Genomic DNA, 144,179 nt, shown 5'->3' on the forward strand with positions numbered 1-144,179 from the left:
GAGATAGCAACCCACTCCAGTAATCTTGACTGGAAAATCCCATGGACAGAGGAACCTGGCAGGTTACAGCCCACGCAGCTGCCAAGAGTCAGACGTGACGGAGCACACAAGCTTGCATTGACCAACAAGGAGAACACTGCCTTTACCAGCCTGCCCTGTGGCTAGATGTGGCACGTGACTAAATCTAGGCCAATTATATGTACGTGGAAGCACTGTATATGAGATTCATGGGTAGTTTTTGAAGGAAAAGGCCCTCCTCTATCCTCTTTTCTATTGCGTGGAACCTAGACTAAATGACAGGAACTCTAGTGGCTCTTTCAGATTATGAAGTAACCATGAATTAGAAATCAACACTGAAGGTGATAAACAAGAAATAAAGACTTGCTCAAACAAACAAACACAGAGAATTCGTTGCCAATAGGAACTGCCTTGCAAGAAATGTTCAAATGATTTCTTCAAAGAGAAGGTACAGGTCAAAAACTTGGATCTACATAAAGAAAAGAAGAATGTTAGAGACGGATAGATCCTTCACCCGGGGCTTCCCTGGTAGCTTAGATGGTAAATAATCTGCAATGCAGGAGACCTGAGTTCGATCCCTGGGTCAGGAAGATTCCCTGAAGAAGGACATGGCAACCCACTCCAGTATTCTTGCCTGCAGAATCCCATGGATTGATAAACCTAATGGGCTACATTCCATAGGGTTGCAAAGAGTCGGACAAGACTGAGTGAGTAACACACACAAGAGAAGGAAAGGTCATTGAAGACAGTGCTGAGTTGGGAATATCCCTTAGGAATTCACTTGTGAATCCCCGCACCCAGGCCCATTGTGCCGCAGACCTTCTGTAAGGGTTTCCAAGAAGTGAACACCAATACCTGGAATAAGAAATCTTGGGACTCACAGTTAAGGAAACTGCCAGAGGGAGATCATCTTCAAAGCAGTGCACTTTTTCATCATTTCCTACTCTACCTTTGGCATTAGTATAACTTCATTGGAAAAGGAAAATGGTGAGTTATACAAATGAATACTTTTAAATCAGGAAATAAGCAAATAAAACAAAAACTAAAGCTAGAGTTACCACTCCTTCTTCTCTTCATTCTTTTCCTCTAACTGTCCTTTACACCATAGCCCCCACTTTAAACAAAGCCTGTGAAAATGGTACACAGTAGGTCTCTTGAACTTTAGGCAATTGTCATCGTTCCCTCTATGAAATAAAGTTCATATTTTATGGCAAGATGAGAAAACTACACATAAAAAATTTTCTCTGCCCTTTGGCCTCTTCTCTCCTACTTGGCATCATGTGCATTATGCATCAACTGAACCTCCTCATCAGCAGAAATGTCTGCCCACCAAACAGAGCAACATTCTCCTAACAACATCAAGACAATTCCTTAAAAGATAACATTTCTTCTTGATCTTATGAGGGGCAAAGATGATGCTTAGCTCAGATCAGGATTGTATAAATTGTTGATACAACATTTAATGTAGGGCCCTCTGCCTCAAATGGAGAAGCCAATGGCAACCCACCCCAGTACTCTTGCCTGGAAAACCCCATGGACGGAGGAGTCTTGTATGCTGCAGTCCATAGGGTAGCACAGAGTCAGACACAACTGAAGCGACTTAGCAGCAGCAGCAGCAGCAGCCTCTGCCTCAAAAAGTTATTTAACTTTGCCTTAACTTCTAATGGGTATAAGCTTCTCAGAGCTTTCTGAGATGCTACCCTTGAGTTATAATCTTCAATTTGTCTCAAATAAAATTTTGTTTCTTTCTTCAATTGACTGATTAATTTGTTGTTGACACCACTGACCCTCAGCCACAGATTCTATCTGTGCTAGCCTTCTCCTAACCAATAATTTCCATGATATCACAGTTTGGTGGAGAAATCGTAGTGTTTTAAAATTATACAGTCATTAAATGTAAATCTACCGACGTATAGAGAAACACTGTCCTGTTCCACTGTTTGCAAACGTATCACACTTTGGGAAATTGAGTTAGGGTATTGGGCTGGTTGTTAGAAGACTAGAGGTCTAGCACTTACTCTACCCCTCAAGGAGCCGTGCTTTTGGAAACTTATGTGTGCATGAGTGCTTCAGTCAGTTCAGTTCAGTCTCTCAGTCACATCCGACTCTGCAACCCCATGAATCGCAGCATGCCAGGCCTCCCTGTCCATCACCAACTCCCTGAGTTCACTCAAACTCACGTCCATCAAGTCATCTCATCCTCTGTAGTCGCCTTCTCCTCCTGCCCCCAATCCCTCCCAGCCTCAGAGTCTTTTCCAATGAGTCAACTCTTCGCATGAGGTGGCCAAAGTACTGGAGTTTCAGCTTTAGTATCATTCCTTCCAAAGAACACCCAGGACTGATCTCCTTCAGAATGGACTGGTTGGATCTCCTTGCAGTCCAAGGGACTCTCAGGAGTCTTCTCCAACACCACAGTTCAAAAGCATCAATTCTTCGGTGCTTAGCTTTCTTCACAGTCCAACTCTCACATCCATACACGACCACTGGAAAAACCATAGCCTTGACTAGATGGGCCTTTGTTGGCAAAGTAATGTCTCTGCTTTTCAACATGCTATCTAGCTTGGTCATAACTTTTCTTCCAAGGAGTAAGCATCTTTTAATTTCATGGCTGCAGTCACCATCTGCAGTGATTTTGGAGCCCCCAAAAATAAAGTCTGACACTGTTTCCACTGTTTCCCCATCTGTTTCCCATGAAGTGATGGGACTGGATGCCATGATCTTCATTTTCTGAATTCTTGAGCTTTAAGCAAACTTTTTCACTCTCCTCTTTCACTTTCATCAAGAGGCTTTTTAGCTCCTCTTCACTTTCTGCCATAAGGGTGGTATCATCTGCATATCTGAGGTTATTGATACTTCTCCCAGCAATCTTGATTCCAGCTTGTGCTTCTTCCAGCCCAGCATTTCTCATGATGTACTCTGCATAGAAGTTAAATAAGCAGGGTGACAATATACAGCCTTGACGTACTCCTTTTCCTATTTGGAACCAGTCTGTTGTTCCATGTCCAGTTCTAACTGTTGCTTCCTGACTTGTATATAGGTTTCTCAAGTGGCAGGTCAGGTGGTCTGGTATTCCCATCTCTTTCAGAATTTTCCACAGTTTATTGTGATCCACACAGTCAAAGGCTTTGGCATAGTCAATAAAGCAGAAATAGATATTTCTCTGGAACTCTATTGCTTTTCCGTGATCCAGAAAATGCTGGCAATTTGATCTCTGGTTCCTCTGCCTTTTCTCAGACCAGCTTGAACATCTGGAAGTTCGCAGTTCATGTATTGCTGAAGCCTGGCTTGGAGAATTTGGAGCATTCCTTTACTAGTGTGTGAGATGAGTGCAATTGTGCGGTAGTTTGAGCATTCTTTGGCATTGCCTTTCTTTGGGTTTGGAATGAAAACTGACCTTTTCCAGTCCTGTGGCCACTGCTGAGTTTTCCAAATTTGCTGGCATATTGAGTCCAGCATTTTCACAGCATCATCTTTCAGGATTTGAAATAGCTCCACTGGAATTTCATCACCTCCACTAGCTTTGTTTGTAGTGATGCTTTCTAAGGCCTACTTGACTTCATATTCCAGGATGTCTGGCTCTAGGTGAGTGATCATACCATCGTGCTTATCTTGGCCATGAAGATCGTTTTTTTACAGTTCTTCTGTGTATTCTTGCCACCTGTTCTTAATATCTTCTGCTTCTGTTAGGCCCATACCATTTCTGTCCTTTATCGAGCCCATCTTTGCATGAAATAGTCCCTTGGTATCTCTAATTTTCTTGAAGAGATCTCTAGTCTTTCCCATTCTGTTGTTTGCCTCTATTTCTTTGCATTGATCGCTGATGAAGGCGTTCTTATCTCTTCTTACCATTCTTTGGAACTCTGCATTCAGATGCTTGGACCCCACGTCCAAGGTAAGAGAAACCCAAGTAAGACAGTATGCGTGCTTCAGTTGTGTCCAACTCTGTGACCCTATGGACTACCTGCCAGTCTCACCTGTCTATGTGGATTCTCAGTGGGTTCCCAAGATCCAGGGGGTCTTCCCAACCCAGGGATCGAGGCTGTGTCTCTTACATTTTATGCATTTGCCTGTGGGTTCTTTACCACTAGCACCACCTGGGAAGCCTGGGAAGCCCTAAGAAGCTGGTAAACATAGGTAAATGTTTCCCTGAGCTCTGTGAGCCATTCTAGCAAATTACTAAATTCAGGGAAGCGGTCATGGGAACATGTTTTAAGCCCATGAGTCAGAAGTACATATCACAACCAGGATTTCAGTTGGTGTCTAAAGTAGGGGTGGTCTTACAGGACTGAGCCCTAACCTGTGAGATCAGACCTATTGTTACCAAATTAGACAGCCTGTCTCTTACAGTCCTAGCTGAACTGAAGCCTTCTGGCTTGGTCAGAAAGTTCTTATCTCCTCAGGTTCATATTGCCAATAATAAAACTGAGTTTGGTGCAAGCAAGACAGGCTTTTATGCAATGATCAGAGAATGGAAAAGGCGAGCTCATGCTCTAAAAGCACTTCTCCTGAAGGGATGAAAGTGGATGACTTTTAAGCAGTAAGTGGCAGACAGGTAATTAGGACTCTAGGAAAAGTGTGGAGATTTCCAGGGGTAGCTGCAGGCAGCCTGGGCTTTTGTAGTCTTCCATGCTCCAGGCATTCCTGTAGAGAAATCAGGGCTGGTTGAGGGTGGTGTATATTTCTGAAAGCACACCTCTCTCAAAGACAAGTGCAAGGCATCTCTGCCAAACACCCAGTACATTTGAAATGAACACAGAGATGAATCAGGGTGTGTCATTCAGTTCTTAGGGATATAGAGACAGAAAGAAAATAAATCAGGCAAGGGATGTGACAAAAAACAAACAAAAAGCCAAAAACCAACCCACAGATCTGTGGCCTGGGCTGAATAATACAGGTGATACCATCTCCAGGTGATACTATCTCTATTTCTCTGTTCAGGCGACATGGTGTTGGGAAGCAAACCACGCACTGGTTACTTTGCATCTCTCAACTACTTTGTCTCTACCCTGTATCTCTAGAAGGAAGCAAGATGGCCTTTCACCTAGAAGGCTTGGTAAAAGCTGGGTGAGCCCTATTTCTGCTATGCTCCTTTCCACTATCCTAAGTGGATAATGGCCAGTAATTCACAAGAGACAATCCTAAGAAAAATGAGCTAATTTTACAAAGCTGAAATGTGAACTCTCAGATACTGAATATTAAAAAGCCTACACTTTCTGCAGGAGCCATTCAGCAGCACTCCAGGGGACACTTGATTTGTCTGAATAATAATAAACTATAATGATAATAGCCAAGTGCACCTCACAGGAGTACTAAGCTTTAATGATTCAATATTTGTGGAACCCTTTGAGCACCTCCAAAGTTATGTAAGCACAAATGAATAGGTAGGGACACCATATACCATTGTTATTTCTACATTAAATCTCTCTTGGTAATTTCCTATCTTATAATGTCTTGTAAGGTAGGTACTGTATGAGACTAATATATGAACAAAATTATGGAAGAAATAAAGTATAAAATAATATATAGCAGTGATTTCCAATGAAATAATTATAATTTCATATTAGTGAAAGAGAATGGAGTCATTAATAGCATCTCTAAAAAGTCATTCCTAGGTTGTAAAATAGAAAAATGAAAATCTGGAATAGACCCTTAAGATTTAAATGTCTGAAAAGAGTTTGAAGAAACACTTGCTATTTTTTTCTTATGAAGGGGACACCTAAGATTTTAGTTGTTTTTTTTCCACACTGAAGAAATTATAATGATGTTTTCTGTTTATTTCCTAGTAGAAATTGTCCACATTATTTTCATACATCTCTTTTCATCCTCTCCTCCATCACCAGCATAATTTATGCAATGTGATAGTACGTTTAATATTCCTAGTTTAAAAGATATATCTTCACAGTCCTGTTATCCTCATATTTTCCAAAATGCACCATTGTGATTTTGATACTGTCCCTAACTTCCACTGAGGTAGCTATGTACAAAATGCATTGACCCAAACAGTCTCTTCAACAAATATTCCTCTAATACCAGATCTCCACCAACGAAAGACTCATTTCTTCCAGTGAGTTTTGCCTATAAAAACTCCTCTGAGAGGACGCTGTGGAAGAGAGTGCTCTTCCTGTCCTTGCCTTTTCCCTTTCACCTAGCTGACATCACATTCTTTAAGAACCAGGGTGTTTCCAGGGGTGAGGAGGAAAGGAAAAAAAGTAAGGTTACCTCTTCAAGGAGAGTAATTATGAGTAGGACAACACTGCACCAGGTTTTGAACAGGTTCCTCATCCCGAGAGAGGGAAGAAGGGACAAAGAGAGGTAGGAGGACATTAACACAAAACCCACATGCTTTGTGTTCTAAGACCTGCAAGTATCGGTCATAGGATTATTTTCCATTCACAGAATATTCTTGTCAATGTTCTTCCTTTTCTTTACAGCATTGATATATTGTACACAGTTAATATTTTTACATCCTAATACCCTGTTGAACCTCCTAAATTTTGCCATTCCAGTAGTACTTTTTTAAGATAGCCATTCTCTTATTTTTTTATGTATGCATTTATTTATTGGCCTGTGCCGGGTCTTAGTTGCAGCACTGATGATCTTCCATCTTTGCTGTGACATGCGGGATCTTCTTAAACTACTTCATGTAGGATGGTTTTAGACGCGGAATGTGGGAGTTTTAGTGGGAGCATGCGAACTTTTAGTTGCAGCCTGTGAATTCAGTGGCAGCATGTGAGATCTAGCTCCCTGACCAGGGACTGGATCTGGACTCCCTACATTGGGGGCACAGTCACAGCCACTGGACCACCAGGGAAGTCCCAGTCCAGTAGTACTGGGATCAACACAACTCTTAGACTTGGACAAGACGGGTGTCTACTCCAGCAAATGCAGAAGCTGCTGTTTGCCACGTCACAGCCCATAGGACCAAGGGTATGTGGCCACCCAGAGACGGTGTTCCACCTTCTAAACAATACCATGGTACCTGTGTCTCTCGACTGTCTGTTTTACAATCCCTGAGTCCATTCTTCATCCCTATGGGAGCTCTTTCCTGTTGACCTGCTTACAGTGGACGTCTTCCTCCCTAGAACCTAGGGGTAGAGAGACAGCTGTTAGCAAAGATGTCTATGGATCCTAGTTGTGAGGGTGCCTTGTGGCACTGGAGACCCCTCAAGTGTGAAGTGATACTGGGGTGGGAAGAGACAAGGAGGAACAATGGATGGTGGAGTGGGGGGCACTGGAGGCAGGGAATGTGCCATCATCATATTCAGTTGTGGAACACAGAAAATTCTGAAAAGTCTCAATTAAAACTTTGCCTCAGCCTCAGACTTCTTCCAACAGTTTTTAAAAAGATTCCTAGAGGTAGGATCTGAGATCATCATGTGGACAGAAAATTCCAGGAATGTACCAGATAGCATGGGCTTCTCAGGTGGTGCTAGTGGTAAAGAACCCACCTGACTATACAGGAAATACAAGAGATGCGGTTTCGATCCCTGGGTCAGGAAGATCCTCTGGAGGAAGGCACAGCAATCCACTTCAGTTTAGAATTCCATGCACAGAGGAGCCTGGCGGGCCACAATCCACAGGGTAGTAAAGAGTCTGACATGACTGAAGTGACTTAGCACGCAGGCAGCAGGTGGCATAAGGAGAAACCTCATTTCTTTTTCTTTTTTCTCCTTTCCTGCCTTTCTTCTTCTCTCTTTTTTCTTTGCTTCCAGACAAAGGAAAGCTTCCTCTTTTGATCAAAGAATGGAGACGCAAGTGCCTGCTTTACAATATGTGCTCTTCCTGAAAAGCTGCTGCGGGGATCCTTTACAGGGGTCTTGTCAGCAGGGTGATGCCATCCAACCATCTCATTCTCTGTCGTCCCCTTCTCCTCCTGCGCTCAATCTTTCCCAGCATTAGGGTCTTTTCTAATGAGTCGACACTTCGCATCAGGTGGCCAAAGTATTGGAGCTTCAGCTTCAGTCCTTCCAGTGAATATTCAGCGTTGATTTCCTTGAGGATTGACTGGTGTGATCTCCTTGTTAGCAGGGAGGGGCGGAGTTCTCGCAGACTGACCCAGGCATGCTGTTGGCTGCTGGCGGCTCCCGGGAGCGCAGGCGCAGCACCTCTGTGCACAGCCCATCGCCGCCATCTTGAACTGAGGTGTCAGGGGTCGCCATTGCACTCTGAGAACTGTGGACCGAATTGCTGAGCGCGAGGCCTCTGCACACGGCTTCCTGTGAACAAATCAAACCAGACTAAGCCAACAGAAAAGAGAAAAAGGTTAGACTTTATTTTCTCACCCACGTTCTATTTTTATTTTCTGGGTATTGCTGATGGGCTTTGCTAGTGACAAAAACCCCCTTCTGCCATTTGCCCTGCTCCTCATTCTTGAGGGGCACTGAGGGACACAGGTTGTTTTCTGTAAGTGCTTCCTGTTGAGTGTAGACGTTGTTATCACCCCAGTGGAGCAGCGGGACTTTCCCCAGCTGCCTTTAGATATGTGCGGTAGTCCCAAGGCCTCAGCCAGAACTCTCTGTATCCCTGAGAGACCACCTTTTGTCTTACCTTTTGGAAACAAAGGGCATCAGACAATTTAAGATACATGGCCCAAATAATAACGAGAATAATGGTCATATGTCATATTTTCCTTAAAGTGAAGGTATCTAGGTCTTTTACCTGTAGGCAAGTGTCCCCTGACATTGAGACTCACTGCTGTGGCCCAAGTATCTCTGGTCACACTTGGGTTTTGTTCTGGAAGAGAAGCTTCTGGTCGGAAAGAGGTTCACATGCATACTCCAGGGGAGTCTGTTTCCCCAGATTGTTTCGCTGGAGGTTGGGGCTCAGGAGCTTCTTCCCTTGAGTTTGATGACCCCTCAGAGTGATCTCCTGTAACTTTAGGACAGAATGGATGGTTAGGATCACCAGGTGGGGGCCTCCTGCCTGGTATCACTTGTGCCAATAGAATAAGACTGAGTGGTTCAAAAGCAAACAAAAGTTCTATGCTTTGATTAGAAAATGGAGAAGTGCAAGCTTGAGCTCTGGAGGACAAGCTCTCCTGACAGGCGTACAGTCCAGCTGCTTCATATTGTTCCCTTCAGCGGGGACAGGGCTGGAGTTCTGGCAGCGGTGTGGAGTTGTGCTGCTCAGTTGCAGGCTGCCTGTCTTCATCATGCTGTTTGTCAAGAAATAAAACTAATTTTGAAATTGTGCTATTAATTTTCCTGTTCCTTTACCCCATGAAAAAATGTTGTTATAAAGCTATATCTGTTTTTTAACAAAAGTAGAAAATATTTTATTTAACAGTTTGTAGTTTTGTTTTTTGTATCTTTTATATTTGGACAAGCTGGATCTAATTATGTAACAGAGCCCTCACCATTTTTCAGCATACAGTTTTTCGTATAGGACTGAGAGGAAATCAGGGGGCTTCCCAGGTGGCAGTAATGGTAAAGAACCAACCTGTCAGTGCGGGAGACATAAGAGAGGCAGGTTCGATCCCTAGGTTGGGAAGATCCCCTGGAGATGAGCATGGCAACCCACTCCAGTATTCTTGTCTGGAGAACCCCATGGACAGAGGAACCTGCCAGGCTACAGTCCATGAGGTCGAGAGTCGGACACGACTGAAGCGACTTAGGGGCAGCAGCAGCAGAGAATAAATTACTGGTTTAGATGAGTAGTTTTATAACCAGACACAGTGTGCAGCAATGAGCATAATGTAGTCAGTCTCTATGCTAATCAAAATATAGAGTGTTTTCATGCTACATATGAAAAAGGGAGAGAGAATGGTGAAATCTAATGCATACTATGATGTGTTCTTTTTGTTTCTTTTATTGGGAATGCGGGAACAGAAAACCACATTTTATTAAAGAGGTTTAAATTTGTTATGTAACTTGTAACAGTGATCTATGACCACTATACGGCTGGATAGCATGCTCCCTAATATTTGGTGGCTTAATACAAGTTTAGGCCTAGGGACATGAAAGAGAAGTAATGAGGATTCCAGAGCTGCACTAGTAGTTTAAAGAGAAGCCCCAGAAGCTATGATGTTTTCTTAAAGTAGGGGGTGCGTGCATGCTCAGTCATGTCCAGCACTTTGTGACCCCATGGACTGTAGCCCACAAGGCTCTTCTGTCTATGGAATTTTCCATGCAAGAATACTGAAGTGGGTTGCCATTTTCTACTCCAGGGTATCTTCCCAAACCAAGGATCAAACCTGCACCTCTTGCATCTCCTTGGTAGACGAATTCTTTACCACTGAGCCACTGCCACATATAGCAAAATGGCTCTCTTTTCCTCATAGTTAGCAAAGAACTCATCTATGCATAAAATGAAAATCTAATTAAATTTCTAATAAGTGCACCTATGTAAGTGACTACTATGGAGAAATCATAATATGGTTCGTTAAGAAGGTATTGTGGAACTTTCTGTAAACAATAGGATGGAATAACTTTAGAAATAACACTTTACTTTGTATGTAGAAGGAAGTTAAAAGCTTCAGCCAGTGCTCTGTAATTAAATAGTGTTAATGCCAGATTCCTAATATAAGGAGCTTTCTGCTATAATCACTCCCAAATGGCTGATCCATCATTATTAATACAAATCCCCAAGATGAAAATTGATATTGTGTACAGATTGTATTTCTGTTAAACTAATGTAAACTTCCTCTTGTTCCATATCTCTAGATTTCTGGTTTGCTACACTATTGCTAAATTGTTTAGCTGGATTTGACTGACTAGTACTAAGCAAATATTCTGCGAACTTAAGGAAAACTATATACAAAGCATTAACTGGTAGTTATGATCTTTTGTTCTTAATTAAAGGACTTGTCACTAGTCAATGAAGGGACCACCAAATTAGACATTTTAGTTGGAGAACAATATTGCGATGGAAACTTCCATTCAAACTAGAAATGTGTTTGCTTTAAATCTTTGACTAGTGCCACACTGCCACTTCTCAATATTTGACAACAACAAAAAAAGTAAATAAATGGAGTAGATGGTTCTGTATAGCCTGGCAAGAGGTAGATTCAGTTTTTTACAACATGAACAATCAAAAGGAAGCTTAATGTTATTATTATGAAAAATAATATTAGCATTTTAACTTATATTAACATTTAAACTTTAAAGAAAAATGTGCTTTATATTTTGAAGATAATATTTCTATTTGGCCTGTGCAGCAAGACAAAAAAAACTGATTGTTCGAGAAGCAAAGATTTCAACCTTACATTGATTTCAGTTGATTGGAAGTGACAGTGTATCTTTTTTAAAAAATTGGGATGTAACTTACCCACAATAAAGTGCTCAAATTGTAAAGATACAGTTGATATAGTTTTATACATTGACTCACTCATATAACCACTACCCTAATCAAGATACAAAACATTGTAGACTTCCTTAAAGATTCCCTCATGTTGCTAACCAGACAGTACTCCCCAGGACACATACATCACCATCCAGATTTTATCACCATTTTAGTTTCTTTTTTAACTTCCTGTAAATAGGCTCATATATCACATACTCCTGTGTCTGGCTCAACATTAAGTTTGTTAGATTCATATAGGTTGTTGGGTGTATCAGTAATAACCTGATTTTCATTGAAATCGGTAGGTCGAAGATTATGTTAGGCATTTGTTGGAAAAGGTAGATATTTTCCCAGATTGCTAATACCAGGAAAAGTTCTATTTGCTCCACACCTTCACCTATTGTCTTTTGATATTTTTTAATTTACCTATTTTGGTGGACATGGAGTGGTTTTAACTTGTAGTCCTCTGAAAACTAATTTTTTGTGGATCTTTTTATATATGTTTATTGGCCACTTTGATATTCTCTATCTTAGGAAGTATTGTTAATATCCCATTAACAGTTGAATGACCTCTTTCTCATTTAATAGGAATTTTTCATTTGTTCTGGATATGAGCTTGTTGATACCTACATATTGAGGTTATTTTCTGTTTTGTCTTATCTTTCATTCTCTTAATAATTTATTTTAGTGAACCGAAGTTCTTAATTTTAACAAATCTCGTTATTTTTATAGCTACCATGGATATATTTTACTTTGTATTCATGTAGAGGCTTGTTTGTTTTAGCTTTCACATTTAAGTCTGTGACCAATATTGGAGTAATTTTGTCTGTGATTTAAAATACAGCTCCAGGTTCTTTTAAATTTAAATATGCATTATTGAGAAGATTGTCATATGAAATTGTAGTAGAGACACATGAAAGAATCGTGTATAGACATAGTATCTCCTTTGGATGAGATTGAATCTCAAAAAACAACAAAAAAAAGAAAAAGGTAAAAGGGATGTTCTGAGAAATGTCTCTTTATTTGATATTATGGACATTTTAGTTTTGGATTAAGAGATAAATTCTGAAAAAGACATATTAATGTTATAAAATTAAAATATTTATTTAAAGATGTATGCAGATTTCCAGTTTCAACTCTGACATGTAAGGAGATTAGAAGTCATCATTCTTACCCTTATAAGAAAAATGATGGGGAAAAAATCTGAAAATCAATGACTTATCTTAGGCTTATCAGAGAATTGAGGTTACAAGGCAAAGTGAAAATTGAAAGTGTTAGTTGCTCAGTCATGTGCGAATCTGCGACCCCATGGACTGTAGCCTGCCAGGCTCCTCTGTCCATGGGATTTCCCAGGCAAGAATACTAGAGTGGGTTGCCATTTCCTTCTTCAGGGGATCTTTCCAACACAGGGATGGAAACTGGCAAACCACTGACCAAAACTTGGAGAGACAGGCAAACATAAAAAATCATAGATAAGATAAAGTTTCCTGGGACAGAAGCTGCTGTAGCTACAAGCTGGTACAAACACTTAAATGTCACTTTTGATGAATTGTGGGAGGCAGACCTAGTGTGAAAAGGAGAAACTTCTGAAGGCCACAGCCTTAGAGAAGATCCCCACACATTTTTGGAGGGGTTAAAAGAGCTTCTTGATGAGGGTGAAAGATGAGAATGAAAAAACTGGGTTAAAACTTGATGTTTAAAAAACTAAGATCATGGCATCCAGTCCTGTCACTTCATAGCAAATAAAAGGACCATAAGTGGAAGCAGTAACAGATTTTATTTTCCGGGGCTCCAAAATCACTGCAGAAGGTGACTGCAGCCCTGAAATTAAAGACGCCAGCTCCTTGGAAAGAAAGCTACGACAAACCTAGACAGCGTATCAAGAAACAGAGACATCACTTTGCCAACAATGTCCAGATAGTCAAGAGGAAAGTCACTCAGTTGTGTCTGACTCTTTGCTACCCCATGGAAAAAACAGGTCATGGAATTCTCCAGACCAGAATTTGGAGTGGGTAGCCGTTCCCTTCTCCAGGGAATCTTTCTAACCCAGGGATCAAATCCAGGTCTCCTGTGTTGTAGGTGGATTCTTTACCATCTGAGCCACCAGGGAAGGCTGGACAGTGAAAGCTATGGTTTTACCAGTAGTCATGTACAGATGTGAGAGTTGGACCACAAAAAAGGCTGAGCACTGAAAAATTGATGCTTTCAAATTATAGTGCTGGAGAAGACTCTCAAGAGTCCCTTGGACTGCAAGGAGATCAAACCAATCAACCGTAAAGGAAATCAACCCTGAATACTCATTGGAAGGACTGATGCTGAAGTTCCTGTACTTTGGCTTCTTGGTGCAAAGAGCCAACTCATTGGAAAAGACCTAGATGCTGGGAAAGTTTGAAGGCAAAAAGAGAAGTGGGTGGCAGAAGATGAGATGGCTAGATAACATCACTGAATCCATGTACATGAATCTGAGCAAACTCTGGGAGATAGTGAAGGACAGGGGAGCCTGTCATGCTTCAGTCCATGGGGTCGCAAAGAGTTGGACATGACTTAGCATGACAACAGTCTCTATCTGTACTCACTGATCTTGTCTTCTCTGTTCAGTGTGCTGTTAAAATTATTCAATAAGTTATTAATCTCGGATAGTATATTTTGCTGTTCTGTTGTTCTAAAATGTCCATTAAGATAATTTTATAGACTGAAGTTCTAAAAAAGATCATTTTTCATTCATTTCCTCATTATTTTCTATTATCTTTAATATATTAATCACAGTAATTTTGAAGTCCTTTTCTGCAACTCCATTTCCTTTATCATTACTGGGTTTGAACCTACATCTTGAATATGAGCAACACCCTGTTGTTTGCTTGTTTAGTAATTTATAATTGTGTAATAAACATTTGAATTATGTGGGAGTTTATGATTATATATATTCCTCTATATTTTGTCATATTTTCCTCTGGCAAGGAGTAAATTACCAGCCTCTACTTTGAATGGCTTAATTTAAGAATTTATAGTCCTGGTCGACGCTAGTTATCCTTTTACTCCTAGCTTTTTGTCCTCAATTGCAAGGCTGACCTTTCTAGATGAAAAACCCTGTTTGGAAAAAATTTCTGTTCTAATGGGCCCAAAATCCAGTCTGTGAAGCTTCTAAAATCTCTACTCAAAACTTTTAGTATCCCAACCGCTGTTCTTTGCTAGATCTCCCAGTGTTTCGTAATAAACATGCAAACTTTATGAGCTGGCCAAAGACCAGAGGGCTATGATTTTTTAAACTTTTTATTTTGTATTGGGTATAGATGATCAATGAACAATGTTGTAATAATTTCAGATGAACAGCGACGGTACTTGGCCATACATATACATGTATCCATTCTCCCCCAAACCCCCAGCCATCCAGGCTGCCACACAACACTGAGCAGAATTCCAAGTGCTATATTGTAGTCCTTGTTGTTATCCATTTTGAATATAACAGTGTGTACATGCCCATTTCAAACTCCCGAACTATCCCTTCTCCCTATGCTTCCCCCTAGCAACAATAGGCTCATTCTTGATGTTTGTGAGTCTGTTTTTGTTTTGTAACTTCATTGGCATCGTTTCTTTTTAGATTCCGCATATAAGGGATGTCATATGATATTTCTCCTTCTCTGTCTGACTTACTTCACTCAATATGACACTCTCTAGGTCCATCCATGTTGTTGCAATAGCATTATTTCATTCTTGTCAATGGCTGAGTAAAATTCCGTTGTATGTGTGCACCACATTTTCTTTATCCATGCCTCTTTCAATGGATATTTAGATTGCTTCCATGTCTTAGCTATTGTAGACAGCACTGCAGTGAACATTGGGGTGCATGTATCTTTTTGGATCATGTTTTTCTCCAGATAGATACCCAGGAATGGGATTGCAGGGTCATATGGTAGCTCTATTTTTAGTTTTTTAAGGAACCTCTATACTGTTCTCCATAGTGGCTATACCAATTTACATTCCCACCAACAGTGTAGGAGGGTTCCCTTCCCAGAGGGAAATTTTAATGCGTATTTTTGGCCTCCTTGTGTTGGTCTTCTTCTCTTTAGTACTCTGATCCTCTAATCCCAACTGGTTATGTAACCCAGAACTCTGGTTTTTGTTTTCTCCACCCAATGAAACAGCACTCTCTGATGGTGTTCTATTTTCCTGGCTAACAGTTTGGAAAATGCCTCATTGAAAAAGCCAATGAGTGTAGAGATCACCTCATCCTCTCTTCTCTCAAGGATCATAAATAGCCCTGGGTGGTAGCTTTTCAATGCTTACAAATTTTTTTATATACATATAAAAATTTCCAGTTTTATTGTATTCATGATAGGAGTTTAAATTTGTTCCTAGTTACTCCATAGTAGCCAGAACTAGTCATTAAAATTTGAAAATGAATCTCCTACAAGAGAAAATTTATTTTAATATGTATTTTCAATCAGATAATGTATTTTGGGTGTTTTTGAATCTTTCGTGTTTTAGTCAATGACCTTTTTCCTCCTAAAAAACTGTAAGATGAAATAGAGAACAGGAATGCAAATTTTCAATAATAATGCAGTGTTTGTTTCCTTTGAAATATAAAACAATTATAAGAAAATGTCATTTTAAAACTAGGTCTTCTTATGAAAGATTAATTTTATGGGCTGAATACTTGACCCCAAACCACTGAAGTTCTTGAGAAGATAAATGGCAGTTTGAGCTAGTCAGCGGCCTAGGAGGAAAATAATAAAGTAATACATCCAAGCTGGGTAATTTGCAGAGTGTTTTAAAAAATGACTGTTTTTGAAAAGCATGTGGATAAAGCATAGGGAAACCACAAGTTGTACTGCACCTGAGACTAGTGAATCATGGCACTAATACCACCCTTAGGACAGAAGGAACAAAAAGACGAAAAGGGCTGTTTCGAGAGAAATTCCTCAATAGGAGCTGAGGTCTTTAGTCAAGGGGCTTGCCAACACATTTCACTCCACAAGAAGGAAGCCAGGAAGAAAAAGTACATTCAGATCTCATTTTCCTCCCTTCCCCTAAACTTCTGCTGGGCTTACCCAATTGAATAGAATGTCAGAGGACAAGGGAGCTTGTTGATGTAACCCACACAAGTTCAGTATTTCAGAATGTGGAGTAGGGTGGAGATAAGTAAGGAGTATCTCTAGTTGAGCAAACAAAGACTGTCCAACACAGCAATGACAGTGTTTTCTCCCTTAACAATAATTCCAGCTTGGATTTATTTTTCTTTTCAAATGAGATAATAAATATACAACACACCTGTGTAATATTTGTTACACCTCAGTTAAGTAATTAAAATGAAGTTGAATTTGGGAATATAGTAGCTAATTATTTAAGAATTTATTAATTGCCCACTGAACTAAACCATTTTTTAAACTGAAAATGAGAACTGCTGTTTATCCTATTTAAACTTTCTAGCTGATTTGAAGTTGTGAAAATAGTTAAATATTCTTTCATCTTACTTTTGACCTCTCTCTACGTTTCCCTTTTATTAAAATATCAGAGATTTGAGGCCTGAGCCCAGTGGGTCTCTTCCATATAATCTACTCAGGGTCTTAATACCTCAGGAAAAGACTTCCTATCCTATGAGGTCACTTAAAATACACAGTTACTTTCACAATACAAGTAATCTGTATAGAATATTTTGTACCTAAGAAAAAGATTTCACAGGAGGACAAATCCTTATAGCCAAGGAACCCATTTTAGTGGAGTTTAAATTATTCTCCAAAGTGATCATAATTTGTGTTGAGACATCATGTTAAAAAACAAATCACTCTGTAATTCTTTTGATTATATGGAAAGTTCCAGGGTTTTTTTTTTTTTTTTGTCGTCTTTAATACTTCTCAAACAGTTTTTGATCTCCTCCTTTAAATAAGGAGAGAGTATTCTGTTCAAGTTCAGAATCATCAGGACTATAGCCATTATCAAATGGAATCTATTAATTAATACAGTTATTTTGTTTTCTTATATTAATTTCTTTACAATTGCAGTCTATTAAGAGCAAATGCCACCTGTTTAATATGCTTTGAACTGATTTCTTTTTTGTATAGATTTAAGTAAAATAAGCCACTTTAAAGAAGATTATTAAGTTAATAATAGTATAGACAGCATGAATATATATGGCAAACCTTATTAAGGTGATAATGAATGACTAAGATTTCAGGGAAATGGACAGAGTCTTTGTTCTTGTTCACTGTTGAATTCACAAGTCTTTGAACAACCAACACATATTTCGGTGACTGAATCATTAATTGGAATTTAAGAGAGAGTAGCAAGTAGGAATGTCCTTGGAGAAACACCCTCAAACTATATCATATAGACCAAGCTATATTTTTTCTATCCAAGGGATTGATCCTACTGTTAAGAATATATTGTTTATCTTCAAATTCTGTCTCACTATACAATTAAAAATATTTTTTAAATATAACAAATTTGAAATTTGAGCTATTGCTAGGTACTTTTTAATACCCCTTAAAGTTTAATAAGTAATGTCTTAGCTGACTGTTTATCAGAGTAACAAAATATGAATTTTAACAATTTATGTTAAAAATAATGACTTTATAGATTATTTTGATCATTTGCAAGGTAAATCACTACATATTTCCATTACATCTAAGCTTTTATTACTAAACCACAAAAATTAGCAGGCTGTTTGACTACAAAATTGAGTTTTATTTCCTATAGTCATAAAATGATATGAAAATTAAATGCATGAGAGTGCCTTATTTTATCTTTAATTAGGCATCAAAATATGTTTAAGAAGACAAAGCCTTTATAGGTCATTAAACAGCAATGAATTTTCAGGGCTTTATACTAATTTATCTATTAGTTAAAGGATTTTTTTAAAAAGAAAAAAACCAAATGGCCAAATGTAACCTATTCTGTAAATATATTTTTTACTGAGGATGCTGTCAGTGGAAGGACGGTTAAAACATACCTATCTTTTCTTTCATTCCCTGTTTGATACAGCTAACATTTCATCAGTGGTTTAATGAATTGAACTCTTTCTAGTAAATTATATTAAATATGAGATATTTCTCACAGCATTCGTGAGAAATTAACTTTTTGTGTTAGACTACTTAGATTTTACCATGGTTTATTCCGACAGCATTGCTAAGTCTATTTTGACTTATATAGTATATGTAATATAATCTAGGATATTTTAATAGTTATAGTAAAAGACTTGGCCCAAGAGAAACCTCATACCCATTAGCATTCACTTCCTACTCTTTACTCCCCTAGACCCTTGGCAACCACTAATCTACTTTCTGGTAATGTAGATTTTTTCTATTCTGGACATTTTATGTGAACAGAATTATTCAGTATGTGTCTGTGAATGACTTATTTTACTGAGAATAGTTTTTCAAGGTTCATTCATGTACTTCATTCCTCTTAGAGCTGAATAATATTCCATTTTATGCATATATTACATTTTGTTTATTCATTTATTTATGCACATTTGGATTGTTTCTATTGTATTTTCAAGTTAATGCTGCTGTGAATATTTGAGTACAGCTTTTTATATGAACATATATTTTCAGTTCTTTTGAGTCTATGCTGAAAATTGGAATAGCTGGGTAATATAACTCTAAGTTTACTTTTTTAAAAAATAACAATGAATCCATTTCCAAAGCATCTGCACCATTTTACATCCCCAACAGCTATTTATGAAGATTCCTGTATTTCCACATCATCACTGACACTTGTTATTGTTCACCCTTTTAAATACAGACATTGTGGTAAGTGTAAAGCGGTATTTCTTTGTGGTTTTGACTTTGCATTTCCCTAGTAACTAGTGATATTGATTATCATTTCATGTGCTTCTCGGCTGTTTATATATCATCTTTGGAAAGATATCTCTCTTGATCTTGTGTCTACATTTTAATTGGGTCATTTACCTTTCAATTGTTGAGTTGCAAGGTATTTTTAAAATGTATTTTGGATACTAGTCCCTTATCAGAGATGTTCAATACAAATATTCTCTCCCTGTAATTTGATTTTAATTATAGAAAAACTGTTAAAAAGTTAGCGTGGGTGATGGGTTGGGAGCAATGAGAGAGGAAGAAGGAAAAACAATTATGACCTTACTGGAGAAGAGAGAAGTGATGAGGCAATAGTGATAAAAATGGAGAGGAAACAGGGGAAATTTAAAGAGTTATTTTTCTATAGGGTTTGATAATAATATGAAATAGATAAAAAAGCTGGCTTTGTTGTGAGACAGTCTAAGTTGTAATCTTTGCTATTCTGTTTCCTAGCTGAATGATCATGGTGCTTACGGTGTTTGGAGAACATAAGTTGTACTCACAATTTTTATCTTAAAAATGGCTCATAAATATTACTTTATTGTTCAAATTTGCTCAATAGTTTGTGGGACATTTTAGAAGAAAAAATTCTGAAGGACCTATGAGCAAATTTTAATGAAAACTATGCTTCTGGGAATTTTGGAAGAAAAAGTGTGTGTAACACCTATGTTCACCTCTGACTAGCTGTGTGATCTTGGGCAATTAATTAAATATCTTTGGAAATCAGTTCTCTCATCTGTGAAATTGGATATTTCTCCCATATGGCATTAGAAAAAGAAAGTAATGTGGTAGTTAATAGCATCATTTTTGAACTCAGACTTATGCCAGCTATGATCTGTGTTAACTTGGGAAATTAATAACTTACTGTACTTCAGTATCACCTGGAAAAGTAGAAAAAGTGTTTAACATCAAAGTGATGTTATGAAGACCGAACAAATACAAATTAAACTCAGTATAAAGGGAAGTCGATCAGTCGTGTCCGACTCTTCACGACCCCATGGACTGCAGCCCACCAGGCTCCTCCATCCATGGGATTTTCCAGGCAAGAGTACTGGAGTGGGGTGCCATTGCCTTCTCCTAAATATGTTCTGCTGCTGCTGCTAAGTTGCTTCAGTCGTGTCTGACTCTGTGCGACCCCATAGACGGCAGCCCACCAGGCTCCCCCGTCCCTGGGATTCTCCAGGCAAGAACACTGGAGTGGGTGTATGTATGGAGAACTCAGTATGGTACATGATAAATATAATTCCTGATGAATATTCGCTATTACTATAAATGTTACATAAAATAAGTGGAGTACTGATTTTAGAGTAATCAGTACATGCTTGGTGCTGTCCTTACAATAACCATTATTACTAGATGTCAGAGAAAGAAAAATGGAGAGGTTGGGGATGAACATGAATTCTAGTTTGATAAAGATCATGCTGTCATTTGTTATTAAAGAGAAGTAGCAAGCCGAAAGGAAAATAAAGACAATATTTGAGCATATTAATTCAGATAACTTGGTAAAATGTCCAGTAGACAACTGATCATATTCATTTAGTTCAGATCAGTTCAGTCGCTCAGTCGTGTCTGATTCTTTGCGACCCCATGAATCGCAGCACGCCAGGCCTCCCTGTCCATCACCAACTCTCGGGGTTCACTCAGACTCACGTCCATCGAGTCCGTGATGCCATCCAGCCATCTCATCCTCTGTCGTCCCCTTCTCCTCCTGCCCCCAATCCCTCCCAGCATCAGAGTCTTTTTCCAATGAGTCAACTCTTCGCGTGAGGTGGCCAAAGTACTGGAGGTTCAGCTTTAGCATCATTCCTTCCAAAGAAATCCCAGGGTTGATCTCCTTCAGAATGGACTGGTTGGATCTCCTTGCAGTCCAAGGGACTCTCAGGAGACACAGTTCAAAAGTGCCAATTCTTCGGCGCTCAGCCTTCTTCACAGTCCGACTCTCACATCCATACGTGACCACAGGAAAAACCATAGCCTTGACTAGAAGGACTTTAGTCGGCAAAGTAATGTCTCTGCTTTTGAATATACTATCTAGGTTGGTCATAACTTTTCTTCCAAGGAGTAAGCGTCTTTTAATTTCATGGCTGCAGTCACCATCTGCAGTGATTTTGGAGCCCCCAAAAAATAAAGTCTGACCCTGTTTCCACTGTTTCCCCATCTATTTCCCATGAAGTGATGGGACCAGATGCCATGATCTTCGTTTTCTGAATGTTGAGCTTTAAACCAACTTTTTCATTCTCCTCTTTTCACTTTCATCAAGAGGCTTTTTAGCTCCTCTCCACTTTCTGCCATAAGGGTGGTATCATCTGCATATCTGAGGTTATTGATATTTCTCCCGGCAATCTTGATTCCAGCTTGTGTTTCTTCCAGTCCAGCGTTTCTCATGATGTGCTCTGCATAGAAGTTAAATAAGCAGGGTGACAATATACAGCCTTGACGTACTCCTTTTCCTATTTGGAACCAGTCTGTTGTTCCATGTCCAGTTCTAACTGTTGCTTCCTGACCTGCATACAGATTTCTCAAGAGGCAGGTCAGGTGGTCTGGTATTCCCATCTCTTTCAGAATTTTCCACAGTTTATTGTGATCCACACAGTCAAAGGCTTTGGCATAGTCAATAAAGCAGAAATAGATGTTTTTCTGGAACTCTCTTGCTTTTTCCATGATCCAGCGGATTAAGGTATACTTAAAAGTAGAACTTTAAGACCACTTTAAATTTTTCCAAATTAGCAGATTTTGTCATTCTAGGCTTTAGTTGGAGAGAGGGCTAATGTAATGGGAAAATACAGTATATATGATCCTTGGTTCACTTGGAGGAAGCGGAGAGGATGAGAGGAGAGAAATACAAAAAAGAAGTTCAAGGTTAACTGATCATAAAAGTGATATGAGGAAGTAGGGAAAACGGTCTTCTGTTTGATCTTTAGTCATCCATCCCGGATTTATAAGTGAAGGAGTGTGTGTCCAAGGAAGTTCATTGTAATAATTGTAAGTTATGAATTCAAAGCAGTTATTGGCCTTTATAACTTTTCTAGCTTTGGGGGCTTCCCTGCTGGCTCAGTGGTAAAGAATCCACCTGCCAAGTAGGAGACGTGGGTTTGATCCCTGGATCGGGAATATCCCCTGGAGAAAGAAATGGCAGCCCATTCCAGTATTCTTGTCTGGGAAATCCCATGGACAGAAGAGCCTGGCAGGCTACAGTCCATGGGGTTGCAAAGAGTTGGACCCAACTTAGCAACCAAATAACAACATGGTTTTTGTAATAGGGAAAAGAAATATATTTAAAGTAATTACATTAGTCAGGGTCCTGGTAAGACACACATGTGGATTCAAGTTTGACAGTGAAGGAGAGTTTAGCAAAATGACTCTTTAGGATGGTGAGAGCATAGTTTAGAAAAATCAAGGTCGGGCGGAGGAGGGCGCGGTATGCTATGCCTGTGCGACTAACAACCAGAGTGCCTTTACTAGCCATAGATTGAAAGAGACAGGGGAGGTAGCAACGATCAGATTCTGGAGAAGGAGGCTTATAGAGAAGGTGATGTGTCTGCTGACCACAAACAACATGGGGGAATATGGAAGAATGAATATCTTCACACTAACCCCCGCCCTGCCCCCAGCTCTCTCTCATCTCCTGCCTTTGTCTCAGTGGCTGAGGCCAAAGCCTGTGGGCAAGGAAATTGATGCCTACTAGGTTCAGCTCCCTGGGGCACAGAGAAAGATGGAGAAGGTATCTACAGCGATGTAAAAGTTAGTCAGCATAGCAATGGAAGCAAAACTTCAATATCTAAAACAAATTCCTGCCTCACACAGGAGAAAATCAGTTCAATGTGTTAAAATATAAAATAGTGGTTTAAATGAGGTTTCAAATTAGGCTTAATTTACTTTACCATATAACTCTGATGTCCCACAACTGAAAAATAAATTCATGGGAAGATTCAATCAGAAATACAAAAATTACTTTACAAAAAAATCAATCTTCTTAATGGCTACATAATAAGCCAACAGACTTAAAAGTGTGGCTGCATAATAACCAACTTGCTGTGATTGTCCAAGCCCTGCCGGGTTCAATATGAGTGCTGTGAAGTGGAATGAAAGGATAGGGTGAAACAGAATTGATTTTAATAACCTTAGAAATTAAAAATAGATGTTCTCTAACAAATAAATTTCTCAATTTTCAATTAAAGACTTATTACACTGTAGTTTTTCAAACAAGTTCTGATATTAAAGAAAAGTGGATTTGTATATACAACTTACCTCATTTTTATTGTACAGTATCCATAACCCATTTTCTAATTTAAAAAATCATATTCCATAATGATAATGGATTATCATCATATAATCAGGTAAAGTAATAAGGGTAACGATTAAATTTCTATAAATTTTGATTGAATTTAGAAATAGTTTTTCCTTAGTACTTAAAATTGTTTTTATCGATCTAGCATCACACTTTTCAGTTTTTTCCTTACCCATGTGATAACCGATTGTGCATGGTTTATTGTACATTCACAGTTAACCACTGGAGATGATGAAGCAGGAAGAGTTACCCAACAGAACCATCTAAATTTCAGGCATATTTTTCCCTGTGCCTGTCACTAGCACCAACCTTACCACTTTATGATAACCATGTCCCATTACTCTTCCCGGGATAGTGACTTTCTCTTGCCTGCTTGTGTTTTGGTACCAGGAATCCAAAATGTCTAGGTGGCAACCAAAGCTGTAGATTTAGTGGCAGACCCTTGCTATGTCCCTTGATAGAAGCATTCCATCTCGTACCCCTTCCCAAACCAGTGTCTGTAATCCAGTGGAGGCTAAAGTTGTGGGAGAGTTGAGCAAACATTCCCCAAGTGGGTTTGTAGCAGTGATGATGAGGGAGCCTATTCTTATGCCCATACCTTGGCCCCAGCCCTAGGTATTAAGCTTTTGAGAAAATATCACCACACAGTGGCCTTTAGCTTAAAGTATATACTGAATCTTGGGAATTCCCTGGTGGTTCAGTGAATCCATGCTTTCACTTAAGACTTAAGACTCCACTTAAGACTCCATTCTTTCACTTCTGAGGGCCCCAGGTTTGATCCCTGGTTGGGGAACTAAGATCCCACAAGCTGTGTAGCTTGAAGTGAAGCTAGTATATATTGAATCTTGAAGAACAGTATCCCAACTTCCAACCACTCAGAGTGATTGGGCATCCAGGCTGAAGAGTCAAGTTGGGCATTTAAGAGGCCATTAAAAATGTTACTAGCTTGGATGCTTTTAGGTGATAAGGTATATAATAGGACCCAGTGGAGCCCATGGTCTTATGCTGTCTACTGTAACTCCTATGCCACAAAAAGGATTCTAAGTATCAGTTACAGCTCAGCCCTTTAACTATTACTAATAGTCCTTGAAGAATTGCCATTTTCCACTTCCTTCCATGTGCAGCTATATGGATACTTGTCATGGATCCCTCTGGGCAGATTGGGGGACTATGTCCTATACATGCTGTGGTGTGACAGAGTCCTCCCTTAATGTTACCCACTATCCCTTTCAATTGGAAATGAGAAATGGCTTACGTCTAGAAACTGAGTAATGGATCAAGTTTTGCATCATTGCAGCTGACGTCAGCCTTCTTGACATATGCTCTTGACATTTTTGGGTTATATATCAATAAATCAAGAAGTGCTATTACTAGTTGCTCCTCAATCTTGCTCCTAGAACTACCATAATATATAAGCCCTACTTCTGATCATCAGCATGTACATTTATTTGCCAGAGGAATTTTTCTGGCCTCTTCACTTTGTCCATGCAGACTGGAATGCAAGTTAACTAGTGCCTGTCTCTCAGTCCCCCATAACATTCTTCAAACAATGACTACCGTAGTGGGAATTTGTAGATCAATACCACTGCCCCTTGGGCTTCCCTGGTGGTATAACGGTTAGAATCCACCTGCAGTGCAGGAGATGCAGGAGTCGTGGAATTGATCCCTGAGTCAGGAAGATCCCCTGGAGAAGGGCATGGCAACCCACTCCAGTATTCTTGCCTAGAGAATCCCATTACAGGTGGGATCCATAGGGTCACAAAGAGGCAGACATGACTGAGTGCACACTTACCCACCACTGCCCTGTTAGATTCTCGTTTCCTTTTTTCTTCTCTTTCTCTCTCACTTTTCTCTTGGTGGCAGCATGCAAGGTCTTAGTTCCCCAACCAGAGATGGAACCCAAAACCCCTGCAGCGGAAACACAGAGTCTTAACCACTGGAATGCCAGGAAAACTCCTCATATTTCCAAAGAATAAGTTTGAACTGTGAGTCCACTCTGTTAGATCAGGCTCAAGGTGACTGTACTAGTAAATTTCTTAGTTGACTTTTCTTCGCTGTCTCATTTCTCCACTAGCCTAAAGGTGTTCCTGGGTTCACCTTCCAGTAGACTACTTGCACTCAAATCCTTGTTTTAGGGTCTACTTGGGTTGAGGAGAAGTGAAATTAAATGCCAACAGGGTCCCATTGCTGGTGACAAATAGTGCCTAGGATTCTGTAGCATAACCAAGACCTTCATTTGTGGTGAATTGGGATGACATTCAGGTGGAAAGTGATGCATGGGCTTATTACTAGCACTTGAGAGATATGAGATACGTTATTATAAAGATTGTGGGGTTTGTTGGTGTTAATTGCCATTAAGTTATGGAAGGAAGAAAATGACAGCCTTACATCGTCCAGTTCTTAAAGCAGTGCATAGTGGAACAACTCGAAAGTATTTAAAAGAACTTCACCTCCTTTGCATCTATTGTGTGTCATTTCTTTCCATCTTGGTACTGAAAAAGCGCTAAAAAATACCAGTGGACAACCACACAAAAACTTAAAAGTTGTGGTGATAATATGCACAAGCCAGAATAATGTGAAAGAAAATAATAATGTCAATCAACACTCTTAACTCTACATCACCCATTATGAAGATGTAAAATAATCATTTCCTCTTCTGATGTAGAGTGAACTGTGTACACTTAAAAATTTTTTGCAGCTTCTTTTTGCAGTTGTCTAGGGTACTTTAGAACCTAGACAGCTTTTAGTTTTTCTCATTGGTAGATAATACTTTGTATCTAAAAATTGTTGGTATTTATATTTTTTCCCCTCTAAGAAATATTTCCCAGTCCCAGGGAGAACAGAATTCTTATAAAGAGATTTGTAATTTGACCTCAGAGTCTTTGTGACAAAAATCCTACATGCTTATCAGATTTTAGTATGATGACAATAAGCCAACAATTTGCACTGCGTACCTGAGAATCTGGCCTCTTTTAAAAACCTATAACAGCATTTGAATGAGTAAAAGTTAATATGAGAATCACTTCTATTTTTTCTTGTAAAAATTACAGCTAGTTTCTAGAAGTTATATGTTTTCTGAAAAAAGAATGTGATACTCTAAAGATTAGCATTGATTTATAATAACCAAGTGCTTATTAAAAAGTACTAATCTAAAAAATCTTGTGTCAGTTTTAGTTAGTATAGTTAAAATGCTCTGCTGATTCCTTCAGGAATCCACCTGACATTTTCTGATCATCTCCTATGTACGAGGCTAATGATTAAATAGAATATGACAACACAGACATTGAAAATATGCACAAGGCTCAAGAAATGCAGATACTCAAGCTATCTGGAGGAATAGTAAATTACTATTAAGAAAATGAAACTTGAGCCCAAATTAAAAGAGCTATAAAAGTTGGTCAGTGGTTTTTCAGTAGTTCAACTGCAAGTAATAGTTCAGCCTGAGAGGATGGAGGAAGAGAGAAACCTGGAGAGGACGGAAGATACCCTGATTGTTTGGACAAGATCTGAAGGAGGCCATACTATGTCAGAGTGCCTGCACTATTGGAGAGTCTTCATTATTCTCCTTTTCCCGCCTTGTACAGTTCTGCTTGCCATGTCAGGAGTTTGGGCATTAGCCTTCCACAAGCTTCTAGGGCTTACCTGAAGATGTTTTATTCCTCCTATATTTGGATATTGAAATGTGGGCAAACAGCTTCTGCAAATTCTTGACTTTGATCCCAGTGATTTCCTTACGATAACTAGCCTTAGAAATTCTTTCCTACCGCTCCATTTTTTGGGCTACTTGCTAATAAAACCTAGCTTCTCTTCTACCCAAGGCATGATTTTGCCAGTTTTCCTCCCTCAAATGAAAATGGGTAAGAAATATATCATGTGTGATAGACACATTGCTCCTTTTGGTTTTATTCTCTTTTGAGTGGTTTAATAAATATATACATTAACTCCATTGTTTTGATTTAACTTAGAGTTATTATGTAATTAGCATTTTAGTTAATTGATTTTCAAAATGATATTAAAAGATTAGGTTTTAGTTTTTCCTCTTCCCTTCCATGAATAATTATAAATGTTAAAATAATTATAATGTTATAAATATGATATAGTTCATATTTATATATGGTATTCTATATTTATAATTAAATATAATTCCAGAGAAACTTATCGTTCTGCAGTAATATTCAATGGGAAAAAAATGTGAAAATAAAGCTATTCATATATTTCAAAACTAAATAGCAGTCACATTGCAGTTTTTAACATGAAGATGCTACTTTGAAATGTAAAACTTAGCTGATTAGCCAAAGGCAAGAAAACTTTTAAAGCTTGATAAAAAAGTCAACAAAAGCTCTTTTCAAATTAGAAAGCAAAGTGCAGATTAAAAAGAAAAAAATCACAAGTTTCTGAAGAATTTTCTAGGACTTTGAAACTCAACTCATCAGATGGGACTTAAAAATACAGAACTTTGTATTAGAAGTAGATTTTTTTCCCCCTGTAAATGGAAGCAACATCTGGGCAGACTCAGACAAAAACAGAATGCCACAATCAGCTTATAATACAAGCCAATTCAAATGGAAAGAGATGATTCTCAAAAAAGAAAACCCATTTTGAGAATAAAGGAACATACTCAAAACCTACAATTTATTCTTAATGATGTTTCATTTTTCATTTTCTGTATAGCAGCCTTCTACCCAAGGGGCAAAGATTGACAGACAATTCCTTAGTCCCTTAATTTTAGCTGTCCCCTAACTATGACTCGGGGTGGAATGCACAAACAGAACAATAAATCAAAGGAACAAAGAACCTTTAAAATTATAAGGCAGAAGGGAGAAGGAAAGTATGCCGAAAAATTCCCTTTACATGCATCCTTAATAATTGATAAAAAGTATCCAGTTTGCTGAGTCTAGTTATACATTTTTCAAGACAGATATATTTGTTCATTGTTTTCCCTAACTTTCAGGAACACAGAGTGTGCTGTTTCACATTTCCTCTTTCATGTTTTACTCTATCAAGTTATATAAAGTTGGAATATGTTGGGTTTGGTTTTATAAGTATTCATATTTGCCAAGTGCTCACCACTTCAAGACATACAGTGTATACCTTGTAGGTTTGAAGCAAACTTTCATTTAAATGTTATCTTTTATAAAGAGATACACTGATGCTTTCCTCTTGAATTTAGGATTTCTCTTTAGATAAATGTAACACTCTCTGATTACCAGGAGAAATATCAATAACCTCAGATATGCAGATGATACCACCCTTATGGAAGAAAGTGAAGAGGAACTAAAAAGCCTCTTGATGAAAGTGAAATAGGAGAGTGAAAAAGTTGGCTTAAAGCTCAACATTTAGAAAACTGAGATCATGGCATCTGGTCCCATCACTTCATGGGAAATAGATGGGGAAACAGTGTCTGACTTTATTTTTTTGGGCTCCAAAATCACTGCAGATGGTGACTGCAGCCATGAAATTAAAAGACGCTTACTCCTTGGAAGGAAAGTTATGACCAACCTAGATAGCATATTCAAAAGCAGAGACATTACTTTGCCAACACAGGCCTGTCTAGTCAAGGCTATGGTTTTTCCTGTGTCATGTATGGATGTGAGAGTTGGACTGTGAAGAAAGCTGAGTGCTGAAGAATTGATGCTTTTGAACTATGGTGTTGGAGAAGACCCTTGAGAGTCCCTTGGACTGCAAGGAGATCCAACCAGTGCATCTTAAAGGAGATCAGTCCTGGGTGTTTATTAGAAGGACTGGTGCCAAAGCTGAAACTCCAGTACTTTGGCCACCTCATGTGAAGAGTTGACTCATTGGAAAAGACCCTGATGCTGGGAGGAATTGGGGGCAGGAGGAGAAGGGGATGACAGAGGATGAGGTGGCTGGATGGCATCACTGACTCGATGGACATGAGTTTAAGTGAACTCCGGGAGTTGATGATGGACAGGGAGGCCTGGTGTGCTGAGATTCATGGGGTCGCAAAGAGTCAGACACGACTGAGTAACTGAACTGAACTGAACACTCTCTGAGGCAAGATTTGTTTGCCACCTCCAAAACATGAACAACAGTGCTTTCTAGACTCTTGAATTGTTAGAGACCAGATCTTGTTAGACTTTTTCCTGATTTAAATGTTCTATAATTTAGTGGTTCAGCTGTGTTTTATATGTACTGAAATATTATAGTTAATTACCTTTATACAGATAATAAAGTATCCTAGACCTAATAACTGCTTCTACTGCTGCTAAGTCGCTTCAGTCGTGTCCGACTCTGTGTGACCCCATAGACGGCAGCCCGCCAGGCTCCCCGTCCCTGGGATTCTCCAGGCATGAACACTGGAGTGGATTGCCATTTCCTTCTCCAATGCACAAAAGTAAAAAGTGAAAGAGAAGTCGATCAGTCATATCTGACTCTTAGCGACCCCGTGGACCAGGCTCCTCTGTCCATGGGATTTTCCAGGCAAGAGTACTGGAGTGGCATGCCATTGCCTTCTCTGACCTAATAACCAGGTGCACTCATATTAAGACAAGCCGTTGTCATCCTAGTGTTCGTAACTGTTTTATTTCTGTCACTGTAGGATGGTTAAAAAGCACAGCTGGGTCAGATGGAATGCTCAAGAATAAGCTGTGGATGGTTGTTGATCTTTGGAAGCTCAAACATTATTAGAGGTGCTTTGTAGTGACCAAATTGACCTAGTTATTCACTGTTTCAAGAACCTTTGTTCAAGACTTTGACAGGTTAACACTAGTAAAGTGATCATTAGATAGAACTGGGGAGTCTTGGTTAAGATTTCCTGCTACTAACTCAAAGTAGGGGGGTTGAGAATGAGAAAAGATGCTCTGGAAATGATATACACACGCGTCCACTGAACTTTGCAGGAAAACTGAAGTGTGGGCTATGGCAGTGCCCATTCTCAAGTTTATTATAAATTTAGCTGGTTAGGGAATAATTTTAAAATATAAATGGGGTGAAGAAGTTTTGTGCCAATGCAGTGATTTTTGTGTACAGTATGTAAGTAGTTTCTTTTAAGAATTGTTATTCTTAAATTTATAAGTTAACTCACAATCTCTCTACCTTATGTATGCCATTAATGTTGTAGTGGTTGCATGTAAATAAGTAATAAACTATATGGAAAAGTAGCAAAGGATTTTTATGATTATCATCTGTCTTTTATTTCAGATGGGAAAAAAATCATGTTAGCTCATAAATTCACTTTTTGGCAGTTTTTAGTTTTTCCTTTTCTGAAAACTTTACATCACATTATGCCAAATCTCTAAACATTTTTTTTTCCTTTCTTGTAATCAGATCCTCCATCTTCATTCAACAATTCCCATTCTGTTACCAGATGTGATACATCTAAAGAGAATTGCTCTGCTTCTCTTCTTTAGATTGAAAAAAGATTTGCTTATTTATCTTTAACATTCTTGAAGCAATTTCACATAAAATACTCAGTGATGATGGGCATGGTAATATTTAGATGATGCAAAATGATTTGTTTTTCCCGGTTATTTTGGAATTGTCATGATTCAGAAGAAAGCAATTCAGTATTTGTTTAAGAAAAAATACCTTTTGTGCCTTTCATATACCAAGAATAAATCCCAGCTTCATAACGAAGTAAAATGTTAACTCTCTTAAAATGAAAGTGTTATGATAATACAGGGAGACAACGGGGGACTCAGTACCTGACATCTCCCTCCTCTTCCTCCTGAACTTAGGTCTGCTGCTGATGGCTCCCCTTGTACTGGCTCCACTGGGAACTATAGGGAAGGAGCCTAGGTGGGACACTGTAAAGATCAAATGCACTGTACAGAGTCAGGCACAGAATGCCTAATCACCAACACTTATGGATTAAACAGCAGATGGCACCCCACCCCGGTACTCTCGCCTGGAAAATCCCATGGATGGAAGAGCCTGGTAGGCTGCAGTCCATGGGGTCGCGAAGAGTCGGACACAGCTGAGCAACTTCACTTTCACTTTTCACTTTCATGCATTGGAGAAGGAAATGGCAACCCATTCCATTGTTCTTGCTTGGAGAATCCCAGGGATGGGGTAGCCTGTTGGGCTGCCATCTATGGGGTCTCACAGAGTTGGACACGACTGAAGTGACTTAGCAGCAGCAGCAGCAGCAAAAGATAATTAGTGTTTCAGAGATAGATCTGCAAAATTATCCAGCAGCACAGAGAAGCAAGGATTTGGAAAATAGGAAAGATTATTTAATTGACATTTAGACTAGAATGGACAGGTGCTTTATATTCCTAATGGGTGTCCTAGAAGAAAGAATACAAGTAATGGCAGTGGTGGCGGGCAATATTAAGGAGAGGATAATAAAAGTGATCATTATTCAGTAACAATAAAACACAGACATAGTATCAATTATGTACAAAGTACTGTTCATAGCACTTGACTTTCATTAATTAAGTTAATGCTTATAACAACCTTATGAGTAGGTATTGGATGAATCCATAGATACAATAAATATAATACTTATTGAGCAATATAAATTAAAAATAAAATGACATTTAGACATCTTGTAGTCAAACTACAGAACAAATAAAGAAGAATAGGATAAGAACCAGAATAAAACAGAGTAACAACAATTAGGTTGATAAGATAAATTTTAGAAACAGTGAAGTAATAGTTTCAGTGCATAGAAAGAAAATAACCATAAAACTAGGATTAAGTATCCAGCACAACTATTTTCAAGTAAGAGGGAATCATAATAGTACTTTAACATAAAAATAGAATATTTACCATCAATAGAAATTTACTAAAGGAACTTCAAAATGAATGTACTTTGGGAGAAAAAAATTGATTCCAAAATGAAGGTCAAGAGGCAAGAAAGAATGGAAAGCAAATTACTAAACACTTAATCAAATGTTGTCTTTATACATAATAGTAATAATTTCTAAATTAGAGTATAAAGGAAGATAAACAATAGCATGTAACTTGGAAAGAGACTGACAGAAATTAAATGTTGAAAAAGTTATATTTTTTGAAATGAGAGTGAAGAGTGACTTGTATTTTGTTTTTCAACTGCAAATTTCAAAGGCAATAATCATAAAGATCAAAATATATATTATGCCCAGGCCAGTTAAAGGGAAAAGAGGAAGCAAAATCCAAACAAATATAGCATCTCAATCCAAAAGTATGAACAGAGAAAATATAGCAGAAGTGGAACACCTAGGAAAAACCAAAATGATAAGAAATAAGTCAAAATATTTGTAATTCATGATGCACAATTTCTCCAATGAAAAGGCAGAATGACTAGTAGTAAAAAGAAAAAAAATCAGCCTTGCATTGAATTCCAGAGGCACACATAAAACTTAAGGCTAAAGAAGCGTTGAAAGTACAGTAGAAAATGATTAGCCACATAAATTTTTTTTTCAGGAAAATTTAAATAAAGATGAATAGCTTTCAAAATAATTTTTAGCTAACCTTTAATAACCATTAAGCAAAAAGCATTAGGGATAAATAAGTCACAACATATAGTGATTTACCAATAGTTCTGTGTCAACTATTGTTGTCTGTGTAAAAGTATCAACTTGTTTAAACTACATTTAAATCCAACAGGTAGGCATTATTTATATTTCCTTTTTTTTTAGATGAGGAAGTGAAGGGATGGAGGTTAAATAATTTGCTTCAGATCACAGCTTGTAAGAAATAAGATTAGTGTTCAAATGCAGAAGCCAGTTTGTCCCCTGAGTCCATCCACTTAACCAATATGTTATGCTACTAAGGAAAGGCTTAGTAATACGAGACGCTTATAGGCATCTGATTTAATGGCCTCAAGTATATAAAGGGAAATTTGATAAAATTACAAGGAGAACTAAGCCAATACAAAAAAGAAAAAAATATATTTCAGTACCTTTCTAAATTATAGAAGATTAGGCAGATAAATTCACAGGATGAAGAATTGAAAAAAACAGTTTAAAGTTTGGATTTAACAGAAATTAATAAGCTTTTTGCTCTGTATCAAAACTTTATAAAGGTAAGGATAAAACATTTGTTATCTAACAAGTTATTCCAAAAAATGGTGACTCAGAAAAACATGATTTTCTTATATCACATTACCTGTGGGTCAGGAATTCAGATGTAATTTAAGTGCTTTGGCTCATGGTATCTTTTGAGGTTTCAGTCAGGATGATGGTGTCATGTCAAGGCTTGATCTGGGGATGATCCACTCAAAAATCACTCTTGTGATTTTTATCAAGATTCAGTTCCTCCTGGGTTGTTGGACTGAGGCCTCAGCTCTCCCTGGGTTGGCTGGAGGCCTCCCTCAGTTCATTGCTATATAGGCCTTCTTATGGGCAAGCTGGTAGCATGGTACCTGGCTTTTCTCAGAGATGAAGAGAGGGAAAATGAGGAGAGTGGAAGGAGAGAGAGAGAGAAAGGAGAGGGGATATAGAAGTAGGGAGAGAAGTTAGGTATCTTACACCTAATTTTAGAAGTGACAGTCATTCCTCCTGTCATATTCTGTTGGTTAGAAATGAATCACCCTCAAAAGAAGGGGATCACATAAGGGTATTAATATTAAAAAGTGGTGGTCATTGGGGATCATCTCAGAGGTTGTCTAATATGGTGCTAGTGGTAAAGAACCCAGATGCCAATGCAGGAGACATAAGAGATGCAAGTTCAGTCCCTGAGTTGGGAAGATCCCCTGGAGGAGGGCATGGCAACCCACTCCAGAATTCTTGCCTGGAGAATCCTATTGACAGAGGAGCCTGGCAGGCTGTAGTCCATGAAGTCTCAAAGAGTTGGACACGACTGGAGCAACTTAGCATGCATGTGCAACACAGGTTATGAACACAAAATACAGGACAATAATTTGGAGTGGGGAGAAGCAAGATTATAAAAGGAGAACAGAAATAGGTGCAACTGTTTTGTCATTGGCATATTTCTGAATTAATTGAGTTGTAGGTGTCCATTTTGGTATTGTTTATAACTTCAGAGATAAAGTGCCATTTTCTTTTGTATGTATCAAATATCGCATATTTTTTCAAAAAGAAAGATAGTCATCATTTTCTGAAACAAAACAAAAAGCTGTACCTAGTCAAGATTGACACTTGATAGGTTTAGACTCTATTAAAATTAGCCATTGCATTTTATCTGATTTATGGCTCTTAGAGGAAAGTTTACTTCATTCTTCTGTACTTCAGATTTTATATATGGTGCATTTTAATTCTGTCTTTAAAGTAAAGTGTTCATTCATTCATTTTGATATAGTTAATTCAATCTTTTAAAGGCTCCAAAATTTTCACATAAAAGGCACTGCAACAAACTTATAAGTAGAAAATACACTTTGTGGATTTTTGGTCCCATGAATTTAAGCACATGTAAGCTTTTTACTAGAATTATTCAGGTAATAAACTCAAGTCTTTGCTGTAAATGTGATCTCTAAATGTTAGAACTATTGCAAACAAAAGAACTTGGTTCCATCGTTTTTATATGGAGGGTTTTTCTTTTTTTTTTGCCCACCCACTTGCCTGGTATTATCACAAGACAGTTTGATAACAAGAATCAAGCTAATAACATTAGCTTATGACTGATTAGCTGTCCAGTTTGGCCTCAGCTGAAAATTCTGAGCAATTAATTTTAATCTTATGATAATACTCATAGGACTGTAAACCATTCTCCTTATTTTAAATACAACAGTTTACAACTTAAATCCATACGCAATAATGAGTTAGGAAATTTTTTTACTCTGAAAAAAAGTACCACAACTGAAATTTTCTAAAATAACATATTAAATTTTTAATTAATTTTAATTGCCCCTTTTCAGTTAAGATAAACTATGCGGTAGTCCTTTGCTTTTCAGTTCATATTATTCTGAATGTTTCTTACTTGGTATTTCAAGGGAGCAGCATTGTTTGAAGCTAATTGAAGATTCTGCAAAAGTATACATTACAAAATTAAGATCACTATAAAAATTTTAAGCAGATGGTACAAATATATATAAGAAGTAATAAGTAACATCTATATAAATCAATCCTCATCTCCTAATCATACTTTCTTAAGGTAACCATTTAAAAAAATTATATCTCTTCATAGAAATGTTGTTATTAAAAACATATGTGCATGCAAACACACATTTTAAAATGAGTATAGTAGGATTGTCTAAAAGCTTGCCTTTTCATATTTTTCATTTAATATAGCCATCTTTCAAAGATGTGAGATTAAGTTCTGCATGACTTACTGTTTCATATGGTCTGTAGAAATTTCATAGCTGAATATATAATAACTATTTTTCTGTTGATGTCACTTAAAATATTATTATTAAAAGAGTGGTATATCAGAGGTTATTATTTAAAATTTTTATGTGCTGTCTTAATTGGCTGTATCTCTCAAGATTTCCACTGACAGGTCCCATTTTGTAGCATTGCTCTTAAAAGTGGATGTGATAATTCTTTAAGTTTGGACCACAGTGAAATATTACAAATCTTGATTTTAATTTTCATTTAACTCAATTATAATTACATGTTAGCTAAAGTAGTCATAACAGTATGTCAATTTCAAGTCAAATGAACAGCTTAAAAATAACAAAGTTCGTCTTAAATATTTTATCTATTTTAGCGTTAAAAATTATAGTATGGTAGTGTTAGAATGTTTACTCTTCTCTGACACTTTTGTGAATTATGATAAAGAATTTGCTTTTTGAAAAATAATGAGTAGCATCTTAATTAATTGCAGTGTGGCTTTTACAAAGAGCTTGAGGCCTAATTAGTTAAAATCTCACATATGTATTTTCAGCACGAGAATTCTGTCAGAAGTCACAAACTGCTTATCCATCATGGTTTCAACCATGCTTGTCAGTTTAGTTTTCCCTGAGGGGTGAGGAATGAAACAACTCCCTTTCTAGTCAGTTGTCTCACTAGGTTAGTTAGTGCTTAGTAATATAGACTGGCAGAGCCTGTTATCAACCTGTCTCTATGGGTTAATGAAGGAATTTTCTGTTTCAGTGGAAACTCAATAGATACTGGTTTGGAAGACCTATCATGATGTTCAAAACAATTAGAAACAGGACATTTCTCTTAATCATTTGGTTTAACAGTGACTGGAAGGTAAGGTCATCTAAGCAGAGCTGACAGGTAGTACAGTGTGGGATCCTTGTTTTCTCATTTCAGGAGAAAAATACCTCAGTGCATCTCTTGGCAGCCCCCTCCTTTTCAATGTAAATCTAAGATTGGAAACATTCTAGAATATATTATGCTTCAGGACTTTGTCATTACCCATAAACTGCCTTCTGTCTGCTTTAACTCATTGCCCTTCTTGATTCCAACCATATGGCTCTAGAAAAATCCCACTCTTGCTCTGCAGAGCCAAGCACACAGCCGTATGCCAACCCTCAAAATGAGCAATTCAAGTTTTATTTCTGGTAAGGTCAATTTCCATTTCCTACAGCTGTTTCTTCTTTTCTGGGGAGAAAAAGAAAACTAAAATATTTTTCAGAATATTTTTCTATCAGTCATGTGAGACATGATAGAAATGCTATGAGAAGGTGCCCCAGTTTTTTTTTTTTTTTTTTTACCAAGTTCTGCTACTGCTTTGTGGTTTTTTTCTTGGTTTGAACCATTCTACTCTTCTTTGCAGCCCACTGTGTAGAAAATGAAGGGTTCAGACTATCCATAGCATTTCTGATGCTTTATTTATTTCACTTGTAATGTGCAGGCAGGGTGCTTTGATGATGACATTACACTGAAAATGGCTTGAATCTTTAATATGGGGAGATAGATTTCAGGTCAGCTCCAAAGGAAGAATTGACTATTGTCACAAAAAAGAATTTGAACAGAAGTCCTGTTTATTTCTGGAGTCCTCAGAAATTGCAAGTCATCAGTGAGAGTGCATCAGCAGAGGACACTGATATGGCAACAAAGGGGTTGCTTCATAGATGAAGCACCTTGAAGCTGCTGTCTCCTTAAACTAACAGGAGGATATCATCAAGATCGTCCCTAGAAAAAAATGCCAGGTCTTTTTTATTTAATTTTAATTGGAGGCTAATTACAATATTGTAGTGTTTTTTGTCATACACTGACAGGCCTTGATGGCTAAAAACACAACTTGGAGGCATGGAAACATAAACCCTAAGAATTTCCTTTGATTCATAATCAGAGCCCTCAACCAAGAGAGAGCATCCCAGCTCAGGCAGAATTGAACCAAAACAGTAAAGAAAATGCAGATGAAGATCCTGAGATCTTAGAATGAGAATCTAAACTAGGTCCTAACAGTATCTCTTGGTCACATTAGCAAGGGCCACAGTTACTTGGTGAGCAAGATTTAAGTTTTAATATCAGAATCTACTATATATATGTATAGTAGATGATCTATTTATCTTCCTGCCTATCTGAGGGAGTTGGGAAATACAATGGAATTACTTTCACTATACTGTTTGTGTCCAGTAAGTCTTAATACTTTTCTCAAGTTTCTAGTCTCTCAAGTCAAAGACTTTCCAGGTATTGTCATATATAAGACATATAGCTGGGGGGAACCTGCTTACTTCAGATAAAATTATAGTGCCAAGAAGGAGTATATTCAGGAAACCATCATCCTTTACAAAGCCTTTTTTTCCTCTCAGGGTGTACCACATATGGGACTTACGATTATTTGTCAATAATAGGAGAAAAAATTATAACTTTGAAATACCTGAAAGTACTGGCCATTTTCATTGCTAGACTTTTCCAAGTTCAGTGTACGTATGAAAAACAAAGGTTTTCTGCTTACCCTAATAATTCTTACAGCAGTTTAAATCTCATATCAGTTCAGTTCAGTTCAGTCGCTCAGTCGTGTCCGACTCTTTGCGACCCCATGAATTGCAGCGTGCCAGGCCTCCCTGTCCATCACCAACTCCCGGAGTTCACTCAAACTCACGTCTATTCAGTTGGTGATGCCATCCAGCCATCTCATCCTCTGTCATCCCCTTTTTCTCCTGCCCCCAATCCCTCCCAGCATCAGAGTCTTTTCCAATGAGTATAGATGGTCACTAAATCTTGAAATGCAATTCATCCCTTACTAACACAATGGGAGTTGTTAACGGCAGTCAGCCAAGTGGCTGAAATTATTGATTAATCACCAGGTGTAACAGATGTCTAGGTCACAAGAAAGACCGATGCTGTGTTAGCGAAGAAATTTATTTTTGAAAGATGTCATGTCTGCATTAAATGTTTAAAATGCTGTCTTACCCAGTGGTCGGTTTGCATTGCGTGTGTGCTATCTGGGAAATGAGGATCTAGCACCATCTGCAGGTGAAACGCTGCTAATTCCATCTGGCAGTTAACAACATTTTTAAAAGATTGACAGCTGAGGTTAAGTTTGTTTCCACATTGATGGACAAGACTGTCCTCAATTTTAAATAAATGTATGCCAGAGTTGATTGAAAATTTACATCCACTTATTTTATCTTGCTTTTGACTTACATATTGTTTAATCAGTGCTTTTTAAAAGTAAACTCTTTAGTCAGGAACAAGAAATACCAATATACAATAATCATTGGAAAACCAAAAACCCAAATAGAGGAGTCTGTCATCTTTTCCTCAGCCTAGTGCTTCCACTAATTCATTTTTAGCAACAAAAAACATATAATAACACTCATATATTGGGCATTTATTAGATGACAGTGAAAAATTATTTATAATTATCTCATTTTAAATTAAAATGAGCTAATCCCTGAAATGAGAATTATTTATCCCTATTTTACAAATGAAGGAATTAAATATAGAAGCTCTTTGTGCAAGTCCACGTAACTGGGAAAAGATGGCATGAAGATTTGGGGTTGAATTAAAACCCAGGTCTCCCCAACTCTAGAGGGTCAAAGAAAGGTTAAGAATATCTGATAATTCAGATATTTCATTTAAATGTTAACATAAATAAACACAAAATAGCCAGGCATATTAAACAATGTTTAAGATCAGAATTCTTTTTTGGAAAATGACGTAAACACTGGAAGTTACACATGTTGAAGTACTTTTGCTTAAATTCTCAAACATTCATTATCTTCAAAATATTCTCCAAATAGATTTTGGATAAAAGATTTTTCAAGTTACTAGATGTGAAAATATAACCAAGAAATAAGAAAAACTTAAATTACTTCTCATAAATCTATCAAATTACTTGCTTTTCAAAATTCACATTATATTTCTAAAACATTACTTCCATTTGCATGAGTCATTAGCTTTCATAAGGAGTGCTTTTATATAAAATCTGTAAGCTGTAAACCATAGCATTTCTTCATTATTAGCCTATACAGGTCCATTAAATCTATTATAAATGCATAGTCTACTGATTAATATTTTAATTGCAGCTTGAGAGTCTTGGTGTGGATCTAGAAAACATTTATGAAGATTTTAAAATCCTGGTTTAGACATTTCAGGATAAATCCTTGAGCTATTATAACTTTATAACTATAAAAAATATACATTGGAGATCAGCTTAGTAAGGTTACTAATAAAATTGCAATGCTGTATACTGATCAAAGAAGGCAGAAGCAGATATAAAAATTATAGCTATTTCATTATTACAGCTTCTTTAGGAATTTTAATTCTAGTTATTAACTTTAAAAAATTATTTACTTTCATCTAAAGTACTTTTTTCTTTCTAGCACTTATTTTCACAACAGATTACAAATTTAACCACATACAAATTATTAAAGATTTATATTGCATTTGTATTTCTATATTTTTGGTAATAAAATAAGACTTAGTAAAACATGTTATATTCTCTTAAATGATTCTTTATCTTTCAGCAAAGGTGAAATGATAAAATCTCTTTAATTCTGACACTGAATGCTTTGATTCTTACCAAAGTTAGGCAATAATTTTATTCTAACAATGTCTTACTTTGTCTTGTAATTGTAGACATGGCCTAGGAATGCTTAGTCTTTCCATTTAAAAGAAATGAGTTTTGTAAACTCATATGATTTAATAGGCATGTTCAAATTAAAATGTTTTTTGAAAAAGATAATGAAGTTTGAGGTCAAATATAATAGAAAAAAAAGAAGTGTTATAACTCTAGTTAATGTATAATTATTTGCATCTCTGAAATAGAGCTTTTCAGTTATTTGTATATTCTTTGCTGACATTCCCACTTCTTTAACAATCATGTCAATCTAATTTTCTTTTATGAAGTATTCAAATCTCTTTTGATATTTAGAGGCGGATTTGATTTTGTGACCGTGTCTCTCGTTTCTGCATCAAAATAGATCATGGTACTGAAAAGAATGGATGAATAAAAGACCTTTACACAGAAAGCACAGTGACCAAGTGAGTCTTGTAAAACTCCAAATTCCATTATTTCTTCCCTGCTCTCCAGAAATGGTACATGTCAGAGTAGCAGAAAGAGTAGAGATGAAAAATAAACAGACCAAACTAAACATGGTTTTTTATCACTGAAAAGTAATAGCTTTATCTCCAGAATATAGTCCAAAGCAGTGAAATGCAGAGCTTTCAATATGTCCCATGTGAGCTCACTTTGTTCCCTTGGCATCACTGTCACTTCCTCCTAAGGCTAGGAGCTACATTTTCCAGAATCCCTTCTCTGTGTGGTTCTGGGTTAGAGTTCACCAGTGAAAAGAGCCTTCCAGAGAGTTAGAAGCTGGACATGAATAGGAAGCCATTATTTCTTCAAAGGTGTTTGCTATTAGATGCTTGGAATTAAAGTGACATCTTCATTCTCAATTTCTCTGACCTTCAGCAGCTGCTTTCCTGACCTCTTCCCTAGCCTCCCCCATCCCCACCAAGGCTCTTGCAACAGTCCTGAGAGTTCCTAATTTTGCATTAACACTATATCTAGATATGTCAGATGCCTTCTGTGATGCTGACTGGTCCCAGATGATAAAGACACTGTCACAGTAAAGACAGGGAAAATATTCAGTTTATTAAATATTGTGAGTGTCAGAAACATCATTTCAATATGTTAATAACAAATCACATGTCAAAGTAAAATTTTGATTATCTGGATTTCTCCTTTCCTTTTCTCTAACAATGCCAACTAAGACCAGTCTGTTTTTATTAGTTTCTTCGACCTTTAAAAGAGCTTTAAGAATGATGTTCAAATAAACTTTAAGTATTAATAGTTAACTTCAACTTCTTCTGAATAAAAATGTCCATTCTTATACTTGATATTACTCAATGGTATTTGACCTACAGTAGAAAGAGGGAAATTAAGTTTCAAAGAGTATTAGAAAACTAGGTAATTCTGACTCATTATTTGCTACCTTCTTCCTCCTGACATAAAGCACTAGAGACTAAGAACTGCTCTCACAAAATTGAGGTCTAATCAAGATCATATTTAAATGTCAAAATACCTGTGACTTAATGGAGCTTGCATACAATTGTATATGATTCCATCTTGGTAAAGGGTTATATTCAAGAAATATCCATGCTCAATAAAACCAAATAAGTATTTTTATATTCTCCAGGAAAAGACTTTTGACATTCATGTATTGCAAAATTTCCTCTCAAGTCTCTTTGTCCATCCTTTTCTTTCTCCACCTCTCTCTATTCCTCTATTCAATGTAACCACCAACAAACTTACATCGTGTTTTCTACATACCAGGCACTGTTCTAGGTACTTCACATATTTTAACATATTTAATCCTATGCTGCTGCTGCTGCTGCTGCTAAGTCGCTTCAGTCGTGTCTGACTCTGTGCGACCCCGTAGACAGCAGCCCACCAGGCTCCCCCGTCCCTGGATTCTCCAGGCAAGAACACTGGAGTGGGTTGCCATTTCCTTCTCCAATGCATGAAAGTGAAAAGTGACAGTGAAGTCGCTCAGTCGTGTCCGACCCTCAGCGACCCCATGGACTGCAGCCCACCAGGCTCCTCCATCCATGGGATTTTCCAGGCAAGTGTACTGGAGTGGGGTGCCATTGCCTTCTCCGTTAATCCTATGACAACCCCATATGAGCTCCATATTACAGATGAAAACAATTAAGGCTCAGGGTGGGGTTTAATACCTTGCCCGAGGTCACAGAGCAAACAAGTGGCAGGGATGTAGGAAATACACTTGGCAGTTAAGCAGCAAGTTATGAAATCTTTCAAAGCTGTTCATCAAATTACCCTCTTTAGCACTTCCCTTCCCCGTTTCCTCTTTCTCAGCGTCTTCTTTCTAGCCAGTAATTCTTTGTCTCTTTCACTGAAATTCTAGCAACCCATAAGAGCTTGGGAGAGCAGGTTACAATAGCGCAGGGCATGTGGTCCTTGAGCTAACTCTTTTTGTTTCATTTGCCCCATGACCTCATGTTTTTTTCTTTCCTTAATATGGTTCCAGACGGATCTCAGAAACATAAATGGGAATGATGATCTGCGAGTAGTCATATGAGGAAGGATTCAGATAGTAAAGAAATACATAAAAATAGAACATAGAGAAGTAGTTTAGTATGTCGAAGTGGACTTGAAAGCTTTTGGGGTCATAGGATTTTCTGTGCCATAAAAAAAATCTCAAAGTATATTCAGACTGCTTTCAAATCCAGGAAACTCAAACTTTTATATTGAAATATTTATTTTTCTCAATAATAGCTGATCAGATACTCAGTAACTTTTGTTTTCTGGTTTTCAAACCATAATACTATTATGATCTTGTTTTTCTCAAAACGGAGATCGTATCCTTCCATGAGGAACACCAGTGCTAGGAGAAAGATAGATACACATATCCACTTTGCCGCCAAGCCAGTCTGATTCAGTATCTTCAGGAATAAAATTCCTTTTCATTTTTCAAAATATAATGTACTCCAGAGTACTTTGATATTCAAGACCCTTGGATTTTTTGAAGTGTTAAATAGCATATAATTGCTTTTTAAAAGGAAATCTAATAGATAGTAGCTCAGTTGATAAAGAATCTGCCTGCAGTGCAGGAGACCTGGGTTTGATCCCTGGGTGGGAAAGATCCCCTGGAGAAGGAAATGGCAAGCCACTCCAATATTCTTGCTTAGAGAATCCCATGGATAGAGGAGCCTGGCAGGCTACAGTCTATGGGGTCACAAGAGTCGGACACAACTTAGGAACTAAACCAATAGATTAAAAAATTTTTGAAGAGTTCTGCTGCAATTTTTCTTTTTTCTTTTCTTTTCTTTTTTTTTTTGGTGATTGTGTAGGAATCAGGACTGAAAAAATACCTTGGCTCGTGATATTTAGAAATTTAAGATTGGAGGCCTAAAAAATTCAGTTTCATTTTACAAGTGCATTTTACAATCATAGAAACTTTTTAAATAGATATTTACATAGCACTGGCCTTATAATTTACTTGGGCGGGGGGGGGGGGTGGGCTTCAGAAACTGCAAGAAAGTCTTATTGCTTTCTTGATTTTCAAAATACAAAGAAATCCGAATTCTAATGATATGAAAAGTTTTAAAAATTGTTTTCCCTGAAATGGTTTTTTGGCAACCTACTCCAGTTATTTTTGCCTGGAAAATCCCATGGACAGAGGAGCCTGGTGGGCTACAGCCCACAGAGTCACAAAGAGTAGGACACAACTGAACATACATCAAGTAAATGAAGAGAGGCGCTTCCCAGGTGGAGCTAGTTGTACAGAACTTGTTTTCCAATGCAGAAGACACAAGAGATGTGAGTTGCATCCCTGAGTTGGGAAGGTCCCATGGAGGAGGGCACAGAGACCCACTCCAGTATTCTTGCCTGAGAAATCTCATGGACAGAGGAGCCTGGCAGGTAACAGTCCATATGTTTGCAAAGAGCCGGACAGGACTGAAGCGACTTAGCGTGCATGCCCGCAAATGAAGAGAGAACTATCATCAAGGAAAGAAATGAGTATATTCAGTGCTTCAGTGGCATATGATCCACCGAACATGTTTAGAAATACGCTTGCCCCCCAACAATGAAGTAGTGATTCCCTGATGTAAAGGTGGTGAAATTTTTTTAAAGGGTGAAGGTGGTCTTTTTAACTAGCATTTGACCAAATATAAATTATTAGTGTCTTCAATCTATATTGTGAGATACTTGCTCTCTTTCAGCTCTGGTGTCATGAAATATTACATGATGTTTGATGGTTGTTATCTACACGCTGAAATTCCATAAGCGCACGTGAAAATTCTGAGTAACAAGAAAACTCTATAATGACACAAAACTGATATGATTTCTAGTTTTAGAGGAAAACAGCAAAATCTTGTATATTTTCTATTTTAGAAGTAAAAGAACAAAAAGCATTAACAAATAGGTATAAATTACTGTATCTGAATATCCCAGTTGATTGCAGGTGTCAATATCTCATACATTCTTTGTTTAAAATGTAAAATACCTGTATATTCTTTTCACTTTTGACTCCAGAGTATTCTTTGTTCTCCAGTGAGGCAAGAACATATGTTGGGGAGTACACATCTGCTTCCATAAAGACACTTTTGATTGCAAATTGCTGTAATACACAAGTTTTTACAGTTACTGTCTTTTAACACAAATGCTTCAGACAATTCCAAAAGCCATTGATTCCAAAGAATCAATGAATGACCAACTGCAGTACTATATTTCTGCAACCAGTATGCAAACACCCACATATGCAGACATCAAAAGACCAAACACCCCCAAACGCAACACAACAGTTTCACTATTTCACAAAGATATCAATATTATTAAAGCAAACATTTTCATTGGCTGTATTTTAAAGTATTTAAAACATATCTTTTTGTTTTCTTTAGAGAGGAGATTCAAATCAGCATTCATAATTTGCTTTTTAATAAAACTTTTTTAGCGAAAATTTAAAAGGGGCAACTCAGTACTGACCAACATATGGAAAAACAGACAATTTTATGTACTACTAATGGAAGTTTAATGTGAAACAACTCTATTGGAAGCTTCCTAAAGATTTTCATATTATCTGTGCTAGAAATTTCTTCTTTAAAAGTCTCTTCCTGTGCAGTTTTAAAATACGTATATCTATTTCAATATCTATTTATATTTTGTCTTTTTCTTTCCTCTATCATTTACCTACCTACCCACCTATAGAGAAAAATTCTTATAATAGTAGCAGTTTGTAAATAACAGAAATGTTCAACATGAGAGGAAAGGTCAAGTGAATTATAGTATTTATATTATGGAATTTAATATATCATTTAAAATTATGTTTCTAAGGACTCCAAAACACTTTTAAGTGATACTGACTAAATATAGGCATAATGTAAAATTATGTACAATACAGTTATTTTTCACGGGAGAGGTATGTTTAAATAGCTCATATTTGAAGCCTGCATATATAAGAATAATACTCCCTTTAGTATAACTGCAACATTGAAAGGCATGTTTTTATCAGAGCTATTGTGTACAGTTGAGCAGGTTATGTAAAGGACGAGGTTCCACAGCTAAATAACTAAACACTGTTCATATCACAGATATCATAGATTTAATATTTATTACAACAATTTTTCCAGAAGATGGCAGTAAAACAACTTGTATAAATAACATCATCAATATTTAGACAGTTTCCAGACAGAAAGAAGTAAAGCATTTTTGAGGAAGGAGACTTTTAAAAACTCACACAAAAGCTACAAGGTGCAAAAACACATCTTCAGACTGTGCTCAGAGTACCTGAGTTCACAATCACTGGAGCATATTTTCACATTAATGTGCTTTTAGCATCTCATCATTCTCTCTCATAGTCCACACAAGCCCTCTCCAGAATGAGTAGGCCAAATCGAGGTTGAGTGTTCCTTTTTATAGCATTTTATCACATCTAACTTTCAATGTGAATTACTGATTTTTGAGCACATATTTCTTACATAAGTACTACCACTTAATGAATTCTTTGAAAATATTATACTAGATTGAGAAGTGAGTTAACAATAAAATAAACTCTAAGAGTCATAAAAATTATATGCAGAATCTCTGACAAATGGAAATGAGTGTGGTTCAAGCATACTGAAAAGCAGAGCAGATATTTTTAGTAAAAAAGTACAGTCATTTTACAACTGTGTAATTTCAGTTTATAATACATTTTCTTTACCAGTTTTGATATTATGTAGTTATTGAACATTCGAAAGTACTTTGAGGAGATTTTCTGTTTTTCCCATTAAGTCAATGTTTGTTAATATTTTAAGATGTTATTTCAAGTTTACATAAATTTCAAAATTGCATAAAATTTGAGTTTTCTCTATAGCATGAGATCCCATCTATGTAAAAATTTATGACTAAAAGTGGAAATAGCTAAGATGAGAAAATCAAGGCAGAAACTAGTTCTGGGTGAAGGAATTTGGAGAGATGTATTTTTTAAAAGTTTTTCATATTTTCTCTTATTTCCATGATAGATATATATCTACCCTATAATATAGAAAAACATTTAAACTATATAATAAAACCTTCTTCATCTAATTCCCCCTTGGAGGAAAGCAGTCAAAAGCCACAAACTTCTAGTTAAATAAGTCCTGGGGATGAAATGTACAACATGATAAATATAATTAACATTGCTGTGCATTATATACAAAAGCTTATAAGAGAGTAAAAGTTCTCATCACAAGGGAAAGATACTTTTTTAAAAAATTCTTTAATGTTATACATATATGAGATGAATATTGACTAAACATTGTGGTAATCATTCATGATGTATGTAAGTAAAATCATTATGTTGTACACCTTATATAGTGCAGAATGTCAATTATATTGCAATACAACTGGAAGAAAAAGAAAGAAAGATCTTCTAAAATGAAAAAAAAATTCTTAAGTCCACCTAAGAGGAATTCACTGACACCACCCAGACTGTACTTTGGATCTTTCTAAGTTACACAGAACATTAATATAACATACCATACATTCCTTTTTTAAATAGGTATAGAAATGGATAAGACATCCCTCCATTTCTAAAACTTTAATGGATCAGCATACTGGGATTTACTTTTCTATATATATTTCTCTTAAAGCTATACTTTATTTAATAATTATAATAGATTCAAATTTGGAACATAGAGTAGAAAGTGAGATCTGTAGGCTTACGTATTTGACACTGTGCTCCTGCCCATGTGGTAGGACAGTGGCATATGCTGGGAGCAATACAGTCACCACCATTTTTACATTTCTGAAAGCAGATTGCTGCAAATGAAAATATAAGTTTAAAACTTAATTTACTAGTCAAATCCTATCATAAGCCACAACAATTTTCATTAAAGAAAAGTGAGAAATAGTTAAAAATCAATGATTAAAGAATTTTTCCCCTCAACTTTTTCCCATTGTTAGACTTTTATGGAAAAAATGAAACATTTGAATGAGAACTGCCATCATCTCAAAAACTAGATTGAAAGCAATAAAACCTCTCAGGAGGTTCTGAACTGGTCTGAGACGGGGCCAAGAAATCAGTAATTTTTTAAAAAAAACTTCCCCTGACTCCTACTTATAACTGAGACAAGACTTAAATACATGTCATTTATCCTAGCAACTGTATTGGGTAGACTGGAAAATATAGGATACCCTGTACCTCTGCTAATTAGAAAGAAAGAGTTCAGAGGAACTGGAATTTTACTCTATTTTTAAAAGATATATATATTTTTAAATTAAGTGATTTATTTCAATATAAGGCAGAGGAGTTTGTTTGATGTTGACATTCCAAGAGACATTTATGGAAAACAGTTTTAAAGCTGAAACACTGATGCAACTGATGCTAATTGCAAATTTCCTAGGAAAGCTCATACATCTTTTGTAAGGAAATTAGGACCTTTTTGATTTAGAAGTTTAGGCAAGTCCAGTAATAAACCAATGGAAGGAGGATTGCATTGCACAGGGAAATGGAAGAAGACTGATATAAAAGAGATAAATTCTAAAAATAAATAAATTCTAAAGGAGGACTAAACAAGAAAAAATAAAAGCAAGGAAACAAAAAACAATGAACATGCCCTTTGTCTGAAGTCCTGCTTTACGTTCCCATGTGGACTTTAGCATTTTAAGGGCATTTCCCTTACATGTATTGCACTGTTTCCCTGTCCAGCCAGAAGGACAAGAGCAAAGGCTTGGTCCCACACACTTTTCTCCATTAATGCACATGGGAACACAGATACCTGGAAATAAAGGGATGAAGTATTAGTCCTTAAATATCAATAGTTTTGCTATTTAATATGTTTGCTTTACCTGTAGCTGGCAAACATATTTAGTAATGTCTTACTATTTTGGCATCTCCTACCAGTGTCTCCTTCAGGACAGGTGCACACATTATTTCTCATGCAGTGACCACCATTCTTACAGGGAGGCTGGCAGATAGCTAAAAGAACACATGGCAGCAATCTGTGAATATCACACATTCAATTATTATATGTTGCATTATGTGTGTGTGATCTATGGGGACATAAGGCAGAGAAATGAGTAAAATAAAAGGTCACAACTGCAAGTTGTTAAAACCACCATTTCTAAATCATAAAATACAATGCTTATAGCCATAAGTTGCTGGTGGGTTAGCTCTCTTGGAAATATATTGGTGAAGTGTTCATAACCAGTGGAACCTTCAGTATGATAGTGCAAATATTATGAATCTAATCTTATGTTCCACCAAACTCTGAAGTAAAGAGTAAAATGACCTGGGGGAGAAACAAGAAAATAAGTCAAAACCAAGCTCAAAATAAGACCTGTTCTTGTGGAAGTTAGAAAAACTCAACAATTGGTCATATGTTTCAAAAAAACTTTATAAAGTTTACTTTTGGGTACCTACTGAGGTCATAGAGCTTTATATGTGACTTATTCCTGTCAGGGCCTGGGAAAAAACCTTTTTAACAATAAATCTTTGGCTTTTTCAAGAATACGTATTGGATAATCCTGAATACAGTGTACTAGTAACTTCTATGTATATGGTTCTGTTCCATGGTGTTCAGAAATTGATGTTTGTATCTTTTATAGGATTTTTCTTGCTTGATACTTCTTCCTAATGTGATAACTAAATGCAGTTATTTAAAAATAGTAATACAAAGGCAAACTTGCCTATAAATTTTTAAATTTAATTTTTTTCAAGTGATGATTAAGTGGACTTCAGTTTTTGTTGTAAAAGTGAATGTCCAGTTATTCTGTTTCGGTAATAAGGTATGTGTGGACAGATTCCCCTTTCAAAAAGTTCCAAACACTAAGAAAAATTCAGCTGATTTCAAATAGATTTATAGGTGAAAATAATGTAACACTTTTTGTATAAAAACAATATTAACTGAAAGATCTTAGCAAATGAATAATAACCATTATTTTAGACTGAACCTTTTCTAGTTAATGATTGAGTTTCCTTTCTCTGGCTTTTTTTTTTTTTTTTTTTTTTTGCTCTACCAGTATATTTTATTAGCAAATTTAGGATTATATTTCATAATTTCTAGGAACATATAGTTTCTCAGCACATATTTTCTTCAATGTAGTTTAAAACATGTTTACTATAAGACCCAAACATCTTCAGATTTTCTGTAATAAGACAAAAATAGATAAATAAACTTTGTTTAGCAATTGGAGAAGGCAAAGGCACCCCACTCCAGTACTCTTGCCTGGAAAATCCCATGGGTGGAGGAGCCTGGTAGGCTGCAATTCATGGGGTTGTGAAGAGTCGGACACGACTTAGCGACTTCCCTTTCACTTTTCACTTTCATGCATTGGAGAAGGAAGTGGCAACCCACTCCAGTGTTCTTGCCTGGAGAATCCCAGGGATGGGGGAGCCTGGTGGGCTGCCGTCTATAGGGCCACACAGAGTCGGACACGACTGAAGCAACTTAGCAGTTTAGCAATTAATGTTCAGTATTTTATCTTATTTGCAAATGATCTAGCCATTCGATGAATTCTCATCATTTAACTCACCTTACTCAGCAAGAGTCTAAAGTCCTCTTCCGTTAAGGTCTACGTAAATCACTTGTTCCCAACAATTATGTTTAGATCACTCCTGAAAATTTCATGAGCAATTAGACAAAGTCAGTCACCATCCCAAGCTATTCATCTTGCTGACAAATTTTGTAACAGAGCTAGTATGAGCTTATTTAATTTTAAGTAAAATAACAGTTTTATATTTAATGTTTATAAATTTAAAGACCTGATTATTTTAATTAAATCAAGTGTTTATTTATTAAAGATTAATCCCAGATCGTGTGAGCTTGAAAATTTGGGGGATTAGGTTATATTTTTCAGAATTTTATTTTATCTTGGTTGTTTTAGCCAGTTAGAGGTTTTTTAAAAAATTAATTTTGGCATTGACATTCAGAGGCATAAAATTACCATATCTATAACAGATGCACACATTCAGACAGAGACAGACTTTTAGCTCTTATTTAAAAACTTTTCCCATGAGTCAGATGCAATATAAAAATTACTAGTTTGTGAGTAATAATTGGAATAAATTAAGTTTATTCACTCAAATTACTAAAGTCTTATTATTTGTAGAGAACACCTTTAAGGTTTATATTTCTCCTTGACAAACAATTTTAAGAAAGTTTTGATTTAGAATTTGGACAAGAGAACATTTTCAGCATTTGTATTTTAAAAGCCCCCTTTCCTCTTTTTTTTCCCTCTGGTTCCTTTTATTGGAGAATGGTATTTAGAAACCAAGTTCTGGGTCCTGGGTGCTCACTGCTACTGAGGTGTCACTCTAGGCACCCCAAGTCTCACTTCTCTTTTATTAGTACTTTTTATAATGGACAAATGATCTTAAGTTTTCTGTTTTCTAATCCTTACACTGGAGAAGGAAATGGCAACCCACTCCAGTATTCTTGCCTGGAGAGTCCCATGGACAGAGGAGCCTGGTGGGTTACAGTCCATGGGGTCACAAAGAGTCAGACACGACTGAGTGACTGAACAACAATCCTTATTCAATTTAAGATTATTTCTATTAATTAGGAAAAAATGTATTTTCATTACAAAAATACCACAAGAAGTACCTGTGGTTAGGAATTTAACACTTAAAAATAAAAAGAATAAAAGACCTTTTTATAATGGGCAGTACTCATATACTCTATAAAACTTGAGTGTAGAGATAAATACTACATCTATACAAAAATATATATATAATTAAATACAGAGAAATGGCATAAAACATGGACTTCATTGTGCCACCCCTAATCCCATTTTAAGAAAAGGAGGTTTAGGAGAATACCCAGTCATGTATATATTTGTGAGATTCTCCAGGTCTCAGATGGATCTTCCATCAGACTCCAAAATGAGCCAAGTAATCTGGCCTTACTTTGTATATAGAAAGAGCTGATGGCATATAAGGGATGAAGGAAATTGAAAGATATGTTTAATCATCTCCAGCCTCACATTTTGGGCTTCCCTGATAGCTCAGTCGGTAAAGAGTCTGCCTGCAATGCAGGAGATCTGGGTGTGATTCCTGGGTCAGGAAGATCCGCTGGAGAAGGAAATGGCGACCCACTCCAATACTCTTGCATGGAGAATCCCATGGAGCCTGGCAGGCTATAGTCTATGATGTTGCAAGAGTTGGACACAACTGAGCGACTAAGCACACACACACAGCCTCACATTTTAAGTCTTGCTTATTAACAGTTAACCTTTCATCTTGTTTTCAGCTCAGTGTTTATCTCCCTCTTTTGAAATCCTATAGAATACACAGTATATGCTCCTTATACTTATTTTAACCATATTCTGCCTAATTTATTCAGTGGCTTTCAATATGTATACCATCTTCCCTTCCTTCTATTTGGGCTCACAAGTGTTGTGACCTAATGAAAAATAAAGATCATATTTTTTCCTGCACTTTCTATAACGTGTCTTATAACAATAATACCATTACTTAAAGCCAAGTGCTGACTGTACTTGTAGATGGCCTACTGTAGTCTCATTCACGCTTGACAGCAACTGTCTAGCTCAAACTTGAAAGTAAAGAGGTCTGAGGCCTGAAGACTATAAATTTGTCATATCCACACCACTAGGACATTCGTTGGTTCATTCTATGTTTACTGTAATTTGTTAATTTGTGCCTTGCCTTGCCGTGAAAACACAACATGGCTCTCAGTTTATTAATAATTATATATGTACAATCCACTAACATGTATTCTTTAAAAATATTACTTAAAAAATAACAAATTTTTTTCTTTAAAGTATTATCCATTTTAGGAATGCTATTTCCTAAACTCTCCATTTAAGATTTCAGTCAAGGCAATGAAATTATATGGCTATAAACATGTTTTAAAAAATGATTTTTTAGGTTTCTTTTTACTACCTGATACCTTCTAATTATTTGATAATAGCAGTTCCTTGGACCCATGTTTGAGAAATTATTCTATAGGCAGATATCCTTTGTTTGAAGCTAAAATATTTATAGGGATATGGTTCCATATAACTAAATATCAAAAAAATATTTCTGCAGATACTTTTACCAAAGATGTATGAGCTATTGCTCTTTGGCTCTCTGATTTGGCAAATTTAAGTGTTTTTAATCTTCAATAAATTATTTTTAATAAGCATTAACAAAACTTAGACTCCTTCACCAGCATTCATACATATATATTAATATGTACACAGTAAAACTGAATTACCTTTAAAACATTTTTAAAAGATTGCATTATTTTGGTTTTATTATTTGATTTTTAATTTGAATTATCACCTTCATCACAGGTTGTTCCATCATGTCCTGGGGGACATTCACAGATGTTAGGCTTAATACATTTTCCATGGTTTTTGCAGTCAGGATGACATACAGCTGTACAAAATAAAGCTCATGGCTTAGAAATATTATCAATTAAATTTATTATGCAAACTAATAAAAGCTATACTTAATCAGTTTGGCAGTCAGAACCAGTGTAACCAGGTTTATATCTGCATATGTTTGGGGCAACACACTCTCTGTTTCTACCCCAAAGATGAAAAAAAAATCAAGGCAAAAGGCTGAATTGTAGATACAGTGTATACACATTGCCTATAGATTTAATTATATAATAAAAGTAAAATTCTCTGAAATTGGAAAATTTGAAATTGCTATTAAACAATAATGACTGCATACATTTGCAAAATTATTTTTCCCCTTATGTTTGTTTTACTACCAGGATGACTGAGGTAAATGATTAATAGGGTAAGAAAAATATACCATATGAGTAAATTAGTTGCATAGAAAATCACTGTTGGACGTGGTTGCTAACCATAAAAGGGATTACAGTCTTTCAGAGAGCAGTTTAGTTTCAGATACTAATTAGCTAAATGCTGGTGAATGGCAGAGAGAATCAGAATGTCAAAGAGCAAAATGCCAGGAACACATCATAAGCTTATTATATGTTCTTATTTCTTAAGCTTCTCTGACAACCCAATATACTCTATTAGGCATTTAACACTTTTTGAAGTAACTGAAATGATTGAGGTTGTTTTACTTGCTAATAAAAAGGAGTCTTATGTTATAAACATGTAAGAATTTAAGGTTGTTATCATTATTCCTACAGAAAAAAGAAATAAATGAAGTTCCTCAAGGTAACTCAGAACAAAGGAACACTGTAACAGCTCTGTTGTTTAGCTGGTCTCAAACAAATCAAAACATAAAAAAAGACAATATGAACACTAAAAAGTAAATTCTAAGCCAGAAATTTTATTTGTATCAAAGAAAACAATGCTGATGATTGTGAAAAGAAGTAAACAATCCTTTCAAAATTAAAGTGATGCCTAACTTGTTTCATTCTTAAGAGCTGGAGGAATTATAGAGAAACTTAATTTATACAAATAATGCAGGATTTGTGAGCTGAAAAGAACCCAGACCACAGTGTTATTCATACTATTATTTCATATCTAGCTGCTTGCTGCCAGGAATGTCAGCTGGCCCTGTAAGGTTGTGCTTTCTTTTCTGTATAACGGGAAAAACAATACTTAGTACATTGAGTCCTTGTGGATTATATTACATAATTGAAACAAAATATTTCCAAAGGCCCTAGGACAAGTAGGTCCTTAATTCTTATATTTGTAATGTGTTATATAGTTATAATGTTTTTTAATATCAACATTATTAAAAATTTGAGAAACACGTGTTAATTTTTTTGAAATGTGAAGAGAATATACCCAAATAATAAATAAAATGAATAGAAGTTAGTGAACTAAATGGAGTAAACAAAATTTAATACATAGAAAAGTGTATCTTCCTACGCACTTAAAAGTGAGCTAGATAGTTTTCTTTGTGCCATTTGAAGAGTTGTCACACTACCTCTGCAATTGATACCATCTCCGTGATATCCAGAGGGGCAGCATCCACACTGGAAGTGACCATCTGTGGCTGGCACACAGGAAACACCAAGAAAGCAGAGGGGTTCAGCACTACTTGATCTTTTGGTCAATCCAGGCTTTTCTGACAAAACAGTGATGGCTCTAGTAAGTGATTATGTAAACCTATCCTTTTATACTGTATGTACCCTTGGGCAGACCTGCCTGTTTGGATGAGACTCTGGGTAACATCCTTTACTTTACCATGAGAACTGTTCAGGTTAATGCTTAAAGAACTATGGTTGTTCGTAGGAGCTGCCAACTCCTCCAGACCATGGTTTGCACTAGGGGTATGAGCCACATGTTCAAAATCTGATATCTGATGGGAAATAGCCTTCTCTGAATGATTGATTTGAGTTGTAACTGATTTTAACGAGAAGTGTGAGATGTTGTCAGAGAAGGCAATGGCACCCCACTCCAGTACTCTTGCCTGGAAAATCCCATGGACGGAGGAGCCTAGAAGGCTGCAGTCCATGGGGTCCCTGAGGGTTGGACACGACTGAGCAACTTCACTTCACTTTTCACTTTCATGCATTGGAGAAGGAAATGGCAACCCACTCCAGTGTTCTTGCCTGGAGAATCCCAGGGACGAGGGAGCCTGGTGGGCTGCCGTCTATGGGGTCGCACAGAGTCGGACACGACTGAAGCAACTTAGCAGCAGCAGCAGCAGCAGCAATGAGATGTTGTTGGTTGCAGCCAAGAACATTTTCATAGTTGCAGAACTGTGGATTGAGCGCGCACCAAGTAGTAAATGTTCTTTTGACAGTTGCTACAAATTTATGGCTAAACAACCAGAAAAGAAAAAGAAATGTTAGCCACAGCATAATATTTATTAATGTTCTGCTCTACCTACAGAGGGCTTCTCTGGTGGCTCAGACAGTAAAGAATCTGCCTGCAGTGCAGGAGACCTGGGTTTGATCCCTGGGTGGGGCAGATCGCCTGGAGAACAGAATGGCTACCCCCTCCAGTATTTTTGCCTGGAGAATTCCACAGACAGAGGAGCCTTGCCTGCTACAGTCCCTGGGGATGCAAAGAGTTGGACATGACTGAGTGACTAACACTTTCTGTAGTATTTAACATTAGGTATTTCATTCCTTCATTTGAAGTCTATTACATGTACATCACTCATTATTAGAGAAATGCAAATCAAAACTACAATGAGATAGCACCTCACACCAGTCAGAATGGCCATCAACAAAAAGTCTACAAACAATAAATGCTGGAGAGGGTGTAGAGAAAAGGGAACACTCTTGTACTGCTAGTGGAAATGTAAACTGATACAGTTACTATGGAAGACAGTATCAGGACTCCTTAAAAAGCTAGGAATAAAACCACCATATGACTCAGCAATCCCATGCCTAGGCATATACCCTGAGGAAATCAAAACTGAAAAAGACATATGTACCCCATGTTCACTGCAGCACTGTTTACAATAGCTAGAACAAGGAAGCAACCTAGATGTCCATCAGCAGATGAATGGACAAAGAAGCCGTGTTACACATATTCAATGGAATACTACTTAGTGATAAAAAGGAATGCATTTGAATCTTTTCTAATGAGGTGGACGAAACTAGTGCCTATTACACAGAGTGAAGTAAGTCAGAGAAAGAAATATAAATGTCATATACTGACATATATATGGAATCTGAAGAGATGGCACTGATGAATTTATTTTCAAGGCAGCAGTGGATAAACAGACATAGAGAATAGACCTATGGACACGGGAGGAGAGGAGGGAGAAGGGGAGGTATATGGAGAGAGTAACATAGAAATTTACAATGCCATATGCAAAATAGATAGCCAGTGGGAATTTGCTGTATGACTCAGGGAACTCAAACAGGGGCTCTGCGATAGACTGAAGGGTGGGATGGGGAGGGAGATGGGAGGGAGGTCTTGGAGGAAGGGGACGTGGTGTACCTGTGGCTGATTCTTGTTGATATAAGACAGAAAACCACAAAATTCTGTAAAGCAATTATACTTCAATTAAAAAAAATTTTTAAAGTCTATTATATGTAAAAATGCTATTCTAGGAGTCTTGCAGCACTAAAAAGTCAACACATGATTCCTGCCCTCTGAGAACTTATATTTAGATACACAAGATAACACAGAATATAAAGCAGTATAGAAGTATTTGTATAAAATTTTAATATTTCTGCATAAAAAGACAATATAGATAAGGTAGGCCATAGAGATAGAAAAGATAATTTCAGGTACATATTATGTAAAGGATCAGGGGCCAAAATAAACTCTTAAAAAACAACAAAAAGTAAAAGAAAAGTTATAAACAGATAAGAGAAAAGCAAATTTCAATGATTATTTGAAAAAACATAATTTGATGATTTTTGGCAAGTTTTATCAGAAACAAACAATGGAAAGATAAAACTAAACAACTCTGTAGGTAAGAAAACAGGAAAGATACATGAAAATAATTTTAAATTATATAATAATACATATAATTTTAAACTAAGAATTTGAAATCTCAATGAATTTTTACAAAATATAAATGATTAAATTAATTGAAGAAGAGATAGAGTAGATGACAGAAAAATTACATTGGAAGAAATAGAAAAACAATCCAAAATAACCTCCTAAAATGATGTCAGGACAGCTGATCTAATGGAAAAATTTTTTTTACCAAATTTCAAGGAAAGACTGTTTTGCAAAACTGTTGCAATGTGCACAAAGAGATGAAACATCAGCATTTTATCAGAGTGGCATAATCTTATAGTTAGCATTATTTTTTTAAATACACAGAAATTTAAAATGAAATACTATTATTTAAGATAAATCAAGTGCAGCTGTGTAGTTATATATTATCACAGGATCAAATACACGTGTATCTCAACTAACATAACTATTAAGGTATAAGTGAAAAAATTAGTATAATGTTTAAAAGTAATTTGATACATCCATTTTTTGTTAAAAAAAAATAGTCTGAAAGGGCTTCCTTGGTGGCTCAGTGATAAAGAATCAGCCTGCCAATGCAGGAGACATGGGTTCAATCCCTGTTCCGGGAAGATCCCACGTGCCATGGAGCAGCTAAGCCTGTACACCACAAATATTGAACCTATGCTCTAAAGCCCACAAACCACAACTACTGAGTCCACACACCACAACTACTGAAGCCTGATAGCCCTCGAGACTGCTCTGCATCAAAAGAAGACACTGCAGTGAGAAGCCTGGCCACCATGACTAGAGAGTAGCCTCTGCTCTCTACAACCAGAGAAAAGCCCTCACAGCAACAGAGACCCAGCACAGCCGAAACTAAATAAATAGAAAAGAAAATTATTAAAACATTCTGAAGAAGTTAATCCAAGGAACAGAAGTTATAGCACATAGTGATGATGAAAAAGCATTTGATAAAATGTAAAACCCACTCCTGACTTAAAACCAGAGAATTTTGAGAAAGCAACCAATAAAAGGAAAATTCTAACAGAAACCTGTGGTGATATCATACTCAGGGGCAAAACATGGAAGAATTCCCACTAAACCATTAAGAAACATTCCTGCACACTTTGCACGGGAGGTCCCAGCCACTACAATCAGAACATAAATTTGAGAGCTGGAAGAAGGCTGTTAGATTGCTCAAGTTCAAGTTTTGCCTCTGTAAATATAAGAACTCTGTAAACATATTGCTTAACCCATCAATGCCTCTGTTTACTCATTTGTAAAATGGAAATGAATTACTATATATAACTATTATGAGAATCAGATGAAATAATGTATTAAAATATTTGCTTAGTGTTGGTATATCATAAATTTAGACTAAATCTTAGTTACTATAAAAAAGTAAATAGAGACAAACTCACAATTTGCAAAAAATATTATGTTTTACCGACAAAATCAAGACAAGAATAAACCATAGAAGAGTGTAAATAGAGTGTTAAATAAGGCAACTGGGTGCATGAATAACTTTAAAATTAGGATAGATTTCCTATATTGCAATAATCAACAATACCTTGCAAAATGAACAAATGCGATAATATCTTGGAAGATAAACAGCTGACATCATAGTATGCAAAGGCATAAAGAAAGGTAATTAGAAACATGCAAGAATAATAGAGTGTTACTGAATAAAAGAAGAGTTATAAAGAAAGCACTGTGAAGAAGAAAAGGTCTTATGAAACAGTTTCACATTTGAGTAGGGTTTGAGTAGATGATGAATGACCAGAAATTTATAGAATATAAGTTTGGAATGATCACTTCCAACCCGAAGTTTCTCTAAAATCACCTTAAATAATTGTATAATTTATTTCTAATACAATATGACTCACTTATCTAGAATGTAAACAAGATAATTCAAAAGATTGGCAAGAAAAAGGATAATCTGTAAAATGCATTATATAATCTTCAGTTCAGTTTAGTTCAGTCTCTCAGTCGTGTCTGACATTTTGCAACCCCATGAATCTCAGCATGCCAGTCCTCCCTGTCCATCACCATCTCCTGGAGTTCACTCAAACTCATGTCCATCGAATCAGTGATGCCATCCAGCCATCTCATCCTCTGTCGTCCCCTTCTCCTCCTGCCCCCAATCTCAGCATCAGAGTCTTTTCTAATGAGTCACCTCTTTGCATGAGGTGGCCAGAGTATTGGAGTTTCAGCTTTAGCATCATTCCTTCCAAAGAACACCCAGAGCTGATCTCCTTCAGAATGGACTGGTTGGATCTCCTTGCAGTCCAAGGGACTCTCAAGAGTCTTCTCCAACACCACAGTTCAAAAGCATGAATTCTTCGGCGTTCAGCTTTCTTCACAGTCCAACTCTCACATCCATACATGACCACTGGAAAAACCATAGCCTTGACTAGACGGACCTTTGTTGGCAAAGTAATGTCTCTGCTTTTCAATACGCTATCGAGGTTGGTCATAACTTTCCTTCAAAGGAGTAAGCGTCTTTTAATTTCATGGCTGCAGTCACCATCTGCAGTGATTTTGTAGCCCCCCCAAAATAAAGTCTGACACTGTTTCCACTGTTTCCCCATCTATTTCCCATGAAGTGACAGGACCGGATGCCATGATCTTAGTTTTCTGAATGTTGAGCTTTAAGCCAACTTTTTCACTCTCCTCTTTCACTTTCATCAAGAGTCTCTTTTGGAGAAGGAAATGGCAACCCACTCCAGTGTTCTTGCCTGGAGAATCCCAGGGACGGGGGAGCCTGGTGGGCTGCTGTCTGTGGGGTCGCACAGAGTCGAACACGACCGAAGCGACTTAGCAGCAGCAGCAGCAGACATTCATATGGGCTTCCCTAGAAGCTCAGCTGGTAAAGAATCCGCCTGCAGTGCAGAAGACCCCAGTTCGATTCCTGGGTTGAGAGGAGCCCCTGGAGGAGGGCATGGGCAACCACTCCAATATTCTTTCCTGGAGAATCCCATGAACAGAGGAGCCTGGCGGGCTACAGTCCATGGGGTGGCAAAGAGTCAAACACGACTGAGCAACTAAGCACAGCACAGACATTCATATATTATCAAATGAATTATACAATATCAAATAAATTATCTTTCAAATATTCCCCCCCCCCAAAAAAAGTCTCTTTAGTTCCTCTTCACTTTCTGCCATAAGGGTGGTGTCATCTGCATATATAATCTTAGAAGAACTTTTTGAAAATAAAAATTCCTGAGAGGTTAATATGGGAATATTCTGAAAACAAATGAGAGATAATACATGTCATTAGAGTTTAACTAAAATAATTACTTAATAAAGGCATTTCCATTTTTTGGCTTAACATTCCTCTGTCTCTAATTGGCATATATACCATCCTCTTCCTTAGTTACACTGTTGTCAGACCTTGTGAGAACCACAGTATGTGCAGTAAATTCATTTAAAAAGTGTGTTTCAACTATAAATGTATACATGAAAAACAGATCATAGTTAAACTTTTAAAAGCAAAGCACTGTGAATAACAACATATAAAAATGTGCATTGAACTCCTTGCAAATTAGATCAGAGAACTAGCTTAAAACATCACCTCTTCAGCAGATGCTTCTCTAAGGGACTGAACAGTGTTCCCCAAAATTCATTCATGGAAGCCCTAATCCTGAATGTGGCTGTATTTGGAGATATTTTTAAGAAATAAAGTTGAATGAGGTCATAGGGCATGAATCCTTTTGGACTGATGTCCTTATTTGAGAAGGAGTCACATGAAGAGTGCACCTGTAAGGTTACAGTGAGAAGGCAGCCATCTGCAAACCAAGGAGAGAAGCCAGAAGCCAACCCTGCTGGCAACTTCATCTCAAGCTTCCAGTTTCCAAAACTGTAAGAAAACAAATTTCTGCTGTTTCAGTCACCCAGTCTGTGGTATTCTGTTCAGCAGACCTAACATGTTCCTGTGGTCATGCTCACCCACTCATTCAATGTCAACCACCTATATTCTTTCCTAGAACGTTGTTCTTCACACGTATGTGTCTCTTTCCTACATTAGTTAAGAACTTCAAGAATAAGAACTTTATTTACTTTTATAGTTATTGATTTTTGTGTCTGCAACAAACTAAGTAAACAACAAGCAACAATGAAAGGTCAAGTTTGTATTAACAAGCATCTTGGAGTACAGAATGAAGCAGGGCAAAGGCTTATAGAGTTCTGCCAAGAGCACGCACTGGTCATAGCAAACACCCTCTCCCAGCAACACAAGAGAAGACTCTACACATGGACATCACCAGATGGTCAACACCAAAATCAGATTGATTATCTTCTTTGCAGCCAAAGATGGAGAAGCTCTATACAGTCAACAAAAACAAGACCAGGAGCTGACTGTGGCTCAGATCATGAACTCCATATTGCCAAATTCAGACTGTAATTAAAGAAACTGGAGAAAACCACTAGACCATTCAGGTATGACCTAAATCAAATCCCTTATGTTTATACAGTAGAAGTGAGAAATAGATTAAAGGGAATAGATCTGATAGACAAAATGCCTGATGAACTATAGACCGAGGTTCCTGACATTGTACAGGAGACAGGAATCAAGAGCATCCCCAAGAAAAAGAAATGCAAAAAAGCACAATGGCTATCTAAGGAGGCCTTACAAATAGCTGTACAAAGAAGAGAAGCAAAAAGCAAAGGAGAAAACAAAGATATACCCATTTGAATGCAGAGTTCCAAAGAATAGCAAGCAGAGATAAGAAAGCCTTCCCAGCAATCTATGCAAAGAAATAGAGGAAAACAATAGAATGGGAAAGACTAGAGATCTCTTCAAGAAAATTAGAGATATCAAGGGAATATTTCATGCAAAGATAGGCTCAATAAAGGACAGAAATAGTATGGACCTAACAGAAGCAGAAGATATTAAGAAAAGGTGGCTGAGTAATACTCCATTGTGTATATGTACCACAGCTTTCTTATCCATTCATCTGCTAATGGACATCTAGGTTGCTTCCATGTCCTGGCTATTATAAACAGTGCTGCAGTGAACATTGGGGTACACATGTCTCTTTCAATTCTGGTTTCCTCAGTGTGTATGACCAGCAGTGGGATTGCTGTGTCATAAGGCAGTTCTATTTCCAGTTTCTTAAGGAATCTCCACACTGTTCTCCATAGTGGCTATACTAGTTTGCATTCCCACCAACAGTGTAAGAGGGTTCCCTTTTCTCCACACCCTCTCCAGCATTTATTGCTTGTAGACTTTTGGATCTCAGCCATTCTGACTGGTGTGAAATGTTACCTCATTGTGGTTTTGATTTGCATTTCTCTGATAATGAATGATGTTGAGCATCTTTTCATCTGTTTGTTAGCCATCTGTATGTCTTCTCTGGAGAAATGTCTATTTAGTTCTTTGGCCCATTTTTTGATTGGGTCGTTTATTTTTCTAGAATTGAGCTGCAGGAGTTGCTTGTATATTTTTGGGATTGGTTGTTTGTCAGTTGCTTCATTTGCTATTATTTTCTCCCATTCCGAAGGCTGTCTTTTCACCTTGCTTATAGTTTCCTTTGTTGTACAGAAGCTTTTAATTTTAATTAGATCCCATTTGTTTATTTTTGCTTTTATTTCCAGTATTCTGGGAGCTGGGTCATAGAGGTGGTACATATACACAATGGAATATTACTCAGCCATTAAAAAGAATACATTTGAATCAGTTCTAATGAGGTGGATGAAACTGGAGCCGATTATACAGAGTGAAGTAAGCCGGAAAGAAAAACACTAATATAGCATACTAACGCATATATATGGAATTTAGAAAGATGGTAATGATAACCCTGTATGCGAGACAGCAAAAGAGACACAGATGTATAGAAGTCTTTTGGACTCTGTGGGAGAGGGAGAGGGTGGGATGATTTAGGAGAATGGCATTGAAACATGTATAATATCATATAAGAAACGAATCACTAGTCAAGGTTCGATGCAGGATACAGGATGCTGGGGGCTGGTGCACTGGGATGAACCAGAGAGATGGTATGGGTAGGGAGGTGGGAGGGGGGCTCAGGATTGGGAACACGTGTACACCTGTGACAGATTCATGTTGATGTATGGCAAAACCAATACAGTATTGTAAAATAAAGTAAAATTTTTTTAAAAAAGAAGAGGTGGCAAGAATACACAGAAGAACTGTACAAAATAGATCTTCATGACCCAGATAATCACGATGATGTGATCACTCACCTAGACCCAGACATCCTGGAATGTGAAGTCAAGTGGGCCTTAGGAAGCATCACTATGAACAAAGCTAGTGGAGGTGATGGAATTTCAGTTGAGCTATTTCAGATCCTGAAAGATGATGCTGTGAAAGTGCTGCACTCAGTATGCCAGCAAATTTGGAAAACTCAGCAGTGGCCACAGGACTGGAAAAGGTCAGTTTTCATTCCAATCCCAAAGAAAGGCAATGCCAAAGAATGCTCAAGCTACCGCACAGTTGCACTCATCTCACACTCTAGTAAAGTAATGCTCAAAATACTCCAAGCCAGGCTTCAGCAATACATGAACCATGAACTTCCTGATGTTTAAGCTGGTTTTAGAAAAGGCAGAGGAACCAGAGATCAAATTGCCAGCATCCACTGGATCATGGAAAAAGCAAGAGAGTTCCAGAAAAACATCTATTTCTGCTTTATTGACTATGCCAAAGCCTTTGACTGTGCGGATCACAATAAACTATGGAAAATTCTGAAAGAGACGGAAATACCAGACCACCTGACCTGCCTCTTGAGAAACCTGTATACAGGTCAGCAAACAACAGTTAGAACTGGACATGGAACAACAGATTGGTTCCAAATAGGTAAAGGAGCACATCAAGGCTGTATATTGTCACCCTGCTTATTTAACTTATTTGCAAAGTACATCATGAGAAACGCTGGGCTGGAGGAAGCACAAGCTGGAATCAAGATTGCTGGGAGAAATATCAATAACCTCAGATATGCAAATGACACCACCCTTATGGCAGAAAGTGAAGAAGAACTAAAGAACCTCTTGAAGAAAGTGAAAGAGGAGAGTGAAAAAAATTGCCTTAAAGCTCAGCATTCAGAAAACTAAGATCATGGCATCTGGTCCCATCACTTCGTGGGAAATAGATGGGGAAACAGTGGCTGACTATTTTTCTGGGCTCCAAAATCACTGCAGATGGTGACTGCAGCCATGAAATTAAAAGATGCTTAGTCCTGGGAAGGAAAGGTAAGACCAACCCAGACAGCATATTAAAAAGCAGAGACATTACTTTGTCAACAAATGTCTGTCTAGTCAAGGCTATGACTTTTCCAGTGGTCATGTATGGATGTGAAAGTTGGACTATAAAGAAAGCTGAGTGCTGAAAAATTGATGTTTTTGTACTGTGGTGTGGAGAAGACTCTTGAGAGTCCCTTGGGCTGCAAGGAGATCCAACCAGTCCATCCTAAAGGAGATCAGTCCCTGTTCATTGGAAGGACTGATGTGGAGGCTGAAACTCCAATAGTCCAATACTTTGGCTACCTGATGTGAAGAGCTGACTCATTTGAAAAGACCCTGATGCTGGGAAAGATTGAGGGCAGGAGTTGAAGGGGATGAGAGAGGATAAGATGGTTGGATGGCATCACCAACTCAATGGACATGGATTTGGGTGGACTCCGGGAGTTGGTGATGGATAGGGAGGCCTAGCGTTTTGCGGTTCATGGGGTTGCAAAGAGTCAGACATGACTGAGCAACTGAACAAAAACAACAATAGTTAATTTACAATATTGTGTCAGTTTCAGGTGTGTAGCATAGTGATTCAGTATTTTTGCAAATTATACTCCATTATAAGTTATTATAAGACAATGGGTGTAATTCCTTGGGCCATACAGTATACTTTGTTGCTTGTCTATTTTAAGTATAGTAGTTTGTTTCTGTTAATCCCACACCCCTAATTTGTCCCTCCCCACCTCCCTCTTCCCTTTGGTAACCACAAGTTTGTTTTCCATGTCTGTGAGTCTGAAGAAATAGAATCAGATTTCTTCTTTAGTGTCTCTTGCATCCTAATCTTAGGTCAGAATATCTTCACGCCCTTCCTGCATGCGTGCTAAGTCGCTTCAGTCATGTCTGACTCTGTGACCCTATGGACTGCAGCCTGCCAGGCTCCTCTGTCCATGGGATTCTCCAGGCAAGAATACTGGAGTGGGTTGCCATTTCCTCCTCCCGGGGATCTTCCGGACCCAGGGATCAAACCCAGGTCTCCTACATCTCCTGCAGTGGCAGGCGGGTTCTTTACCACCAGTGCCACCTGGGAAGCCCTATGTTTGTAATATTGTTAACTCTTCTACCCACTCTTCTACTGTGCACACTTGCACAGTTCCTTACCTGTAACTGATCTGTCCTCCACAGTGCTTTTAGGTAGAGTTTCTCAGATGTAAACCTTTTCATGTCTCTCATCGTTTGTCAGTGATCTGTCCACCTCATACCCCTGATTTTTGTAGCAGCCCCCCTTACCCTCTCTATTCCAAGCACACTGAACTAGTCACAGTGCCCACGGGGTGCTGTAATATTCCATAACTAGTCACAGTGCCCACGGGGTGCTGTAATATTACATAACTAGTCACAGTGCCCACGGTGTGCTGTAATATTCCACGCCTCTGTTCCTTTGCTCGTGCTGTTTCCTCTGCCTAGACTGTGTCTCTCTCTCTTGATCAGAAACATCAGATTCAGCTACAGTGATACTTCCTTTAAAAACTTTTCATTATCCCTCAAGGTAGGCATGATTCCCTGTAGTGTTCCTACTATTCTCTCTAGACACTTTTGTTGAAAGACACAGATCATACTGAACTATGTAATTACATTTCCTGCTACTACACTCTAACCTATTAGGTCAGAAGATATATATTTCTGTATCCTATGCATCTAGCTTAGTGCATGGTACTGAATGAAAGCATGAGTACAAGAAAGAATGGAACTGAGTGATTTGAATTAATTAAATGCAGCAAAAAAAAAAAAATCATGCTAGAAGATGGGGACTTTTACCATGACATGTTTTTCCGTCACCAAAAAATCCTTTTGGATGTGAATGGCAATGATAGGAACCAAAGTATTGAGGCACTCTGCTCCTGGAAAGCAAGGCCTGGATTCACACTCATCAGCATCTTCCTGGCAACTTTTGCCTAAATAAAATATACATTGAGAATTCAGCGTGTTAAATTGAAAAACACTATATGTCAAATCAAAGATTGATTTCTTTTACTGTTTATGTATGTCCTGGTAACTCCCCAAACCTGTCATATAAACAAGGAAAGAAGAGTACTGATTTAAAAATCTACTATGCATTTAAATATAAGGTTATTATTTAGATTTTATTTAAAATAATGCAAGATCCTTCAAGTATATAAGCTTTACCCTATAAATAAGACTTAAGAAGGCCATTAATATTTCAAGGCAAAAGTTACCATATTATAGCAGTAATTTGTACTTTGTTAAAAAAATACTCAACGATCTTTTAAAGAAGTTATTAGAATGGTTACCTGCTTAGCTTAAGGACAACCTATTCAGTCCAGTTATAGCTAGCATTGGCTATAAAAATCCATTGAAATTTTACAGTGTTCTAGGAAAGTCAGTCTTTCTTCAATACAATTTTTGTGTGGAAGTGTTGCTTTTTGAAATGTTTAACAACTTATTTGAATGAATATGTTCATAGTCATTAATGATGGTAACCCCTATTACAGTAAAATTCATGAAGAAATCAACATGTGAATTCTTTCAAAAGTAGTGTGTGGCATGGCAAAATAACCCCCAAAATAAAACTCTTATTTTAAAATGCTGAAGAAAATTAAAAGACACCTAAACGTCCTGCTAAGTTCTAGTAAAATGTTAAAAATAGATGACTTCAAGGAAAACATCAGCTCAATAACTGGACCTTTACTTATATATATATATATATATTTTAATATTTATATCTATTTTCATTAAAAAATATTGGTATGAGTTTTTTTAAGCCTTGGGAAATTAAAGTTGTTAGTCATATTTATCTGGAGTTTCTGGAATCAGACATTTTAGGATATTAATGAGTTAACAGGTATTCTAACATTTCAATTTGATTTCAACTTTTACATCATGATGTTTTTTTAAGTAAATGAATTATCAATAAAATTCTTAAATGATAATTTTTATATTTCTTATGGGAAATTTCTCTATTATTCTATACCATATTTCAATAGTAATACATTTAAATATATTTCTACCTACCAAATATAGATAGAAATATTTCAGTTCAGTTCAGTTCAGTCACTCAGTTGTGTCCGACTCTTTGCGACCCCATGAATTGCAGCATGCCAGGCCTCCCTGTCCATCACCAACGCCCGGAGTTCACTCAGACTCACGTCCGAGTCCGTGATGGCCATCCAGACATCTTGTCCTCTGTCGTCCCCTTCTCCTCCTGCCCCCAATCCCTCCCAGCATCAGAGTCTTTTCCAATGAGTCAACTCTTCTCATGAGGTGGCCAAAGTACTGGAGTTTCAGCTTTAGCATCATTCCTTCCAAAGAAATCCCAGGGTTGATCTCCTTCAGAATGGACTGGTTGGATCTCCTTGCAGTCCAAGGGACTCTCAAGAGCCTTCTCCAACACCACAGTTCAAAAGCATCAATTCTTTGGCACTCAGCCGCCTTCATAGTCCAACTCTCATATCCATACATGACCACAGGAAAAACCATAGCCTTAACTAGACGGTTTAGGAACCTGCAAAATACAATATAGACATAGAATATTGCCAAACTATAAAAGTGAACAAAAATTTAAGAGTATACGTAAGCAATGTACACTTAAAAAGGGCTACAGATAGCAAATGTATTTGTGATGAATTCTACTAGAATTTTAAAGGGTCCATTAAAATCTTTTAAGATCATACATTTGCTTGAGTAATGTGTAGGTTACATTGAAAGCCAAAGATCTTTCATTTCTAATTTATTCACATCTGAATTTCATTCATGAGGAACCAAAATTTACCTTTGAGCTCAGGTGAACAATTACAAGAATAACTGTGTAAACCTCTAATGCATCTAACAAGACCACAGGGGTTCAATTGGCATTCAGTGACATTCTTTTCACAAAGATCTCCATGAAAACCAGGCAGGCAGACACATAGGTATGTTCCACTTCCTGGAGGAAATTTAGTGTCAGACATCATGATCCCCCATGTAAGCAATCACAAGACATCACAGTCACCTGCAAAATAAACAAAAAGTAAAGGCTTTATTTTGCTGTAAAATATCTTCAGTTTATATCTGAGAAATCATGACAGGCATGTATTTGTATGTGCTAATAGGACCATATCACACATTTTGCAAAATTATATGTATACATTTAATGTAAAATAGTATTTTTAAAGATAATTTAATAAAACAACTATGCCCACACTCAAGAACATAGCCAAAATATAAATGCTGGGGATACATTTTTAAAATGTCACAAGATGATCAATTTCTATAATGTAAGCCAAACAACTGGAAAAATAAAAATCTTAAAAGTGGAAAGCAGTTAGTCACCTGACTTATGCCAAGATCTAGAGAGGAAATAGTCACTTAAATTATTTAGTTAACATGACATAGTACATAACTGTCCTCCATACCATTACTTCCGTGTGAGTGTATCCCAAGTTTCATGTGAATATACAAAACAAAATAAGTAAAAGAAAATACAATTTGCAACTAGCTATTTCAAATCTAATATTTATAACCCTTTTAATTGAAATATAGTTGATTTACAATATTGTGTTAGTTTTGGATATACAGCTGAGTGATTAAATTTATAATCCTGATATCTAATCCAACATCTAATATTACTTGACTTGAAAGAAAAGGACATAATTAACAATCTTAGGTTTACCACAGATCTTTCACAAAGGTGGACAAGAATGCATTTTTATTGTTACGGTTAAGTGTGGAAGAAAATGCTCTAAGAATTAGTAATTTAGATACATAAAATTGAGACTTTCTCTAAGGTTTCAGATTTGCCAAAAAATATTTAAAATTTTGGCAGTTAAATTTTCCATGAAGTGTTGAACAATTTCTATTTTAAATTTAATGTAGCTATTAAGACTGTTTATTAACTTATGCAATTATAAATACTACCTCAATCATGACTCTAGTTTCAGCACTGCAGTCATCATTAATGTGCAGGGTAAATTTCTGGGGGGTTTGTAAATTTGTTTTCCACATAAGAAGTCCTGCAGAGGATATATTTGCTCCTCTGGGGCCGGAGTCCAAGATAAAATGAATGTCAGAGCCTTCTGGATCAAAAGCTGTGAAATGGTACACAATGTTCTCCCCAGAAAATGTCTGTAATTTATATTGCCCAATTTGAATCACTGGGGGTTGATTTTCTGTAACAGAGAAAACATTTAACTTTTGAACCTGCATAGAAAAGAGAAACTGTGATGCAGAGAGCTACCACTGATCCATTTTGATGAGTTCTGAACTCTTAAAATTGCTATTACCTACTTTCACAAATTTTGTAAAATATTTCAAATAAATTTGATTCCATTCTTAGAAAATGTAAAATTGACAGGTACCAGAATTCAAGCTTTGGTATGAGAGTGTCTGTGATTGTGGTTTCAGTCTGTCTGTCCTTTGATGCTCTCTATCAGCACCTCCCATCTTACTTGGGTTTCTCTTACCTTGGATGTGGTGGCAGACAGACTGAAACCACAATCACAGATAACTAGCCAGTCTGATCACACGGATCACAGACTTGTCTAACTCAATGAAACTAGGCCATGCCGTGTGGGGCCACCCAAGATGGACAGGTCATGGTGGAGAGGTCTGACAGTATGTGGTCCACTGGAGAAGGGAATGGCAAACCACTTCAGTATTCCTGCCTTGAGAACCCCATGAACAGTATGAAAAGGCAAAAAGATAGGACACTGAAAGATGAACTCCCCAGGTCGGTAGGTGCCCAATATGTTACTGGAGATCAGTGGAGAAATAACTGCAGAAAGAATGAAGGGATGAAGCCAAACCAAAAACAACACTCAGTTGTGGATGTGACTGGTGATAGAAGCAAGATCCGATGCGGTAAAGAGCAATATTGCATAGGAACTGGGAATGTTAGGCCCATGAATCAAGGCAAATTGGAAGTGGACAAACAGGAGATGGCAAGAGTGAACGTCAACATTCTAAAAATCAGGGAACTAAGATGGACTGGAATGGGTGAATTTAAGTCAGATGGCCATTATATCTACTACTGTGGGCAGGAATCCCTTAGAAGAAATGGAGTAGCCATCATAGTCCACAAAAGAGTCCAAAATGCAATATTAGGATGCAATCTCAAAAACGACAGAATGATCTCTATCTGTTTCCAAGGGAAACCATTCAGTATCACAGTAATCCAAGTCTATGCCCCGACCAGTAACACCGAAAAAGCTGAAGTTGCATGGTTCTATGAAGACCTACAAGACCTTTTAGAACTAACACCCCAAAAAGATGTCCTTTTCATTATAGGGGACTGGAATGCAAAAGTAGGAAGTCAAGAAACCTGGAGTAACAGGCAAATTTGGCCTTGGAGTACAGAATGAAGCAGGGCAAAGACTAATAGAGTTTTGCCAAGAGAACGCACTGGTCATAGCAAACACCCTCTTCCAACAACACAAGGGAAGACTCTACACATGGGCATCACCATATGGTCAACACCAAAATCAGATTGATTATATTCTTTGCAGCCAAAGATGGAGAAGCTTCATAGAGTTAGCAAAAACAAGACCGGGAGCTGACTGTGGCTCAGATCATGAACTCCTTATTGCCAAATTCAGACTGAAACTGAAGAAAGTAGGGAAAACCACTAGTTCATTCAGGTCTGACCTAAATCAAATCCCTTATGACTATACAGTGGAAGTGAGAAATAGATTTAAGGGCCTAGATCTGATCGAGTACCTGATGAACTATGGACAGAGGTTTGTGACATTGTACAGGAGACAGGGATCAAGACCATCCACTTGGAAAAGAAATGCAACAAAGCAAAATGGTTGTCTGAGGAGGCCTTACGAGTAGCTGTGAAAAGAAGAGAAGTGAAAAGCAAAGGAGAAAAGGAAAGATATGAGCATCTGAATGGAGTTCCAAAGAATAGCAAGGAGAGATAAGAAAGCCTTCCTCAGCAATGAATGCAAAGAAATAGAGGAAAACAACAGATTGGGAAAGACTAGAGAATTTCTTCAAGAAAATTAGAGATACTAAGGGAACATTTCATGCAAAGATGGGCTCGATAAAGGACAGAAATGGTATGGACCTAACAGAAGCAGAAGATATTAAGAGGAGGTGGCAAGAATACACAGGAAAACTGTACAAAAAAGATGTTCATGACTCAGATAATAACGATGATGTGATCACTCACCTAGAGCCAGACACCCTGGAATGTGAAGTCAAGTTGGCCTTAGGAAGCATCACTACAAACAAAGCTATTGGAGGTGATGGAATTCCAGTTGAGCTGTTTCAAATCCTGGAAGATGATGCTGTGAAAGTGCTGCACTCAATATGTCAGCAAATTTGGAAAACTCAACAGTGGCCACAGGACTGGAAAAGGTCAGTTTTCATTCCAATCTCAAAGAAAGGCAATGCCAAAGAATGCTCAAACTACTTCACAATTGCACTCATCTCACACACTAGTAAAGTGATGCTCAAAATTCTCCTAGCCAGGCTTCAGCAATACGTGAACCACGAACTCCCTGATGTTCAAGCTGGTTTTAGAAAAGGCAGAGGAACCAGAGATCAAATTGCCAAAATCTGGGTGGATCATCAAAAAAGCAAGAGAGTTCCAGAAAAACATCTCTTTCTGATTTATTGACATTTCCAAAGCTTTGACTGTGTGTATCACAATAAACTGTAGAAAATTCTTCAAGAGATGGGAATACCAGACCACCTGACCTGCCTCTTGAGAAATCTGTATGCAGGTCAGGAAGCAACAGTTAGAACTGGACATGGAACAACAGACTGGTTTCAAATAGGAAAAGGAGTACGTCAAGCCTATATATTGTCATCCTGCTTATTTAACTTATACGCAGAATACATCATGAGAAACACTGGGCTGGATGAGGCGCAAGCTGGAATCAAGATTGCCAGGAGAAATATCAATAACCTCAGATATGCAGATGACACCACTCTTATGGCAGAAAGTGAAGAAGAACTAAAGAGCCTCTTGATAAAAGTGAAAGAGGAGAGTGAAAAAGTTGGCTTAAAGCTCAATATTCAGAAAATGAAGATCATGGCATCCGGTCCCATCACTTCATGGAAAATAGATGGGGAAACAGTGGAAACAGTGGCTGACTTTATTTTTGGGGGCTCCAAAATCACTGCAGATGGTGATTGCAGCCATGAAATTAAAAGATGCTTACTCCTTGGATGGAAAGTTATGACCAACCTGGACAGCATATTCAAAAGCAGAGACATTACTTTGTCAACAAAGATCTGTCTAGTCAAGGCCATGTTTTTTCCAGTAGTCATGAATGGATGTGAGAGTGTCCTATAAAGAAAGCTGAGTGCTGAAGAATTGATGCTTTTGGACCGTGGTGTTAGAGAAGACACTTCAGAGTCCCTTGGACTGCAAGGAGATCCAATCAGTCCATCCTAAAGGAGATCAATCCTGGGTGTTCATTGAAAGGACTAATGTTGAAGCTGGAACTCCAGTATTTTGGCTACCTGATGCAAAGTGCTGACTCATTTGAAAAGACCCTGATGCTGGGAAGGATTGAGCGCAGGAGGAGAAGCAGACATCAGAGGATGAGATGGTTAGATGGCATCACCGATTCAATGGACATGAGTTTGGGTAAACTCCAGCAGTTGGTGATGGACAGGGAGGCCTGGCATGCTGCGGTTCATGGGGTTGCAAAGAGTTGGACATGACTGAGCAACTGAACTGAATTGAACTGATGAGAGTGTAAAAGCACTTTGATTATATCATATTACATAAATACATTTGCATTGCCCAGATAAGATGCTCTCCTCTTTGGCCTGAAATCACTTCTCCGTGTTGACTGTCTCACTTCTTGCTCTTTCAATGTTTCTTCCTCGCTGTCTGTTCTTTTCAGCTTTACTTTCTCCCTCACACCTCCTTTCTTTTTCTCCCTCACCATCTGTAATGGGACTATTCTTTTGACTCCCCTGAGCTTACCTCTCTGTACTCCCCCCCACACACACCAATTACAATAACTGGGAGGCATTTAGTCATACAAATTCTCAGCTCCTCAGAGGTCCTTCTTGTGTCCAGGCTCCCACACTGGGATGAAATCTAAGGGAACATGGTTATGTTGTGGACAGTGTTCCCTTTATGCTCATCAAGTGATTTAAAACATCTTTTTATGTTGTCATAGTAAGAAAGTTTCCTTCCTTGCCAACTGACTTAACAGAACACTCCTTTTTATTTTACTGGACACACTCTACTTTCATCGAAAATGCACTGATGAAAGTGACTTTAGTTTTGACTCCCATTCTGCCCCTGTATGTCCTTATAATATTCACTGATTTTAATTTCCCCACCTTTCAATATGGGGGTCTTGGAACAGATAATTCATTGCCCCTTATATCTTTGAACATTGTGAATTTATGATGAATCAGTCATACCAAAGCCATTAAAAACAGACACCAATTCAGAAGTTACATTGTTTTTCTCTTGTTTCTTGCACTAAATTCTTCCCCACATTTCCACTGCCTTCCCATAATATCCCAAGTCTTGCACCTGAGCAATGACTCATCTGACATATGATCTAACACTAATGAAATTTGCACATTTGGTAACATACATGGTGACATTATAAAGCACTATGTAAATATAAGGCTTTATGACTCCTTAGATAAAATTACATGGGACCAGGGAATAATTATATCTTGTTGTATTTTGTGATGCCTGGCCTTATGAAAAAAGAGAATGTGAGGAACACCTATGTGGAATCATACATGGTTATATATAAAGAAGTAAAGAAATTATGTGGTACATGACTATAATTTGGGTAGTTTTTTTAGATGGAACAAAGCACCCAGAAATAATCCATACCGAATATTGTGCTCAGAATGTCACAGAATAATAGGGCTTGGTTTGTGTTCTTTATTACATTTTAAAATAAAAATCCTATATCTATTGTACTACAATCATATAGATTATATATAATAAAAACATTTCATTTTATATTTCCTTGCAGCAAAATAAATTATGCAATTAAGAAAAATCCTAAATTACACAGTGTTCATCTTAAAAAAAATTTATGTAACTCATGATTTTAAGTTGTTTTTAAATATTTGAATTAAAAAGAATAACTTACTTTCTAAAGTTCTAAAGTAATGTAAATTTTGAAATTTTAGTTCTACAAATTGAACAAGGGCTGGTAGGATTTTTATCCCCTTCAATGTAGCAGAGTCCATTGATAATGCAAACATTTTCCTAATGGAGATTTTTTAAAAAGGAAAACACCAGTCAAGATACAACTAGTTAGTGTTTAGGGAAAAAAATACACAATACATAAAAAAGAAAGCAGCATATATGTTGATGATTCCAACAAATGCATTTTATAAGTCTGTATTGATTAGCAAACTTTTTTTTCACTTTAGAAAACTTTTTGTATATTCTGATCATAAATGGATCTTAGAAAACAAAATATAATTTCCTCTGTGTGTTAATGGAACTGATCAACATGAAAGGAATAAGATAATGTATATAATTGTACCTCTGTACAATTATAACATAATTTATAAATTACATGGAATAGAGCATCACTTTTCTTTCTATCTTTTTACTGCTAAACTCATACAGGAAGTGTTTTATTTACAAAGAAATTAAAACACTCTTTGCCCCTGCGTATCTAAGAATCAGATTGGTTTATAGCTATCCTCCCTTCCTCTGGGAGCCCACTAGTCCTTTGAACATGGCAAGACTAAACCAGATCCCTGGCATAGTCATCCATACTTGATAATGGGTACTATTACACAAAATAGCGCAGAGAGATGCTGACATGCAAAGAATCATAAATGTAGAAATCATTTTTAACTTGGGAAGATCAAATTTTGTCCAGGATATGTAAACTTTGCTCAGTCTACCAAATCTCCTTGACATCACTTGGAACACTGCACAAAAATGGAAACAAAATAGCCCCAAGAGGTGAAAACAATTGTGAATAACAATATCCGAAAAGTAATTATTTCAGGACATACGGAAATGTAATATTTGGAGGAAAGAAAATCAAACAACTTCTCAAAAACAGAAATATCTTATTGATGTGATCTGATTGTTAATCTCAAGAAAAAAAAATTTAAAAATCTGAGGAAAGGGAGGCAGAGGATGAGATGGTTATATGGTATCACCAACTCAATGGACATGAATTTGAGCAAACTCTGGGAGATAGTGAAGGACAGGGAAGCCTGGCATGCTGCAGTCTATGGGGGCACAAAGAGTCCGACATGACTTAGTGACCGAACAACAGATACATGAAAACTATTTTATATGCTTCTTAGTTCTGAAGAGCCAAGTGATATTACACGCATGGTATCACTTAAATCAGCAACTGACATAGAAAAGAAACCTGTTGATAAGCGTAGTGGACTGGATATAGGTTATATAAGAAGGATATGGGTGAGAAGTTTCAGCCCAGGCCGTGCTGTTCTGTTATCCCTCAAGTGGTAGATATTTGCATTTTTCAATGAGCTTAGAGGGCACAAGAAACTCCCTTTGAAAGTGTTGGCCTCACATTTTACAAACTCTATCTAAATGCATGTCACTTGCCACAGAGAAGATTAAGTAACCATGAGGCAGCATTTTATTGGAAAATGACTATTACTATTTTAAAAATGTATGTAGGAAAGAAAATTCAACCTGAACCTCTTGTTTTGATGTTTCAGGAGTAAACAACCTGTCACTTCAAAATTTCTAAGGCAGAAACTAAGCCATGTTAACAGGAGTTATAGGCAGAAGAATAATTTTGATTTAATCTTGCGTAAACTTGAGGAAGGCTTTTCTCTATTAGTATTTGTGATATGAAAGTGAAAACCTACATTAATATTCCAGCAACACAAGAAACGAAAAACCTATGATGCAAATGTGAAAATAATGAAAAGTGACATACCTTTCTAGTACACAAGTCCTTTTCATAGAGACCACAAACTTGACAAGCTCCATCATATATGATCATTATTTTGGGATTACTGAACCTATAACCATCATTCAGTTCAGTTCAGTTCAGTCGCTCAGTCGTGTCCGACTCTGCAACTCCATGAATTGCAGCACGCCAGTCCTCCCTTCCATCACCATCTCCCGGAGTTCACTCAAACTCACGTCCATCCAGTCGGTGATGCCATCCAGTCATCTCATCCTTGGTCGTCCCCTTCTCCTCCTGCCCCCAATCCCTCCCAGCATCAGTCTTTTCCAATGAGTCAACTCTTCACATGAGGTGGCCAAAGCATTGGAGTTTCAGCTTTAGCATCATTCCTTCCAAAGAACACCCAGGGCTGATCTCCTTCAGAAAGGATTGGTTGGATCTCCTTGCAGTCCAAGGAACTCTCAAGAGTCTTCTCCAACACCACAGTTCAAAAGCATCAATTCTTCGGTGCTCAGCTTTCTTCACAGTCCAACTCTCACATCCATACATGACCACTGGAAAAACCATAGCCATGACTAGATGGACTTTTGTTGGCTAAGTAATGTCTCTGCTTTAAATATGCTATCGATTTTTTTTTAATTTTAAAATCTTTAATTCTTACATGTGTTCCCAAACATGAACCCCCCTCCCACCTCCCTCCCCATAACATCTCTGTGGGTCATCCCCATGCACCAGCCCCAAGCATGCTGTATCCTGCGTCAGACATAGACTGGCGATTCAATTCTTACATGATAGTATACATGATAGAATGCCATTCTCCCAAATCATCCCACCCTCTCCCTCTCCCTCTGAGTCCAAAAGTCCATTGAAAAAGAAAAAAAAAAAAAGAGAAAGAATCTTAATCTGATCTAAAATTCCCTTTTAAAAAAAGTAACATTTACATGGTAACATCCAAGGATTAGGATGTGATATGTTTGGATGGACTTTATTCAGCCTACTACACAGAGCAGAAGTTTTAATTTAATAATTATCCTTATTAGAAGTTAAAATAAAAGTGTTAGTTGTTCAGTTGTATCTGACTCTTTGTAACCTCTTGGAATGTAGCCTGCCAGATTCCTCTGTCCATGGAATTCTCCAGGCAAGAACTAGAGTGGTTAGCTATTCCCTTCCTCAAGAGATCTTCCTAACCCAAGGATTAGTTGGTCTTAAAAAGAGCTATTACAGACCATGGATAAGGTATAAAGACACAAGTAGGAATGGGCATAATAGCAATCTATCAATACTTACAGTTGAGGAAAGTCTAATCACCACACTACATTACCTTTACATTTATATTCTACAAGTTATTGCCTTCAATGGAAATACTTAAGAAACAAACATTTCTCAATGTGGAAATGTAATTCTAGCCCAATAAATGTATTCCACCAAAACATGTACTTCAAGTCCAACAAATTCTGGTCTTCTGATAGGGTTGTTAGTTGCTCAGTCATGTCCAACTCTTTGTGACCCCATGAACTGTGGCTCTCCAGGCTCTTCTGTCCACGGGGATTCTCCAGGCAAGAATACTGGAGTGAGTTGCCATTTCCTTCTCCAGGTCTAATAGGATTTCACAGATGCAATTTTCATGATGGATGCATAAAGGAAGGAAATGGGATATTTCAACAATATTAGTTATGTTGGAAGTTTTCTTGCTACAATAAATTAAGGTTTGATTAATTTTTCCTTACTGTTCTAAGTTTTCCAACGTACATACAAGGTTGTTTTTTTGTTTTGTTTTGTTTTGTTTTTAATTTTCTCTGTATGTGAAACTTGGGAAATGAAAAAATACAATACAACTTTGTTTGTGGTTGTGTTTCCTGTTCTGTGCTACAACTATATTCTAAAAAAGCAATGTATTATCCTAGAAATATGCTCTTACATGTTATGTAGAGAAAGTGTTGAAGATCAAATATTGTTGAGAAATTTCAAGCTCAAAACAAACAGGTAGATTTGTTTGCATTAGAGTGATTTTATGTAAGAAATAATGAGTATTGCTGCTGCTGCTGCTGCTAAGTCACTTCAGTCATGTCCGACTCTGTGCGACCCCATAGATGGCAGCCCACCAGGCTCCCCTATCCCTGGGATTCTCCAGGCAAGAACACTGGAGTGGGTTGCCATTTCCTTCTCCAATGCATGAAAGTGAAAAGTGAAAGTGAAGTCACTCAGTTGTGTCCCACTCTTAGTGACCTCATGGACAGCAGCCTACCAGGCTCCTCCATCCATGGGATTTTCCAGGCAAGAGTCCTGGAGTGGGTTGTCATTGCCTTCTCCAATGAGTATTGCTAATAAACAAAAATCACTCTCTAACGTTGGTTTTCTGTGTATAACATATGTGCCTTTTCAACTGCTGCATACTTGTCCCACTCTGTATAAGTAAAGTTTATCAATAAGAAAAATAAATAAATAAATAAATATGCTATCGAGGTTGGTCATAACTTTTCTTCCAAGGAGTAAGCGTCTTTTAATTTCATGGCTGCAGTCACCATCTGCAGTGATTTTGGAGACCAAAAAAATAAAGTCTGACACTGTTTCCACTGTTTCCCCATCTATTTCCCATGAAGTGATGGGACCAGATGCCATGATCTTCATTTTCTGAATGTTGAGCTTTAAGCCAATGTTTTCACTCTCTTCTTTGACTTTCATCAAGAGGCTTTTTAGTTCCTCTTCACTTTCTTTAGATACCTTCAAGATATACGTAGTTCTATAATCAGATAATCTGTTCTAAGTGTAGTTTTACAAATTCATTATGAAATTTTAATACATATTTTATTTATAAATATGCAGATATCTTTTCTTTTTTACCTTTATTTGCCACTTCATGATTGGTTTCTCACCCATCATATCTATGGTACTAAACTGCTGAACATCAGCAGGCAACTGACAGTCAACAGTCCTGCTGTTTTGAAAAACAGTGTATGTGTAGAGGGCTTCTTCAAGGACCCGTTTACTGCTATTAAACTGAAAGCATAATAAAAAATCAAGTAACCTCTGTTAGATCATGGAAATGCTTTGCCAGTGAGTTACATATAACCAAAATATTAATTTTAAAATACATGCCTGGTATAATGGAATGCATAATGAAAAAATAAAACTGACATTGACAGTTTTATTCAGAATACATATGCATCCTAATTTGATATAAATTGCTTTTAATGACTCACATACTTCTTGTGGGTTCAAATCAAATAACTTACCGATATTAGCCATAAATAATGGATCCCAAGTAATGACTTGTAGCAAGATGGAACATATTTGACAATGCAGTTGACACATAGCAGACTGGTTTCCTACCCAGAAAATCCTTCACGTCTCTTGATCCCACCTTCTACTTGAAACCGCCCTTTCTGCCTCCGTATACATGGTTTTCAAAGGGCTTCTCATTTTCTTACATGACCCACCTCCCTTGACTACATCTGACTGGTCCATAGGTGGACCAAATCTATGCCAATGCTTATTTCAGATGTTTTAACTTTGTACCATAGAGGATGTTGAGGCAGCCTGGAGGCTTGAGTTACAAGATAAAAAGCTATGGAGCTGTTGATGGCCATGTTTATCATTACTTGGAGAAAGGTAATACCTAGTGAAAGGGAAAAATGAAGCTCATCAACAGAGACAAGCAGGACCATGGCAGATACACACACACATACAAATGCAGACACACTGAGTCTTCATGGTGTTTAAGTCCCAAGTTTAATTTTTTCTTTTTTTTTCCTGAGAATTCAGCAGTCAAGTTCCTTTTGGGATTTTGTGAAAAATGCATTTTCCTCATAATATCATTTTTGCTCAAGCTAGTTCAATTGAATTTATGTAACTTAAAACTAAATAAATTCTAACCAATTCACCCCATTTAGTAACTCAATGTCATATCATACTTAAACTTTAAATACTATTTTTCAGTATTGAAATGCATTGGTGTCTAAAGAAGTAAAGCAAGAATAATATTCTGGCTACATAACAACACAGAAAAAAGGATATATTTTATTACTAAAATTTAGGTTCAGATATTTAAAAAGTTTATGCCTTGGAATGTTTTTAAGGGCTCAGAGATAGGAGTATACTGATGTTTCAGTATTACAGGTCAGTAGGAAAAAGAAGGCAGGAACACACTAGTCTGTGGCTAGCAGAAGCTGAAAGAGTGAGCCCCATAACACATCTCCATGTTTAAGGGAGTGTGTACAGTCTAGCCTAGCAGATAAATCAGTGGTTCCCTTCCAGCAGAGGGGGATGACAACAATCATCAGAGGGTAGTCATGATATTGACACTTAGATGGATGTATGGACTCTTATTTTGGTTTTGGGTTTTGAAACAAGACTCCAGGCAATGACCAGGAATACAGAGGTTATTTCCACTCTTCTGTATAGACAGCCTACTCCAAATGAAGAATAAATAGGGTTCTCTTTCTTTTCCATTCAACAGTATTTTGTGAGTATCTGTATGGAATCCCTAGTGGCTCAGATGGTAAAGAGTCTGCCTGAATGCAGGAGACCTGGGTTCGATCTCTGGGGAAGGGAATGGCAACCCACTACAGTATATTCTTGCCTGGAAAATCCCATGGGCCGAGGAGCCTGGTGGGAGTCCATAGAGTCACAAAGAGTCAGACACAGCTAAGTGACTAACACTCACTGTCTTTCATATGGAATGAGAATATTCTAATAAAAAGAGATCATGGAAGAAAGAAAAACAAAATATTTTCTTATTGTTGTAACCAAGATTCAAATAAGGTGTAATGAGAGAAAGAAGCCGCTAAGTCTAACTAGCATGGTCAAGGAAGGCTTCAAAAGGCTACATTTCTCTTGAAAATGAAAAAGGAGAATGCCTTTTGGATACTGGGAGCAGAAATAGATGAGTGTCATTTAGGAAGCCTGGAGGGGGATACCATGTGAAAAAACAGTAATGCAGGAAAAAGCATAGGATTTTCCTAGAGTACAGGAAGTACACACCTGGAAAAACAGACAATAGCTGGATGATGAAGGGTCATTTGTTTCTAAGATAGCAACTTAGGTTTAATCCTATTAGTAAGTGATGGCATTCTTAATTCTGGATCACTTAAGTGATCCAGTTCTTAAAAATTGGATTCTGTAAAGTCCTAGATGCTTTTAGAGTGAATGAAGAAAATGACTGGGTGGATGGAGCTCTAGATAAAAGCTTGTTAAAAATGACTACTGAAAAAGTAAAAAAGAACATCTGTATTATGCCACCATTCATAGGGGAAAAAAAAAGAAGAAATTTATATTCTCCTCTGTGCAAAAGAAATTACTGCAGATGGTGACTGCAGCCATGAAATTAAAAGACACTTACTCTTTGGAAGGAAAGTTATGACCAACCTAGATAGCATATTCAAAAGCAGAGACATTACTTTGCCAACAAAGGCCCATCTAGTCAAGGCTATGGTTTTTCCAGTGGTCAGGTATGGATGTGAGAGTTGGATTGTGAAGAAAGCTGAGTGCCAAAGAATTGATGCTTTTGAACTGTGGTGTTGGAGAAGACTCTTGAGAGTCCCTTGGACTGCAAGGAGATCCAACCAATCCTTTCTGAAGGACATCAGCCCTGGGTGTTCTTTGGAAGGAATGATGCTAGAGCTGAAACTCCAGTACTTTGGCCACCTCATGCGAAGAGTTGACTCATTGGAAAAGACTCTGATGCTGGGAGGGATTGGGGGCAGGAGGAGAAGGGGATGACAGAGGATGAGATGACTGGATGGCATCACCGACTGGATGGACGTGAGTTTGAGTGAACTCCGGGAGATGGTGATGGAAGGGAGGCCTGGCGTGCTGCAATTCATGGGGTCACAAAGAGTCAGACACGACTGAGCACTGAACTGACTAACTGAACTGACTGTGCAAAAGAAATACAGCGAGAATAAACTAAAAAAACAAAGGATACTTTAGGAAAGTGGATGGAAACAGGATGGAAAGAAGGAATAATGGGGAGAGGAACACAGGGATGAGAAGAAAATGACACTTCTCTGCAGTGTATACCTTTTGTATGGCATCGACTATTAGAACCACTATATCACATACCTTCCAAATAAGTATATAACTAAAATCAACCAGAATGTGAAGGAAATTCAACGTGGAATAGAAATGCTAAAAAAACAAATCCAACAGTATTACAGATAAAATACATAAACACTCTAAACAGGGTGAGAAAGAAAATAGTTAATGTATGTAATTTTGGTTCTTGTTAGTGAATATATATATTTTTTCCTATAGTTCTGTATAGAGTTAGAGAATTCCAGAGTATACTCTTTATCAGATATTTGGAGGAGGTAAGTAATATGAGAAGAAATATCACAGTAAAAAGTATATCTGAAAGAACAAAATGTACTTTTCAAGAGAATATAAACCTATACAATTCTCTCGTCATATCACTTAATTGGAGTGTGATGATCACATTTGATGTGATGTGATATGATGTGATGATAACGTGGTTTATTCTGCCAAGAACAGTAGAATGACAACTTTCTTGAGCGACACTAAAGTGAGTGAAATAATATATATTACATTTCCTATTACATGTCTTATTATTTCACTGAGGTTAAAATATTTCATGGCTCATTTGGAAAGGCTCTACTCATAAAATCTTGAAATAAGCATAATTCTTGTGGATAACTATTTTCCAAAGACACATACGAAAGTTATTTCCTCAAATTCTCAATCTCAGAATGAATTGAGAGAAAAGTAATTAAAAAAATACTAAATTATGATTTACTATTGTAAGCTTCTAGCTTACCCAACGTAATAAGTACTTTCTAAATTTAAAGTACATTCCTTAAAATAAAATTCCACAAATAAAGAAATAGAGGATCATATAAATATCATCAAAAATAAAGTATAATTTGATGCACTAATATTCAAACAGAGTGACCATGTCTGTCTTATGTGGCTTCAAGAAAGAAAAACACCTGTTTTTTTTTTGCAATTTTCCCATATGAAATCTATAATAAGGGAAATATAAAGGATGAGCACAATTATTCCTAACTTTTTGATTTGTAAAAGGGAATTGTTCATATCTCTAAATCCTATAATTAAAGCACAGTATCTTCGATTAAAATGACCACCATTCTTTGTGTTTTTACATTTCAATAAAGAAGCTGATATCATTTGATATTATTTTAATTTCTTATTGTGAGTGAAATAGTGAGCTAATGCCTCAATAAAAATGATAAAAAACAGTTTAATAGAGTTAGGGAATGGAGAAGCTTTATGGTTAAGCAACTTAACAGTTTTCCTGTTCAGCTCTCTGAGGATATGACATCCTTTGAGATTATGTTGCTAATTGATACTCCAAACTAAAGTAAATTAACCTGAATAACTCATGAACTTAATTGTTTTTGACATTATAATTAACATATCTTCAGTTTAGTAACTTCACATTTAATTGAAGGTGATTCTTTGAAGCCTTGACCCAAAACTTTCACCAACACACAGTTATATTTTCAAATATTACAGAATCCAGCATTCTCAAATTCTATAATCTCAGGAACCTTGTCTTCAGAAAAAGATGATTGAAAAAATAGACCATATTTTCTTTAATTCCAGAAAAAATGAATTATTTTCAAGGCCAAAATTTAAAGCATATGTAAAATAATATTTTAAAGTCTATCCCCAATATTATTTAGTACATTAATTGAACTGTTAGATGTTAACAGTAATCTAGTATTAAAAGAAGTGCTACCTACTATTCAATCCAATAGAGACAGCATTACAGGTATCATCAGTGCCCAATTATACAGGTTTAATTAATATTTTAATAATATTTGATACCAAATAATATAAGTATTAACAAATTACTGCCACCCTGCGTATGTTTTACTTTTGCCATTTGGTTTATGTCATAGAGATACGTTACAGAAAAAAATGCTCTTATAAAAATAGGTTATGAAAAAATGCCCTTGTAATAAGATAATGTATTTAGCAATGCAATGTATTAAATTAGGAAACAATTCTTATCGTAAGTTTTAGGAAAGAATTATCAAATTTTGGGCATGCTGTTGTCCCAGTATTGTTGATATTTTTATGCATTATTGCTATCCTACATGCTACCATAATCTTAGGTATACTTCTCAGTCATAGGAGAAAATAATTTCTTTATCAGTCACAAATGACCTTCTTATAGTATTTCTCTCCTTCTGGTCATGGTAAGATTATTCATTATCTCTATCAGCAAGATCTGGTGGTTAAAATAGATAAATTCAGTATAAAAAGTAATTGAATCCTTTGTTTAAGAACTATCAAGATCTATGTGAATATAACTTTAAAAGCAATAGGATATAAAAACCCTGCTATTTGTATTTAGAGTTCTAAAATATTTATGAAAATTTAGAAAAATAATATTCTTTTATATATTCAAATGTTTACACAGCAACTTCTATTTTTCTGCTGTTATTCTAAATGTTGGAAATATAATAGTCCTGGCCTTCCTGATACTTACATTCCATTATGGGAGAGCAAAAAAGGAAAAATAAATATGAAGTGTACCATATAAGACAATGGAGAAAAATTATATTTTCAAAACAATGGAAAAAAGTATATTAACTATTAATGCATTAAGGGAGATAAACGCTATGGGGTTGTGTGAGAAAAACTATTTTATTTAGAATGACCATGGAAGGATTCTATGATAATATGGTATTTGAATAGAAAAGACAAGGAAGTCAGTCATGAAGATATGTGGAAGAATGTGTCAGTGAGAGGGAGTGGTAAGTGCAAAGGTCCTGAGGTAGAAGCAGGCTTGGCCTTTATGAGGAACAGTAAAGCTTCCACTAGAGAACACTAGAAAGTAATGACCTATGGAGGAATGGTGGATGAGTTCAGTGAGAGAAGAGTCTCAGATTATATAGGGTCTTCTAAGCTATAGTACGGAGAAGGCAATGGCACCCCACTCCAGTACTCTTGCCTGGAAAATCCCATGGACAGAGGAGCCTGGTGGGCTGCAGTCTATGGGGTCACTAAGAGTCAGACACGACTGAGCGACTTCACTTTCACTTTTCACTTTCATGCATTGGAGAAGGAAATGGCAACCCACTCCAGTGTTCTTGCCTGGAGAATCCCAGGGACGGGGAGCCTGGTGGGCTGCTGTCTATGGGGTCGCACAGAGTCGGACACAACTGAAGCGACTTAGCAGCAGCAAGCTATAGTAGGGCCTGCCAATTTTACTCTGAAGGTGATGAAGCGCCAACAAAGAGATTTAAGCAGAGGAATAATACAGTCTGACTTAACATTTCAAAGGAATCACTGCATGGAGAATAAACTTTGAGAGAATCTAGAATAATTCAGGGAGAGATAATGGTGGCTTGGACTAAGTTGGTAGCAGGGAAAGAGATAAAATTCTTTGAAACTAGAGGTGAATTTGCTTCTGATGGATCAAATATGAAGCTTGATATAAAAAGAAAAGTCAAAGTGACTATGATTTTTTAACATGAACAACTGAGGAAAGAAGTTTGCATTTACTGAGATGGAAAAGAGGAGGTTGGTGGCAGTAGGAGGAAAATCAGGAGTTACTGGTTTAATGATTATGAGAATCAAATTGACTTTCTAATGTCTTCCTCTAATTTACTGGGACAAAATAATGAGTAGATAGATTAGAAAAAAAACTAAGCATATTAGTAAAATGAGCAAAATATAAAGTGTTATCTTTATATATTTTATATCTTGAAGTTTTATCTCCATATTGGTCCTTTCACTGAGATATTTTGTTTAATAATTTACACTAAAGCACATATTTTATACAACTAAAACAGCTAGAAATGTTGAGAATAATGTTTCCAAAATAATATCTCTGATAATAATTATTTCATGTAGAGCTAGACTGCCCAGTAATTAATTTACTATAATATATAGTAATAATTATAATAAATATAATAAATATAATATAATATTATATATAATATAATAAATTATAATAAATATAATTCCAGAGGAGAACGGATTCCTGTGGGTAATCAGTATTCTCTTAAAGTCAGTAGGTAAATAGAATCAGAAGCCAAATTATACCAGAAAGTAGCTTGGGGAACTGGGAATGGGAGCAAGGGGGTTTCTTGAATCATCTTAAGAGCCTATGTCATCCATGAGCCTCCTCACAGGAGGATCACCACTCCTCATAGGAGGATCACCCCTCCTCACAGGCGAATCACCCCTCTCCCATGTCAGGCGCTTTGATGTCTGTGTTGAAGATCACTGAAAACACACTACCTGTGTTTCCTTCCTCTGACTCTCCTTCCCCTTTTAAAGTTTTAAATTTAAAAATAGAGCTTTTCTCCTTTGTATGGAAACAGTTAAGTGTTCACTGCAGAAAAATATTTTTAAAGCAAACAAATTTTACATTACTACTCAATCTGAGATAGCTATTATATCTTAATGCAAGTGCTTTGTAAACCTCTCCTATATTTCATTAATATCTTCTTCACCTGTCAATAAATCCACATTTACTCCAAAATTTTCATGAGTACAAAATGTTCTATTATGTGACAACATTATATTTAGGGTTTTGGTTAAATGGTTTTATTAATCACTGATTAGTACTTTTTCCCTCTTGGAAAAATATAATGAGTATCACTAAGGTTCTGCACATCCTTGATTATTTTACTTTGATAAATTTTCAGAACTAAAATTTCCTGAAAAAATGGCATGCATAGGTTCAGATTATTATATATGAATACTACATATGTTCTCTGGAAAGACTGTAACTACATTTTTACACTTGGTCTTGCATGAGAGGTGTTTGATCTGCATTTCTTTGATAAACTAATGAGGTTGACATTTTCATATTTTTGTTGATTATTTGTACTTCTGGGCATATTAGTCAGTTTTATTTCTTTGTGAATTGCCTATTTATATTATTTGCTCATGTTAATTGGACTGCTGACTATATATTAGTGCTGTATGAGTGCGTTCTATATTAACTGTATGCTTTATATGTAGCAAATATTTTCCATTTTTGATTTGCATTTTGGTTTTTAATGACAATTCAAATATATAAAGCTATGCTAAAAATTCTTACTCATCTCAATGCTATAAAAACATTCACTTAAACTTTCTGTTGCAGCCTGGCAGAGCAGAGACCAGAACCTGCCCCATGACTCAAGGGTGCGGCAAACCGCGTCCTGGTGATTGTCCTGGTAAGCATGCTGACCTGACATTCTTGGGGCAGGAAGTGCTCTCTGCTCCGCTTCACTGCCTACCCCTGCGTCCGTCTCCATGGAAACAAAACAAGTTATTCCTGTATTCCTGACCAACAGCAGAGCCTGCGCTAATCAAACTCCCCAGTATAGCTATTCCCTAATGATCTCATGTGACTTCTGCCAATAAAAGTGCGGGCTGGAAGGAGCCATTTTGTCCCCCTGGCATGAACAACAGGATGGCCCCCTGACTCCCCGCTTGCCAAATTATAGGGGTCTGTCTTTTCATTACGGTGCTCGCCCCCGTTTCAGGTCTTTCTCACCTGCTGTGCTGGACCTGGCAACTTCTACTACTTTCATTTAAATTTTAAATTTCATTCACTTGGAATTTACTTTTTTGGAAGATGAAGGGAAGATGACCTTAAAATGCAAATAATCAGTTTACAGATATTAAGTATTATTTTAAAATATATAATCTTGGGTCTGTTTCTTGATTTTCTAATCTCTTTCATGTATCTACCAGTTTATTCCTGAAGCAGAATCATTTGTATTCATTTCAAAAATAGTTACTACTGAATATTTATTCTTAATTATGTATTTCATCTCTGCCTAATATACTGTTTATTGGATGTTATAAAAAATACTTTTTATGAATAATCCACTGTTATCATACTGAAATCTTAAGGCACTTTAGATTTGACAGTTTTAACTTTGTTGTGTCTATTTGTGTGGTAAGTGAAAAAAAAATGTATTCTGAGATCAGTGTTAATTGGTAAGTTATTTTCTTAAAAAAACTAACATTGGAAAATAATAGCACCTAATTTAATATAGATGAAATTCAGATTTGAATCCAAAATCATCAGCAGAAAAAAACAAACAGTACTTTTAACAGTGCAGAATCATACATACTGTTCACTTATCTTGATATTGCTGGTTACATCTTGGCTCTTTACAAATAAATATGGCTGTGATTCATGCAGCTGACCACTGCACATATCGAAAGTAACTACTTCACCTTCTTCTTTGGCAACAAAGCTGCAGTTACATGACACAGGATAGTGAAAACTTCCACAGTCCCCCTGACGTACATGGACTTCAAAATCATGTGGCATACTCTTATAAAGCACAAATGTTCCATTCTTGAAGTTATCATACATCCTATCGTTAACAGAAGTCAACTGCATTAAGAATTGGTATAAAATATCACAACAGTATGTTATAAACTAAATATGTATTAAATTTATTTATATGCATTCAATATATTTTGATGCAAGAATGGAAAATCTATATTCTAATAGCTTCATACATCACAACAATTATTTGTAGGTTACTAAATGAAACAAGGTAGTAATAAACACCCAAATCTTTCTCAGTACATTTTTCTCCTGTGTCATCACTTCAGTCAGTCCGACTTTCAGCCTTCTCTTTCTGACACTGCTTTCTTTCCCCTCAGATACACTATGTACTTTGTTGTGTATGTCTCTCTCCACCCATACAAACGTAAGCCTCGTGAGGTCAGGGGATGTTTGTTTTGTGCACTTCCATACTGCAACACTTAGAGTGTGGTTTGCCACTTAGTTATTACATGGCTAATATTGTTGAATTATAACAAATTAAATTAATAGCCACTATGCTTTCTTCAGGTTTTTCCACTAAAGCTTCTAAGTTTAGCTTTAATCATAAAGAAGTTAATTCTAATCATAAAAGATTGTTATATGTGGGGTCACCTCCTACAAACTTTCAATACCTTTTCAAACTTTTGGAATTTCATTTGTTATTGGTGGGGGGGGCTCTATATCTTTTTGCTGATATTAAATAATTTTATTAACAATGATCACATTATAATTTTTTAAAGACAAAATGAGCTGCTATCACAAAGAAAATTATGATTCAATGAGGAGGTATTCTTATTATTTCTTTAGCAACATCTTAAAATCATGTATTTCCCAAAACAGTATAACTGAGTTTAAATCCTTCTTTGCAGGTATTAATAGCAAGCTAGTTTAGGTTACTGTTGGGTCATTTTGCTCAGTTTACTTTAAGTTCTAAAGGCAGACATCCAGGTATTCATGATGGCTACAACAGTTTTTCCCCTGAGTATCCTTGCAATGAATTAGAAGTGGTTAATTTTTAAAATAATTATATGTGTTAGCTTAATCATCTTACCTAAACCTTCAATATTATTATTTCAATATCATGTAGAAATGCAATACAGTACATATCTCTAGAATAGATAATTTAATCATTATGATAAATAAATGGTCAAGCTAAAATGACTATATTTATAAGAATCTTCATTTTTACAAACTCAGCTTCACAATTATTCTGTATATTTGAAAAGAACTAGACTTTAGGGCAAAAAACATTTCACATGAACAAATATTTAGAAACAAAACAGTGATGTTCATACATGCCTTCCTTTTTAATCTTTCAGTGAAGAGGACTAAGAAAAAAAATAGTATAATGTTTAAAACAAAGCTACAAAATCCAAGAAAAACACAAACTACCAAAGGAGAAAGCTTTCAGGAACCTACCTGCCATCAAAGGTGATTATTGTGGATCAGTAAATGAATAGCACTAAGCAGCTGGGACATCTTTCACTCTGATCTTAAAAGCAAAGAAATTTTCCCTAAATATTACTATTAATTGTTATTTAGAGATATACAATATATTTTCTAACAAACTCAGTGAATTTTTAATCAGCTACTATTTTATCATAGTTATTAAGGTAGGAATTATTTAAAAACTGAAATAGCTCATTAAATAATTTTGAGATGAAAAGTTTATAAGGTATAGTGATAAAATACACATATTTTTAAAGCTTAGTTTATAAAAAGATTTTTATAATTTGTTAACCTGGATGCTGTCTGAAATGTAGCTGTTCCACAGGAAATTCTCATGAACTCTAGGTTCTACTACAATATTTGTGACTCTATTCCCATCTTGTGAAAAATCTGTAACCACAGTATAGTAAACAAAGCTTGGCTGCAGGTTCCGGTAGCACAGGATGATGTCTGGTGAAGGTCCACGGGACAGGAAGACAGTGCCAAATTTAAGCCTAGCTGTTCTGTACCTATTTTAGTGAACAAAATACACAGAAAATTTTCCTAAGAGAAAATACCAACCAAAATCCATAATAACATAAAACAGTGAATTCAGAATTTATTCTTAAATTATTTACTCTTACTTAAAAATATATTGGTAATTTCTGCCTAAATAGGCCAAAGCTATTGAACTCTACCTAATCTTTACAAATAGTTAATCAACATGTGTGTAAACATATATACATACATATTACTACTTTTCATAGGTTATAAATTCATATGCTCTTGGAAATAATTTAGAAGCAATATAATTTTTTTTTGTTTCTGTAAAGAAAACAATGTAATTCTAACACTATGAAACATAATTAATTTTTTCTTTCTAATTCTTTTAGGCCTTAGGTACAGATAAATCTTAGGGCTTGAACTTATATTCTATCTATCCATTGTTGAGGGATAGCAATGATTACTGAAACAGAGTTCACCAAGCAGATTTAATTATTGATACAGAGTTCATTTTAAAAAACAGAAAAATCAAAACTAAGTAATTCTATACCAGAAATAAATCCTCAGTCTCTTTTCACCTTCCAAATGTCCCAATATATTCAGAACTTTGAGATGCTTTTTGCCTTGGAACAAAAAATACACACAGAAATAATTTGGAAAGAAAAGAGAAGGAAGAAACTCTAGAAATTTGTGTAACTAAACAAAATGGATAGAGTCCACCAAAAGCTGGCTATAAAAGAAGTTTGTTCTCACATCCCATTGGTGAATACAAAGTCCATCTGAGATAGGCTCACTGCATAGATTCTAAGTTCCTGAAAAAGTTTTCTCTTCATGCATTTTTTTTCCCTAGGAATATATACTTTTCCCATATACATAACAAATAACAGAAACATCTAAACTCTTAGCCATCTCCCTAAGGTGAATATGAAATATATCTTGCTTAGATAGACCACAGACATAATTTCCCCTAGTCTATGATATGAGGGCCAAGTACTGTTCTTTTTAAGACTGTGAAAAAGCAGTGGGGTCTTTCTAGAAATATAGTGCATGTGTGTGCTCAGAGGTGCAACCATGTTTGACTCTTTGCGACCCTATGGACTGTAGCCCACCAGGCTCCTCGGTCCATGGGATTCTCCAGGCAACAATACTAGAGTGGGTTGCCACTTCCTCCTCCAGGGGCTCTTCCTAACCCAGGGATTGAACCCAGGTCTCTTAAGTCTCCTGCATTGGCAGGCCAGTTCATTACCACTAGCTCTACCTGTGAAGCCCAGAAATAAGGTAGGAGACACCAACTTCTGCTCTATAGGAGTAGAGATATAATGAAAATATACTTAAAGAAGATGAGATGAAGAATATCAGGATGAAATAAATTTTATCCAGAAACAAAGGAAATTGTTTTTAATTGACAAATAACAGATAAACTTCTAAAATGTAGGAATATATTTAGGCTGTTTTTGTATTATTTTAACAGTGCTTATCGTGTTGAAAGAATTTAGAGCAGGCAAATATACTTTAAAGTACACCTGGAAGGAATTCTTTGCCTAAAACAATTTTGGAAGATGTCAATCACATTACTTTCTTCCTATTATTCCCCATAAACTTTGGTAAAATTTGCATATTATGCAAATATACACAATAAGCAAATAGCTTGAAGTAGACGTGTCAAACAGCCTGAAAGAGAGGGTTTAATTTCATATTCTGGGTTGTATTTAAAAATAAAGTGTTGCTTATGGTGCTCCTGAAACCCGAGGGAATAGTTGGGTGTTACCTAAGCCTGTTGAGTATCAAGCATGTTGGGATAGCCTCTTTTGATTCTTTTTTCTGTCTCTATAGTCATCTGTTTTTCTGGGTGAGTACTTCCCATGAGGCAATCTCTTAGCATTTTTATCCTTTTGTTTCTCTGATTTAATTAGGTATAATACAGATGTGAAGACCTAGATACATTGCACTTGGTGTATTTAATAAATAAAATTTTATGCCCTATGGTGAAAAAGGTATTAATATATGAACAGAGTTATAATCTCTCTTGAAAATTATTTTATTTATATTTTACTTGCTTGGTCCCTATATCAGAGGCTTGGGGGAAAAAAAAGAACTCAATCAACCCAATCACCGCTATACACAGTTTGTCCTCTCATAGTCTATCTTGTTCTGAGGGAGAATTTCAGCTCTCTCTGTGGCTGTGGCAGTGACATACATGTGACCGTGTCATGCAGTCTCCATAACTAGTAATTTAAATGGAAGACTTTGAAAGCAAAACATCTCAAACATGAGCTTACATTAGAGAGCAGAGTGAGAAGAATGCCTTATGAGATTTGTGTTACATAAGCTTGAACTTTTAGCATAACTTATCACACCTTCCTCATTAGGGATGACTTGGAAGATCTTAAAGACCAGTGTGTCCCTCAATCTCTGAAAACAAAGCAAAGAGAAGAGTAAGTGGAAGGATGAGGAGAAGGAAAAAGAGAAAAAAGAGGAGGAAGAGAAAGATAACGATGTGGAAACTGTTTATTATTGTCTCTTTTTCCTAACTTGTGCTTTGAGCCCTAGAGGGATAAATGTGGACTGCAATATAGATTGCTTTGGCAATCATAAATTTGGCCCAGTATTATTAACATGATTGAGTTGTAAAATGATGTAAACATGCAATATAATTAATTATATGTGTGCACTCCAGTGACTTCCTGAAGGAAAAAGACATTGGTTATTATTTGAAATCTAATAATGAAATGGATTTAGCATATTACCTTGATCAACAGTTGTCAGTTTTAATGAGATGTTGCACTCCTGATCGAGCTCACTGAATCCAATAGGACAAACAATAGGAACTGTGCTCTCTTTCCTCAACTGGTATTCATTCCCATCTTCAGATATAGTGCTCAATTCAGGTTGTAACTGGTGTAAGAAAACATGTAAAGCAATCATGTTAAAATATAATTTATTTCTAAGATATGATAATTTTGAAAGGGCATTCTCCTCTATAGCTCCTGTTTTGCTGAGTGAGCTGATGATAGCAATAAACTATAAACTAAATAGAATTTTTTAACTAACAAGATCAATTAAAACCAAACCCTTAAATACATCAGCAATGCACAGAAGAGTACATGGAGTTGCTGTAATGTTTAGAGTTTAGGCACAGTTTTGTTCCACAACACATTTTAGGCAGTCTGGTTGAAGCCTGCCTTCATGATTCTGGTTCAAGGCAGACAGAATTTTTTTCTGAAAAAAAAAAAAAAAAAAGCAAGTATATTCCAACTTTAGTTCAGTAACAGGACCTCAAAGCTCATTGGCACTAGAATTATTTGAGCTATTTCTCAAAAAGTACAAACTCTTGGGTCTCAGCATGGAGTCTGTGATGTGGTTCTGGAACCAGCAGCCGCAGATCACAATGTGGAGACACAGTTCCAGAGGAATAACCTTTCAAATCTACACCCACTGCTACATACCTTAATGCTGGCAAAAAATTCTAGGCTTTCGACAGCTAAACTTTGTACATGTGGGTTCTCCAAGAAAAAGATGGAAGCACTACAAAATATCTATGAATACAGTTAACAAAAAGTCATTTAGCAACACAATTATGGAAGACATATGGATAAATTATTAAAGTACTTTAACTTTTGGTAGATTGTGCATAAGATACAACAGAAAAAAGTAATTTAAAAGCTTGCTTGAAAATTGAGAAAAAGTCCGCTATAAAATATTAATTATTTAAACCTCAACATAAATCAGTGTTTTGTAGACTTTGTACTTAAGATGTTTTTAAAGGTGGATAATAAGTGACATTATCATTGAAAAAATAGAAACTTTTTTCCAGAATAAAATTATATTTTAAAACAAGAAAGGGACATAAATTCATAAGGGTTCATTGATAATAATCAGTGAATTACTAAAGCAGATACTCATATAAAGTCACTAAGATTACTGATTAATCCAGTTATCACTGGAGTTGGCACAACTCCCAAGAAAAAAAATGGAAAGAAAAACATTACGCTTTATATCCTGAGGATAAAATTTATATTAGAATATATATATATATATTTTAGCATTTTTGTTTTTCATTTTTATTGGAGTATAATTGCTTTACCATGTAGTGTTAGTTTCTGTTGCACAATGAAGTAAATCAGCTGTAAGTATACATATATCACCTCCCTCTTGGACCTCCCTGCCCCTCCCCACCTGTCTAGGTCATTCAGAGCACTGAGCTGAGCTCCCTGTGCTTTGCAGCAGGTTCCCACTAGCTATCTATTTTACATGACTATATATGTGTCAATGCTAATCTCCCAATTCGTCCCCACTTCCAATTTTAAAATCCATTTTTAAAAATTAACACATTTATGAAAATAAAAGAAAATCCAACTTTTTGAACATACCCTGTCTCCGCTGAGATTTATACCATCCAGTTCTAAAAGAGAGAATACCTGAACTGTGGTCTCTTGTTTCAGTTTTTCTTTGATTTCTTGAGAAGAAAGCCTAGATCAAGCTATGTGAAATCCCACCAAGTTGTTTGTAGGGAAAACAGCAAACGCACACCTACAGAAAAGCCTGGACTCAATAAGCTCCACCACAACCTTTGGCCTTCCTGGAGGTGGTGATGATAATGAGACAGACAGCTGACCTGGTGGGAGAAAATTTGTAGTTGGTCATCTTAAAGAGTTGTTATGGGAAAGCTCATGAAAACTGTAACTCAGGGATTTATATTAAGGAAAAGTAAAATACATTTAGAAAAGTAATTATTCTCTAGCAATCAGAAAAGTACCATATTCTTACTTTGACTCACAATCTCATAGATATTGATAGCAGAGAAATACATCAGCTTATCAAACTTGTATTAATGCATGTTGAATATGACTACTCTTGAAAAGTCTATCTCTTGAAAAGTAAAGGAATTTACTTTCTGTTAAGCAATTATCTTTTCTAAAAAAAGGAACAAATAAAATAAGATTTCTACTTTATAATTTCCCGTTATAAAAATAGTCATGATAATGCAAAATCAAATGCTTTACCCTTTTATAAGTTACTCTCATAACCCAATCCATCATTACTCTGGGTTGAAAGAGATGTTCATTACAGAAGTGATTATACTATGTTAGTGGAAAATATTCAGAGAAGGAAATGGCAACACACTCCAGTATTCTTGCCTGAAGAATCCTGTAGGCAGAGGAGCCTGGTGGGCTGCTGTCCGTGGGGTCGCACAGAGTTGGTCATGACTGAAGCGACTTAGCACGCATGCATGCGTTGGAGAAGGAAATGGCAACCGACGCCAGTATTCTTGCCTGGAAAATCCCAGGGACAGAGGAGCCTGGTGGGCTGTCATCTATGGGGTCGCACAGAGTCAGACATGACTGAAGTGACTTAGCAGCAGCAGCAGTGAAAAATATTAAGTGTTAAACAATAGTCATTCTTTTCATTTTTCTGAGGTTAAAGAAGTTTAAAGTTTCTCGAGGAACTCAGGAGGATTTTACAATTTTTATCCCTGGGCATTTTTAAGATTAAATCGGGGGAATCTAAATGTTTCAAAATAGCTTTTGATTTTTTTTTTGGTTCTGTTTTAGAAAAGAGAAAAATATCTGACTGATAAATATTAAAAGTAAGATTTTTTAAATGTCCTAAAATATACAAATATTTTCTATGATAGGCACTGTAATTAATTTTATGATAATCACAAAATAATTTTCTCAATTCTGTAATGTAGATTTGGAAAATTCTGAGACCTTAGTCTAAATGTGAGGGGAACAAACATGTAATTTCAGATATTTTAAAGTATTATTTGTTAGATATCTAGTTATAAAATCCCAATAACAAATGAACCATCCTCAAATTAATCTAAGTAATAAAAATTTTGCCAAACATTTTAAACATTAGGCCAAATCATTATCTAGATTTGAAGGAAATAATAGACTACTTTGGAGTATATATGATTTTTGAAAAATTACATATCTGAATGAAAATTTTCTACTAAATAAACTTTAAAAAATGTTGAATTTATTTCCAAATAGGGAAGAACTATCTATATAAATGATTACTAGGAAGAGATAACAAATGACTGAAAAGAAAATAAATCATGAAATTAATTTTTGAATCAATTGGCATCCTCTACTTGGGTAAGCTAATCACTGTTTGCAACAATGTGGATCAAAAAAAATTTGCTAAAATATAAAGAAAAAGATTTCAAAAACAACAACAGATAAATTATTTCTGCTTGAAAGGCACAATTATCACTTTGTCAATTCTAACAAAACACTTGCTGTAATGTATTCTCTGTTTTATCCTGAAGCTGTATCTGTTGACTTTTGACTCAACATTTTCATTCAAGTGTTACTTTCTCAAATTGTGGGACTTTGTGCTGCAATTTTTCCAGTTAATTACACAAATATTCTGAGTATCATAACAGGTGGCTTAAATTTATTGTTTATTCAAGAGGGAGAAGTGATTTTACTTTAATATAAGTATATGATAAAGAAAATCCAAATCTATAATGCAGAAAAAAATTGTACTTTATGGTTAATGTTACTATTATTAAGGATACTATTTTATTCTCTTATAACAGGGTATAATCAAACTGAGACTTTGAGATATACAATTGCTTGTTTAGAAAGCACTAGGAAAATGGGCTGGAAAATCCATTTGCAAATGAAATAGGGCATAGAAAAACAACACAGAGTGATTTACTTTGAGGATTATTCTAGTACCAGTTTTTAAAGACAAAGAGTTGGTATCTAAATTTTATATTATTTATCCTGATTCATTTTATGTCAACATGGTTTCAGTTCAGTTCAGTTCAGTCACTTAGTCGTGTCCAACTCTTTGCGACCCCGTGAACTGCAGCACGCCAGGCCTCCCTGTCCATCACCAACTCCCGGAGTTCACGCAAACTCATGTGTATCGAGTCGGTGATACCATCCAGCCATCTCATCCTCGGTTGTCCCCTTCTCCTCCTGCCCCCAATCCCTCCCAGCCTCAGAGTCTTTTCCAGTGAGTCAACTCTTCGCATCAGGTGGCCAAAGTATTGGGAGTTTCAGCTTTAGCATCAGTCCTTCCAAAGAACACCCAGGACTGATCTCCTTTAGAATGGACTGGTTGGATCTCCTTGCAGTCCAAGGGACTCTCAAGAGTCTTCTCCAACACCACAGTTCAAAAGCATCAATTCTTCGGTGCTCAGCTTTCTTCACAGTCTAACTCTCACATCCATACATGACCACTGGAAAAACCATAGCCTTGACTAGACGGACCTTTGTTGGCAAAGTAATATCTCTGCTTTTCAACATAAAGATACTTTTTTCAGATATATTAAAGATACTTTTTTCAGACATATTAATTATACTTTTTTCAGATACATTAATTATATGTCAACAATTCCTCTTTCATTCAGTATATCACCGTATAATTATCAATATATTTTATCAACAAACCCCACAAAAAGGCTAATGTTTCAATAAACAATTTTAATTGCTGCCCCCTATTAGCTAGACATCATAAATTTTATTAGACAACTATTTAGAGTTTTTTGTTACAGGAAAGGGGCCTTAACATTTGAAATAACTGTTAAAAATTTATATTAGAAAATGAAAAATATAGATTGGGAAGGGACCACCATGAACATCTTTGGGTTTATCTTTCAAGCTTATTTGGTACAAAGTGCCAAGACTACTACTAAGGTTAAAGTATGTATTCTTGCATTATAATATTGTTTACAGAGTATTTTATCATAATGCGTGCATCAAAAATATTGAATTAACCAGCAGGTACTGGATATATGCAATTCTTATCATATTATTTGAAAAATGCTCCTATAACTAACTTTAAATATTTCTTTAGGTAGATTTTGAAAGTGGAATTCCTAGAAATAAAAACATGTGAATTTTTAAGGCTGTTGAGATAAATTGCCAAATTTTCTCATGAAATGATTCTACCAATATACACATGTATCTGTAGGACATGAATATACCCAACTCTCTATACCTCTGCCAGTTCCAAGACTATTTCTTAAAGGCATAATAAAGCAATTTTTATTTTTGATATCCACTAGGCTATTTGTTGAATATTACTGTAATTCAACACATAAAGTAAGTTACAGAAAATAAAAACCTTTTGAAATTATTGGTTTATAAATACATTGTTAAAAACAAACTGATACTTATGAACACAGTCACCTTCAATTTCAGTTTCATCGGGCCTCATTGGTAGAAATTCGCATCAGAAACAGTTGCAAAAGGTTAAGGTTTATAGATTCATCCAACTGACAAGATAAATAGGTTATAGATATCTAAGAGGACAATTTTTGAGAAATATGTTTTAATGTAAGTTAAGATTTACTAGTTCTCATTTTTCTAATACTTTTTTTCCCCCCTTTTCAGGATGAGATCAAATGAAGATAATTTGGAATCATATTCTGAAACAATTTTATATCTTTCATATCTTGGATTCCAAATTTTAGTCTGCATTATTAAGTAATGAAACATTATAATCTCCAGAAATTTATAGCAGTCACCTGGACATCTCTTCCTTAGGAGTTGCCTCCTCCAGAGTCATGCACAGGATTATAAAACTGAGTCTACCCCTGTCCTGGTAGTAATTATACCCAAATGCCAAGTTTAGCACATTATGAACAAAGATAGGCTCATCAGATTGCTTCTCAAAAGAATTTAGAACTAAAGAGAGATGAGGAGTTGAAAGCTGAGACAGGTTAATAATGGAGCTCTATAGGGGTATGTGTGCTTAGTTGAGCAGTCCTGTTGGACTCTGTGACCGTCCCTATCCCCCATTCCCCTTCTACCCAGTGGAGCCAGTCAAGCTCCTCTGTACATGGGGATTCTCCAGACAAGAATACTCAAATGGGTTGCCATACCCTCCCCGAGGGGATCTTCCCAACCCAGGGATTGAACCCAGGTCTCCCACATTGCAGGCAGATTCTTTACCGTCTGAGCCACCAGGCAGATTCCTACGGCTAAGATTATGGAGTTGCTCTCTTGCCCACACTTTCTGAGGGATTCCATTTAACTCTTCCACAGATTCAATGACATATCCTAAAACCTTAGTGTTGATTTTTTTTTTATATTATTTCTACTTGTTTTCTGTTATTTGCAACCCAAATCACCATGTGATTTTTCTCGTGCAATTTTTTTTGGTTGTATGTAGTTATATTCATGACAGATGTTGCTCCATAGTTTTCTTGTAATGTCTGTTTTACTTTTGAAACAATGGTGACGTCTGGTAGGCTGCAGTCCATGGGGTCGCTGAGGGTCGGGCACGACTGAGCGACTTCACTTTCACTTTTCACTTTCATGCACTGGAGAAGGAAATGGCAACCCACTCCCGTGTTCTTGCCTGGAGAATCTCAGGGACGGGGAGCCTGGTGGGCTGCCATCTATGAGGTCGCACAGAGTCAGACACGACTGAAGGGACTTAGCAGCAGCAGCACAGAAGTTTAATGGCAGGCCACTCCAGTACTCTTGCCTGGAAAATCCCATGGGCAGAGGAGCCTGGTGGGCTGCAGTCCATGGGGTCGCAAACACTCGGACATGACTGAGCGACTTCACTTTCACTTTCACTTTCACTTTCATGCATTGGAGAAGGAAATGGTACCCCACTCCAGCGTTCTTCCCTGGAGAATCCCAGGGATGGGGGAGCCTGGTGTCTGTTATTCCTGATACTAGTAGTTTCTATCATCTCTTTTTTATTGATTGAATTGGCTAGGAACTTATTAATTTTCTCGAATTTCTCAAAGAACTACTTTTTAATTTTCTTGAGTTCTCTGTTTTGTGTATTGTTTCAGTGATTTTCACTCTGATCATTATTTCCATTTCCTGCTTACTCTGGGTCTCATCTGTACTTCTTCTAGGCTCAGTGTATAAGCTGAGGTCTTTAATTTGTGACTGTTTTTCTTTTCCAATATAAATGTTTAGTAGGTTTTTCTTTTAATTAACTTCAAACTTTTCCTAATATTCTAATTTCCTTAATTTAGGGCCTAGAATGTGTTATATCTCAGTAAATGCTTCATGTACAATTTGTAAACAATACTGATTGCCTAGCCTCTTCCAATTTTGCAGTTTGTAGATAATATGGATTTTCTAGTCTCCTCCACTTTGCTATTGTTTCTACATGCTCAATTATTGACAGATGCATATTAATCTCCAACATAGACTATAGATTTGTTTATCTCTTCTTGAAGATGGATAAGTTTGCTTCATATATTTTGAATCTCTGTTATAAGGTACATTAAGGATTTAGATTTTTATATTGTGTTGTTGAAGTGACTCTTCTATCATTAGGAACTGAATACTGCCTTTCCATGTAATATTCTTTACTCTATAGTCTTTGTCTATTAATTTAGCCACTTATATTCCTTGTGATTTGTGTTACCTAAGTATATCTTTTTCTGTTCTTACACTTTCAACCTCATTTTTAGAAATCTTTAAAGTTGGTTTTTCTAGGCAGCCCATAGTTGTGTCTTACTTTTCTGTCCAATTTGACAGTTTCTGACTTTCAGTTGAGATTTTAGACCATTTTTGTTTAATTGATTATTGATATTGTAGGGTTTACATTTACCATGTTGTTGTTTTCTGTTTGTCTTATTGGCACTTTTCACATTTTTCTGCCTCAAACAAACAGTATATTTTATGATCCATTTTATCTCCTTGTTGGTTGATTAGCTATGCTATTTTATTTTTCCATGGGTGCTGTAGGCTTTCTAGAATACAATCTTAATTTCTCATAGCCTATTTTCAATTGATATGTTGCTTCTTCATGTATAGCTCAAGGACTATTTTGCTAACTATGTAAAATGTGAAAAATATTTTTCCATGCATTATTCTAATAAAAGCATTCAGTCTTTTTGTTTGAATGACACTGTTTACAATTATAATCTTAAATCAATGTTTCTCTTCTTATTTGGCTTCTAAAAATCACTAAGTGTAGATAAATTGTGTGAAAATGACATATGAATTATAAAAAACAAAACCTAGTCATGAGAATATACTATTAAAGTGAGGTTTTTTTTCTTAATTTTTGCTTTTTTGATTGTTTTTAAGGTAAATATGACTGACTGTTGCCTACCCAATCACCATAGGTTTGGAGTAGAAATACATCCACGTTAAAAAACATTTCATAGTCTCATTGAAGATGAGACTGAGAAGAGCCAGGGAAATCTGAAGTAGTTGTGATAAGGTTTTTCCCAAATAAGCTCCTTAAAAGGGGGCAAGTTTCAGTTACCACAAGACCTCTTTCAGCCTTTGGGTTTTTCATTTTATTCTGTCTAAAAGCAGATAAAAAGGTTAAACCTGCACCTTCACCCTGTCACCGTGCAGGAAGAGCCTAGAGACTCACAGACACCGCAACCTGGCATTGTAAAGTGGCCAAATCACCATCATTATTGAACATTTGTCCCAGATTCTTGCTAAGCACAAAAAAGAACTTCTTAAGAGGATTAAGTGACATTTTTGTTTGCTATCTATGACATTTAAGTGAAGTCTAAATGATACTTCAAGGTAAGCTTTTACTGGCATATCAGAGAGGATAATTATGTATATGTTTGACTAACTTGTATACTAAAAGTAAAAAATAACAATCATCTCCCTTTCCCTAAAACCAGTAAGAGGATTCAATATGGAGAATGAGAGAAATAATTCTGAATATTCAGGCTTGAGAAATTGAATGAGTAGTAATATCAATAAAACAGGAAATATTTCTTACATTTTAAGGGCATGTTGTGAAATGCAAATTTTAATTACTGAGTTTCTAAATTCAGTGCAAACAATAACAAAATAAAATTTCTGTTGAAGTAATTATTTGTATATTATGCTATTCTCCAGAGTAAAAGTGTTTTTTTTTTTTTTAATTTTAAACAGTTGCCACTATTTCTTAAACTAATGGGGCTTCTCTTATAGCTCAGCCAGTAAAGAATCTGCCTGCAATGCCGGAGACCTAGTTTGATTCCTGGATTGGGAAGATCCCCTAGAGAAGGAAATGGCAACCTACGCCAGTATTTTTGCCTGGAGAATCCCATGGACAGAGGAGCCTGACAGATTACAGTCCATGGGGTCTCAAGAGTTGGATGCAACTTAGTGACTAAACCACCACCACCACCAATGTTGGTAAATTGTTGGTTCTTTCCACTGAAACGTCTGCAAAATTTTACATGTATATTTGATAACATTATTTGAAATTTTATAAAAAGTATGTCACTCAGTCGTGTCCGACTCTTTGCAATCCCATCGACTGTAGCCTGCCAGGCTCTTGTGTCCATTGGATTCTCCAAGCAAGAATACTGAAGTGGGTAGCTATTCCCTTCTCCACAGGATCTGCCCAACTCAAGGATCAAACCTGGGTCTCTGGCATTGCAGGCAGATTCTTTACAGTCTGAGGTACCATGTGTAAAAAGTGTTGAAAAAATATGGTGTAAAGAGTACTGAAAAATACTTTAAAAATAAAACCCACAGTATTTTTCAAAATATCTCAGCTTGGCCACTGAGTGAAGCTAATTTGTCTCTCTGGATTTTCTCCTTTCCAGTGAAGGACACGAGCTTTACTAACTGAGCAGATGCTACCCTTCCCTACTGAACATACTGCCTGCAGCCAGGTTTAGTTGGCCAGCAGCTGTGTAAGGAATGTGAACATTTACGAACCAACTCTCTCAGGATAATTCTCCAAGGACTTTTCAGTGCACAGAGAATGAAATGTAGAGCTCCTTAAATGTTACGCCCCACTGCCCTTCCAAGTACATATTTTATTATGCTCTCACTTGCTCACTGAGATCCAACATCTTTGTCCTGCCCTTACTTTTGTGTGTATCCCCTATCCTAGTCACATTAAGGCCATCCATGTATTACTGTTGCTATCTGGGAAGCTCCTTCCTTCACTCTTTATCTGACCAAGAGCTATTCACTTCCAAACTCTCAGTGTCAGTGCCCTGTGCTCAGAAAAGGCTTTCTTTGACGACAGCACATTATAAATGTTATCCTCTCCTTACCTCCAGTATTCTTTACAACTTTTAATCTTTTCAGTTGTAATTTACTGAAATTAATTGTAATTTATAATGTATATTCTTTGTCATTGTTTTGCTATATCGGTGTCATTTGGGGTTTTCTAAGTTGGTGAGTCTAGTAATCTCAGGATGAAAATGTTCATAGATGTAACCCATGCATATTTGTGTGTGTGTGTGTGTGTGTGTGTGTGTGTGCATACTGTCACTTCAGTTGTGTCCTACTCTTTGTGACCCTTTGGGTAGCCCATCAAGCTTCTCTTTCCACAGAATTCTCCAGGCAAGAATACGGGAGTGGGTTGCTGTGCCCACCTCCAGGAGATCTTTCCAACCCTGGGATCAAACCCTTGTCTCTTAAGTCTCCTGCATTGGCAGGTGGATTCTTTACCACTAATGCCAACCTAGGGAGCCCAGATGTTACCCATACAATTACCATTTGCTGAAGCAACGTCTGCCTACTGATCCACAGCAGTATTTCCCAGCATTTTCAGTCTCCTACATATGAATGAGATCAGATAATAAATCAAAGGGGACTGGTTTTCCCCCATAACCTGGTCACATATCAGCACACTACCCTCCATCTTCAACCAGAAATAAGTCCCTCCTTTATCAGCTTCATACGTGTCTAAGCCCCCAAAGTAAAAAAAAAAATCACCATTATGTGGTTTCTATTTTGAGTTCCTTGCTGAGTTGGGCCACTAGTTCTATTAAACACTGCTATTGATGTAAAGAGTACGTTGTCTATTTTCAAAGAATTCAGAGTCATAATTTAGCTATAAAAGAAAAGGAATGGGGAAAAATTCATTAAATTCATTAGTTATCAATTCTGAGCTCCATGACAGTATATTTTGGGGATCCCAGTAAGGGTCCTTATTCTTCAATATCCATGATCAGTGTCAAGATCACAAGTCTGATGTGTATTTTATGTCTGTATATCTCATGCCCCCTCTTAGATAACAGGCCAAAATGTAACTCTTGATTCCTCTCTCTCTCTCCCCAGCCAGAGTGTTTATACTCTGTCCCATCCCAATTACTCAAGGAAAAAACCTAGATGTTGTTCTTGGTTTCTCTATTTCCATCTTCTCCCACATCTAATACATGAGCTTCCATCTCTGAAAGACATCTCAACTCAATACTCTCTTTCCTTTGCCACTAGTCTAAGCCATTTCCACCTCCCCCAACCTCTAAGCCACCACCATCTCAGTGTTCCTGCCATGTTGTTTCTCCTTCAGTTCCTCGAGTGTCCAACTTAACAAATGTCTAAGGACATTCTCATTTGCTGTTCTTTTTTACCTGGAATGCTTTTTTTCCCACCTTTCCCTTCATTCAGAGCTCAGCTCAAGTTCATCACCTATTCAGAGAGACATTTCCCAGGTGCCCTTCTAAGATAGCATCCCTGTGCCAGTCAGTCCGTATTGCATTCACAGTTTTCTTTGCTTTCCAAAATAATTTTGGTTTGTGATGAGCATTTTATTTTAAAATGATTTATATTCACACAAAGTATGCAAAATAATACACCTCTATCCCTTATAATTTTTATCCATGTTCCACTAATGTTCACTTATTAAAAACTATGCTACATTTGTGAAAACTAAAGAATTGCCTTTAGGACTCTACTTGTAAATAAACTGAAGTCTCTGTTTAGATTTTTACCAGTTTTTCATGAATGTTCTTTTCTAAAAAGTTCTAGTTACTCAGTCCAGGATATCTTCATGATGCATTACTCATGCTTGCTTAGTCCTCTCCAATCTTTGACAATTTCTTACTCTTTCATGGTTTTCTTTGATTTTGACACTTCTAAATAGTACTATTTACGTTTTGTAGAATGTTTTTCAATTTGAGTTTATGCGAACTTGCTAATTATTAGACTGAGGTTATGACTTTGAGCAATCTAAGTGCTGAAGAATTGATACTTTTGAACTGTGGTGTAGAAGACTCTTGAGAGTCTCTTGGACTGCAATGAGATCCAACCAGTCCATCCTAAAGGAAATCAGTCCTGAATATTCATTGGAAGAACTGACACTGAAGCTGAAACTCCAATACTTTGGCCACCTGATGCGAAGAACTGACTCATTGGAAAAGACCCTGATGATGGGAAAGGTTGAAGGCAGGAGGGGAAGGGGACGACAGAGGATGAGATGGTTGGATGGCATCACTGACTCGATGGACATGAGTTTGTGTAAACTCTGGAAGTTAGTTATGGACAGGGAAGCCTGGCGTGCTGCAGTCCATGGGGTCGCAGAGAATCGGACACACCTGAGTGACTGAACTAAACTGAAGAATATCATAAAGGAGAAAGGTTCTTCCTAGTGAATGTTATTAGTAGATAAATGGTATCAGTATACATTACCATTGCTGATATTAACTGTTCACACTTCCACATTAACAAATAATTTTGATGATTTAAACATCTTGGCAAAGAACCCTTAACAAATCTGGCCAATTTAAACCAGAAATTTAGCCTCATTTTAGCAATAATAGTAAACCAAATATCTTACTGAGATTTACATTAGCTCCATAAACCCCATCCAGAGGATCGGGGTTTGTGCTGAACAAAACTGCCATGTGGCACAAGCTGGCAGTTGCTTGAGTCCCCCAGGTGGAGGCAATGTTTCTGAATCTTTCAGAGGCAGCCACATGGGGGCCTGTGACCCACAGTGGTTCATCTTCGAAGCAGAGAAAACAAAAGTGGAAACACCAGTTTGTTTTCATACATAGTAGATACGTCAATTTTACATCTTTTAAACAACTTTTAAAATATTAAAGTTCAGTTCAGTTCAGTTGCTCAGTCGTGTCTGACTCTCTGTGAACCCATGGACTGCAGCACCCCAGGTTTACCTATCCATCACCAACTCCTGGAGCCTGCTCAAACTCATGTCCATCGAATTGGTGATGACATCCATATTTAAATATTTAATATTTAAAATATTAAAGTATCAATCACCAAAAAAATCTAATAACCTGTGCTTATACCATAAAAGAAAAGCTAAATTCATAAACAGTAAATTTAAGGGTATGTGTTTGTGTCCTCAGTCATTTCTGATTCTTTGTGACTCCATGGACTGCAGCCTGCTGACTCCTCTGTCCATGGAATTTTCTAGGCAAGAATACTGAAGTGGGTTACCATTTCCTCCTTCAGGGGATCTTTCTGACCCATAGATTGAACCTGCATCTCTTGCCTGCATCTTTTGTTTGGCATATGGATTCTTTATCACTTGAGCCACCTGGATAGCCATAAATTTAAGGGTAGCTTTCTTATAATTAATACAATCTTTTTTCAGTTAAAATACTTTTTATTACATTTATTATTATTCATTTATATTGTGAACAAGAGAAATTCAGTATCAGTGAATTTACTGAATAGCTGATATATCTTAAGACAAGTCAACCTGAAGTTATCTTAATATATAGCACAAAGATAAACTGATCTTGGAGATTTCTTGAAAATTTTCTGAAAATAATATGTGTAAGATATTAGTGCAGAGTGGAGAAGGCATCAAAAAATCAGAAGAGAAAGAAAGGATTGCTCAAAATCTGGTGATGGACCAATTGGTTAGCAATTAGGGGGGAAAAACGAAAGTAAAGCCTCACTTGAAGCCAAATTAGATATCTTTCCCAAGTTCTTTCTACCTTACATACCTAAAAAAGGAAAATAATTCCCACTTTAAAAATTTTTTTAAATGTGGGTATAATAGTTTAAAATGCTGGATAACGATAAAGAAAGGACTTCCCAGGTGGCTCAGTGGTAAAGAATCCACCTGCCAGTGCAGAAGATGCAAGAGATGTGGGTTCAATCCTTGGGTTAGGAAGATCCCCTGGAGAAGGGCATGGCAACCAACTGCAGTATTCTTGCCTGGAGAATCCCATGGACAGAGGAGCCTGGCGGGCTACAGTCCATAGGGTCACAAAGAGCCGGACATGACTGAAGCAAGTTGGCATGCACACATGCAATGATAAAGAAAATGAGGCTTCTATTAAGACATTATCCTTCTATTAAGCAGGCAAGAACTCAGGCACTTAAAATAGGCAGGATTTTACTATTTGCAAGTTACCAAGGTTAAGTACACGAACCTTGGAGACTGACTGCCTGTGATCAAAACTTGGCTATCTGACCTGCTATCTAGGTGACTCTAGAAGTGTTAACCCCTAAAAATATATTTCCTGTATTATATGGTGAGAATAATGATGATAGACTGTCTTCTATAAACATTGTGAATAAAAACAATTGGTGGACTGTTGGGCATTACATTAACTATTATTATTATTGTCAGAATAGAGAAGTATGGGAATACTCCCTCAGATAAACTTGATGAAAAATTAAAATATTGCAGTGTGAGTTATAAATTGGTTGTAACAAGATTCAATCCTTATAGCAAAAAATACACAAGAAAAAGCACATGGAGCTAACATTTATGAGTTGTTACCTCAACACATTTGGTCGGTATCTCAGCAGGTCTGTCAAAGAGCAGAAATCGATACCATCCAGGAGAAAGGGAATGGACACATATCAGGTCTTGAATGGCTGACTACTGGAGGTGCAAGGAGTCAAAATGGACATTTTATAAGGGCTCTGAAGAAACTGGTGTCCCCCAGGAAAGCACTCCCAAGATTGGAAAGATAGATGTCTTTATAAATTTTCTTCATTGACATAGTTCATTCCTCAATTAAAATTGATTCCCAAAGCAAAAACAGAGCAAATAAACCTACAAGTGCACATAAGACCATCTGATATATCATGATCGCTTGCTAAAACAAAAATGACTTAATGTGCACTTTCCATAAATACAATCAGCTAATCAACAAATTCTGTGGAATGTGTTTTTAAGATATTTGAGCTTCAAAGACTTTATTTTCATTAAATTCACTGTTCTGGGGTTTTTTCTTGGCCATGCAGCATGTGGGATGAGATACCCCACGTCCAAGGAAAGAGAAACCCAAAAAGATGATAGGTGCTGAGAGAGAGCATCAGAGGGCAGACAGACTGAAACCACAATCACAGACAACTAGCCAACCTGATCACACAGACCACAGCTTGTCTAACGCAGTGAAATTAAGCCATGCCGTGTGGGGCCACCCAAGACGGGTCATGCTGGAGAGGTCTGACAGAATGTGGTCCAATGGAGAAGAGAATGTCAAACCACTTCAGTACTCTTGCTTGAGAACCCCATGAACAGTATGAAAAGGCAAAATGATAGGACACTGAAAGATGAAATCCCCAGGTCAGTAGGTGCCCAATATGCTACTGGAGATCAGTGGAGAAATAACTCCAGAAAGAATGAAGGGATGGAGCCAAAGCAACAACAACACCCAGTTGTGGATGTGACTGGTGATAGAAGCAAGGTCCGATGCGGGAAAGAGCAATACTGCATAGGAACCTGGAATGTTAGGTCCATGAATCAAGGCAAATTGGAAGTGGTCAAACAGGAGATGGCAAGAGTGAACGTTGACATTCTAGGAATCAGCGAACTAAAATGGATTGGAATGGGTGAGTTTAACACAGATGACCATTATATCTAATACTGGGGGCAGGAATCCCTTAGATGAAATGGAGAAGCCATCATAGTCCACAAAAGAGTCCAAAATGCAGTATTTGGATGCAATCTCAAAAACGACAGAATGATCTCTGTTTGTTTCTGAGGGAAACCATTCATTATCACAGTAACTCAAGTCTATGCCCCAACCAGTAACACTGAAGAAGCTGAAATTAAACTGTTCTATAAAGACCTACAAGACCTTCTAGAACTAACACCCAAAAAAGATGTCCTTTTCATTATAGGGGACTGGAATGCAAAAGTAGCAAGTCAAGAAACACCTGGAGTAACAGGCAAATTTGGCCTTGGAGTACAGAATGAAGCAGGGCAAAGGCTAATAGAGTTCTGCCAAGAGAATGCACTGGTCATAGCAAACACCCTCTTCCAACAACACAAGAGAAGACTCTACTCATGGACGTAACCAGATGGTCAACACCAAAATCAGATTGATTATATTCTTTGCAGCCAAAGATGGAGAAGCTCTATACGGTCAGCAAAAACAAGACTGTGGTTCAGATCATGAATTCAATATTGCCAAATTCAAACTTGAAGAGTGTGGGGAAAACCACTAGACCATTCAGGAATGACCTAAATCAAATCCCTTATGACTATACAGTGGAAGTGAGAAATAGATTTAAGGGACTAGATCTGATAGAGTGCCTGATGAACTATGGACAGAGGTTCACAACATTGAACAGGAGACAGGGATCAAGACCATCCCCGAGAAAAAGAAATGCAAAAAAGCAAAATGGTTGTCTGAGGAGGCCTTACAAATAGCTGTGAAATGAAGGGAAGTGAAAAGCAAAAGAGAAAAGGAAAGATATAAGCATCTGAATGCAGAGTTCCAAAGAATAGCAAGGAGAGATAAGAAAGCCTTCCTCAGCAATTAATGCAAAGAAATAGAGGAAAACAACAGAATGGGAAATACTAGAGATCTCTTCAAGAAAATTAGAGATACCAAGGGAACATTTCATGCAAAGATGGGCTCAATAAAGGACAGAAATGGTATGGACCTAACAGAAGCAGAAGATATTAAGAAGAGGTGGCAAGAATACACAGAAGAACTGTACAAAAAAGATCTTCAAGACCAAGATAACCATGATGATGTGATCACTCACCTAGAGCCAGACACCCTGGAATGTGAAGTCAAGTGGGCCTTAGAAAGCATCACTATGAACAAAGCTAGTGGAGGTGACAGGATTCCAGTGGAGCTATTTCAAATCCTGAAAGATGATGCTGTGAAAGTGCTGCACTCAATATGCCAGCAAATTGGGGAAACTAAGCAGTGGCCACAGGACTGGAAAAGGTCAGTTTTCATTCCAATCCCAAAGAAAGGCAATGCCAAAGAATGCTCAAACTACCACACAATTGCAGTCATCTCACATGCTAGTAAAGTAATGCTCAAAATTCTCTAAGCCAGACTTCAGCAATACGTGAACCCTGAATTTCCAGATATTCAAGCTGAACCAGAGATTAAATTGCCAGCATTTTCTGGATCATCAAAAAAGCAAGAGAGTTCCAGAAAAACATCTATTTCTGCTTTATTGACTATGCCAAAGCCTTTGACTGTGTGGATCACAATAAATTGTGAAAAATTCTGAAAGAGATGGGAATACCAGACCACCTGACCTGCCTCTTGAGAAACTTGTATGCAAGTCAGGAAACAACAGAAGTGGACATGGAACAACAGACTGATTCCAAATAGGAAAAGGAGTATGTCAAGGCTGTATATTGTCACCCTGCTTGTTTAACTTATATGCACAGTACATCATGAGAAACGCTGGGCTGGAGGAAGCACAAGCTGGAATCAAGATTGCCGGGAGAAATATCGATAACCTCAGATATGCAGATGACACCACCCTTATGGCAGAAAGTGAAGAGGAACTAAAGAGCCTCTTGATGAAAGTGACAGAGGAGAGTGAAAACATTGGCTTAAAGCTCAACATTCAGAAAACTAAGATCATGGCATCTGGTTCCATCAGTTCAGTTCAGTTCAGTTCAGTCACTCAGTTGTGTCCGACTCTCTGCAACCCCATGAATAGCAGCACACCATGCCTTCCTGTCCATCACCAACTCCCGGAGTTTACCGAAACTTATGTCCATCGAGTCAGTGATGCCATCCAGCCATCTCATCCTCTGTCTTCCCCTTCTCCTCCTGCCCCCAGTCCCTCCCAGCATCAGGGTCTTTTCCAATGAGTCAACTCTTCGCATGAGGGGGCCAAAGTATTCGAGTTTCAGCTTCAGCATCAGTCCTTCCAATGAACACCCAGGACTGATCTCCTTTAGGATGGACTGGTTGGTGCACAAAAATAAAAGCAGCTTTTAAAAAAATCATTATTTTAATATGAAAATTATCTTGTTTCAACTTACTGTCTTCCACAATGTGGTTTAAAAATGAGACTCAAATACTAAAATTACTTTAAATGGGAGTTGGAAAAGTATATTTTCCCTTTCAATAGCCATTCATATACATAACCAATAATGCTTGCATCTAAAGTATATATTATACAACACCTTTATAATTGAAATGTCTGGCTAGTGTCATGATTATACTTGTATATTATTTAGATTCTTCTAGAAGCCTTAAATAAAATGTTTTAGCAGATGGTAAAGCTATGTGACATTTCTGTTTTTGTTTATATGATTTATATTGTCATCCTTTTCTAAATCCCAAAGCATTTTGAGCCTCATGATTATAACTTGTAATATGTAATTAGTTAAATTCTTTAACTCCAGAGAGAATGCTTGATAATATTGGAGCAGTAATTCCATTATTTAAGAAATGGATAGATTTACAAAGCAACCTAATAGATGTCAGTATATTTCATTTTTGTCTAACTGTCCAAAACATTCCCACTAGTCCAATTTGAAATAAGCTGGATTTCTGTAAGATACAAACTCATTTTTTAAAATAGTTTTATTGGGATGTATTGTTAATTTACATACCATAAAATTGACCTGTTTTTATAGTGCATAATTCAATGCATGGTAGCATATTCACAGAGCTGTACAAACACTATAGGTTTCCCTGATGACTCAGATGGTAAAGCGTCTGCCTGCAATGCAGAAGACCTGGGTTCAGTCCCTGGGTTGGGAAGATCCTCTAGAGAAGGAAATGGCAACCCACTCCAGTATTCTTGCCTGTAAAATCCCATGGACAGAGGAGCCTGGTAGGTTACAGTCCATGGGACTGCAAAGAGTCAGACATGACCAAGTGACTTCACATGGTCACAAACATTATAACCATCTAATTTTAGAACATTTCTAACACTCTAAAGGTAAATCTCATGCCAATTTATAGTCTTTCTTCATCTCCAGTCTCAAGCAACAACTAATCTCCTTTCTTCTCTACATATTTTATTTTTTGGGATATTCCATATAAATGGAATCATACGTGTTCTTTTGTGACAGGCTTCACTTTTGCATATTATCTGTACTGAAGCTTTGTCAGTAACTTATGCCTTTTTATTGGCAAATAATATTCCACTGTATGAATACAGTATATTTTGTTTATCCATTGAGCAGTTGATGGGCATTTTGAGTTGTTTCTGCTTTGGGGTCATTGTGAATAATGCTGCTGTTAACATTTGAGTAAGTCTTTGGGTGTACTGTAAAAATCCTCAGAAGTATTTTAATCAAACATTATGTCTGTTGTTTTTTCCATGACAATTTTAAAGTTTAATTAGCATTGGTAATACTTAACGCATGACTTAAAAAGGATTATCTTGAAAATGTCAGTGCATTTTATTTGATCTTAGGTGAAGAAAAGTAAAACATCTTAAAGATTTGTGTGTACAAAATTGGGATGACAAATTTTGAAGTCAATTTGTAAAAGAATCCCAAACTTTTATGAATACTGCAAATGAAAATTACTGTCAACATTTTTGAAATTTTGAGCAACTTTTCTTCATGAATGATTAATCTATTAGCAATCCTTTTAGACTTCAAATAATGCTTAGACCTTAAAAGAAAAACCAAAGACTTTAGTGTACTTAGTTAAATTCCTGGATTTTCTGATATTTTAGGTTTAACAAATTAAATTTTTCATGATGTGAAAAAAAGAACAAACATTACTGGATTAGACCAACCTTGATTCAAAGTTGGAATCTGATATTTTTAAAGCTGTACAACTTTGGGGAAGTTATTTAACAGTTCAGAGAATTTCTTGATTTCTAAAGTGAGGTCAATAATTCAGTGACTACCTAAATTGAGAGACATCCAAGAATTTCTAATTGATGGTCACATTCTTCCCCCTGATTTCCTAATGTTTGAATATGTTGACTCTTGGTTGCTGCTGATTGGATCAGGGAATCCCTGCTTGATGCACAGAAAGGGACTTGGCATCACAATTCTGCCCAACGAAAGGCTCCAAAACAGGCAGTGATTCTCTGAGCCCACATGTCCCCACCTTTACAAATTTTATTTTACCTTGTTTTCTTTTACTGAAATATAATTGCTTTACAATGCTGTGTTAGTTTCTGCTGTGCAACAGTTATATGTATACATATATCCCCTCCCTCTTAAGCCTCCCTCCTGCCCATCCTCACCCCAGTCCTCTGGGTCATCACAGAGCACCAAGCTCAGCTCCCTGTGCCATACGGCAGCTTCCCACTAGCTGTCTGTTTTACACATGGCAGTGTATATATGTCATTTGTCCTTTACAGAATTTCAATTCTTGACATGGAAAGTCAGCTGGTCTGAGAGCTACTGTATTGTACTGAGGAGGCTGAACAAGGTGAAGCAGTTAAGATGATTTCTGGAATGAGAGCACATCATTTGAAAATCTGACTCTTTCCCATTGCCATCTAGTAACTCTGGGTAAGACATTTCTCTTTACCTTTGTTTATCTGTAAAATGGGGCTAATAGTATTTGCCTAATAAAGTTACTTTGTGGATTAAACCAAACCACATATGTAAGGTCTTATCATACATGGCACTTGAACATGTTCAACAAATAGCTGAGGCTTGGGCTGTTTTTAGTATTATTATTTTTTCAGTGCAATCTCATTACCTATATCTATTTACTGCAGGGGAGAAGAAGATAAAATTAGAGGAAATTGTCAGGAAATTTAGAGATTGCCTATGGCCTTTGTAAATCCTCACTCTCTCTCTTTTCTCTTCTTCTCCTATACTCCCCTTATTTAGCTAATACACCTCCAGCAAATTCCTCTTAACTTGCTGCTGCTGCTGCTAAGTCGCTTCAGTCGTGTCCGACTCTATGCGACCCCATAGACGGCAGCCCACGAGGCTCCGCCATCCCTGGGATGCTCCAGGCAAGAACACTGGAGTGGGGTGCCATTTCCTTCTCTAACTTAAAGGCTGAGTAAGAATCTGCCTTCCACTATATTCCCTGGGACTACATTGTTACATTGACCCCTCAGTTTAAATGTGACATTAAGTCTGCTATTAAAAAAAAAAAAAAAAGTCTGCAACTTAAACTATCTGGAAAATATAACTAATATACTAGTGCCTATCATTATGATAGTATTAAAAATTAAGTATTTAGCATAATGCCTATCAAATGCTAGAGAATTGATAGTACTATGTTCTGTATATTTTTATTATTTATAAGCACAGTTACTGGGATATCTTATTCAGTTGTTTGTGACAGAGCAAATGTATCAATTAGAAATTTAGTGGAGAACAGTGTCTTAATCATCACTTAACTCTAGCAAATTTATATACTTAGTCCCAGCTGAGCCAGAACCATTCTGCTCTATGGGTATCACCCAGATTTTTCTCTAGATTTTTGCAAACTTTTTCTATAAAGGAGCAGATAGTAAATTCAGACAATTCAATCTCTGTTGAGACTACTTTTCTGTCATTATAAAGTAAAAACAGTCCTAGACAAAACATAAAGGATTGGGTATAACAGTGCTGAAACAAAACTTTATCCACAAAAACTGGCTGCCGTCAGTCAGATTTGACCTGTGGGCCATAGTTTGCAGATCTCTCACAGGTAATGAAAAGATAGTATATATTATTATTAATAACTACTTACCACTCACATTGTTTATTTCTTCCTTAGTTTTAAATGTATGATTTTTTTGTTTTACAGAAACATTTTAAACCTTCTTAGAATTTCTGTATTTTCTTACCTGCACAATAATAAGAAAAGATATTCTAGTTAGAGCTGAATAAGAGTTACCTATTTTAGAGCTGGAAAAGTCTTCCAGATAAATGATTTTTAAGCTTATTTTTTAAGATAAACAATTTATTTTAAAAATAATGTGTATCTTTAGGTAGATATATTCCTAAGTATTTTATTCTTTTCATTGCAGTGGTGAATGGAATTGTTTCCTTAATTTCTCTTTCTATTTTCTCATTATTAGTGTATAGGAATGCAAGGGATTTCTGTGTGTTGATTTTATATCCTCCAAGTTTACTAGTCATTGATTAGCTCTAGTAATTTTCTGGTGGAGTCTTTAGGGTTTTCTATGTAGAGGATCATGTCATCTGCACACAGTGAGAGTTTTACTTCTTTTCCAATTTGGATTCCTTTTATTTCTTTTTCTGCTCTGATTGCTGTGGCCAAAACTTCCAAAACTATGTTGAATAGTAATGGTGAAAGTGGACACCCTTGTCTTGTTCCTTTAGGGAAAATGCTTTCAATTTTTCACCATAGAGGCTAATGTTTGCTGTGGATTTGTCATATATAGCTTTTATTATGTTGAGGTATGTTTCTTCTATTCCTGCTTTCTGGTGAGTTTTTATCATAAATGGATGTTGAATTTTGTCAAAGGCTTTCTCTGAATCTATTGAGATAATCATATGGCTTTTATTTTTCAGTTTGTTAATGTGGTGTATTACGTTGATTGATTTGTGGATATTGAAGAATCCTTGCATCCCTGGGATAAAGCCCACTTGGTCTTGGTGTATGGTCTTTTTAATGTGTTGTTGGATTCTGATTGCTAGAATTTCGTTGAGGATTTTTGCATCTATGTTCATCAGTGATATTGGCCTGTAGTTTTCTTTTTTTGTGGCATCTTTGTCAGGTTTTGGTATTAAAGTGATGGTGGCCTCATAGAACAAGTTTGGAAGTTTACCTTCCTCTGCAATTTTCTGGAAGTTTGAGTAGGATAGGTGTTAGCTCTTCTGCAAATCAAAACCACAATGAGGTACCATTTCACACCAGTCAGAATGGCTGCAATCCAAAAGTCTACAAGCAATAAATGCTGGAGAAGGTGTGAAGAAAAGGGAACCCTCTTACACTGTTGGTGGGAATGCAAACTAGTACAGCCACTATGGAGAACAGTGTGGAGATTCCTTAAAAAACTGGAAATAGAACTGCCTTATGACCCAGCAATCCCACTGCTGGTCATACACACCGAGGAAACCAGAATTGAAAGAGACATGTGTACTCCAATGTTCATCACAGCACTGTTTATAATAGCCAGAACATGGAAGCAACCTAGATGTCCATCAGCAGATGAATGGATAAGAAAGCTGTGCTACATATACACAATGGAATATTACTCAGCCATTAAAAAGAATACATTTGAATCAGTTCTAATGAGGTGGATGAAACTGGAGCCTATTATACAAAGTGAAGTAAGCCAGAAAGAAAAACACCAATACAGTATACTAATGCATATGTATGGAATTTAGAAAGATGGTAATGATAACCCTGTATGCAAGACAGCAAAAGAGACACAGACGTATAGAACAGTCTTTTGGACTCTGTGGAAGAGGGCGAGGGTGGGATGATTTGGGAGAATGGCACTGAAACATGTATAATATCATATATGAAATAAATCACCAGTCCAGGTTCGATGAATGATACTGGATGCTTGGGGCTGGTGCACTGAGATGACCCAGAGGGATTGTACAGGGAGGGAGGTGGGAGGGGGGTTCAGGATGGGGAACACGTGTATACCTGTGGCAGATACATGTTGATGTATGGCAAAACCAATACAATATTGTAAAGTAATTAACCTCCAATTAAAATAATTTTTTTTAAAGAAGTTAAACAAAAATAATGTTTATCAAAGTCTTTGATTAAAGGTTGGAAATCTTGGGCCCTACCCACCAGCTCTGCACAGGATAGTTTGGGAAATAACGGCTTGAGGACAGGGTACATACTCAGATGTCAACAGAGGCAGAGCAGGGAATGCAATGTGTGACAGTGGTTTAGTTCAAGACTATTATGAGAGGTGGAGCCTAGGGCATGAAAAGGCATTGACAACACAGAGAGAGGAGATGCTATCACCAGCTGATTATTGTACTAACAAAATTTGGGCCTATTTTTCTTTGGGGCAGAAGGGCCTATTATGCTAGATGGTCTCTTTTCACAATAACCAAGCATTTTTCTTCTTTCATTCTTTTTTTCTTTTGAATATTTACGAAATACTCTAATTTTAAATGCCAACAACTAGTTAAAAACAAACAATAAAGAATGTCAAACCAAAGACACAACTCCAGGGTACAGCTGCCAATCAGCAACCTCTGCTCAGGTTCGAAGTCCTCATTTTATGGGTAGGAGAATGGAGTGTCAAAAATCATGACTTGGGTAAGTCTGGCACACATGTTCCTTGACTTCACTGCCCAAATGTACTTTTCACTAACATATTTTCTTTGATTTGAGAAGAGAACTTGGTTGATCAAATAGCAGCTAAGAATACAGACTTTGTGGTTGGGCAGACTTGTGCTAGAAATCCCAGCATTGTCCTAGATTTCTCATTTGTAACATAAGGTGATCAATTAATACTTCACAGGGCTGCAATGAGGGGTAAATAAGATAGTGAACAAAATGTCCCCTCCATTCCTGGCATGCAATAAACACGATAAATGGGACTGTTAATTTTTAAATTGTAATGAAAATTTTCATGTGAGGAAGTGAGAAAATAGGGCTTCCTTGGTGGCTCAGTGGTAAAGAATCTGCCTGCCAATGCAGGAGACATGGGTTTGATTCCTGGTCCAGGAAGATCTCCTGGAGAAGGAAGTGGTACCCACTACAGTATTCTTGCCTGGAAAATTCCATGGCAGAAGAGCCTGGTAAGCTGTAGTCCATGGGGTCACAAAGTATTGGACACAACTTAGCCACTGAACAATAAGTGAGAAAATACAAGTCTAGTCAGCTTCATTAGGTAAGCATGCCTATGCACACATATGCATTTTTGTCTTTCTGGGTCTATAGACTAAATATCTCAAAAATTATCACAAAAATCAGAATTATTTGGCCACATTTATACCAAAAGGGTAAGGGTCTGGCTGTTTACTGCCCGAAAGCCAATAAACAGGCCAGATTGATGGAAAGGAAAGTTTGCTTTATTTCAGATTCCAGCAACTGAGCAAGGGAGAGGGTAGACATCTGCCCAAAGGCCGCCTCCTCCCTAACTGACAACCAGTGGGGCAAGAGTTTTATAGACAGAAATGGAGGTGGGGGGAGGCTATATACAGAAACAGCATATTCATCTTTAACAGTCATCTTCAAACTGGTCATCAGTGGTCTGACTAGCATCATCTTGGTTTTTTAGGTACAATTCAGTTCAGTTCAGTCACTCAGTTGTGTCCAATTCTTTGCGACTCCATGAACCACAGCACGCTAGGCCTGCCTGTCCATCACCAGCTCCCAGAGTTTACCAAAACTCATGTCCATTGAATTGGTGATGCCATCCAACAATCTCATCCCCCGTCATCCCCTTCTCCTCCTGCCTTCAGTCTTTCCCAGCATCACGGTCTTTTCCACTGAGTCAGCTCTTCGCATCAGGTGGCCAAAGTATTGGAGTTTCAGCCTCAGCGTAGATCCTTCCAATGAACACCCAGGACTGATCTCCTTTAGGATGAACTGGTTGGATCTCCTTGCAGTCCAAGGGACTCTCAAGAGTCTTCTCCAACACCACAGTTCGAAAGCATCAATTCTTTGGCGCTCAGCTTTCTTTGTAGTCCAACTCTCACATCTATACATGACCACAGGAAAAACCATAGCTTTGACTAGATGGACCTCTGTTGACAAAGTAATGTCTCTGCTTTTTAATATGCTGTCTAGGTTGGTCATAACTTTCCTTCCAAGGAGTAAGTGTCTTTTAATTTCATGGCTGCAGTCACAATCTGCTGTGATTTTGGAGCCCAGAAAAATAAAGTCAGCCACCATTTCCACTGTTTCCCCATCTATTTCCCATGAAGTGATGGGACTGGATGCCATGATCTTAGTTTTCTGAATGTTGAGCTTAAAGCCAACTTTTTCACTCTCCTTCACTTTCATCAAGAGGCTCTTTAGTTCTTCTTCACTTTCTGCCATAAAGGTAGTGTCATCTGCATATCTAAGGTTATTGATATTTCTCCCAGCAATCTTGATTCTAGCTTGTGTTTCTTCCAGCCCAGCGTTTCTCATGATGTACTCTGCATAGAAGTTAAATAAGCAGGGTGACAATATACAGCCTTGACATACTCCTTTTCCTGTTTGGAACCACTCTGTTGTTCCATGTCCAGTTCTAACTGTTGCTTCCTGACCTGCATACAGATTTCTCAAGAGGCAGGTCAGGTGATCTGGTATTCCCATCTCTTTCAGAATTTTCCACAGTTTATTGTGATCCCCACAGTCAAAGGCTTTGACATAGTCAATAAAGCAGAAATAGATATTTTTCTGGAACTCTCTTGCTTTTTCCATGATCCAGCGGATGCTGGCAATTTGATCTCTGGTTCCTCTGCCTTTTCTAAAACCAGCTTGAACAACTGGAAGTTCACAGTTCACGTATTGCTGAAGCCTGGCTTGGAGAATTTTGAGCATTACTTTACTAGCAAGGGAGATGAGTGCAATTGTGTGATAGTTAGCATTCTTTGGCATTGCCTTTCTTTGGGATTGGAATGAAAACTGACCTTATCCAGTCCTGTGGCCACTGCTGAGTTTTCCAAATTAGTTAACCTTTAATTCCAGGGTTCACTTGTTCCCATTTCTTTGAGGCCAATTCTGAGAATTATGGCAGCTCATGTCCTGGGTACAGTCTGGTCATCATATACTTAACTTCTTCCATCTGGGGTTTCAGTACATATAAGACAGCTCACAGGATATGGCTCACACTATTATATATAGTCTTTGAGAAGGAGCTAAATGTCCTTTACTATGCTAATGACTACATTATTTTTATTTGGTCTCCTTGACTGTTTTCCTTTGTTTCTGCATTCCTCATTTCTCTGATTAAATTTATTCTTTGGCTAAAGTATTCCACAGACAAAAGGCAGGCAGAAGGCATGGGACGGGGAGGTTGCGAGGGGAGTGGAATTGGCGTTGAGGGGAGTTTCTAAGGAGAGAGAAGGTAACACTGCTTATATAACACTGACAGTTCACATGCAACCAGTCATGTAGGGGAGCCCATTGCTGCTAGGTGACAGTGAATGTATCTGTTTCATCCTTCATGTTGTGACAGTCTGAATGAGAAAGGAAGTACATCTCAATATAAGCAACAGATGAGTATAATTCACTTCCAAAGGAGACTGAAAAAATTGCCATGTTGAAGAAACATGCGGCTTCTTATAAATTATGTCATGTTGAGCAATGGTTTTAATGAGAGACTAATACTAAAGTGAAGCCTTTGACTTCTTCCTAACGACCAAAGAAAATCCTCAGTCTAGTTTCAGGGAAGTGAATTTTCTGTCTATTATTTCTTAGAGCTACAAGCTGTTTCTAGTGAGTGGCTGTTTCTACTTTAGGCAATAGTGAAAAAGGCATGTGCCATAAAGGCTGTAATAAACGTATTTTGTAGATGATAGAGGACAATATCTAAATTGAATGAAGAATGTTTTTGAAAAACAAATCGGCATGTTTAGATCTTATTTCTTAAAACCAAGTTAGTAACTCACTATTAGAAACAGGATATAACAAGAAGATTTCTGGGAGTCCTTGACCAGGAAATCTTTTTTATGTGCTCTTTAAACTTTATTATTTAAATAGTGTTCAGCTTGCTTTAATAAATCAGCATGACCTATTCTTAATGATAATGATTGAAAACTATAGAATATAGTAAATGTCAAAGTAGCAGCACAGCTGTGTTTTGCAGTGATGAAATTTTAGGATTACAGTAAAAAGATGGTAATGAGCATTCTCTTCATTTAAAGATAGACTGACCACAATAATTCAGATACAAAAAATTTCATAAACATCATTTGTCTCACTCAAATTGGATTGGGTACATACTGGATAATTAATATGCTTGACAGATTAACAACTTTAATCATTTACCAATTACAACCAATTCTTGAGACTACTGGGTTCCTATGATTCTAACCCTTCTCCAACATCAACACTCAATGTGAGTTTGAGACATTTTCTTATCTCTAACATTTCCATAAGTTCTTTCCAAGATCGGTCCCCCTTAAATCTGTAAGTAGGCACAACTATAACATTAAAACACCAACTACTAACATTAAAGCAACACAACTCTAATGATACAATGCTAACATTAAAACAAGATCAACAGCAGTAGAACAGTTTAAAATCCCTAAACTATTTATTAATGAAAAGGCTAGGAACTGGGACCTGGAACCCTTTGCTGCAGTGCTTAAATCTAGACAAATGTCTCCTCAGGCAACAAAATATAAAGAAACTATAAGGTACTAAAAATAACTGCACACATGTGCGGTTGGGGCAAATTATGAACAATAAGATACAAAAAGACCAAAAATCCAACTGTCACTTCTGAAGAGACAGGAGCACTGTGCATGCCCCTTGCACACACGCCACCACCAAAGGGGTGGGCAAAGCACCTAAGCCTCCACTCCAGCTGGACCCCTGGACACACTCCCACCCTCATTCCATAAAAGGAACCAGCTTGCCTACCCCCTTGGGGAGCAAGCAATCAAAGGAACTTGTTGCTTGTTCTCTCTCCTCTATGCTGCTGCTGCTGCTGCTGCTAAGTCACTTCAGTCATGTCCAATTCTGTGTGACCCCATAGACGGCAGACCACCAGGCTCCCCCGTCCCTGGGATTCTCCAAGCAAGAACACTGGAGTGGGCTGCCATTTCCTTCTCCAGTGAATGAAAGTGAAAAGTGAAAGTGAAGTCGCTCAGTCATGTCCGACTCTTCGTGACCCCATGGACTGCAGCCCACCAGGCTCCTCCATCCGTGGGATTTTCCAGGCAAGAGTACTGGAGTGGGGGGCCACTGCCTTCTCCCTCTGCTGCAGCAGGGGTCCCAATAACGCCTCACCTGAATTGCTTTTCTGGCCTCTTCTCAGTTTCTACTGATTAAGGAGGCCAAGAACCCTGGTCAGTAACACTAATATCAAACGTCTTGATAGTCACAGGTATCATTTTCATTTTTTTCATTTAGAAGTACACTTTCTTGAAAACAGAGCACTTGAAGGATTTATATGTCTTTTCTTTTTCCCAATTCATTTATACTTTCTTCTGGAACTAGCACACAAGTGCTCAATATCAAGTTGAATCAGTAAATCTATTTTGTTGATTTAGTTCATTGAGATGGCAGAAGACATAAAGGTGTATAAATTCTAAATTAATGCACAGAATACCATGAAGACCCATTAAAAAAAATCTGTCAAATATATTGTTACCTACAAAAAATAAGTTCAAAGCCAAAACTACTGTGACTTTGTTCTGCTATCACTAGTTAAAACTCTTTTGATAAATATAAGAATCAAAAGCTTCATGACATATAATGTAATTTCAAAAGACAGGAGTTTCAAAAGGACCTATTTTAATGGTCAAGATCTAGGAAATTCTAGCACTATGTATAATGATACAAAAATTCTAGCACTATATAAAATGATATAAAATCTAAACTATATGATATTAAATATACTCCACTTGTAATATGACAGCATACAACTTATCAAAAATATCTAAAGTTCTGGAACTCTCTATTTGCAAGTGGATATTTACTGTTAGGACACATCTAAAGTGGATCCACCTATGCCCGCTGAAACAGCAGAAGCTCATGCCAAAAAATAATCAGTATGGAACACATCAAAAATAGCCCTTTATATTCATATTCTATTACAAATAACATCCAAGTATAACCATGAGATTAGAAAAGAATTTTTGTTGTTAATAACTGTACAAAATAACCTAGAATATTTTAAAAACAGATGAACAAAATGAAAAGATTACCACTTGATAATGTGTGCTAATTCCACAGTTTCCAAAGTAAAGCATCAGTGGGATATCTTAACTACAGTTTAGTCATGTGTAAGAGGCTTCCCAGGTGGCGCTAGTGGTAAAGAACCTGCCTGCCAATGCAGAACTAAGAGATGAGGGTTCATTCCCTAGGTAAGGAAGATCCCCTGGAGGAGGGCATGGCAACCCACTCCAGTATTCTTGCCTGGAGAATCCCATGGACAGAGGAGCTTGGCGAACTAGGGTCCATAGCGTGACAAAGAGTCAGACATGAATGAGTGACTTAGCATAGCACAGTTCAGTTCAGTTCAGTTGCTCAGATGTTTGACTCTTTGCGACCCCATGCACTGCAGCACTCCAGGCTTCCCTGTCCATCACCAACGCCCAGAGCTTGCTTAAACTCATGTCCATCAAGTTGGTGATGCCATCCAACCATCTCATCCTCTATCGTCCCCTTCTTCTCGTGCCTTCAATCTTTTCCAGCATCAGGGTCTTTTCCAAGGAGTCAGTTCTTCACATCAGGTGGCCAAAGTATTAGAGCTTCAGCGTCAGTCCTTCCAATGAATATTCAGGACTGATTTCCCCAACAGTCATGTGTAAAAGAGGAGAAAAATTGATGAAGATTATTTTCAAACCTATATTGGTTTTTTATTTGAACAAGTTCAAAAATATTCAGTTCAGTTCAGTTCAGTCACTCAGTCGTGTCCAACTCTTTGCAACCCCGTGAATCACAGCATGCCAGGCCTACCTGTTCATCACCATCTCCCAGAGTTCACTCAGACTCACGTCCATTGAGTCCGTGATGCCATCCAGCCATCTCATCCTCGGTCGTCCCCTTCTCCTCCTGCCCCCAATCCCTCCCAGCATCAGAGTCTTTTCCAATGAGTCAACTCTTCGCATCAGGTGGCCAAAGTACTGGAGTTTCAGCTTTAGCATCATTCTTTCCAAAGAAATCCCAGGGCTGATCTTCAGAATGGACTGGTTGGATCTCCTTGCAGTCCAAGGGACTCTCAACAGTCTTCTCCAACACCACAGTTCAAAAGCATCAATTCTTCGGCACTCAGCCTTCTTCACAGTCCAACTCTCACATCCATACATGACCACAGGAAAAACCATAGCCTTCACTAGATGGACTTTAGTCGGCAAAGTAATGTCTCTGCTTTTGAATATACTATCTAGGTTGGTCATAACTTTTCTTCCAAGGAGTAAGTGTCTTTTAATTTCATGGCTGCAATCACCATCTGCAGTGATTTTGGAGACCAAAGAAATAAAGTCTGACACCGTTTCCACTGTTTCCCCATCTATTTCCCATGAAGTGATGGGACCAGATGCCATGATCTTCGTTTTCTGAATGTTGAGCTTTAAACCAACTTTTTCACTCTCCTCTTTCACTTTCATCAAGAGGCTTTTTAGTCCCTCTTCACTCTCTGCCATAAGGGTGGTGTCATTTGCATATCTGAGGTTATTGATATTTCTCCCGCAATCTTGATTCCAGCTTGTGCTTCTTCCAGCCCAGCATTTCTCATGATGTACTCTGCATAGAAGTTAAATAAGCAGGGTGACAGTATACAGCCTTGACGTACTCCTTTTCCTATTTGGAACCAGTCTGTTGTTCCATGTCCAGTTCTAACTATTGCTTCCTGACCTGCATACAGATTTCTCAAGAGGAAGGTTAGGTGGTCTGGTATTCCCATCTCTTTCAGAATTTTCCACAGTTTATTGTGATACACACAGTCAAAGGCTTTGGCATAGTCAATAAAGCGGAAATAGATGTTTTTCTGAAACTCTCTTGCTTTTTCCATGATCCAGTGGATGTTGGCAATTTGATCTCTGGTTCCTCTGCCTTTTCTAAAACCAGCTTGAACATCAGGGAGTTCACGGTTCACATACTGCTGAAGCCTGGCTTGGAGAATTTTGAGCATTCCTTTACTAGCATGTGAGATGAGTGCAACTGTGCGGTAGTTTGAGCATTCTTTGGCATTGCCTTTCTTTGGAATTGGAATGAAAACTGACCTTTTCCAGTCCTGTGGCCACTGCTGAGTTTTCCAAATTTGTTGGCATATTGAGTGCAGCACTTTCACAGCATCATCTTTCAGGATTTGAAACAGCTCAGCTGGAATTCCATCACCTCCACTAGCTTTGTTCGTAGTGATGCTTTCTAAGGCCCACTTGACTTCACTTTCCAAGATGTCTGGCTCTAGACTAGTGATCACATCATCATGCATATCCGGGTCGTGAAGATCTTTTTGTATATTATTGGTGTGTAAATTAAAAGAGTCTAAAGATTGCAAATGTTTAATAACATTATATATTATTGTTGGGCTATATGTTCAAAAAATCATAAGAAGTAAAGAAAGTATATTGTTATACCCAGTATGTGAACAAACAATTAACAAGCAAAATCTTAAGTATAATACCTGAGAGAGTTTTTCCTCAGTGCCTGCAGTATTTATTCAGAATACAATATGTCTGACAATTAGAATTATATCAGTTGTTTTAACTGGCTCCTCCTATTTTGACTTACAGTCTATTTTTCTCTACAGCTTCTTCTTCAAGAGAACCAGGTATAAGATAGCTTTATTTCCCATAAAAAATTTTCCGTACTGGTTCTGAATTGGGATTTCAGTGAAATATTACCTTATTATCTTTATTATTTTATTTTGATGCCAAAATTGAATATCCATTAAAATCTTATGAAAATATTCTAGTAAGTAACTATAACAAGATTAAAAATCATTGACTCCATAGCTACTTGCAGACGCTGTAAAACTAAGGTATCATCTATTGTGTGTGTGCGTGTGTGCTCAGTCACTCAGTTGTGTCCAGCTCTTTGTGACCGCATGCATTGTAGCCTGCCAGGCTCCTATATCCATGGGATTTTCCAGGTAAGAACAGTGGAGTAGGTTGCCTGTTCCTCTTCCAGGGGATCTTCCTGACCCAGGGGTCAAACCCAAGTGTCTTGCATCTCATGCATGGGCAGGTGGATTCCCTACTACTGAAGCCACCTGGGAAGCCTGGGGTATTATCTAATACCACATGTCAAAGATAAACCTGCTCTATTTCTGGTGTTAATGACATAAATAACACTATGGTACTTCAACTGAAATGATCTTTCAGTTTAATGAAGATTGTTTATAAGGGCTTCCCTGGTAGCTCAGCTGGTAAAGAGTCCACCTGCAATGCAGGAGCCCCCAGTTTGATTTGTGGGTTGGGAATATCCCCTGGAAAAGGGATAGGCTACCCACTCCAGCATTCATGGGCTTCCCGGGTGGCTCAGCTGGTAAAGAATCCGCCTGCAATGCAGGAGACCTGGGTTTGAGCCCTGGGTTGGGAAGATCTCCTAGAGGAGGGCATGGCAACCCACTCCACTATTCTTGCCTGGAGAATCCCCATGGACAGAGGAGCCTGGTGGGCTACAGGCCATGAGGTCATGAAGAGTTGGACATGAGGGATATTGTCTAATACCACATGTCAAAGATAAATCTACTATATTTCTGGTGCTAATGACTTATAAATAACTCTATGATACTTCAGCTGATCTTTCAGTTTAATGAAGATTGTTTATAAATATTTTCATGTCCCTACAATGCTTGCTAAACATAAAGGATGCTCAATAAACATTCATTTCCTCCTCTCACTCCTCTCCTGTCTCTACTTGATTAAATGATATTACCTACTTTGCTTTTATAGGAGCTTAAAAGTAACCTGGTAAGGGACAATATTTATTTTAGAGATGCCAATGCAATTTACATGAAGACGAAAAAGGAAACATGTGGTCTATAACAAAATAATGAACTTCCTTCCTTATTAAATTTTGCTCATTTTTTTAAAATATTTTGTCTAACTGAAATAAGTGCTTATTTACTACTAAATGTTTTCATTTAATTAAGATATTTATTACATCTTAAGCATGGTAAATCTGCTAGCAAAGCAAGGGAGGTACCAGTCAATGAAACTTGGCGTTTTGAACATGGGACAATGTTTGCCCACAGAAGACAGATGACAAGACTAAGTTAAGGGTAAAAAGAGGGTATGTGGTCTATAGTAAAACTATAATAAAGCCTGAAGTCTCTTTTCTTCTTAAATTTTGGTGAAGTATTTTTTGCAAAGTGTTTTGTCTAGCTATAATAAATACATATTTTATATATTATATGCATTCATTTTAAATGGTCATTATAAGACATGGTGTTTCTGTTAGAAGAAAAAAGAACGCACTCATACGCAGGTGAGTTATTTCAGGATATGATCTAATAAATTGGGTCTAATATTCATTTAATAATTTTATGGTGGGTGAGAAGATAGCTCCACTTTTACAAATCAAACTAAACTTAATAAAATTGATTACAATCCATACAGTAATAAAAAGACAGTGTGTTGTTGTGTTTAGTCCTATTTGACTCTTACGGCTGTAGCCCGCCATGCTCCCTTGTCCATGGGATTCTCCAGGCAAGAATACCGAAGTGTGTTGCCATTTCCTTCTCCAGGGGATCTTCCCAACCCAGGGATCAACCCGTGTCTCTTGTGTCTTGTCACTGGCCGGCAGATTCTTTATCTCTGGTGCTATCGGGGAAGCCCCAAAAGACAGAATTATATCCTAAGTGGTTACGTCTTGAACTTAATTTTTTTAATTATTATTTTTCTGCACTTTTTAAAAGCTAAAAATAGTCATACTTCACATATATAAGACAGATTTAGCTTTTCAAAACCATACTTGGAAAATAAGAATAGCCTATTTTTACTTTGATTTTCCTTTCTATATGAAAAATAAACAGTAACTAGGAATGAATACTGTTCTTGTTGTTTTAATTGCACTATATATTAGCTATGTTTTCTTTGCATAGATTAAAGAAGTTGGGAATGGGAGGATTGTCCCTCAAAAGAGATCTAATTTACAGTAGCAAGAGGGATCGAAAGAGAAGCAGTGTCTGATTATCCTTTTTGCTAATTAGAATTTCCTTGCTGCTAGAATGTCGGACTAGCGCTGAGATTATTGAGGGAATTTTAAGGAGCAGGATACCAGCGACAAAAACAGAAGACAAGGGCCAGTATGCAGAGGAAAACTTAATGGAAGAAATGTGACCCCTGCAAAGTCTGGATCGAGGCAGGGTGGCCATGGGTCAGGGTCAGTCACAACCTCTAGTTGTCCAGGAAGATGCTCCTCATGTCGTCTCATAGACAGAGCCTCCTACCTCTCCGACCTTCTTCATGGTCAGTAACACTAGCCTGTGACCAGGTTCCAAAGACGTCAGGGAGCCCAGGTCGTGGGGACGGGGAGGGTGGGGCCATCCTGGGCTTCCCTGTCTGTTCTTCCTCCAAGTTTGAGTTGACCACGCATTCTCACTTGGATTCTCAGCCAGCCCTTCTCTTGTACCGTGATGGCAACCTGTGCTGCTACCTCTGTGACTCCTGCCTAAGACCCCGACCCACATCTGTGCTCTCTCCCTTCTATGGCATTTCCAGCTCCGGCATTGCACTGCCCGCGCGGCCGGAGCGCCTGCGCTCACCGAAAGTAGCGTGGCCCCACACGGCTCGCTAGGTGCAGTTATTTCAGGGAAAGATTGAGTAGTTCCAGAAACTTCAGAGATGGACTTTTAAGAGGTATGGTTCAGCTGGAAGAGGCAGCACCCCTGATTATCCCTGCAGACAGGTTCTTCACTCTCTAATCGCTCGTACTGGATTGTGCATGAGAAAGATGCCTCTCAGAGGATGCTCCTGCCACCTTCCGTCTCAGTGAGGAGAGAGGTAGGAGGAAGTAGAGGGTTAAAGTTGTAGCAGCGACATTCCTCTATCCCTGCAGCTTTCACAAAATTTCAGAAATGAAAAGAGCAACCTGAGACGTGGTTTGGACATGGGTTTGGTTCCCCCGGATAAGGAAATGGCAACCCACTCCAGTATTCTTGCCTGGAAAATCCCACAGACAGAGGAGCCCAGTAGGCTACTGTCCGTGCGGTCGCAAAGAGTCAGACATGACTGAGCGACTTCACTTCACTTCACTTCTTGGGTGGACTCCGGGAGTTGGTGATGGACAGGGAGGCCTAGCATGCTGCGGTTCATGGGGTCGCAAAGAGTCGGACACGACTGAGCAACTGAACTGAACTGAGACGTGTTTTAAGGTACTTGGCACGAGTCACTGCTATATCATGGTGTTTCCAGGGTTTCCTCAGTCGCAACCACTCAACTGCTCTCCTGACCCCACACCCACAAGACCAAACGCATGTTCAACAGCTAGCTTGTGGTCTCCACATCCCAGCATGCCAACTCTGGACATCCACACCATTTACACATTAAGTTTCAAAATTCTTCTCCATGATCTCCTATCTCAGAAATAATTCCCTTGTTTCCACTCAACTGAAAGCCTACAGGTCATTCTCATTTCCCTCCATTGCACCTTCCACAGTCAGACAGTCCCTTCAGCCTGTCTAGTCCTTTAACATCACTCAGTCCCACTCATGTTCTTCCTTCCCTCCTGACACTACACGGGGCAGATAGCCATCACTTCTCACCTAGTTGATGGACAATAACTTCTTTTTTGTTTTCATTTTTACCCACATGTCTATTTAAATCTGTCAGTTCATCCTCACCATCTTTTACTTGAGGCCTCATGTTCAAAAGATAAGCTACAAAGTCTTCAGAGTGGGCCCCTCTCCTTATCCTCTTCTTCAAGCAGAATGCACACCTCTGCTCCTAGGCAGCAGATCACAATCCTCTGATAGGACAGGCTCTTATTCTTGGTTTTTTTTTTTTTTTTTTTCCACTTTTGGGTTGCCTCATGCAGCATGTGGGTTCTTAGTTCCCCCACCAGGGATTGAACCTGAGCCCCTTGCACTGGATACATGGAGTATAAATCACTGGACCACCAAGGAAGTCCCCGTTTCTTTCACATCCCTGGCCTTAATGCTTTCTGTTCCTTATCTTTTACCTGATTATTACCTACTCAGGTTTGATTTTTCCAGTGTTTTCTTAACATGTCAGCAATTCCCATAGTTTCAAGTACAGAACATTCTTACAGCTCTTTTTCTAGTAACCATTAAAAAAAATTGTTAATAGTTAATTTGCAATGTGTTAGTTTCAAATGTATGGCAAAGTGATTCAGTTATATACATAAATATACACATGAATATTCTTTTCTATTCTAGATTATTAAAAGATACTGAGTATAGTTCTCAGTGCTATATGCTAGATCCTCGTTGTTTACCTGCTTTATATATAGTAGTATATATATGTTAATCCAAAACTCCTAATTTATCCTCCATAAATTTCACACATACACACACACACACACACACACACACACACACACACACATATATATAAAACATCTTCTTTAGCCATTCATCTATAAATGGACTTCTACCTATTTCATGAAAGTTTCCCACTTCCCTATATGCCAACCCCTCCAAATTGTGAGGTCCGTGAAGTAAAGATTGTCTGGATCAATGTGTTATTTGCAGAAGATGGCTCAGTAACTGAGACATTGATGACACTCAAAAAGTTCTTCATTAAATTTAATCCAGTAAAAGTATGAATTATGCTGATTAGGAAAGGTAGGTCAAGGATCTGAATGGACACTGTTATTCAGTAGGTTCATGAGGGAGTTAAAAATAAGCTTCATTATTGGTCTCAGAAGACCCAGTAACTTCTGCACCCCCTGCTGAGAGACCTGGCATTGATACACAAGGGCACCTAATAACCTGCTTAAAGACAGCTGCTGTATCCTTTCATTTTTGCCCCTCAAATATTTAAAAAACAAAAATGATAAAAACCTAAGTTGATATACAATCACTGACATTTGGCTCTAATTACCTACCTGATCAACAAAATGCTCACTAATTAATCATATTCTCAAAAATTTGTCTAGCATTTTTTCAAGTCACAGTGTAATCCACTCCAGTTACATTTGCTTAGCATGACACAACTCAGTGGTATTATATCTAGATGGCAGGATATCAGATGAAAGTGGGATCTTGTATTTGAACTAGAAATTGAGATAGATGCATGTCCTTTTCTGCAATCACATGTATTGCACTGTGACATCAAAATGTGCCATGTGATTTTCCATGACCATACTCTTGTTCTTGCAGTTTCCTTTGCCTAAACTACTTTCCCCTTATTTCTTACTGGAAAGATCACCTTCATGATTCAGCTAAAATAAACCAAGTGATAAAGGAGTTGTAAATTTCATGCCAAGTAAAGTGAGCCATCTCCAGAGTGTCTCATGCATTGCTGTCTATGCTCCTTCATTGTTGCCACCATTAATCTTCATTTATACTTGCATAGTGATTGTCAAGCTGTATTTTAATAAACTTTATATGTCTCTCCCTAACATTAAAAGTGATTTATTTCTTATAAATAAGTGGCTCTGGCAAGCTATGTTTGGAAAAAATGTTGCTGAACAGGCAGCACTGGAACTGTAAAGCAAACATGGCATTTTTCCAAGGATTAGTCTCAGTTACATAATGCTATGTGAAAATAGACAAACTTAAGTGGCTATATACTGTATGATTCCATTTATATGATATTATTGCAAGGCAATATATCTGCTCAGAGAACAAGTAAGTAGATTCCAGGGGCTGACAATGGGATATTTGTTGATTCCAAATGAATGAAGAGATATTAATACATTTTGGGATGAGATATATACTATATACTTTCCTTATAGAGGTAGGTGCACACAGATTATGTTCATGAAAACTCTCAAAACTATACATGAAAGGGTACATTTAGTGTATGGAAATTATGTTATTTTGAAAGGAAAAAGAAAAAAGAATTGGAAGCAGTCATATTGGCGTTTTAGACCCATAAACCCAAACCTATTTGTGGTTAACCTTACCAACTGTGTAAGGAGTGAGGTAGTTGAGGAGAACTTGCTGTTAATACTCTCTCTCTTGAATAAGGTGCTGTAACAGGAGATCACTTTATACTTGTATATCACAGAACACTGTGTAGCTCTGGTTTATTTACATTTCTGTATGTGTGTTATATGTGACATTAAAAAGTTCATAAATATTTTAAAACTCTAAACCACAGATAACCTCATTCCTAAGTATCAACCTGTGAAAATACATGCCAAATTTAGTAAAACATGGAACAAATAATGACAAATTCTGAGAGATTGAATAATATGCATAGCTCTATACTTTTTGATTAGCTCACAGAATTCAACAAAAATAAAGAGCAACAACTGAAGTGTCAATGTTTTATTTCTCACCTAACATGAGAAAGTGAAGGATGTGGTATCATGCCATAATTTTTAACAAGTCCACACAATGATGTGGGGCATATTTGGGCTAAATGAGGAAATCTATCATCAATATAACAAGATAATTATTAATGTGTGTGTGTTTGGTGTGGGGTTGGATTGTGAGTGTGTATTCGACTCAGGGAATTTTTAGAAGATAAGAGTTCTTGCTTCATGTGGTATGTCCCTGGTATTGTCAGTACTGGGGGCCCCGCAGAGTGGCAAGGCTTTGTTAATTTGGGGAGTTCTGCCCCTCTTCTTATCCTCTACAATAGACTTTGCCTTGCTAGTCATGTGTACCCAGGTTGCTGCTGCTTCATAGCCATTTTCAGGGCACTGGAAACTTTCTTCAAGGCTGATCCTGATCTTTCTGCCTAGATCTGCCCTATAGCCACTCCTTTAAAGATTCTGCCCCTGCCTCTCTCTTCTCCCTTTTCCGAACCTAAGGTAGTCTGTCTAGGGCATGCCCGTATGTCTTTGTATTTCAGGTGGTGACAGGTGAAGGAGTACATACTGTTCCTGCCATCTTTCTCCCAAAGGTATTTTATTCCCTCTCCAAATTCTCTCTCTCTCCTCCAAGGTTTAAGCTTTTCAAAATAAAAATTGAACTACATGGAACAAGTTTCTGTTATCTTCCTGTTTTATCCATTCTCTCAGAGGTTATGCAAAGAAGCTAAAAAAATGAAGGAAAAAAAGCTTAACACCTTAAAATGTTGTATTTGCATAATTATTAGTAGGTTAACATGCTGAAAAACAAGTCTTAAATGTGTAGCATGTGAATGAAGAAAATTCTGCTGAATATATGAAAAACAGTTTATTAAATGCTCATGTATGATTTTCTGTGGATATGAGACATCATTAAAAATGTCAACTCACCCTAAAATCTATAAAATTATTATTAAACCAATAAAAATCTTAATAGTAGATTTAATTGGGGCTATTGAAGAAACTCAACTAAATTATAATGAACTCATCTTCAAAATATTGTTGTTGTTTAGTCGCTCAATTGTGTCCAACTCTTTTTATGACCCCATAAACTGTAGTATGCCAGGCTCCTCTGTCCTCCACTGTCTTCTGGAGTTTGCTCAAATCCATATCTGTTAAGTTGGTGATGCTATCTAACATCTCATCCTCTGCTGTTGCCTTCTCCTTTTGCCTTCAATCTGTCCCAGCATCAGGACAAAAGATTAAGAACACCAAAAACATGAGAAAAATTCCTAAAGAGAATGAAGAATAAATTTGCCAAGGGACTGTTGTTGTTTCGGTATTTTCATGTGTTTTTTTCTGTTATTGAAGGAGGAAACAGAACAGACAGCATCTTTAAAGTAGGACTCCATCTTGGGCTGAACTGTGGATGTTTAGCTATAGGCCCAGTATCTATGGAAACAACATATCAACTGGAAAACCAGACCCCCTAGATGGAAGAGCCCCAGGGCTCGTACCTAGACTCTCCATCGCCTAAAAAAACACCCTAATTATCTGTGTAATCAAATAGAATTATAAATGTTATTATGCTTTTTGGGATATGACCACAGGCCTATTGATAATTGTCCACTGTTAACTACCTAGGCTTAAGGCATATGAATCATGGGTTAACTTTGATTGTATCTTTCTTTTTGTTGTTCAGACTAGTTTCAGGGAATTTGGGGAGGTGGGTTTGGGCATGTACACTTAGGGTATATAAGGTTTTCACAAAAACTGGTCGGGGTCCTTGGCTAAGAGGAGACTCTGCCTTGGGCCCGCCGGTGTAATAAACTGCTCTCCACTATCTGCATTGTCCTTCTGAGTGAGTTTGTTTCCGGAACGTTGTGGCTACAGCATTATTTTCAAAGCCAGTCATTGATTATTAAAGTAAATGCACTGATTTCTTCATATAACTGGTAGCATATAGAAATAGACTTTTATATTTCAAATATCTCTGACTGGTCTTGTCACACTTCAATTATGGCTGCAGTTGTCACGGACTAGTGCTTCCCTGGTGGTGCAGAGGTTAAAGCATCTGCCTGCAATGTGGGAGACCTGGGTTCGATCCCTGGGTCGGGAAGATCCCCTGGAGAAGGAAATGGCAACCCACTCCAGTATTCTTGCCTGGAGAATCCCATGGACAGAGGAGCTTGGTGGGCTACAGTCCACGGGTCGCAGAGTCGGACACGACTGAGCGACTTCAAGATCACGATTCATTTAAAATACAATACTTATACAATTGAATTCTGGGAGGTCCAACTAAAATGAAAGTAATGTTTTAATAAGAACTATAGTTTCAGCTATCTATATTCTGAAACTACTCTTTTAGGAGTTATAATATATAAAACTTTAATAAGGGAAAATGTGTCATCATTTAAAGGGCAGCAGCTACACTGGCTGGCGACTTGAGGATGCAGGAAATTCCCTGACCCTCTCTGGCAGCTGACCTGGGCTGCAAGTGGAATACCAGGTGCAGCAAAGACTGGATTCTAAACCCTGATTCTGCTCATTTTTGTCTGTTTTGATCATTTTCTTAGCTCTTTGAGCTTTCAGTCAACAGAGCTGCCAAGCAACTTCAAATTTTTTTGTCGTAGGAGAAAATCCTGTATCTAGAAAGAAGTGGTGCATTCTGATTCTTTCCCCACATTCGGCCATGTTACTGTAGGTATCAAGTTCTCAGTATGTAAAGGTAATGTTTTCATAAACTTTGGGAAGTTTGTGCTCTCTTCTTCTCTCTCTCTTTTTTTAACCAGCAAATGTATTTTGCCACAGTTCTGGAAGCCAGAAGTCAGTAATCAACTGGCAGGGACTCACACTCTGGATGCTCTAGGGAAGAGTTCTTTTCCTGTGTTTTCTAGCTCCTGGAGTCTGCAACATTCCTATGTCTGCCTTCATCTTCTACATTGCCTTCCTCTCTGGGTGTGCCACTCCATTGTAAGTTACAGATTCCCTCAATTGACACTGAGTTTCATATTCGTGATGTAGTTTAGACAGTTTTTAAAATCTCAGTCGAGGCTTTTGAATCTCATGTTCAAAATATGCGTTTTCACACTCTAAAGATGCTCTCTCAGTTTGAGACTTTTATTTCATTCAATTGTCTTCAAATAACTTTTAAATTATCACTTGTTTTCTCAAGTCTGTTTAAAGAAATTAATATCCGCTTCTGACTGATGATCTTGTCTCATTTTTCTGAACAACCTTTTCCCCTCTGATTTAGAGTTGCCATCATCAGTGTAAGTCTTCTCTAATGAGACGAGGCACACTCATCCTCGGGAAGTTTCAGAGATTCTAACTGTCTCTCTTTATCACTTACAAGAGTTCCCATTGTGTGTTGAAGTTTTCAAGCATTTTGTTGTTCTTTTAGCTTCCCATTCTTTCCTGCCATTCAGAAGCTTTCAGCTTTCTGAAGTTGAGCATTTGCATCAAAACTATTATTCCCATGTAACATAGTTCTTTAAGCTTCTGAGATGACTTGAAGTTCTTTTTGGACTCAGTCACTCTGAGTTTTAGGGATTTGGGTGCTCAGGAGACAGGGATCAAAACAATTCCCATGGAAAAGAAATGCAAAAAAGCAAAATGGCTGTCTGGGGAGGCCTTACAAATAGCTGTTAAGAGAAGAGAGGCGAAAAGCAAAGGAGAAAAGGAAAGATGTAGGCATCTGAATGCAGAGTTCCAAAGAATAGCAAGAAGAGATAAAGCCTTCCTCAGCGATCAATGCAAAGAAATAGAGGAAAACAACAGATTGGGAAAGACGAGATCTCTTCAAGAAAATTAAAGATACCAAGGGAACATGTCATGCAAAGATGGGCTCGATAAAGGACAGAAATGGTATGGACCTAACAGAAGCAGAAGATATTAAGAAGAGGTGGCAAGAATACATGGAGGAACTGTACAAAAAAGATCTTCACGACACAGATAGTCCTGATGATGTGATCACTAATCTAGAACCAGACATCTTGGAATGTGAAGTCAAGTGGGCCTTAGAAAGCATCACTACAAACAGAGCTAGTGGAGGTGATAGAATTCCAATTGAGCTATTTCAGATTCTGAAAGACGATGCTGTGAAAGTGCTACACTCAATATGCCAGCAAATTTGGAAAACTCAACAGTGGCCACAGGATTGGAAAAGGTCAGTTTTCATTCCAATTCCAAAGAAAGGCAATGCCAAAGAATGTTCAAACTACCGCACAATTGGACTCATCTCACATGCTAGTAAAGGAATGCTCAAAATTCTCCAAGCCAGGCTTCAGCAGTATGTGAACCGTGAACTCCCTGATGTTCAAGCTGGTTTTAGAAAAGGCAGAGGAACCAGAGATCAAATTGCCAACATCCTCTGGATCATGGAAAAAGCAAGAGAGTTCCAGAAAAACATCTATTTCCGCTTTATTGACTATGCCAAAGCCTTTGACTGTGTAGATCACAATAAACTGTGGAAAATTCTGAAAGAGATGGGAATACCAGACCACCTGACCTGCCTCTTGAGAAATCTGTATGCAGGTCAGGAAGCAACAGTTGGAACTGGACATGGAACAACAGATTGGTTCCAAATAGGAAAAGGAGTATGTCAAGGCTGTATATTGTCACCCTGCTTATATAACTTCTATGCAGAGTACATCATGAGAAACGCTGGACTGGAAGAAACACAAGCTGGAATCAAGATTGCGGGAGAAATATCAATAACCTCAGATATGCAGATGACACCACCCTTATGGCAGAAAGTGAAGAGGAGCTAAAAAGCCTCTTGATGAAAGTGAAAGAGGAGAGCAAAAAAGTTGGCCTAAAGCTCAACATTCAGAAAACGAGGATCATGGCATCTGGTCCCATCACTTCATGGGAAATAGATGGGGAAACTGTGGAAACGGTGTCAGACTTTATTTCTTTGGTCTCCAAAATCACTGCAGATGGTGATTGCAGCCATGAAATTAAAAGACGCTTACCCCTTGGAAGAAAAGTTATGAGCAACCTAGATAGCATATTCAAAAGCAGAGACATTACTTTGCCGACTAAGGTCCATCTAGTCAAGGCTATGGTTTTTCCTGTGGTCATGTATGGATGTGAGAGTTGGACTGTGAAGAAGGCTGAGTGCCGAATAATTGATGCTTTTGAACTGTGGTGTTGGAGAAGACTCTTGAGAGTCCCTTGGACTGCAAGGAGATCCAACCAGTCCATTCTGAAGGAGATCAGCCCTGGGATTTCTTTGGAAATTTCTTTGGAATGATGCTAAAGCTGAAACTCCAGTACTTTGGCTACCTCATGTGAAGAGTTGACTCACTGGAAAAGACTCTGATGCTGGGAGGGATTGGGGGCAGGAGGAGAAGGGGACGACCGAGGATGAGATGGCTGGATGGCATCACGGACTCGATGGACCTGAGTCTGAGTGAACTCCGAGAGATGGTGATGAACAGGGAGGCCTGGCGTGCTGCGATTCATGGGGTCGCAAAGAGTCGGACACAACTGAGCGACTGAACTGAGCTGAACTGAAGTGATTGTGACTGCCTCTAGAGATAAGCTTCCCTGGTAGTTCAGCTGGTAAAGAACCTGCCCGCAATGTAGGAGACACTGGTTCGATTTCTGGGTCAGGAAGGTGCCCTGGAAAACAGTGACCCCTTCCAATATTCTTACCTGGAGAATTCCATCCAGAGGAGCCTTTTAGAGATAAGCTATCCTCTTTCCATTAAATGAAACTTTTTGTAACTCTCTTTGCTGTTCTCTGCCAAAGTTTTTTGTATACTTCAGGGACCTATTTGCATCTCTACTAAATGCTGCCAAACATAGTTTGTAACTTGAGAGAACTGATCTCCACTGTGTGTGATTTGAGGATTTTAAAGTTGTTTGTAATCAGGCTGATCTCACTGATCTCTTGATATTCTTCAACTCAAACAGAATATCTTTGCATTGCTCTTTCTTTTCCCCTTTTTAAAGTAAATTGGCTTTTTATATGAAACCCAATCAAAGCAGTTTGCACAAGAATTTCATGGGGAAATCTAAAGATTAGAGCCTTGTGTTCATGACACAGACAACACCATCAGAGTGCATTCATTGGGTTCATTAGAAGTTCAAGTATCTGGCTGCCAGGAGGCCCTCTCTGGTTCCAAAGAGCTCTACAGCTCTACTGTGGAAGTTAGTAGCCTGTGGGTTACAGTGCTTGCCTTGACCCCTGCATATGTTTAACTCAAACAAGTACCTGGCAGCCAGTACAGACCATTCATGGGGCTGGTGTGGGGAAGGGGTGGGGCGGGGCAGATTTTATAAATTAGTGCTCCCTAACTGTTTTCCAGTACTGCGTCTGTCTTGCAGGTCATAAGGGTGGGCCCTAGTCTGACTGGATTGTGGTCTTATAGGAAGAGGAAGAGACATTTCTGTCTCCACCATGGGAGGATGTTGGTCATCTGCAAGTCTCCTTCTGACCTCATTTAACCTTTATTACTGCCTAAAGACTCTGTCTCGAGGTATAGTCACACTGGGGCTTAGGGCTTCAACATATGAATTGCGGGTAGAGGCCAGAGAGGTAGGCACTCAAATCAATCAATAGCAGGACACTCCAAGATAGAGCTGATTCTTTAAACCCATTCTCTAGACTCATTGTGTCCTTACTACTACTACTACTACTAAGTCACTTCAGTCGTGTCCGACTCTGTGTGACCCCATACATGGCAGCCCACCAGGCTCCCCCGTCCCTGGGATTCTCCAGGCAAGAACACTGGAGTGGGTTGCCATTACCTTTGAAAAATTAAATTCAGTACTTGAAGTCAGCTGGGTAGGGGTGGGTTGCTGTCAGGTTGCCATTCCTCGGAGAGCTACCACATCCTACTCAAGGAGTTTCCCAATGTAAGGCACTGCAGTGCAGTGGTTAAGAGACCTATATTCAGAATGGCAAGTTTTGAAAACTAGCTCTGCCACTTACCAACCAGGTGAAAATTGAAAGTGTTAGTCACTCAGTCACGTTTGACTCTTTGTGATCCCATGGATTGTAGCCCACCAGGCTTCTCTGTCCCAGGGATTCTCCAGGTAAGGATAACTGAAGTAGGTTGCCATTCCTTTCTCCATGGGAACTTCCCAACCCAAGAATCGAACCTAGGTCTCCCAAATTGCAGGCAGATTCTTTACCATCTGAACACCAGGGATACTAACCAGGTAACTCTGGCAATATATTTAACTTATTTTTACCTGTTTTGACATCTGTAAAATGGGGATAGTAATATTTGCCTCATAAAGTTATTTTTTTGATTGTTGTTGTTCGTTGCTAATTCATATCAGACTCTTTGTGACCCCTTGAAGCATGCCAGGCTTCTTTGTCCATCACTGTCTCCCCGAGTTTCCTCAAACTCACATCCATTGAGTCAGTGGTGCCATCCAAACATCTCATCCTCTGTTACCCCCTTCTTCTCTTGCCCTTAATTTTTCCCAGCATTAGGGTCTTTTCCAATGAGTCAGCTCTTTGCATCAGGTGGCCAAAGTATTGATGCTTCAGCTTCAGAATCCATGAATATTCAGGGTTGATTTCCTTTAGTATTGACTGGTTTGATCTCCTTGTTGCCCAAGGGACTTTCAAGAGTCTTCTCCAATACCACAGTTGGAGAGTATCAATTCTTTGGTGCTCAGCCTTCTGGATGGCCCAACTCTCACATCTATACATGAGTACTGGGAAAACCATAGCTTTGACTAGATGGACCTTTGTCAACAAAGTGATGTCTCTGCTTTTTAAAACACTGTTGAAGTTTGACAGATATTCTTACAAGGAGCAAGCTTCTTTTAGTTTTATGGCTGCAGTCACCATTCACATTGATTTTGGAGCCCAAGAAAATGAAATTTGACACTGTTTCCACATTTCCCCCATCTGTTTGCCATGAAGTGATAGGACCAGATGCCGATCTTAGTTTTTTGAATCCTGAGTTTCAAGCCAGTTTTCACTCCCCTCTTTCACATTCATCAAGAGGCTCTTTAGTTCCTCTTCACTTTTTGCCATTACAGTGGTATCATCTGCGTATCTGAGATTGTTGATATTTCTTCTGACAATCTTGATTCCAGCTTGTGATTCAGCTAGCCCAGCATTTCACATGATGTACTCTGCATATAATTTAAATAAGCAACAGACTTTATGTTTTTAGAGAAGTTTTACTTTATTTGTTCATTGATTTGTTTTTGGCTGTGCTGGGTCTTCATTGCCATGGGAGGGCTTTCTCTATTTGCAGCCAGTAGGGGCTATTCTTCATTGAGGGGCTTCATTGAAGCCCGTTGCATGGGCTTCTTATTGTGGTGGCTTCCCTTTGTTTGGAGCATGAGTTCTAGGCACGTGGGCTCAGGAGCTGTGGGACATGGGCTCAGCTGCCTCATGACATGCAGGATTATCCCAGACCAGGGACAGAGCCCATGTTTCCTGCATTGGCAGGTGGATTCTTAACCACTGGGCCACCAGGGAAGTCCTCATAGAGTTACTGTGTGGATGAAACAAATGGTACATGTGAAGCTTTGACATTCCTGGTATAGAATGTGCTCAATAAGTGGGGAAGCTATTGTTATTTTTAGTAGTATTATTTCTCATATGACCTATGAATGAAATCTTGCTACTCAGCACACCCCGAAACAAACTAAATTACATATTACCCTGCAAAATTGTTAGGGAGTTCAGAGATTGTCTGTGGCCTTCATATACCCATCCTCTCCTGTTTTTCTGGTTAACTCTTCCTCTTTCCTTATAAGTTAGCTAATATGATACCTCTAACAAATTTACCTGCAAAGGCTGGATATGAACAATCCTCTACTGTTTATTCCCTTGGCCCTCTAATTTCATATTAAGTATTGAAGCTCTTGACATTGATGGTGTTGGTTTAAATGTGACCTGACAATGCTACACAAAGTAACCAAGCCTCATTTTATCCTCTTGAAAATGGGAATAATATAGAATCATTTGCAACTGAGTGGTATAGTTTGTATAAATAAAGTGATGCATATAAAATGTTGAGCCTAATGCTTAGCAAGTGCTCAATAATCAGCAATTCTTACTGCAGTATCTTTGCTGGGTCATTATTACAAGCACAGTGATTGAAATATCCTCTTCTGTTGTTGGTAACAGAGTAAATATGCTAATCAGAGTATAAGTGCTAAGAGAACAAAAGGGTGCCTTAATCAACACTTAGCCAGAGATCTCTAAATACTATTTAGTCCCCAGCTGAACTAGAATCATTCTGCTCCATGCATGCTGTCCAGCTTTTGTTCTAGGTTTGGCAGGATTAGATAGTAAGCATTTTTAATTTTACTGGCTAATCTTTTGTAGAAACTATTTATCTCTGCTATGGTGAAGCAAAAGCAGATATAAACAATCTATAAAGAAATGGGTATAGCTGTGTTCTATTGAAACCTTATTTACAATAACAGAACCCAGCTTTATTTGGTATGCCAGCCATAGCTTGTGGACGGATTGCTTGCAAATTAATAATTAACAACATGTCTTCCACAGACTGTATTTTTTTTCTTTAAAAATATCTGCCTATTTTGGAGCTTCTGTACATTCTAATTTGCACAATAATAAAAAAACAATAAAAATATAATATAATATCTGGATAAAAAATAACTTTTTTAGAACTGGTGATCTCATCCAGATTGATAGTTTTTAAGCTTCGTGAAGATAAAAAAAATTCGAAGGAAATTTTAATGTGTCTAGAGCTTTCACTGAAGATAGAATGGGAATCATGGAGTCCTTCTCTTGAATAACAGGACAGCTGCCAACCTGCAGTCACACATTATTAGTAGGGCAAACTTTGCCAAAGAGATTGATCTTTGCCATCAATCTGAAGACAAAGGCAAAGACGTAAAAGGATCAGCTTAAAGTCTTGGAAAATTCTGATGTTACATTACACTTGCTTACACTTTTTTTGCAGCATGGGCTTTGTAGTGTATATCCTATATATAGCTGTGTCATTTTATGAGTCAAAGTTTTTTTAACACAAGATTAAATTAATTTAGTATAATATATAATCATTATTTCACACTTAAAGTCTGTTCTGAAAATTAAGAATCAAATAATGACATCTTTTCTAATAAGCTTTTTTCTTACTTTCAGTTTTCATTTCTATATTTGAAAATATAAAACTAGCTGTACAAGGGTGTAAATATTAGTTAATACTGACTACATTAAGGACATTAACTTCTACAAGTGAATACTAACTATATTGGTTATACTGGCTGTTATTAGTTAAGACTGCATATTCTATTAAACATTATTTTATATTGATTTTACTGGACAAGTGCACACATTTTTTTAATCAGATATTATACAAGAATCCTGTGACATGGTAAAAAAGTTTTAAATCTCTTTTTAGTGCTCTAGGGATCTCCTCGTTTTACCCCTATGAACTCCTGGTAGATTTCTTTCTCTTCTGATTCTCAATAAATATGTTCTTAAACTCCCTTATTTGGCACCTTGTTCTCACTTTGCCTGTATAGTAGTCCCTCATACCTTATCTGTTATTCATATCCACCAACCCATCAACGTCAATCTCCAGTCCTGAACTGTTGTCGGAGCTTGAGATATATATAATTAACATCTTCATTCAACACATATAGGACCTAACATATTGTGTATTATCATCAACACACAAATATACATGTTGTATTAATTTACTTGAATAATTTTCTACTTTTAAGCACACTATTTTCCGTATCTGGACTGTGTCTAATTTCTCAGCCTTTACTCTCACACTTCCTGCTTTATACCTTTACATTATTAAAGCTGAACACTGCTCTTTCCCTGTAGAACATTTTCTTTTATCACATGGTATTGAAATTTGATCTGTTTCTAGGTTTATCTCACCTACTAAACTCTAAGCTACTTGAGGATCAAAGCCTTGTTTATATATCTCTGATTGTCCAGTACCTAATCAAGTGTTAAATACTAATGATAACATTGTTTGAACTGAATTGACTGAATTGAAATGTACGAAACTCAAGCTATATCTACAATTCACTCCTGTGTTATTACTCACCAATGGACTGATGTTGCACAGTCTTGATGCAAACTGTAAAACTCTATTCTTATCCATAGGTGGCAGCAAGCTCCTAAAATGAAGAAAATTGTCTGTGCACAATTAATGATTGATCATAGAAGTTAAAACCACATATTCTAATGTATATTTTGGCCTTCATATGAATAACAACTATGTAAGTTCTCATTTTCCAGAAATACTAAGGTGAAGAGAACACACCTTGAACTAGAAACTCTTTGAAGAATCTTTTCTGTCTTAATTATTCAGTATCTCCAGTCACCTACAAAGCCTTTGTATAACTCCTTCCAGTTTATTCTATATAGAGGCTGTCGTGCTGGCCTCTACATTTTTGTTTGCTGGTTGCTGAGCAAAACTGTGAAGTTTTTTCTATTCACTTTTAGTGACATCTTTTTTTGTTGACCAGAAGCATTTATCACGTATTGCGTATCAGCCTTCCTGAAATATCTACAAATCAATTTTTAATAAAATATTATTTATATCTTCTGTCTATATAGCCATGGACAAGAGTTAGAAGCATTCTTTTCTTTTCTTTTTCTTTTTTTTTTGACTGCACTCGGTCTTAGTTTACACTGCTTATGCAAAGACGTTAAGGAGAAAAATAGGGCAGAATGGCCCCAGTTATGAAGGAGAGTGAAAAAGTTGTCTTAAAGCTCAACATTCAGAAAACTAAGATCGTGGCATCTGGTCCCATCACTTCAGGGCAAATAGATGGGGAAGTGGAAACAGTGAGAGACTTTATTTTTTGTGTTACAAAATCACTGCAGATGGTGACTGCAGCCATGAAATAAAAAGACACTTGCTCCTTGGAAGAAAAGCTATGACCAACCTACACAGCATATTAAAAAGCAGAGACATTACTTTGTCCACAAAGGTCCGTCTAGTCAAAGCTATGGTTTTTCCAGTAGTCATATATGAATGTGAGAGTTGGACTATAAAGAAAGCTGAGTGCTGAAGAACTGATTCTTTTGAATTGTGGTGTTGGAGAAGACTCTTGAGAGTCCCTTGGACTGCAAGGAGATCCAACCAGTCCATCCTAAAGGAAATCAGTCCTGAATCTTCATTGGAAGGACTGATGCTGAAGCTAAAACTCCAATACTTTGGCCATCTGATGTGAAGAACTGATTCCTTGAAGAAGACCCTGATGCTGGGAAAGATTGAAGGCAGGAGAAGGTGACAACAGAGGATGAGATGGTTGGATGGCATCACTGATGCGATGGACATGAGTTTGAGTAAGCTCCGGGAGTTGGTGATGGACAGAGAGGCCTGGCATGCTGCAGTTCTTG

At 37.4% G+C, this 144,179-nt stretch overlaps 1 protein-coding gene across 1 annotated transcript; it reads right to left on the reverse strand.

Annotated features, from left to right (window-relative positions):
* Positions 1-8,039: 8,039 nt before the first annotated feature.
* Positions 8,040-107,827, reverse strand: VWDE (von Willebrand factor D and EGF domains). Its single transcript, XM_052639080.1, is given in 32 exon segments — positions 8,040-8,234; positions 38,553-38,636; positions 44,618-44,653; positions 44,655-44,731; positions 47,296-47,391; positions 48,255-48,350; positions 48,455-48,550; positions 52,859-52,976; positions 53,028-53,103; positions 57,597-57,605; positions 60,166-60,322; positions 67,847-68,026; positions 68,029-68,065; positions 68,971-69,221; positions 74,164-74,260; positions 75,936-76,035; positions 78,745-78,910; positions 83,308-83,439; positions 86,950-87,142; positions 87,973-88,225; positions 89,602-89,623; positions 89,626-89,674; positions 89,924-90,051; positions 90,054-90,140; positions 92,862-93,009; positions 93,561-93,650; positions 94,485-94,729; positions 95,006-95,028; positions 105,599-105,756; positions 107,515-107,648; positions 107,651-107,690; positions 107,798-107,827. Coding segments are annotated over 32 exon segments (3,603 nt in total).
* Positions 107,828-144,179: the final 36,352 nt, after the last annotated feature.

This window comes from Budorcas taxicolor, chromosome 4, assembly GCF_023091745.1.
Source record: "Budorcas taxicolor isolate Tak-1 chromosome 4, Takin1.1, whole genome shotgun sequence".
Classification (NCBI taxonomy): Eukaryota; Metazoa; Chordata; class Mammalia; order Artiodactyla; family Bovidae; genus Budorcas; species Budorcas taxicolor.